General features: G+C 45.1%; 2 protein-coding genes across 3 annotated transcripts; one reads left to right on the top strand and one right to left on the bottom strand.

Moving 5' to 3' along the window:
* The first annotated feature begins 41,828 nt into the window (after positions 1-41,828).
* ADCY7 (adenylate cyclase 7) lies at positions 41,829-96,233 on the top strand. The gene is made up of 26 exons (XM_048515957.1): positions 41,829-42,092; positions 44,310-44,876; positions 46,697-46,903; positions 48,276-48,434; positions 57,674-57,823; positions 59,049-59,194; positions 60,599-60,710; positions 65,150-65,277; positions 65,771-65,929; positions 72,447-72,579; positions 75,491-75,679; positions 77,130-77,173; positions 79,593-79,643; positions 79,883-79,963; positions 81,935-82,016; positions 82,810-82,907; positions 83,854-83,938; positions 85,170-85,307; positions 85,590-85,649; positions 87,570-87,742; positions 89,959-90,040; positions 91,806-91,961; positions 93,573-93,719; positions 94,784-94,891; positions 95,482-95,596; positions 96,136-96,233. Exons 2-26 carry the CDS (start codon positions 44,706-44,708, stop codon positions 96,156-96,158), a joined length of 2,997 nt encoding a protein of 998 aa, XP_048371914.1. The 5' UTR covers positions 41,829-42,092; positions 44,310-44,705; the 3' UTR covers positions 96,159-96,233.
* A 4,489-nt stretch (positions 96,234-100,722) lies between these two features.
* Positions 100,723-120,550, bottom strand: BRD7 (bromodomain containing 7). Of its 2 annotated transcripts, none has more exons than XM_048515778.1 (17): positions 120,397-120,550; positions 119,308-119,516; positions 118,173-118,302; positions 117,350-117,407; positions 115,891-116,035; positions 113,946-114,056; positions 112,214-112,449; positions 111,184-111,307; positions 110,858-110,933; positions 109,942-110,049; positions 109,535-109,667; positions 108,713-108,824; positions 107,933-107,989; positions 104,482-104,596; positions 104,220-104,363; positions 102,037-102,179; positions 100,723-100,898 (listed from the first exon to the last, which is right to left on the bottom strand). In XM_048515778.1, the coding sequence occupies exons 1-16, from the start codon at positions 120,443-120,445 to the stop codon at positions 102,097-102,099; spliced, it is 1,890 nt and encodes a 629-aa protein (XP_048371735.1). In that variant the 5' UTR covers positions 120,446-120,550; the 3' UTR covers positions 100,723-100,898; positions 102,037-102,096. The 2 variants fall into 2 exon arrangements, with proteins under 2 accessions (XP_048371735.1, XP_048371736.1); XM_048515779.1 differs by having other exon boundaries at positions 112,268-112,449.
* Positions 120,551-143,173: the final 22,623 nt, after the last annotated feature.

Genomic DNA, 143,173 nt, shown 5'->3' with positions numbered 1-143,173 from the left:
CTCTGGCCCCTTCCGCACAGGCAGAATAATGCACCTTCAATCCACTTTCAATGCACACTGGTATCCTTGGTATCTGATGGATGGCGTTTTCACATTCCTGCTGGGTGACCTTGGGCTAGTCACAGTTCTCTCAGAACTCTCTCAGCCCCACCTGCCTCACAAGGTGTCTGTTGTGGGGAGAGGAAGGGAAAGGAGCTTGTAAGCCACCTTGAGTCTCCTTACAGGAGAGAAAAGTGGGGTATAAATCCAAACTCCTCCTCCTCCTCCTCTCCTTCACCTCCTTCTTGGAGATTAGCAATCCTCGTTGAAGCTAGTGTTTTCTGCTCTTTTCTCCAGAGCTCTGTTATTTTTCCCCCTGTTTTTCCTATCTTACCAGTAGTTAAAACAATAATATGAGACAAGAAAAAAAATATACCAGATGAGGAATTCAGCTGGAACTGCCTGCCTGCCAATGCTTTCGAGAGTCAAAACGCCATCCATCAGATAACAAGGATGGCTGAATATAAAAAGCTGATACTCCCAAAAACCTTGGCTGATTCGATTTTCACCAGCCTGTTTGCAATTTGCCAAAAAATAAAAAAAAATCTTAGCTGTCTCTCCAGACCGCCAGAACAATAAAATTAATGTTGTGTTTGAAGGTGGAAGGAAGAAAAGGCATTAGAGATGCAGAAAAACAAAACAAAAAAAATAAATGGGAGCTTTGCAGCCCGTCGCCATTTTTTTAAAAATTCTAGCAAAAACTTTTGTGGATTAGAAAGCCCAGCTCATCAGACAAATGTCAATAAGATACATGCAATATGTTGTTAAGATGGCTCTAGTATCTCTAGAGGGCACTGTTCGCTAGTAATGAAGAGAGAAGTTTCCAGAGCCCTCTTCCGCTGTCCAGTTTTTTGTCCTGGGATATAGACAGTGCTGCAGATAGAGATTTTAAAAGAAAAGAAGCATTGTGACAGCTCCAAAGACAGGTTTATTGAGGCATGGGCTTTCATGCGCTAGATCCACGGAGTGTACCCTCTCTTGGCAAATTGCAAACAGGCCGGTGAAAAGGCAACAGACTGCTAGAAGTATAGCTTGCGACACCTCTGCAAGTCTCAGATTGCATCCAAGATGCTGGGTAGACAGCATTTGCAACAGGAGTCCTACGCACATGCAGATTTCCTGTGTACAAATGTTGGGACCGGCTTGTATAGCATTTTGTTTTGTTTTGTTTTGAGCGTTCTGCTCTTTTGAAATGAGGAAGTGGAGCTTTCCTAGGGGCGGTGGTGTTCCAGTGTTCTCACCCTTTAACTGGAGCAAGTTTAAGTAAATGCGACAGGCACGAGAGCACACCGAGCTAGTTTTTCTGGTCAGCTGACAACCTTAAGGAAGAGAGTTTTTTCAACTTCCTCTCCCAAGCAGCTCCTTCATAAAAGGTAAAGATTGCTCCCCTGTGCAAGTACCAGGTCATTATTGACCCATGGGATGACACCACCACGTTCAGTGGCAGTTAACCTCTGACTAGTAGAGCCAGGAGGCGACCTCAAGGGAAGGCCTCCGCCTTTTTGCCCTGTAGCTGGCCCTCCAGAAGAACTGGCCGGCTACTGCGTGAGCCAGGATGCTGGCCAGATGGATAGTAAATGATTAAAACATGGTGTTTGCTGCTACAGCATTTAGTGTTGGCCACAGGTATAGAGGTCGCTCCCCTGTGGGGATCAGACAGATTCACGGCAGAGAGGTCTATCAGTCGGAGTGACTAGGCGAACCTCCATGTTCAGTGGCAGCCAATCTCTGAATACTGGGAGCCAGGAGGCAACATAGGGGGAAAGCCTCTTTGCCCTGTTGTTGGCCCTCCAGAAGTGGTTGGCCACTGTTGACCACTCCAGAGGCACTCTAGAGGGGCTCCACTTAATTACCCCCCCCCCCAAGTGAGCTTCCCTGCGGGGTCTCTGCCCACTGAGGCAGGCTTTGACTTGCCCACCTGCCCCTTGTCCACCTGCCCAGCCAGCCAGCTTGCAAACGTTGACCCTGGGGCCCTCAAAAATGCGGGGCCACAGCAGATACTACTTTTGCTACTGATCCGGCACGGCTCTCCTCCCCCCAAAACGCACACCCACCGTACCCCTACCCTAGGAATTCCCAATCTCCAGGCGGGAACACAGCAGGAGATCTCACAGAATCCCACCTGGTCTCCAGCCTATATGAATGGCTGATTGATTAAAAAAAGGCACCCCAGCGTGGTTCAGAGCAGGTGGATTCTAATCTGGAGAACCAGGTTTGATTCCCCACTCCTCCACCCGAGTGGCAGACGTCTATCTGGTGAACCAGATGTGTTTCCGCACTCCTACATTCCTGGTGGGTGACCTTGGTCTAGCCACAGTTCTCTCGGACCTCTCTCAGCCCCACCTACTTCGCAAGGGGTCTGTTGTGGGGAGAGGAAGGGACAGGAGCTTGTAAGCCACTTTGAGCCTCCTTACAGGAGAGAAAGGTGGGGTATACATCCAAACTGGTGCTCTTCCTCCTCCTCCTCTTCTTTCTTCAACCTCCCTAATGCTGCACCCCTTTAATACAGTTCCTCATGTGGTGGTGACCCCCAACCTTCCAGGGATTTCCCAGCCGGGAGGTGGCAACCCCTGCGGGCGGCTTGCGCAAGGCCTGCCGCTCCCCCGGGGGCGTGGGCGCCGGCAGAGGGCCGGGCGAGGCGAGGCGTGCGCTCTGCAGTCGCTCCTCGGCGCTGGGACTCTGCCGGGCTGCCGCTCGCTGCGCGCCGCCGCCTCACCCTCCTCGCCCGGCCGTCGCAGGGGAGCGTCTCCCGGGCCGGCTTCGTGCGCCCGGGGCGCGGCGAGCGGCTTGGCGGCCGTCGGTGCCGGAGCCAGAAGCGGGTAGGCGAGCGGGGCGCGACTCCTCCGGCGGGGGTGGGTTTGGATCCGAGCGACGAAAGGGTTTCTTTTGGGGGGTGGGATGGCTGCGCTTTGGGTGCCCCCGTCTGGCTGGCTTGGCTTGGCTCGCCTCTCTCGACAGCTGGCGGCAAAATTGCCAACTCCCGGTCGGGGAATCCCTGGAGGGTTGCGGTAGGGTTGCCAAATCCCAGTTGGAGGGTTGAGGGTAGAGCCTGGTAGTGAGGGGGAAGGATCTGGGTAGTAAGGGATAGGGCCGTGCTGTCCAGCTGCGGTGCCTGTTTTAATAAATCAGCCATTAATTTAGTTTGGAGATCAGTTGCGATTCCGGGAGATCGCCTGCTCTGCTCCCGCCTGGAGGTTGGGAACCCTAGGTTTAGAAATATGATGGGTGTGCTTTTTGAGGGTTTTTTTTGGGGGGGGGGGCAGCCATGCCCGATTAAGCTAGTAGCCAAAGAAGCTGTGGCCCTTCATTTTTGAGTGCCCACAGTTAAGCTCTGCAAATTGTCTGGTGAAATCGACATCACGATGACAAATGTCGCTTCCAAATTGTAGTTTTCTTCTTTTTGACATTTAAAATTGACAGCTACGTGTAAATAGTAGTTTTACTGAAGTGTCAGGCGTTTGTTGTATTGTCTGTCTGGGTACCAAATGAAAAAAATTGAATTACTTTACGAAGTAAATAATGTTATGTGCATTTTTTTTTTAAAAAAAGGAATCCCCTAGTAGCAAATGCTACTGACCCCGCTCTAGCTTAATCTGACCCTGGGGAAAGGGACGGAAATAAAGGGCTCAGATACGTCTTTGCCAACATGCCACAAAGAACAAGGACGTCTCTGAACGTGTGCAGAGTGTCGCACTACCCTTCCAAACGGATTGCGTGGTCGAAGAACACTGTCTTTCTCAGGCAGCCTTCAGCTATGTTAGAAATTAAACTGCTTGAGTGTAGTGAAAGGGATTGAATTCGGGGCAGGCTCGTCCTTGTGGGGAAAGTGCCTCTGAGAGTGTCCAGAGTGTTTTCCCATCAGCACTGAATAAGCATGGTCTGTCTGCATGTGTCTGAGATTAAACTGCATTCTCTCCTCTCCCCCCCCCCCCAAAAAAAAAGTGGTATTGATGGATCTAACCCAGGGGTCTGCAACCTGCGGCTCTCCATATGTTTATGGACTACAAATCCCATCAACCCCTGCCAGCATGGCCAATTGGGATTTGTAGTCCATGAACATCTGGAGAGCTGCAGGTTGCAAACCTCTGATCTAACCCATTAGTCTGGTACATGTTGCAGCTTTATGAGGTTCCTCACTGGCAACTGGAAATCCCCTTCAAATGTATAGTCAGCTGGCTTGGAAAAAGGGGAGGTTTGAGCTGGGCGATAGCGGCTCCTAAGAAGGGATGAGGCCAGGCAGGTATATATTGATGCACTTTCCTGATCTTCTCCAAAGTATCCCTTCGGAGCTCCAAACTGGTTCATCTCCTCTTCATCACCCTAAAGGGCAGAGCATCTTTGGCTGGATGGTAAAAGGTGTGATCTTGGTTTATGTAGGAATTGGTTTCCATTCTCAGTCGGGCTGAGAGCTTCTCGTCGGGTCCCGAGTTCCTTAGGCTGGGTTTCAGCTTGCAGTTCGCCCTGTCGGCTTATCCCGAGAGCCTGGATTTTAAGTCTTTCCTTCCTGAATCTGCACAGGATACGTTTGAAATTAAACAATTGGCCTGTTGTCCTATCTCTCCGTCGCTGTTGGGTGTGATCCTGGTACCCTGTGGGAAAAAACTATAGACCATTAGGCATTCTCTCGTTCTCTTTTTGCCGTCAAATCTCAGCCAATTTATGGTGACCCCGTGGGGGTTTCAAGACGGTCAGAGGTGGTTTGCCACTCCTAGATCTAGCCTTCCTTTGTGGTACCCATCCAAGTACTAACCGGGGACAACCTTTTCGCTTTTCAGCTCTGATGATATTAGGTTTGCTCGAGCTAACATAGGGCCCCTTCCGCACATGCAGAATAATGCACTTTCAATCCACTTTCAGTGCACTTTGCAGCTGGATTTTACTGTGCGGTATAGCAAAATCCACTCGCAAACAATTGTGAAAGTGGATTGAAAGTGCATTATTCTGCATGTGTGGAAGGGGGCTCGGGGTTTGCTCCTGTTGCTTTCCTCAGTCTGTGTGGGCTCTGCAAGGTGGTCGAAAATATTTAACAGTCTCAGTGCATACACAGTTCAGTCTGTGTAAATGAGCGTATGAATGAATGATTCTGGGGAGAAAAGGACGAGGCATTCTTTCCTAGCTGCGTTCAACGTTTCCTAGCACCATTGTGTTTTCCAGTGAGTCTTGCCTTCTTTTGATGCGACCAAAGTCCCACAGGTTCAGTTGAGTCATTTCAGTCTCCAGGGAGAGTTCAGGCTTAACTTGATCCAGAACCCAGTGGTCTGTCTTTTTGGCAGTTGATGCTATCCATAAAACTCTTCTGTAGCACCTGATTTCCAATGGGTATTTTAACAAGCACCCCCAAAAGGGCAGGTGATCCACCCACTGGATCTTTTTTTCCTCCATTGGTAGTTACAGTGTGTTACAGCAAAAAGCATTATTGTATTCTCTCCCTCCGTACCAGCTTTGCTCGAACAACCATTTTGGTTTGCTCAATCTTTTGGCCGGCCTGCGCTTTAATCTGTTCAATATGGCCCTGTTCATTTCCCTTTTTAAAACTCATTTCCTTTTGGTGTGGCCTTTTCTGCATTTTGTAGGCCTACGAATATTAAGTGCGTTTCAAAAAATATATAAAGGGGAAGTCTTTCTGTGTTTTTGTTTTTAAGCAAAAATACTTCCTTTTCTGAATAAGGACAGGGCCGAAAGAGAATTCTGCTTATCAGAGCAAGAGTCTATTCATTGATCTTGATTTCTTTAAACATACTTTCCTTCCTTGCCAAAAGTGAATATTTATTGGGAGTATGAAGATGTCTAAGCAAACAGCATATTCTCCCCCTTCTCAGGTTAGACAGCAGGCTAGGGAGAGGGGGGGGGGAGCAAAATTATGTGAATAATGTGCTTCTACAAAATATGCCACTTACATTTGTATTTACTTATTTATACCCCACTTTTCTTCCAAACGTGACCCATAGCAGTAGAAAAAGAACCAGAAGGCCATACTGTTGAGTTGCGACTGATTAATGGCAAGAGAGGAGCTGAATGTTTTGCAATTGTCTTTCTTGGGGGGGGGGGGGTGTCTCTCATCCAAGTACTAACTGTGGCCCACCCCGCTTAGCTCCCAAACGTGACATGAGCCCAGGCTGATCTGGGCCATTTGGGTTGCCGTACTATTGGACCCCTCCCCGCAAAATGAATTGGTGCATAACAAAAACAACAACAACAGGCTCTTGTTGAAATTTGTAGTGTTTTTAAAGTGTAATGAGGTTGTACAATGTCAACGCTTCCAATAACAACAGTATAATCACTGCTGAAACACAAGCCGGACTGTGCGAACAAACGCTCAGCATTGGAAGTCTGTTGGAAAGATGTTTGGCCTTTGCAGCTGAAAGAAAAATCTCATGACATAAATTTTCTCATGCCATAACATTTCTTGAAGAACCCCGTTCTTCTGCAGCAAGGGTGCCACAGTGAAGATGGTTGAGAGCAGAGGTGGGATCCAGCAGGTTCTCACCGGTTCCCGAGAGTAGGTTACTAATTATTTGTGTGTGCCAAGAGGGGGTTACTAATTGGTGATTTTGCCATTTGATTTTTGCCTTAGTTACGCCCCTCCTCTCAGCAGTAGCGCACAGAACTTGAAGCAGTCTAGCAGGAGGGGCACCAGCGTGCGTGGCAGCCTGCGCCTGCGTGCATTCGTTTCCCGCCCAAGGACCAGCGCAGCGGCTGCGTCCTTGCCACAGCCCCGTCCAGGAATGCCCTGCCCCCAGAATTCCCAGCCACGCCCCCATTGTGCCCCGCCCAGCCCCATTGGCGCTACGCCACAGTTTGAATCCCACCCCCATGGGAACCTGTTACTAACATTTTTGGATCCCACCACTGGTTGAGAGCTTTGCATAAAGAGCTTGTTTAAGGGCAAAGCTGTGGCAATCCAAACAATGCACTACGACTGTAGGATTTCAACTTTGTAAGGCTTCTTTGGAGGGAAAACGTGCACTCCCTGTAGAGTGTTGCATGTGAAGAGCCAACATGGTATAGTGGTTTAGAGCAGATGGGTTCTGATCTGGAGAACCGGGTTTGATCCCCCACTCCTCCACCTGAATGTCAGAGGCTTACCGGTATCTGGTGAACCAGATGTGTTTCTGCCCTCCTACATTCCTGCTGGATGACCTTGGGTTAGTCACGGTTCTTCAGAACTGTCTCAGCCCCACCTACCTCACAAGGTGTCCATTGTGGGGAGAGGAAGGAGAAAAAAGTTTGTAAGCCACCTTGAATCTTCTTATGGGAGAGAAAGATGGGGTCTAAATCCAAACTCCTCCTCCTCTTTTTCTTTCATCAGTGCAAACAGATGAGCCCCCATATATCCGCTCGTTTTGTGGAATGAACTACTGTCCACTTCTTCACTATGGTATCAGTCTCGTTCACTTCTCTATATGGTCACCTTCCCACTACAAACTCATAATCATGTACAACAAAGACGTACCCAGTGGTGGGATCCAAAAATTTTAGTAACAGGTTCCCATGGGGGTGGGATTCAAACTGTGGCGTAGCGCCAATGGGGCTGGGCGGGGCATGATGGGGGCATGGCCGGGCATTCTTGGGGCGGGGCATTCCTGGGCGGGGCTGTGGCAAGGACACAGCCGCTGCGCTGGTCGTTGGGCGGGAAACGAATGCACGTAGGCGCAGGCTGCCACGCACCCGGTGCACCTCCTGCTAGACTGCTTCAAGTTCTGCACGCTACTGCTGAGAGGAGGGGCGTAACTAAGGCAAAAATCAAGTGGCAAAATCACCAATTAGTAACCCCCTCTCAGCACACACAAATAATTAGTAACCTACTCTCGGGAACCTGTGAGAACCTGCTGGATCCCACCTCTGGACATATCCCATCTGATGGGTAGCTAATCTATTAAACAAAGATTATAAGCCTAGTTCCAATAGTCAGACAATTTCTGTTGTCCGTTTTTCAACTGCATTGTTGAAAACTTGAAAATTCTCTTCACTTCCTTCCAGGTTTTTTTTTTTGAAATGGTTCTGTTTCTCTGCAAGGTGATTAGAAACCCTTTTATAAAAGCTGAAGCAGGATTAATCATTAAACCACCTATAAAAATGTTTGATATAGGATTTTTTTTAAAAAAGCATGAACAGTTATACCGGAAGATATCACCTTGACAGCATCCTGTGGAAAGTACGATGGAGATCCTGTTTAAAATAGTATGACTTCTACTTGGATATTCTGTGTAATTCCTGCAATGCTTTTTTAAGAGCCAAAATTTAAATCATAATTGAAATACAATAGTAATAACTTCTTTTTTTCTTCTTTGTACTCTAGTTCATTACTGGGGTTTTTTTTAATTCTGCAAAGAGTGACTGTTAAGCTGGTGCTGGCAACAGGGTGGCTAAGAAACTGAATTCAGATCTTGCCTCAGCTGGCTCTCTACGGCCCCTTCCGCATATGCAGAATAATGCACTTTCAATTAACTTTCAATGCACTTTGCCGCTGAATTTCACTGTGCGGAATAATCCACTTGTAAACAATTGTGAAAGTGGATCAAAAGTGCATTATTCTGCATGAGTGGAAGGGGCCTATCTCTTAGAGCAGTGGTGGCGAACCTATGGCACTCCAGATGTTCATGGGCTACAATTGGCCATGCTGGCAGGGGCTGATGGGAATTGTAGTCCATGAATATCTGGAGTGCCATAGGTTCGCCATCACTGTCTTAGAGTAGTGGTGGCAAACCTTTGGCACTTCAGATGTTATGGACTACAATTCCCATCAGCCCCTGCCAGAATGGCCAATTGGTCTTAGAGTCTTTGACATCTGCAGTGTGAAGATAATAAAATCAACTTGTGTCATACTGGGTGCACATCTGTGGCTTGTAAGAATTGCTGCAGAAATGCATGTGGCAAGCCTTTTGGATTATGCACAGGTTCTTTGTAACTACCATGTATGATTTAAGTACTGAGGAGGAGGGACCATGGAGTCCATTCTCTGAAGCAGCCATATTCTCTTTAGAAACTCATCTCTGCAGTCTGGATCTCAGCTGCCATTCTGGACGATCTTGAGGCTCCACCTGGAGGATTGGTAACCCTAGCACTTCAGCGGATTCTTCCCCCTCTGCTGACCCCAGTCTGCAACCAAATGTGTCTTTTTTAAAGGTTAGATGATTATAGAATTACAAGCCAAGCTCTCTCCCCCTTTGTTCTTTTTAGTACATTTAAAAAATCTGCTTTGGCCTGATATGCCATCTTGAATTTTCAGGCGGATGCCCATAACATTTCCCATTGTTTCTAGGCTCCTGGGTTTAGGGGGGGGGGAGCCCTTTCCCCCTCCTTTTAGTAGTAAGAATGCTTTACCTCAGTGGCTAATTAGTTTCTTCAGTAGCTAATTGTAAGGAGTTCCTCAAAGGCCCATTGAAAGTCTGAATAAATGGCTCCAGCTGGGTTCTCTTTTCTCCTGTTCTTCAACTGGCATTTTAGAAATACTCTTTGTCCTTTGTAAGGTTTCACAATGGAGACTTTAAAAAGACCTCTCATCACACGGGCTTGGAAGTCAGTCCTGTTCAGTCCAGAGGGTCCTACTCCCAAGTAAAAGCACATACGATTGCAGGCCAAGTTGAATTTGTGGCTGTGTTTTCTTTTCTTAAGGCATGGCCGTGCTCCAGTTAGACATGGGAAAGGCTCCGGTACGCTTTCTTTGCTGAACTCTGCTGTTGGAATAACCTGAGCAAATGGGGCAACGTTCCGTGAATGTCTCGTTCCTTGTATACATTTATGGAGGACTGGAATTGTGTTTGAGGTTATTGATGAAGAAGAAAGGCCCCTTCCGCACATGCACAATAATGCACATTCAATCCACTTTCAAAAATTTTTGCCAGTGGATGTTGCTATTCCGCACAGTAAAAGTGCACTGAAAGTGGATTGAAAGTGCATTATTCTGCATGTTTAGAAGGGGCCAAAGAACTGGCTGTATGATGTCTGTGTGGAAAGAACGTGGAAGCAGAACATGTCCCAAGAATGCTGAACCTTTGACAGAGGTGGTCCTTAAGTTTCTAGTTCTCACTGTTCAAGAGAGACTGTAAAGGTCAGAACCCTTTGTTTGGTTTACATCCTGTGGCGTAGGAGGTTAAGAGCTCATGTATCTAATCTGGAGTAACTGGGTTTGATTCTCCGCTCTGCCGCCTGAGCTGTGGAGGCTTATCTGGGGAATTCAGATTAGCCTGTACACTCCCACACACGCCAGCTGGGTGACCTTGGGCTAGACACAGCTTCTCGGAGCTCTCTCAGCCCCACCTACCACACAGGGTGTTTGTTGTGAGGGGGGAAGGGCAAGGAGATTGTAAGCCCCTTTGAGTCTCCTACAGGAGAGAAAGGGGGGATATAAATCCAAACTCCTCCTCCTCCTCCTCCTCTTCTTCTTCTTCTTCTTCTTCTTCTTCTTCTTCTTCTTCTTCTTCTTCTTCTTCTTCTTCTTCTTCTTCTTCTTCTTTCCATGCCGTAGTTGGTTTTTTTTTAATTTTTTATTTAAGATGAAGGAGAGTTCATTTTTATATCCTGCTTTTGTCAACCTTTTAGGGAGTCTCCATGCGACTTCTGCAGTCGTGCCATCCTGGCCTGGTAGATTTCTGTTTCAACTTCCGTTTCTTCCGCTCACGGAATAAAGGAAGAAGAGAATTTGCTTTTTTGTTTGTTTTGCTTTCACCTTGCACAGAATAGTGGTTGTTTTGATGGTCAGTGCAGAAATGTACGGTACCTTTGGGACTCTCAATTCTGTTTTTGTGGGATTGCGCCACGGAAAGAGACATCCAGTTGCAAGTTTGCGCCTCCGTTTTCCAGAGGGTCAATCTCATTGCGTGGGCTTTCAGATATTGGCAAATCCGCACAAGGAAATGAAGCGAGTGTGCTGTGCCACAGTTTTCCAGCCAGATACCAAAAAAATGTCTAGACAGTTGAAGCAATAAACATATTTTGTGGCACCGAGAAGGTCCGGTGAATTTCAGCAGTGGATTTCTCCCCCTTCTGACTTTGGCTTGTAGGGTTTTCTGCCCAATTCCTGCTCCCCCCCACCCCCCGCCCATGTAATGTATTGCACAGTTCGTTTGTCTGACTGCCAGGAAGTTGCTTTAACCACAGCGTCGTGCTCTGCTTGCGTTTCCCCATAAATGCAGCCTCAAGCCATTGAAAGCATTGCTTGGAAATGAGGTTTGTAATCCTGGTTGCGTCTGCTTCAGCTGTGGCGTTTGGAAAGTCTTAGGGTGTGTAGTTCCAGATTATGCGATCATTTATTTGGGTGGACTGGCGAAAGAAACTTGGGATCCGTGGCTTATTTTCAGTAATCAGAATGCATAAATAGTCCGGTTGGCTCGATTTTCTTTTTCTTCTTTTTTGGTTTCCTTAATAAAATTCCTCATTCTTGTCGTCTTGGAGGGCTTTGACATTGTGAGCAGTAATCCCAGTCAGTTCCACTGGATTTACTCCCAAGTAAGAGAGGTAAGCAATGGCAAACCACCTCTGAACATCTGTTGTCTTGGAAATCCTATATGTTTACCATTGACTGCAACTTGTTTCACTTTCCAACATGATCACCCAATGTAAAGGAAGTCTGTACATACATTTTGGAAACTGTAGTGTTAAGATCCCCCTTGTTTTGTTTTGTCTTCTTAAGAAACCTCTTTTCAACACAAGGCTGCTCAAGCAGTAGTGTTTTTCTTGGGAGTGTGAAGTGAAGCAAGAAAGACATGATTGCGTGAGGTCAGAAGAAACGCTCATGCCATTATATTCATTATGGGGATTTGCTTGAAGAAGAGAATCACATGAAAATATGAACATTCTCAAAAGTGTTTTTGGCAAAGGACCAGAAAATGGTAATATGGCAAGAAGACTTCCCAACACTGTTGTGGCAAATACTGAGTGATTTGAGAGGTGGTGCTTGGGGAGGATGTGACATCGCTTCCAGATGGTGCTCTAGGCGGCCTTTTCTTGTATCTCTGGTCTTCATCATAAAGACTAGGGGGAAATGCCTTGAGCATTGGTATGCGGAGGCCATTTTTGTGTGCTCTCTCTCCTCAATTTCTGGGAATGGAAAGTTGGAGCTGGGGGCGGTAATTCCTCATTCAGCGTGGTGTAGTCGTTAAGAGCAGGTGGATTCTAATCTGGAGAACCAGGTTTGATTCCCCACTCCCCCACCTGAGTGGCAGAGGCCTATCTGGTGAACCAGATGTGTTTCTGCACTCCTACATTCCCGCTGGGTGACCTTGGGCTGGTCACAGTTCTCTCTGAACTCTCTCAGCCCGACCTACATCACAAGGTGTCTGTTGTAGGGAGAGGAATGGAAAGGAACTTGTAAGCACCTTGAGTCTCCTTACAGGAGAGAAAGATGGGATATAAATCCAAACTCTTCTTCTTCATCATCTTGGGTGTGCAAATGGAACACCTATAGAGATAAATCACTAGCGGCTGGGTTGCTAGTTCCAGGTTTGAAAATCCCTGGATATTTGAGCATGGCTCATCGGAAAGGTGGAGTTTGTAGAGGGAGGAGCCTGTACAGGATGCAATGCCATAGAGTGCCCCCTACAAAGTAGCTATCTTCTCCGTGGGTGCTGATCTCTGTCGTCTGGAGGTTAGTTGTAAACTGGTCCATTTTACAGCTGAGGATATTTATTTAAACCATTTATTCCACTTCTCCCGGAGAAAATGGCTGCCTTTGAGGGCGGGCTGTTCGACATTGTACCCTACCAAGGCTGCCCCTCCCTAAATCCCACTCTTTCAGACCCCCTCCCACACATGCAGAAATGCACTTTCAATCCACTTCCAATGCAGCTGGATTTCACTGTGCGGAATAGCAAAATCCACTTGCAAGCAATTGTGAACATGGATTGGAAACGCATTATTCTGCATGTGCGGAAGGGGCCGCAGACTCCCACTCTCAAATCTCCAAGTATTTCCAAACCTGAGCCTGGCAACGCTAGCACTGGCCCCCACAGAGTTTCCCCTGCAATGCCCTTGAGCAAGCATGATTCATGCCTGTTTATCTATTTCTTTTTAAAAGTGAGTTATGCACAGACCTTGTGTTTCATGTTTCCTATCTCGCAGCTTCATTTGTGGCGCTGCCTCTAACATGAGGAAGTAGGAGGCGAGCAGGAAGGAGCTTTTCAGAGGTTTGCAAGGGGGAAGTGAGGATTGTCTGCTTGCTTGAGGCCTTTTTCTTTCTTTTTAAGTAAAGGACTGTGTAGAATGAGAGGCAGGATTTGTATTGTATAGCTGTGTTCGTAACATGGGAAGGTTGACATTACTTGAACTGAGGAATACAGGACAGAAAACTAAAGGTCTCCTGGAAACTGGGGCCCAAGAGAATGAGTCAGCAATGGTACTAGAAGGGGGTGGGGAAGCATCTGTTTTCAAAGATGAAGTGTTCAGTAATTCTGCGTCCCATGGATATGCAAAAATGAGTTAATCATGATGTATGCACACACCAATTCTATGCCACGCCCCTTGGCCGGTTGGCTGCTTGCAACAGGCGCTCTGTTCCCAAGAAGAAGCCCGGTTATCTTTTTTAAGCAGAAAGAAACACCTTGGGGCCATCTGCTTTGGAATACAAATGCTTCGACTTCTGCTCTGTAGAGCAGGGGTACCCAATGTGGTTCCGTGAGCGCCATGGCACCCACTGGCACCTTTTCTGGCACAGATCAAGTGTACATCACACCTGTGAAGAATCCTAGTCTTGCATTTGAGTAAATGTTCGTATGCTGTCGTTCCAGTGGAATCTTCCTCTTCTTTCTGTTATTCTAATCTGGAGAACCGGGTTTGAGTACCCACTCCTCCACCGGAGTGGCAGAGGCTTATCTGGTGAACCAGATGTGTCTCTGCACTCCTACATTCCCGCTGGGTGACCTTGGGCTGGTCACAGTTCTCTCTGAACTCTCTCATCCCCACCTACCTCACAAGGTGTCTGTTGTGGGAAGAGGAAGGGAAAGGAACTTGTAAGCCACCTCTTCTTACAGGAGAGAAAGGTGGGGTATAAATCCAAACTCCTTCTCCTCCAGCAGAGGTCATAATTGGTAAAGTCATCTCATCGCCTTCTCTAAGAACAGCTTTAATGTTTGTAGGCTTTATGTGCGTGCCTGAAAAAACGGAAAGCCCCCACCACAGCACCACCCGGGGCATTGCGTCCCCCCGTCCCATTGGTGCTACACCACTGGTTGTAAGTTTGGCTGTGTACATAGTGTGCATATGATCCAACACCCCCTTCCTCCCAAATAAAAAATGAATCATTTTACCTCTGTGAATCAGCAGTGTCTAACCTGGCAGAGACACTCTCAAGACCTGAATCAGAGGAAATGTTTTCCCCAACTGTTGCTTAAATCGCAGCGACTGAACTCTAGAACCTCTGCATGCAAACTTATCCAAACCACTAAGCTGTGGCATCTATGAATACCAAGAAATACATATAGCATCAGGCATGACTGACGTCGGTTAGGTTAGGGCAAACAGAGGTAAAGGACATACATTTTGTGGCTAGCCTTCATCTTTGCATGGGACTCCTGGCAATATTTGATACAGCATGAATTTGCCCGAGAGCTGGTAAGGAGTCGGACCACCTGGCACTCCTTGCAAGATGCTACATCAGGATAAATAAAATTGTGTGATAATAGCTTGCCCTGGGGTGGAGAAGCTAACCTGTAGATTAGCTCAAAGGTTCTTGACTTTGGCCCCTTCCGCACGTGCAGAATAATGCACTTTCAATCTACTTTCAATGCACTCTGCAGCTGGATTTTACTGTGCAAAATAGCAAAACCCACTTGCAAACAATTGCGAAAGTGGGTTAAAAGTGCATTATGTTGTATCTGGACATGGAGAGGATGATGTGTGTAGATAGGTAGAGAAATTTTAATTACAGGACGTCCCCTTGTTTCTAATGGAAAGATTTTAAATTTTAATGGATTTGCAGAAGGTGAAATTGTGGAGTTGTATTCTAAAACGATGGGATGGAGGCAGTCTGTCTGATGCAAGCGGGTTTAGTGGGTGTGAACTGGAATCCTAGCCCACCCAGAAAGACTTGTTCGGGGAACTAATTTTACAAAGGATGTTCCTGGAAAGGAGAGGAAAGAAAAAGTGGATAAATTAAATTGTGTTTGTGTTATTGTTTCCTGGACTGGTTGAGCTATGTTGAAATTGATTTGCATTTTTTAAAAAAATCTGCCTTTTATAAAGGGCGGGGAGAATTTGGACTTTTTTTTTGGCAACCTCAAACGAACCCCAGAAAACATACTGCCGCTAAAATATTTATACAAAAATGTGTTAAAATATGTCCACCTGGCGTTTGGAGGGGCCGGCCGCTGATGCCCCCTCCCCTTTCCCCCTCCTTTCCCTTACATTCTGGGTTCTCCGCTTCTCTGTTTTATTTTCCAGGGTGGATCTATGAAGTTCTGTTTTTATGATTGGATGCCAATATAACATTATTGATTGTTGTTTTAATGGGGGTTTTATTGTAACTATGGTTTTATTGTGTTGTTCACCGCCCAGAGCCCTTCGGGGGAGGGGCGGTATATAAAACCAATTATAAATAAATATAAATAAATAAATAAATAAATAAATAAATATTAACTCGCTTCTCTGCCATTTCACGCTGACAATTATGTCATGTGGAAAGCGAACCCTTTTGTCACAGAGCTGAAAAATAGGGTTGCCAGCCACCTGAAGGTGAGGCCTGAAGTTTCCTCACAGGTGGGGGTGATTTTCTGCCCCCCCCCAATGACTAAATGGCTGTAGCCCGGGGACGTTTGTCCCCCTGGGCGGTACGCCCTGACTGTGTCCACATACAGTTGCACAGAGGAATCCATTTGTGAGAATCAGCCATGGTCATCAAGCAGGATGAGGTGAAAACATTTGGGATTTTTGAAGCAGTTTTTTAAAAAAGTGCTTCCTCATGGGCTGCTTTGAGACACGATCAAACCGTAAAAGCCGTCGTGTTTGATGGCTGAAGCCCTGAGCTATTCATTCTTTCTCAGCATGGCAGCCACCCGAAATTGTAGATCCAGCTAAGAATGTCGTTATACTTGTTCTGCGTAATGTCTTGAGTGCATATCAGTGGTTGCAATAGAATATTCTCCTAACCAAGTTAAAAAGGTTTAGGGGACAGTGATTTTATTTTTTAAAACGTGGCCACTTTTGGAGGGCAGGGTGGAAAAGAGAGCCAAATATTCTGGAAATCAGGATAGAAACATAATGTAGCTTGCCGAAGCTCCACAGACGCTTACATATAACATTGTGATGTGTGCATGTGTTCATGAGGCCGTTTGCGTGTAGACAACCAGTGGGGTGTAGAAGTCAGGGATTTCCCACATTCTCGTTTTCCTCACCAAGTCCCTGTTTATTGGCAGGATGGTGTTTCAGTTCTGCACATGTTTTGTTTTCTCTAGTAGTTGATTCAACATCAAACAGCTTTAAATCCAGTTTATCTCCCTGCAGATTTCAACTGCGGGGTTTTATGCCAGATTTGAAGCTGCTTGGTGCGATACAGGTGCAGAATGGGACACCGCCTTGGCTGAAGAAACGGGAACGTGGAAGTGAAGAGACCAAGGCCCCTTCCGCACTTGCAAAATACTGCACTTTCAATCCACTTTCAATGCACTTTGCAGCTGGGTTTTACTCTGTGGAATAGCAAAATCCACTTGCAAACAAAGTGGATTGAAAGTGCATTATTCTGCATGTGCGGAAGGGGTCCTTCATCTATATTCTGGCATGAACCTTGCTGGATGCTGGGGCAACCTTGTTGCCTACCTTACAGTGTTGTGAAAGTAAAATGAGAGAGAGTAGAACCACATCTAATAACCTTTGCTGCCTTGGCTCCTGATCACCATTTTCTTTAGTACACCCGTGCCTTCAAGAGAGGTTGCCGTTACTAGCTATAGGTCAGTGGTGGCGAACCTATGGCACTCCAGATGTTCATGGACTACAATTCCCATCAGCCCCTGCCAGCATGGCCAATTGGCCCTGCTGGCAGGCGCTGATGGGAATTGTGGTTCATGATGGGAATTGTGGTTCATGAATGGCAGAGTGCCACAGGTTCGCCACCACTGGTATAGGTTTTCCCGGTGGTGTTAACCTAAGTCCTCTCCAGGTTATTTCCCAGTAGCCTTACCCCGATCGTGATTCTTTTGCAAGTATTGCACTTTGCAAGAAACACTCTAACCTTGTTTAAAAGTCAGTTGCCTTCTCTGTGAAAGAAATAGGGGAAGGAGTTCTGATAAACTGTTCCTTCAGCTTGGCAATTCTGCCTGTTTATTTCCTTATGTTTCCTTCCCTCTGCCTCTCAGTTCAGATGCAGAGGTTTTGCTAGCTGCGCTTTCCCAGAGAAAATAATGCCTTGCCTGTCTGGCTGCCCTGTCTGTTTCCTCTTGAGGTGTGTGTTGAAGGGAACGGTGCTGCTTCAGTTTCCTACCTTATCACTGAATCAACATCCATTTGTTACGGCTGGCATCTCTGCTATGAATACATCCTCTTTAACTGAGCGAGCAAGAAGAAAAGAAATACCTTTTCCTCCCTGCATTGGCTTCGGCAATCTAATTGCTCTTTAGAAACGCAATGAATTAGCGGTGCGATTCGTCATGGGGCCAAGGACTGTACTTCAGAATTAGCTGAACTTTTGTTTTGTTTTGAACAGGTGAACTTAGCATAACATTTCTGGTTTCGCTTCACATGGATTTCCTTCTCTGCTGTCCCTGGTAAGGAATATTTTGTCTGTATGAGCTGTTGCAGAAAAGGAAAGAAAATGTTGTTTTCAGACAAAATGATTCGATAGGCTACAGGAGCACTCCAAATTATGTACATCACTGGGTTTGAATGGCAGAGACTGATCTGTTCTTGTGTTTCTCTCTCTCTCTCTCTCTCTCCCCTCCCCACCCCATCTGGCCCTTAAGCACATGCAGAATAATGCACTTTCAATCCACTTTCACAATTGTTTGCAAGTGGATTTTGCTATTCCACACAGTAAAATCCAGCTGTGAAGTGGATTGAAAGTGGATTGAAAGTGCATTATTCTTCATGTGTGGAAGTGGACTCTCTCTCTCTCTCTCTCTCTCTCTCTCTCTCTCTCTCTCTCTGTACAAATCCATCTTCCACATGCCAGGCCATGTAGGAGTGTTTATCTCCAGAACTAAAAAGCTGAATAATATCTTTCCTCAATGGAGGAATATGCTGTGAAGTCACAGCTGACTTTTGACGATCCTGTCCGGCACAGGTGTCAAACTCGCGGCCCTCCAGATGTTCATGAACTACAATTCCCATCAGCCCTTGCCAGTATAGCCAATGCTCATGTTGAGAGGAACTGATGGGAATTGTAGTTCATGAACATCTGGAGGGCCGTGAGTTTGACACCCCTGCCCGTAGGATTTCCAAGTCAAGACATGAACAGAGGTGGTTTGCCATTGCTTGCCTCTGCATAGCACCTCTGGACTTCCTTGGTGGTCTCCCATCTATGTTCTAACTGGGGCTGACCCTACTTAGTGTTTGAGATCTAACAAGACAGAGCTCTCCCGGGCGATCTGGATCAGGGAAATGCCTTTCATTAGGGTCAACCAAAACGCCCCTCCCCCCCCCCCCAGAAATAGACAGGAGTGTGTGCATGTTGAAAAGTGAAGAAAGTTGATAGGAAATCAGATGATTCATTTGAAATGTGGTGTCGGAGGAGAGTTTAACACATACGATGGACTGCCAGAAAGACTAATGTGTGAGTTCTAGATCACATCAAGCCTGAACTCTCCCTGTAAGCTAAAGTGACTAAACTGAGGTTGTTGTTCTTTGGTCACGTTACAAGAAGGCAAGAGTCACTGGAAAAGACAATAACGCTTGGAAAAGTTAAAGGCAGGTAGAATAGAGGATGACTCAACATGAGGTGAATTGACTCAGTCAAGGAAGTCATAGCCCTAGTTCGCAAGACCTGAGGAAAGCTGTCAAAGATAGGACATCTCGGAAGTCGTTAATTCATAGAATCGCCATGAGTCAGAGGTGACTTTATGGCATGAAAGAAATGAAGGGCAACGGGTATATTTACAATATATAATCCTATCCGTCAGAGTAACGAGCAGAAATGTGGATTGTGTAGAACGTTAAATAAGAATACTTATCTCTCAAAAGACCAGACGTTTTACCTCAGAAGCTGATGAACATGAGGAGAACTTTAATTGAGAGAGAAAAATAAACAAAATATACATATTAACAAAGTAACACATATATATTGTTACATTCACAACTCATCATTTGTTACAGTTTGGTTGTGATAGTAAGCTTACACAGTATCTTTAGTCAAAGGCACTTTTTCGTAGCATTGGTTAGCAGTACACAGAGAAACCTCTTTTCTCTCAGTCAGTCAGGGAACAACAGAATTACCAACGGTTTTTAACTGTCACCTTTAGAATGTCCGTGCAGCTTCCCAGAATTCCCTGCTGCCTGTGCTGCTGCTGCATGCAAACAAGGGTGAAAATTCCAACAAGAAACACGCATGCACTGACCCTGCTTAGCCTCCAAGATCTAGCCAGAGATTGAGCTAGGCTGAGCCATCTGGGTCAAGACAAACATGACCCAGAGGTAATGTTTAGAAGACCCTTCTGGAGATGGATGGAGAAAGCCACCAGAGTTGGGATCACGTTGGTCTTTAAGGGCTAGCATCAGCCTACCCTTGAGTGGGGCAACTGCTAGGGCTCAGGGATTTTGGTGGTCGGGGTCCACGGCTTCCAACCCCTCCAATAGGGCCTTTTCTTGCCAGCTTGCTGCCCTCCAGCTCCCATGGTCCCAGTGCCATTGGGGAAAGGACTATGGCGGGCAGTTCAGATGGATGTGAGCAGGGCAAGGGACAGATGTTCAAGCGAATAGTGGGACACATGGGTGCGTGGGCAATAAGGGGATGTCTGGAAACTCTCCCCGTACACACACCCCCCTTGAAAAAATCTGGAACCAGCCTTCTTCAAGCTGACACAAACTTCGTTTTTTGTACGTGTGTTTCTCTAGCCTTGAATCTCCATGGCTGCAAAAGAATATTGATTGTAATATTACTGTTTGTGTATAAAGTCCTAGCAGCTGCTAGGCATTGTATAAAACAGACTCTGCTTGCGGGTCTACAGTTCAGTTGCAAGCCCTGCTCATGTTATAGTGAACTCAGGTACATTCGGCGTATATCTGTGGGTAAGAAACACATAAGAACATAAGAGCAAGCCAGCTGGATCAGACCAGAGTCCATCTAGTCCAGCATTCTGCTGCTCGCAGTGGCCCACCAGGTGCCTTTGGGAGCTCACATGCAGGATGCGAAAGTAATGGCCTTCTGCGGCTGTTGCTCCCGATCACCCGGTCTGTTAAGGCATTTGCAATCTCAGATCAAAGAGGATCAAGATTGGTAGCCATAAATCGACTTCTCCTCCATAAATCTGTCCAAGCCCCTCTTAAAGCTATCCAGGTTAGTGGCCATCACCACCTCCTGTGGCAGCATATTGCAAACACCCTAACGTGTGTCTGCTTTGCAACTGAAGCACGAAACTACTACCTGGATAACGATGGGGCTTAGGTCACATGTTCAGCTGTATATTCATTGAATGTACTACGAGAATTACTCGATGCATGTATAAAGAAAAAGACAGGTGTGTACTGTACACAGGTTGTCTGTATGTTCCTTGTAACTGATGAACAGGGCTATAGGTGAACCTTGTTAGGGGAAGAAGTCAGTTGACAAAAGCCAGGGCAATGAGGTGCTTGTATGTAGTAATTCTGTGGCAGGAAGCTGAATAAAGGAATGGATGTGAACAGGAAACAGAGACAGTAATCTGAGGTTTATCTTGTTGCACTTCGCAAAGGCGAGCCTCTCTTCATTAAAAAGGTGCAGTCCCAATTTGTACAGGATACAGCTTGCTGTCAGTTGAAAACTAGTGTGTAGTGGTCCAGAGGCCATGTTGTAAGCTGGAAATCCCCGGCTCAACTCTCACCTCTGCAGTGACACTGTTAGGAAACCTTCGGCAAGTTACCTCTCTCAGCTTCCCTGCCTGCAAAATGGGTAGTACTAATAGTAACTCTTTAAAGGGGTGTTGTGCGGATTAGAGCCACTTAAAAGTCTATAGCCATGTTTTCTACAGCCCTTTATACAGTAGTGGGATCCAAAAACTTTAGTAACAGGCTCCCATCGTGGTGGAATTAAAACTGTGGCATAGCGCCAATGGGGGTGGGCGGGGCACGACGGGGCATGGCTGGGCATTCCAGGGGCGGGGCATTCCTGGACGGGGCTGTGGCAAGGACGCAACCGCTGCACCGGTCCTTGGGCAGGAAACGAATGCACGCAGGCGCAGGCTGCCATGCATGCCGGTGCACCTCCTGCTAGACTACTTCAAGTTCTGCGCGCTACTGCTGAGAGGAGGGGCGTAACGAAGGCAAAAATCACATGGCAAAATCACCAATTAGTAACCCCCTCTTGGCACACACAAATAATTAGTAACCTACTCTCGGGAACCTGTGAGAACCTGCTGGATATTTGAGGGGATGTCATGTTGGTGAGGGAGCAAGCTTGTTTTCTGCGGCTGCAGAGACTAGGACCAGGAGTGATGGGTTCAAGGGGAAGGAAAAGAGATTCCACCTAAACATCAGGAAAAACTTCCTGACAGTAAGGGCTGTTCGACAGTGGAATGCACTACCTCAGAGTGTGGTGGAGTCTCCTTCTTTGGAGGTTTTTATAAAGAGCCTGTATGGCCATCTGTCAGGAGTGCTTTGATTCCATGTTCCTGCATTGCAGGGGGTTGGACTTGATGGCCATTGGGGTCTCTTACAACTCTATGGTTCCAAGTATTCACAATGTCATATAATTGCAAAATCATGGATCTTAATATTTTCAACCTTTTGTGGAAGAGGGTGGAGGTGATTTTACCAGTTTTTCCCTTTCACAGTAGCCTTTTGCTTAGATCCAGATTTAAGCCATTGTCTTAATATTTCCATGTGGAGTTAGAAGTTCAAAATATCTGCAGGTCTGCATTGTGTAGCATTAGTGGTGACGAATCCTCAGAAGGCGATTGGCTGAGGTGATGTGATGTCACGGAATGCTCAGCTTCTCAAGGAAACTTAACAGTCCAACTTTTGTGAGGAAAGCCAAATGTCAGTTTGGCTGGGATGAATGCCTCATACAGGAGACGGCTGAAAGATTGGAATGAGGCCTAGGTTTTATGACATCTGTAGGAAGAAGAGCATTGAAGGAAGCGTGCTGAGTGGGTGCTATACTGAGGAATGAAATCTGCAGGAAGAGTAGGTGGCAAACAATAGTTGAGGGAAAGAACGGAGAATTTGAAGCTTAAGATGAGAAGCAGCTGTGTTTTGAGGGGGAGAGTTGAAAGGTTTACCTTGGTTCACATCAACACATGAAGTTCCCTTATATTTGTTGGCAGATTAGAGCACAGTAGAGGTGTCAACACACTTATTAAAGGATTGAAATGACACATTTATTAGCGGAACTATGTTTTAGATGGGAAAGAGGACAAATAGAGATAGACTGCCACTACCTTGGACAAGAAGGACACTTCTGTGAAGCAAAAGGAAATTAGACCTAAGAGTATCAGTCTGAGGACTGGAGGTGACACAGAAGGACTGAGGGGTCTCCAACCTTACAGCCCTATCTAGCTGACCACTGGCCCACCTCCTTTCACCAGTGGTTCTCAACCTGTGGGTCATGACCCCTTTGGGGGTCAAATGGCCCTTTCACAGGGGTCGCCTAAGACTCTCTGCATCAGTGTTCTACATCTGTAAAATGGATTAAATGTTAGGGTTGGGGATCCCCACAACGTGAGGACTGTATTAAAGCGTCGCAGCATTAGGAAGGTTGAGAACCGCTGATCTAGGGGGTAGGAGAGAAAGAAGAAAAGAGAAATATGGGGAAAAGAACCTGTCTTTGTACCCCCTTTCAGCTTTTTAATTGTCAGGTCATTTATGCGCATGTGGTCTCCTCTTTGAGCTTACATTCCTGTATGTTTTGGTAATCGGTAATAATCTGTAATAATCGGTTTCGGTAATTGGTAATAATCGGTAATAATCAGTTTCAGTAATCAGTAACAATTGTTTTGGGTAATCAGTAATAATTGGTTTCAGTAATCAGTAATATCAGTTTCGGTATTGGTAATGATCGATTTCGGTACCGGTATTAATCGGTAAAAATCGGATTCAGTAATCAATAATAATTAATTTTGGTAATTGGTAATAATTGGTAAAATTGGTAAAAATCGTTATTAATTGGATTAGGTATCAGTAATAATAGGTAATAATCGGATTTGGTGATTAGTAATGATAGATAATAATCGGTTTCATTAATCAGTAATATTCAGTTTCAGTAATTGGTAATCATCAGTTTCAGTAATCGGTAATAATCGGTAACAATTGGTAATAATCGGTTTCAGTAATTGGTAATAATCGGTTTCAGTAAATAGTAATAATTGGTAATAGTTGGTTTCAGCAATCTGTAATAATAGGTAATAATAGTTTTTGGTATTGGTAATAATTGGTTTCAGTATTCGGTAATAATTGGTTTTGGTAATCTGTAATAATCGGTTTCAGTAATTGGTAAAAATCGGTAATTGGTTTTGGTATCGGTAATAATCAGATTTGGTAATTGGTAATAATCAATAATAATCAGTTTCATTAATCAGTAATATTCAGTTTCGGTAATCGGTAATAATCAGGAATAATCAGTTTCAGTAATCAGTAATAGTCGTAATAATTGGTAATAATTGGGTTTGGTATCAGCAACAATCGGTAATAATCGGTTTCAGTAATCGGTAATAATCGGTTTTGGTATCGTAATAATCAGTAATAATTAATTTCAGTAATTGGTAAAAATTGGTAAAAATCGGTAATGGTTTTGGTATTGGAAATAATTGGATTTGACAATAATCGATAATAATCGATTTCATTAATCAGTACTATTCGGTTTGTGTAATGGGTAATCATTGGTTTCAATAATCGGTAACAATCAGTAATAATCGGTTTAATTAATCGGTAATAATCGGTAATAATCGGTTTTGGTATCGGTAATTGAACTCCATCTATCCTACTGTAATTTATTATATCATTAGAAATATTTTTATGGTTCTCGCTGCTTTTAAATGTTTTAACTGCTTATATTGTCTCCATTTATGTTGTGCACCGCCCAGAGCCCCTTGGGGATGGGGCGGTATATAAGCTCAATAAATAAATAAATAAATAAATAAATAAATAAATAAATAAATAAAATAATCAATAATTATTGGTTTTGGTAATTGGTAATAATCAGTTTTGGTATCAGTAATAATTGGTAATAATCAGTTTTGGTATCGGTAATGATCATAATAGTAGATTTCAGTAATCATTAAAAATGGTTAAAAATGGTAATAATTGGTTTTGGTATTGGTAATAATCGGATTTGGTAATTGGTAATAATCGGTAATAATTGGTTTTGGTAATCAGTAATAATCAGTTTCAGTAATTGCTAATAGTTGGTAATAATTGGTAATAATCGGTTTTGGTATCAGTAACAATCGGTAATAATCGGTTTCAGTACTCGGTAAAAATGGGTAATAATCGGTAATAATTGGTTTTAGTATTGTAATAATCGGATTTGGTAATTGGTAATAATCGATAATAATCAGTTTCATTAATTGGTAATATTCAGTTTCGGTAATTGGTAATCATCAATACTCATCAGTTTCAGTAATCAGTAATAATCGGTAACAATCGGTAATAATCAATTTCAGTAATCGGTAATAATAGGTAATAATTGGTTTTGGTATTGGTAATAATGGGCAAGAATCGGTTTCAGTAATCAGTAATAATAATCGGTTTCCGTAATCGGTAAAAATGGGTAATAATTGGTTTTTGGTATCGGTAATAATTGGTAATCAGATTTGATAATTAGTAATAATTGATAATAATCAGTTTCATTCATCGGTAATATTTGGTTTCAGTAATTGGTAATCATCGGTAATCATCGGTTTCAGTAATCAGTAATAATCAGTAATAATCAAGGCGAAAGACTAATACGTAGTCGAGCTGCAAATGGGTATAGGGAACCTCTTGGTAGATTTGTATACACCATTGTCTCGTACAAGAAGAAAGCAAACCTTGAGGAGTTCTAGTCATAAGTATGTGTCACTTTATTTAGGGTGATTTACTCCCAGGAAGATCTGCAGCCAAAATCACCTTCCCTCCAGTCAATCTATCGAGAACCCAGGAGGCATGGTGATCCTAATGAGCAAATCAGAACTTCCCAGAAAGCTCTTTGCAGTTAAGTACTCAGAAGCACAGGAAACTGAATGTGCAAAATACAGTCAATGTGTGAACCAGGGTTCCCCAACATGATGTCAAGTCCAACAGGACTTCCTCCTGGCGCTCACCAAGATTTTCAGGAAATGAATGGGGCCATTCTAAAACAGGACTAGTTATTGGCTTTCCTCTTTCAAACGAGGAATATTTCCACTGGAGAGTTAAGAGGAATGGTAAGCCGCTGGGTTTTCCTTACCAAATTTGTGGTTTCATTCTCCTTCATGTTTTCCTTCTTCTTAGAAGGTGCATTCCTCTCAGCTCAGCCTCTTGGGGCCACCATTTTGGGTTCAGCTCCACCCCCTGTAGCAGCCATTTTGGAGTGGTGTTCACCATTCTCTCATAAAATTCCAAAGGGGCCCACAAGCTCACAAAGGTTCCCCCCATTATGTAGACAAAACCCTCCAGCAATGTCTCACATGCTGCTTCCTTTACGACCCCCCCCCCGCCCCCGCCATACCAGCTAGTTTCACTTCCATCTCTATGGCAACTGTCTGCCGGGTGGCCCAACTAGAATCCAGGGCATCTGAATTCCACAGCTCATATAGACAGTAAGGACGAAGGAAACAAAGCACAGTTGAGAGCCGGGAATCTTGGTAATACAAGGAGATTGGCTAATCTAGACTCCACGATCTTCTTCTTGGTTCCTTTGCACATTAGACATTGCTACTTTCAACAATGCTGAATCTGACCATTGGTCCTTCAAGATCAGTATTGTCTGGCCCAAGGTAGACATCATAGGGTTGGTCTGTGGCTAAACCGAGTCCGCTCATGTTAGTACTTGGACAGGAGGCCTCCAAGGCTCTCTCTATTCTGCACTGGTTAGACCTCACTGGAATATTGTGTACAGTTCTGGGTACTGCAATTCAAGAAGGATATGGACGAACTGGAATGGGTCCAGAGGGGGGCGCTCAAAATTTATTTATTGATTATATTTTTAGACCTCCCTCCCCCAGAAACCTTTTACCAAAATGGTAAAAGGTCTGGAGTCCATTCCCTTGCTTTCTGCTGCAAGCTTGTTTTCTGCTGCTCCAGAAACTAGGACCAGGAGTGATGGGTTCAAGGGGAAGGAAAAGAGATTCCACCTAAACATCAGGAAAAACTTCCTGACTGTCTGGGCTGTTCGACAGTGGAATACGCTGATGGCCCTAGGGGTCTTTTCCAACTCTATGGTTCTATGTGGTGAGAACAGGGTAGCCTGGGCTATCCAGGTCAGGTTAGTTATACTTTTAGCATAGCTTTTATCAATGAGTTAATTACCATAATCTGCCAAAGGTGAGCCTGTAAAAATAAGTTACTAAGGAGCCCACATACTACCCAAATTGACTGTGTAGCACTGGTGAATGTTTGACCTTGCTGTGAGTGGATTTTTTAAAAAAAGTTTATAGTGTTAAATTAGGCTGTTAATGTTGCATTTCAAGGTTAAACTGTGCACAGAAGAGAGCATTTGGCTCAAGGCCAGGGCTACACAAGAACACCCAGTTCCTCATCTTTTATTTCCTACCGCTCGCTTGGCTGGCTGGCATCGCTCTGACTGCCAGTGTACAAATATTATAGTTCTGTGTAGTATCCCAGGACACACTCTTGGGGATCTTAAAAACAACACTCTTCTACAGAGGGAAGAACTTCAAAGGGAGATTCCAGCGTGAAAATGCTGAATTAGAAATAATCTGGAAGTTGCATATCTTCTCTCAACCGCTGGAAATGTTAACTGGTTCAGTGATGCTAGGAAATTTGTGTGCCTGTTATTGTGAATGTTTCCTTTGTTTTTACTAATTTGACTTGCTTATAACTGCATCTCACCTTGTATGTGTTGCATTTCCAGCCCCTTTGACTCAAATGATGCAGTCTTTGTGTAATATATCTGCTTTGACCTAGGTGGCCCAGTCCAGCTCAGTGCTCAAAGGTCTCAGGGTTGGCTTGGTTAGTAATTTGATGGAAGTCTGCCAAGGGATTTGCGGGTTGCTGTGCAAAGACAGGCAATGGCAAGCCACCCCTATTCTTTTCTTGCTACCCTACAGGATAACCATAAGACAGCTGGGACTTGATGATGGCTTCCACCTCCACAATGTGTATCAAGGAATCACTGCATTAATTTTGTGGAGCAGGTTCTAGTCTGCAGAGGCAAATACTAGAATGCAAACTGGTTGGTCTATGACAGGGGTCGGGAACCTGCGGCTCGCGAGCCGCAAACGGCTCTTTAGAGCCTGTGGTGCGGCTCCACGCCCCTTCCTGGGCAGCGTGGGATTCCGCCCCCTTCCCCCGCGCAGAGACTGCCGCCGTGCCGCCGTGCCGACCGGGGGGAGAGAAGAAAGCGGCCTCCGCGCCACCGCCGCCCTTCCACCGCCGCGCTCGGCGAGCTCCAGTTTTCGACTTCTGATAAGCGAAACCCATCAAAAAATCCCCTGCGTTGCCAACTCCAGGGCTGATTCTGACTGTTTCGATGGCGATGGTGCTGGCTTTTTCTCCAGGGCCGGAAGAGAAAAAAGCCAGGCACCAGCCGCTTTCCCCAAAACTCGAAACAGTCCAGAATCCCCAGCTCAGCCCTGGAGTTGGCAACGCAGGGATTTTTGATGGAGTTTCGCTTATCAGAAGTCGAACAATCGGCCAAGGTCGAAGAAGGGAGGGGAAGGAGCAAGAGAAGGATGGGGAGCAGAAGCAGCAGCCGCAACAGCTGTCCGGCCGGTGAAAGTGAAACCTGCCCGAAGGTGGCCTCTGCACCTCTAGAAGAAAGCGGCTCTCCGGCTGGCCCTCCGCCTCTCAGATAAGGCGGGGGGGGGGAAGAGAAGAAAGCGAACTCGCATGCTCCATGAATTTTCTTTTCTGGGGAAAATGGGCCCAAATGGCTCTTTGAGTCTAAAAGGTTCCCGACCCCTGGTCTATGAGGTGCCTGAAGACTCCAGTTCAATCTTAAAGGAGAAAAATGGTGGGAAGAGAAGGAAAAATCCTGTATCTGATGTCCCACTTTGATTTTTGCCAAGGTCCTGGCAAGGGATTGTCACAGTGGATAGCAAGGAAGTTTAACATCATGGAAAGCCATTTACTGCATTCAGTTGTGGTGTAGTTGTTACAGCGTTATAATAGAACCTGGGACAACCAGGTGTGAATCCCTTGTTCAACCATGGAAGCCTGCCAAGTGGCGCTGGGCCTGTCACAATTTCTCAGTCTAAGCAACCCCTCACAAGGGGTTTGTTGTGAGGATAAGCAGAGAAGGATAAGCAGAGAAGATGTACACAGTGTGAAAAGCTGCTTTGAGTCCCCTGATCAGGGAGAAAAAATAGGGTACAATTTTTTTTTTACAATTAACATTGTACCAGGATGTTCACGATTCTCATGCAGCTATTCATTCATTCATTAGTTATTTGTTTAGTTTTTTTTATCTTACTCTTTCCCGACCAAGTTTGGGCTCAGGACAGCTACCGTGTTTCCCCGAATATAAGACAGTGTCTTATATTAATTTTTGCTCCCAAAGATGCACTATGTCTTATTTTCAGGGGATGTCTTATATTTCTGTATTCTGTTCGTCAGGCATGCTTCCAAACAAAAACTTTGCTACGTCTTACTTTTGGGGGATGCCTTATATTTCGCACTTCAGCAAAACTTCTACTACGTCTTATTTTCTGGGGATGTCTTATATTCGGGGAAACAGGGTAACAGCTTAAAAAAGCCCCTCTGTGGGGACCCAGAAGTTGCTCTTTTTGCCTTCCTTTTACCCTGCGAGGCACGTTAGAGTGTGCAACGGGGCCAAAGTCACCCAGCAATCTTCCGTGGCAGATTGGGGATTTGAGCCTAACCTCTAGGCTACATGTCAACGTGGCAAATTTTGCTCTTTAATATTTCAGGGATGTTTAGGATTGGTTGTTATCCTCAGCCTTATGACTTGACCCCAGCAGGAAGTCTTCAAACTTCTGGGAAAGCTCTCCATAATTTATTTTATTTATTAGATTAGATTTATTATTATAATGACTTGTGTCTGCCTTGAAATATATAGTCTCCTGGCTGGTCTTGAACCTGGTTGATTCATTGCAGTATCCGAGCTTTTTACAGGCTCTGCCATTGTCTCCTGGGTTTGGAGAGTACACTCCTAATGCTTGTACAGTTCACTGAGGCAGTGATGGCCAGTCTGTCTTTCAGGGAAGCCCACCTGCCCTTTACTGATCTTCTTGATTGGTCTCTGATGCGTGTGCAAGAAATCCGGGGGCACATTTTGGGAAAACCGCTGGAATGGAGACAATAATTTTGCTGGAAACATTTTAGACTTTTTATTGGATCTCTAATGTTGCCAGTCTGGCTGGCTGTTTGGCTTTTAAGCTCGTCTTGATGGGTACACAAACACGGCAAAGGTTTTAAATGTTTATCAGTTTTAGTTACTGGGTTTTTTTAAAAATTGTCCGCTTCCCTGAGAACCAACTATTGCTCTGTGTGCAGGACGTAAACAGTTAGAACTGCAATGTTGTACATAGCTGGACCCAAACTTTCTATTTTGGTGCTGCTTGTTTTCTCACTTGATGATAAAGTAGCGTAAATTGAAGTAAGAATCAAAGTGAACTGGGGAGGGGTGGTTATTAAAACTTGGGTATGTTTGGTGAGAGCCAATGGGGTCTCGTGGTTAATGTCAGTTAAGGACTTGGGAGATCAAGGTTCGAATCCCCAGTCTTCACGAAAGCTCCTTGCGGGAACTTGGGCTCTCAGCTTTAACTTGCCTCAAAGGATAGTTGTGAGGATAAAATGAAGGAGAAGAGAATGATATAGGTAATGCTCAGGTATACATGAAGTAAATAAATAAATAAGGTGCTGAGCTGGACATTTGTCCCATCAAAAAAGATATGGCCGATTTATCCACCCAATAAGGCTCAAGGATTTTGAAAACATTTGTGTCAATAAAACAGTAACCAAATCTGGGGTTCAATGTATTGTCAAAGGCTTTCACGGCCAGAATCACTGGGGTGCTGTGTGGTTTCCGGGCTGTATGGAGCCAGAAGGTAGTATTTTTCTCTGACGTTGCATTTCCGTGGTTGGCATCTTCAGAGGATCTGATTTTCAAATCCTCTGAAGATGCCAGCCACAGATGCAGGCGAAACGTCAGGAGAGAATGTTTAGAATAGAACCGGCTCTCCAGATGTTCAGGAACTACAATTCCCATCAGCCCCTACCAGCATGGCCAATTGGCCATGCTGACAGAGGCTGATGGGAATTGTAGTTCCTGAACATCTAGAGAGCCGCAGGTTCCCTACCCCTGTGCTAGAACATGGCCATACAGCCCGGAAACCACACAGCACCCCAAATCTGGGGTTTATTTTAGATTTGGCTTCCTCCTATACCCTTTTCAGGATAAAGATGACACATGATTTGAGGATTCATCTGTTATTTCCTGGACCATCTTTGTTCTCGAATTCTCCGTTTGGGTCCCAGCGCCTACCTAGCTCTGTCCCCAAGGCACTAGGACCCATGTGGAGCATTCTAAAACAAAGACGGTCCAGGAAATTGTCAATGAATTTTCAAATCTGGTGTCACCTTTATCCTGAAAAGGGTATGGCCATGTTTACTTGAAAGCACGTCCCATTAAGTTGGTGTGGGATTGTAGCTTTCATTATAATAATCTCTACTGTTCATGGCTGTTCTTTCTTATATGCAATAGGCACATGTATACATGAAATCAGAGCTGGGTTCTTTGTTTGTGGCAGAATGTCAGACTAGCAGTACTAGGTAGCTGACCTTTTTTAGTGACCGTAAAATAACCAACCTCTGCCGGAGCAACTAACAGATGCAGGTCTTTGTTATGTAACTTGCCAAGCGTCCTTCTGTCAAAATGAAATTGGCCCAGTGCTCTGTTGCTACGGAAATAAGTGCCCCTGGTTATTGCTGTGTGCAGAGAGCGTTTGTGTGCTTTCAAACTGGAAAGTGGCTTCAAACATCGTGGGCTTTTGGGCGAGCTTCTATTTTTCCGGAATTCCTCCTACTTATAAACAGCGAGGGGTAAAAACGCTCGTAAATCAGTTTCTCACACACACAAAAACCTGGTTCATTCGGTAACTTAGGACTGTGTGTCTTGTTTTTGTGCTGTACGGCTGCTGTCAACATCTGCTATTTGGTTTTCCCCCCCAGCTAGGTAATATTTTTGGTTTATGAAATGTTTTATAACCTTGGTAATTTTCATCCTTGCAACCGTCCAGTAAGGTAGGCCATTGTTCCCATTTTACAGATGAGGAAGAAGTATTAGGGGGATAACGACCAGCAGAAGCATATAGTAAGACTGAAGGAGAGCGCGATAGATGCAATCACACACAGCAAATGTAGAATTCCATGAAGCTTTTATTTCTCTTCTGATGTTGGTGTTCATTGTTACCTCCTGCAAACTTGATCTTTCTGGCAAATTTGTGTGTTTATATTTTAAGGGAACATTTGAGTTTTATTTATTGGAGAGAAATCGCTTCATGGTTTACTTGGGTTTGGTCCATGTTGGAGATTGCTGGAGAGCATTTGTTTGCATATTGCATATTGCTGAATCACTGCACCCAACCGATTTGGAGGGGAGAGCCGAATTAATGAAGAGTGCTAATCCTGTTTCCTTCATGGCTACGCCAGGTTAGTTTTGTCTCAGCAGAGGAGGGCAGGGAGAGACAGTTCAAAACTGTGTGGACAGGGTTAAAGTTTGTGCATTGTGTCTGTTTGTGAAAGTGAACTTGAACCTATTGGGAAGCCTGTAGGTACTTGATGTATCTGATTTAATGTTAAAACACTGAAAATGACACAATAATTACAGTTCTAGCTTTAGGGAACAAAACAACTCAAATCTCAGAGTTGACCACTCCCTTCAAAAAAAAAAAGACAGTAAGAGAAGTTATTAAACTTAAGCTGGCAGACACAGTATTTTGTAAGATGCTTGCTAGCAACCTGTGACTTTAAAAAAAGTTATTTTAATATGTTAGTCGACTTGCTTCATTTGCATCCCATCTTTCTCCTGAGGGAGGACCAAAAGTTGTTAACATTCGTCTCCTCTTCTCCGTTTTATCGTCACAAGAACCTTGTGAGGTAGACTCGGCTGAGAATGTGTAACTGGAGCAAGGCTATCCAGTGACCTTCCATGATAGACGGAGATTTGAACCTGTGTCTCCCAGATCCCAGATTTGAACCTGTGTCTCCCAGATCCTAGTCTGACACTCTAACAGCAGCAGTGGCGTAGTGGCTAAGAGCAGTGGCTAAGAGCAGGTGCACTCTGATCTGGAGGAACCAGGTTTGATTCCCAGCTCTGCCGCTTGAGATGTGGAGGCTTATCTGGGGAATTCAGATTAGCCTGTACACTCCCACACACGCCAGCTGGGTGACCTTGGGCTAGTCACAGCTTCTTGGAGCTCTCTCAGCCCCACCCACCTCACAGGGTGTTTGTTGTGAGGGGGGGGGGCAAGGGGATTGTAAGCCCCTTTGAGTCTCCCACAGGAGAGAAAAGGGGGATATAAATCCAAACTCCTCCTCCCTCCTCCCTCCTCCCTCCTCCTCCTCCTCCTCCTCCTCCTCCTCTTCTTCTTCTTCTTCTTCTTCTTCTTCTTCTTCTTCTTCTTCTTCTTCTTCTTCTTCTTCTTCTTCTTCTTCTTCTTCTTCTTCTTCTTCTTCTAACCACTGCACCACACACAGACCAATACTGATGGAAGAAGAAAGCAAGGGTGATTTTCCCTCTTCAGTTTAGCACCCCCTCCGACCACCATAAACAACTTTCCTGGGGTCCGAGAGGGAAATGGGGGTGCTTCATGATCCTGACACCTGCAGGTTGGCATCTTCATCCCATTGAAAAAATGTCTGTGGCTCTACTCAAAAGAGGGAATGTTTAATTTCCTGTTTGTGGAAGAGATTATGTATCTTATCAGATGGGCCAGTCTCCCAAGTTAAGGTTGATTTGACATAAATACCTGAGATGGCAGCAAATAAAACAAATAAGCCAGCTTACCCAAAACTTTGTGTACCAAACACATTGAGTATTGACTAACTGCCAGTAATTGCAGGTACTCTTTCAGACAGAGGTGACCCAAGGTATTTCTGTGCGTGATGCAGAATATAAACCAATAGTCCATTCCCTAATACCCATGCTAAAAATAAATGAATAAATACCCTCCTCCAAACGAATAAATACCCCTCTCTAACCTTTTAGAGGCAGCAGGCACCTTTGAAGTTTTGAGGTGATGAGGAAAGTGCTGCCCCAAAATGGCTGCCACAGGAGGCAGAGCCCAACCCAAAATGGTTACCATGGTACCACAGGAAGCAGAACCAAACCGCAGTTGACTCCTACAGGAGGCAGAGCCAAGCTGTAGTTGACTGTTACAGGGGATAGCCTCAAACCCCCGTTGACTGTTACAGGAGGCAGAGCCAAACACAGTACCTCCCTCCTCACTTTGCAAAAGAATCACAGAAGGGGAATGAAAAGGAATGAAAGGAAGCAAGGGGGTGGAGGGAGAAGGGAGAAAGAGGAATAGAAAGAAGAAAAGCCTGAAGGAGGAATGGAGCCACCACCTGGATTCTTATCAGCCCTCCTGATCCTTTATGGGCTCAGACTGCTATTGCACCCATGGAAAACTCTTTCATCTGAATGAAGGCAGCCAATAAGAAGCCCTGTCTGCTTTCTGAAAAGCTCAGCTGGCATAAGTATGGCAAGGTGACCAGACGTCCTGCCTTTGGCGGGACAGTCCCGCCTTAAACCAATTTGTCCCGCATCCCGCGGGTTTTTTTTAACTGTCCCGATTTTTGGAAGGCTGCCACACTGCCTTCTGGGGCGCTCCCGTTTCCTGCTGCGCCCCAAAAGGCAGTGCGCTCCTGCGGCCACGCGTGTGTGCACCCAGGTCCCGGTTTAAAAAGGTGAAAATCTGGTCACCTTAAAGTATGGGCACCATATTGGGGAACCCTGGTCTAAGTAATTAGCAACTTATTGCCTTTTTAGCACAACCTGACCTCAGCCTCACCATACCTAAAGGTAGGGATGCCCTTTCTTGTCTTTTGAACTTGAGTAAAAAATAAACTGTGTGTGTGCTGGTGGCCCACTGTGCAATTTCTGGTAGTCTGTCTACAATCAATGGCTTATCAGAGGTGTCCAACTCTGGCGCTTCTGATGTTCATATACTACAATTCCCATCAGCCCCTGCTGGCATGGCTGGCATCCGCAGGGGCTGATGGGAATTGAAGTCCATGAACATCTGAAGCGCCCGAGTTGGACACCTCTGGCTTACGTAGTTTCCCTCTCTTCTATTTTATCCTCTCGACAATTTTTTAAGATCGGTTGTTGGGAATTACAAGTGTATGTCACGACCAATCGTGAAAATGTTAACCGTCTGTTTGCATGTAAAAAAGATGTTGAGTTCCCAATCTAATGAATCTATTGATTAGGCATTGGCCAGCTTAGTAGCCATTAACTACATGCCCTGGAGCACGTATAAGGTTATAAAATTACCTTAGTGTCTTTGTTCTGCAGTGGCAGGCAAGGTTTCAGCCATGTGCCGAGACTATTCTGACAATGTAGCCGGTATAGAATGGAGTTTATTGTTTTCTTCTATGTTTAGCCTTTTTTTTAAGCTAGTAAGCTTATTATATAAAACTCATTGGTATCTGGCTCTTTATGGCTCTTTATTGTACTCTGCATTAATGCAAATTCAACCAACATAGGTTAGGCTGAGAGGGTGTGACTTGGGTGAAGGTCATCCAGCAAGTTTCCATGGTAACCTGGGACTCCCTAAAGCTAGTCCAACATTCTGGTCTTGCATATGGGTACAAAAGTTTAACCTGCTCTTCCTCAAAAGGAGTAAAAATGTTGGCAGGCTATATGCAGAGGTGGGATCCAGCAGGTTCTCACAGGTTCCCGAGAGTAGGTTACTAATTATTTGTGTGTGCCGAGAGGGGGTTACTAATTGGTGATTTTGCCACGTGATTTTTGCCTTAATTACGCCCCTCCTCTCAGCAGTAGCGCGCAGAACTTGAAGCAGTCTAGCAGGAGGTGCACCAGCGTGCGTGTCAGGCTGCGCCTGTGTGCATTCGTTTCCCGCCCAAGGACTGGCGCAGCGGCTGCATCCTTGCCACAGCCCCGCCCAGGAATACCCCACCCCCGGAATGCCCGGCCACGCCCCCGTCGTGCCCCGCCCAGCCCCATTGGCACTACGCCACAGTTTGAATCCCACCACCATGGAACCTGTTACTAAAATTTTTGGATCCCACCACTGGCTATATGTATATCGCAGGTAATAACTGAAGGATTTGTTGCATGTGTTGGTAAGGGTCTAGCTGAAACCCACCTTTGTCCCTTGATCACGTGATCAATAATCCGTTCAGTTCTATCGTATAATTGTGCTTAAGATCCATTTGCCTATGGGATGGAACACAAGTGACCTGACCATTGAGGTCACAAGCTGTGGAAAGAGGTACATCTTAAAAATAGGTCACCGTCAAGTTTTTTAAAAGAGTAATAATTGGGGTATTGATTTGTTCAGCAGTTAAGGTCAGTTCCATGCTAGCAGCGGTGGGAAGGGAAAAAATCTATCCACAGGAACAACAAGGCGCCTGGTGATCGGTACATCTTGAGTTTGGAAAAGCACAAATTGCAGCTGACGCCCACGCTGGTGTGAAAGGCTTCCTCAAACTCAGGGTTTAGCTTGCCTGCGAAAGTCGGTGTTATGCAAGTCGGATTGCTCTTGCCGGGAACCGCTGATGCTAACTTATCAGGTTGAACAGTGGGGCTTTCCCCCCTACCTTCTGAAGTGTGAAGCTTATGCACACAACTTTACCTTAAATCTAGTTCAACAGACTTTTGATGGTTGTGACTGAGCTACTTTTGAGAACTTTATTGGGATGAGGATATATTGCTTAATAAACCCTATTCAAAGGAGAGCCATAATGCTCGCCAGGTTTAATGTTATGCCTTCTGCCTTGTTACAAGGCAGATTTAATAGGCAAGAAAAGGCTAAAAGATTGTGCCCATGTAACGATGGCTCAGTTGAATCTCTGGCCCACCAATTACTTCACTGTCTCAGATTCAAGGAAATCAGATCCAAGTATGTGAATCTCACTCCTTTACATTTACCCGATCTCCCCGATTTAATTAGATTACACTACTTGTTGGACAACCCTGATCCTTCTCTCTGTATGATAGTGGCAGACTTTCTCCTGGAAATTACTAAATGCCAGTAGATTTCCTTCGTCCTAACATGTATATCCTGTATTGTATATGCTTTTTAATCTGTTTTTATTGTTGTTGTACTGCTGTCTATGCCAATAAAGGCTTGCTTCAGAAGACTTTTGAGGATAGTTCAAACCAACAACTTCAGTTGTCATCTGAGTTTTTCCATTTTGATTTCTGGCCCTGCTGTCTTGACTGTGGATCTTTTCTCCCGCTACCTTTTCGTGCCGCTGTGCTGTGTTGGGTTCCAGGACATGAACAACAGGGTAGCCGTGTTGCTCTGCAGTAAGAGAGCTGGATTCAAGTCCAGGAGCACCTTAAAGGCAACGAGATTTCAGGGACTTGTGAATTCTCTGTCTGGAGAAGGGGTGGTTGAGGACAGGCATGATTGCTCCCTTAAAATATTTGACGGACTGTCACTTAGAAGCAGGCAGGGAGCTGTTCCTGTTGGCAGCAGAAGATAGGACTCGCAGTAGGTTTAAATTATGGGCAGGAATGTGCAGGCTGGATATATGGAAGGTAGTTTAGCAGAGGACTTGTCTGCCTGGGAAAGTGGTGAGCTCCCCCTCACTGGCAGCAGCTGGACAAACAATGGTCAGGGATGCTTTAGGTCACAGGTGTCAAACTCGCGGCCCTCCAGATGTTATGGACTACAGTTCTTATCATCCCTTGCCAGCATGGTGCTGGCGGGGGATGCTGGGAACTGTAGTCCATAAAATCTGGAGGGCTGCGAGTTTGACACCTATGCTTTAGGTCGATCCTGCATTGAGTAGAGCAGTGGTGGCGAACCTATGGCACTAGTGCCAGAGGTGGCACTCAGAGCCCTCTCTGTGGGCACGCACAAACAGAGTGCCCCCCCACACATATAGGCTGGTGTGGGCCTCTGGGCTCGATTATTAGCATTAAACCTAAGACCTAGTTTTGGGGAAGCACTGTAGGAAACCCTGTTAAGCACTGTTAAACCCTACTGATTTTCATGCAAAGAACTAAAGCACAATACTTTACCTGAGAGTAAGCTCGGTTGCTGGCAATGGGGCTTGCTTTTGAGTAAACCCTCCTAGGGTCGTGATTCACCCGTTGGAAGAGTTGCACGGTTGCTTCAAAGCAAAGCCACCGACTACCATCAAGCTTACTTCTGAGTAATGCACACCTCTGAGCCAACCGTTTTTCCTAAACTAAAACCTCAGTATTCAGGCTAAATTGCCATGTTGGCACTTTTCGATAAATAAGTGGGTTTTGGGTTGCAGTTTGGGCACTCGGTCTCGAAAAGGTTCGCCATCACTGGAGTAGAGGGATCAGACAAAATTGCCTGTATGGCCCCTTCCAGCTGTACGATTCCTTACACCCAGGTGTCAGGTTGTGATCGTAGCAAGTTGATTGTATCAAGTTGCATTCCTACTTCCAGGTAACTGCTGCAAGATATATGTCACTAGCCTGCCATATGTTACTATTTCTGTAATAGGACACTCTGCCTTTGATTCTATCTTTACAGCTTCACACACTTTGTAGATAACCAGGCTTACCCCTGACAACTTCTTCTTCCATGGGAAATGGGGTGTTAGTGACATTTTTGTTAACAATGGTTGCCCACTTTGCACCCAGTCAATTTTGAAGGGAAAACAACGGGGGGGGGGGGGGTAGGAAAGAAGAGTTTGGATTTATATCCCCCCTTTCTCTCCTGTAAAGAGATTCAAAGGGGCTTACAATCTCCTCTCCCTTCCTCCCCACAACAAACACCCTGTGAGGTGGGTGGGGCTGAGAGAGCTCCAAAGAACTGGGACTAGCCCAAGGTCGCCCAGCTGGTATGTGTTGGAGTACACAAGCTGATCTGGTTCACCAGATAAGCCTCCACAGCTCAAGTGGCAGAGCGGGGGATCAAACTCAGTTCCCCAGATTAGAGTGCACCTGCTGTTAACCACTACACCACACTTCTTTCCTGGTGGCTGTGTTCTGAGCACATTTCGATTCTCCGTTCCCTATGGCTGCTGTGTTGTTGGTTCAGGGGACCTGAAATGAATCTGGGAAACCCAAACCCAACTCTGAAAAACCCAGAATGTGTAGTGTAACGAACTTGCCCCACCCTGAAGGGCTGACGTGCAGCGGGCCAAAGGGAGAAGGCCTTAGCAACAGCCAGAAAAAGAGAACCGACCTGATTGGTTGAGAAAGCTCCAGTAACGCTTACCAAAAGCTAGGGGGAGCCAGTGGGCTTACAGGTCGGAGAGAGCAGTGGAGACTGAAGATCTGTCCGAGCAGAGCAGAGTCTGGCAGAGAGGAGTCTGTCAGCTCTGGAAGAAAAGGATTCTGTCTCAGCAGAGTTGGCTGACAGAAGTCCAGTCCCTGTCTAAGCGGTGTATGCTTGACAGAGAGAGGAGGCCCTGACTGGGTGCAGATTGAAGTGCCCTTCAGGAGCTTGGCGGTTTTAAAACTGCCCAGACCTATCTAGTCTGCCTTGCCCCTGTGTGTATCACCAGAATCACCAGTCTGGGAGAAGCCAGTCCAGAGGCAGTGAAGCCATATTAGGACTAGTGGGAGAGAGGGAGGCCAAGTGTGCCAGAATCTCCTGGGCTTGGACTGTGTGTTTGGGTGTGATCAGTGGGTATTGGAGCAGTGAGGAATAGTGTCTGCGTGCGTAAGGGAATTTATTAGTTCAAAGCTAAATCTTCCCTTAAGAGACACCTGCGTGTGTCGGAGTGCATATGAATCTGAAGTAACATCTTCAGACAAACTTATTCTGAAATCAACAAGCGTTAAACCTCTCCAGTTTACCTGAGAAGCCTTTGTGAAAGCCAGCAAATAAACGTTTCAGTTTTGTTCACCTTTTAAAACCTTTCCAGTCATTAGTATTTTTGTCTGTGTGTCTGTGTTTCCCAGTCAGGGTGGTGACCTTGTGGAAAATCAGTATTGAGTGGGTTATAGAGGAAAATATATTATTGGTGGCAGCGCAGAAAGCAGAACTTATATATAAGTAGCCTTTCGTTACATGTAGTCTGGCCCTAAGACACTGCTTTAGCCTTTGACAACCAGGTGAATTTGGACTCAGCGTAAATTATATAAGAGGGTCATGGAAGGATGCATTCAATAGGAGTTATGTACAAACAGTTTACCTAGACTATTTGGTGTGATAAATGGATTCAAATGTGGGCTGGAAGGCGAAGGGAAACTTATGTGACATTGTATTGTGCTGGTCAACTGAGGTCAAACTTGCAAGGGGTGTGTGTGGTGGGGAGAAGAGCTCACAGGAGGGGAAAGGAGATGGTCAGCAGTCTTCCGAGAAGCGGCCGCTATCCTGCGATGCCGGGTGAGTTATGTCATTAATTGCTGGGGGAATTAATTGATTGTGTGCTATCGAGTATTTTTGTGTTTCGCTTCTGCTTGCGATCCTAGTCAGGTTGGTGGGAGTATAATGACACAAGCTGGCTTCTTGCTGTTCAAAGCCTGAGTCATGATTTCTCAAAGTAATGAGAGACTCTCTGTCTGTTTGTGGTAGACTCCCCCCCCCCCCCGCTTTCTGTTTACACTACACACTTTTTTTGTCTTTCAGATTTTGGACGGGCAAGGCCTAGGAAAGGGGTATTGAGATAGCATTGGTATTCTCTTATTCTCAAGTTATATGAAGGAACCCTGGCAGGCAACTGTTGCAGTTAGTCAAGTGATAGGGCTAACTTTGGTCAGCGATGCAGCTAATATAGTAGGAAGTGAACAACATCCCTTCTGCACTGTGTACAGTTTCCAAGATGTTGGTTAAATATAGTTCGTCCAAAGTCATAGGTGTTTAACGGCTGTCAGAGTAAAGATTCTCAGATCTGTTTTCCACCAATACCATAAGAACATAAGAACTAGCCTGCTGGATCAGACCAGAGTCCATCTAGTCCAGCACTCTGCTACTCGCAGTGGCCCACCAGGTGCCTTTGGGAGCTCACGTGCAGGATGTGAAAGCAACGGCCTTCTGCTGCTGCTGCTGCTCCTGAGCACCTGGTCTGCTAAGGCATTTGCAATCTGAGATCAAGGAGGATCAAGATTGGTAGCCATAGATCGACTTCTCCTCCATAAATCTGCCCAAGCCCTTTTAAAAGCTATCCAGGTTAGTGGCCATCACCACCTCCTGTGGCAGCATATTCCAAACACCAATCACACGTTGTGTGAAGAAGTGTTTCCTTTTATTAGTCCTAATTCTTCCCCCCAGCATTTTCAATTAATGCCCCCTGGTTCTAGTATTTTGAGAAAGAGAGAAAAATTTCTCTCTGTCAACATTTTCTACCCCATGCATGATTTTATAGACTTCAATCATATCCCCCCCTCAGACGTCTCCTCTCCAAACTAAAGAGTTCCATACGCTGCAGCCTCTCCTCATAAGGAAGGTGCTCCAATCCTTCAATCATCCTCGTTGCCCTTCTCTGCACTTTTTCTATCTCTTCGATGTCCTTTTTGAGATGTGGCGACCAGAACTGAACACAGTACTCCAAGTGTGGTCACACCACGGCTTTATATAAGGGCATGACCATCCTTGCAGTTTTATTATCAACTCCTTTCCTAATTATCCCCAGCATAAAGTTTGCCTTTTTCACAGCTGCCATGCATTGAGTTGACATTCCCATGGAACTATGGAACCATGGAACTGTTGGTGCCAGCATTGGTGATTGGGAGGCATTAAGGAAAGTGGTACAAGATGGATCTGACCACTTGGAAGAGTCACCTTAAACACTTCCTTTGTAGCACACACTATGGACACTTATGCCCTGGCGTTCTGCCTTGCGTTCTGCCTTCTTCCCTTTGCCTAGACTTTCCTTTACGCAATGCTTTCCCCTCTTTCAAAGCTGCGGTGCAGCAGAACAGAGAAGCTGTGCAACTTTTGGATGCCGGTAAAATGCAACCTTTCCCAGGTCATCCTTCCCACTCTTCAATAGGTCCGAATGGGAAATTTGCGGGAGGGGAGGGGCGCCATATTGTTTATTATTTATTTATTTATGATAGTTATACCCCCACCTCATACTACCCTGTTTCCCCGAATATAAGACATCCCCTAAAAATAAGACATAGTAGAGGTTTTGCTGAAGTGTGAAATATAAGGCATCCCCCGAAAGTAAGACATAGCAAAGTTTTTGTTTGGAAGCATACCCAATGAACAGAACACAGAAAAATAAGACATCCCCTGAAAATAAGACAGTGCATCTTTGGGAGCAAAAATTAATATAAGACACTGTCTTATATTCGGGGAAACACGGCAGCATCTCTAGACGGCTTATAAAGATTAAAAAACAATAAAACCCACAATAAAAATATCATGAATGAAATATAACACAATAAAAATAAAAATCACATCAAAATAACCCCAACCTTCACTTCCACCCCCACCCATTCTGACCAGCAGCTGTAGTTGGGGATTCCACGGAGGCTAACCAGATGCCTGACTGAAGAGAAAGGTCTTGACCATGCAACTTAACCCATAGAGAGTAGGTACATGGCGCATCTTCAAGGGGAGACTATTCCAGAGCCTGGAGGTAGTCTTGGAAAAGCCTTTGAACCTTCGATTAGTTGCTGAAGAGTTTTGCCTGGATTTGCCAGCGTGATAATCTACAGTTCCATCTACTGCAAAACCAAATACCATACTTGAAATCGGCCACCTCTAAATGTAAGCAGGCTGTATTTAAGTTCCCTTTGCCAGTCGTATGCTTGCAAAATAGCGCGTTAGATTGCTTAGAAATATGCCCAGGTGCAGAACGAAGGCCCATGAATTCCTCTCTTGCCTTCTTCCAACAGATGCCGAAAGTCCTTTGCTTTCGTCTTTTCAATTTGGGTGTTGACAGTTAGACCTCAAATGACTAATTCAGGGCATTGTCAGGAGATCAAGGTCTGTATTGCAGAAGGTCAGCGAAGCTTTTATTTCCTGCTTTAGTCAAATGACAGAATCTTTCGCCAAATCGGGTAATTCTCATGTCTGATGATACTAGTCTCGCTTTCCTATAAATAGCTATGGTCTCTAGGCTGCAGCGGTCTGAGTTCAAGAGTCCCTAACCGGTTATAAGAAGGATTTCTGCACCAGAGTTCTTCCCCGTTCATTCCAAGGGAGGATGCAGATATCTTCATCCATTCCCTGCTTCAGGGATACTTAACCTTTTTGAGTCCATGGTTGCATGTGGAATTCTGATACAGTATTGTAGACAAAGGGGCTTTCCGCACTGACAGAGTTGTACTGGTTTCTATCTAGGTTCACCTCAGTGTCTCTGCACTGCAACTGAGCTCAACGTTGTTTTGTCTCAGGGGGTTCCCTCTCATAACTGCGACATTCCTGTCGCAGTTATGAACTGCACCTTTCTGCTGGAACAAAGTCGTATACCGCTTGAAGCGCGGACGCATCGAAAAGAATAACCTCATCCCGCTCAACCAATCAGGAGCCGCTTTTGTGGCATGGCGCCAGAATGGGAGGAGAGTCGTGGCGGGCATGTAACTGTAAACTGTAAAAAAAAAGAACGCTCCCGTTTCCCGTGGTAACACAAGCTCCAGTCACGATCGAGGAGCGAAACAGGCACCAAGATGATCCCGCCCACTTAGCTCAGTTCCAGGGGGCCAAGTAAGTTGCTGGGCGGACAGCCTGGAATCGCCCCCCACTGAAGGGAACCGAGTCGACCTTAGCTCCCTTCTGTAGTGTGGAAAGCCCCAAAGGCGCACATTTCATGGCAGCCCCACAACGTGGAATCAGTCACTAAATGGCTATCGCAGCTTACCTTCAGCCACACAGTAAAGATCCTTGTGCTGTGATAGTAACTGCTTTCAAAGCTACTTTTAAAAAAATCTGCACAGCCTTTTCCCTCTTAAGTTGCTGCAGATTAATTTTATTATTCCAAATTGTAAAATGTTCAGCTCCACCTTGCTAGCTTTGCTCATTGGGCATTGTTTGCTGTGGCAGTATGTGCGTCTGTTGCACGTGCATGTTTTCTGAGTAACCATTTTTGTCACTGGCAGACAACTGACTAGATTTGGCTTTTTTTTAGACGCTTCCCTTACGATGCACTGTTCCTACTGGGATTTGAGCCAAGGGATGCCATCGAAATGATTGTTGAATACTAAAGAAGCTGTAGTCATGTTATTAAGCCCTTGAAATCATCTTCTTTTCTTCCTAAAACTTCTGTTCTACTAATTCATTGATCCCCCCCCCCCCCCAGTGACTTTCCTGGCTCACCAGTTCAAGCACAGTTATACCCTTCTAAGCCCCCTAACTCTAGTGACCATGGTAGAGGGTAAATGTGGTTAAGAACATACTGTAATGCATTCAGGCACTTTCTGGAATTGTCTTAGACCCCTTCCGCACATGCAGAACAATTCACTTTCAATCCACTTTCAGTGCACTTTGCATAAGTGCATAATAGCAAAGTCCACTGGCAGACAGTTGTGAAAGTGGATTGAAAGTGCTTTATTCTGCATTTGCGGAAAGGAGCCTCAGTTGGTCACTTGATATTGGCCTCAACTATGTATAGGACTTGCTGTTTAAAATACGGAATTTATTTCCACAGCCCTTTGAAGTGGCGTAATCCAGGCACTGGTGCAGGCTGTAGAAAGACTGCAGTTGTGTACGTTGCAACAGGGAGTGGGAAAAGTTATTAATAATTGTATTGGTAACTGTAACGCTACAGTATTTTGTTATGAACAGAGGCAACATAGCATTGAAGGAGACAGGTTGTGACTCATTCTCTTGTGAGAACGAGTATTTCTCTTGTTAATAATATTTACCTTGGGTCTGAAGAACAGACACTTTTTTTTTGTGCAGACAAAAGCACACCTGCTATATTGAAGCCCTTTTTAAAAAAAACCCCTCTCTTTCTCTCTCTCTCTTTTGGTTTGTTGCACAAAGCCTTAATCTGGGGGAATTGCTGACAGCTTGCGAAAGATGTTGGACTGAATGTGGCAAAACAGAAACGGCCTCCCGTCAGCGGTGCAAGTAGCAATCAAGTCTCGGGAGGAAAAGAAGAGAGCCGGAGCAAAACCATGCGCGGCACTGTTGATGAGTAGCACATGGCTTCGGGAAGGTGGTGGTGGAGGAGGAGGAGACAGAGGAGGCTGCTCTGATTCCATTTATGCTAAGATCTGGACTTGGGGCTTATAAGAAGAGGTGCAGATGTGGGATGAGATGTGACCGGAGAAGGCAGACCTGGCGGCGACCTGACTTGCAGCAGGCACGGCGGCTTCGGCTCAGAACGGCGCGGTCCCCTCTTGCCTGTGGTGGGAGAGGAGCTGGACACGGAGTAAAATGCCCGCAAAAGGCAAATATTTCTTAAACGAAAACGACAGCTGCAAGATCACGGACCCTTTGTACGAGAAGTACCGCTATTCGAGTCAGCAGCACCCGCTGCTTCTCTTCCTGCTCGGCATTGTCTTTGCCTACTGCGTGACTCTCCTTGCGGTTCTCTGTGCCAAGAATGTGAGTATATGTTCCCTTTCGGTTTACCTTGAAGCAGACAAGACAAAGAAAACCCTCCAGCCCCACAAAGGCTGCATTCCCATCAAAATGTCAAGGGAGCTGGTCTGGAGCGTCGCAGAAACCTTTCTGTTTTTTTGTTTTTTTTTTACTTTGCAGCACTCTTAGCTTCTGGACAAACGGAAGGTCAGAGTTGAAAGGTTGGGTTCTTTCACAGAGTGGGAGAAAGTGCTTTGCCAAGGGGATTCACATTTGTGCTTAAATAATAATAATAATGGCAATAATAACAATACATAACTCTTTGAGAGGCAGTCGAAGATAGTTTGGGACGACATTTGACTTGTGTAGTTTTTAATATATTGACTGTCCTAGTTGTGGGTTTTAGTATGCTTTTTAAAAAAACGTTGTGAACTGCCTTGAATACCACGAGATGGAAAGGCAGCTAATAAATGTTTTAAATAGTAGCAGTGTAGACTCTGATTTTAAAGCCTGAAATACAAGAATGGTTCTGCCGACTCCAAATTGTAAGGAATTGGAACTTGGATTGTTTTAGAACTGTGTTAAAAAGCCATTGGGAGGGGACAGTCTGTATAGAAGAGGGAATGATTATATTTAGAGTTATCCCGGCAAGGAAGAAAACGAGAGCTAGTGTGGTGTGGTCAAATTGTCAGTCTAGGACAGCCATTCTCAACCAGGGTTCTGTGGTACCCTGGGGTGCCGTGAGCATGTCCCAGGGGTACCACGGCAACACTACCGCCCCCCCTCATTTTTGTGGTGTCTCCCACCGGTGCCAGCAAGGACATGGAGCTGGCCCATGGGGCAGGGCCTGCCACAAGGTCAGCAGCCACCACCACCCCCAGTGCTACCCTTCACCCTGGGAGGGGAAGGTGGGGTGTGTGGCAAGCAGGGGCAATGGGAGGGGAAGGTGGAGGGTGGCGGCAGGGGTACCGTGAGATATGAAGAGTGAGGTCAAGGGTACTCTGACCTCAAAAAGGTTGGGAAACACTGGTCTAGGATCTGGGAGACTCAAGTTCGAACCTCCAGTCTGCCATGGGAGTTTGGCTGGGTGACCTTGAGCTGACCACACCCTCTCAGCCTAATGTACCTCACAGGGCTGAGTGAGGATAACATGGAGGAGAAGAGAACAGTGGAGGAAAGTTAAATAGACCGCCCTACCCCCAAAGGGTTCAGTCTATCAGCCCACTTTGCTGAATTCTAAAGAAGAAGAGAAGAAGAGTTTGGATTTATATGTCCCCTTTCTCTCCTGAAGGAGACTCAAAGGGGCTTACAATCTCCTCTCTCTTTCCCCTCCCACAACAAACACCCTGTTGAGGTGGGTGGGGCTGAGAGAGCTCCACAGAACTAGCCCAAGCTCACCCAGCTGGCATGTGTTGGAGTGCACAAATTAATCTGGTTCCCCAGAAAAGCCTCCGCAGCTCAAGAGAGCGGGGAATCAAACCCGGTTCTCCAGATTAGAGTGCACCTGCTCTTCACCACTACAGCACGCTGGCTAAGTGGAATGAGCTTCTCCAGTCCTGGGACAGAGTTATGCTGCATAAATAACTTTAATAAGGAAGTATTGAGTGGTTTCACAAAGCAAGAATCTGCCAGAAATGAGCGACTGTTAAATAGCCTTGAAGATGTTTCTTTAAAATTCTAAACATAGCAGTTTTGCATTTATCTTTTAATAATGCTTATTTAACCGATAGTGGTTTATTTATGGTACTGATTAAGGGGGGGGAGGGGAAATAGGGTTTTCTGTAAAGTTGGCTTTGGGTTGAAGAGCGAATGGCCCGTGATTCCCTGTTTTCATTTTTATGTAGGATCCTCGGGAACACCTGGCCTTCACCATTGCCGTGTGCGTGGCTTTGGCGATCTTCATCCTCATTTATGTCCTGGTTTACATCGAAGCTTTCTTCTGGTGCCGGCTGAAAGTGTTTGCTGCAGTGATTTGGATCTCCTTGCTGGTCTTAGGATATGTGTCTGTTTTCGACACGGGAAAAGGATCTGAAATTGCAGCATGGGAACAGGTATTTATGTTAACTGACTGTGTGATCTATCGGAGTGTCCTTTCTCCAAGAAGGCCTGGGTTGGGACGTGATTTCCTGTCCTCTCCCACCCGCCATTTTTTACGAAGGCCCGATATGACAAATTTGTGACTTGACCAAACCGGGCCCTGGAGGAGAGGGTGACAGCCTTGGGGGGGGGGGTGGACCCACAGCAAGCTCACTAGTCCAGTTGGAAGCAGAGTGGGGGTGGGGAGATGGGTGCCTGGAGTGGCAAACTCACTACGGGCTCACCAGGCCTGATCGGGAGCAAAGAAGGGGTTGCTTCAGCTGATTCACGGGCCTAATGGATCCTGTGAAGGGGCTGGATCCACACACACATGGAACACACAAACACACGGTCGCATGTTTGACACCCCTGATCTAAACCCAGAGGTGGAGCAAGGGGAAACTGTGCCCGGGGCACATGTAAGCCCTGTGCCCCTGTCGCACCAATGCCCCCGCCCCGCCCTGGAATGCCACGCCTCTGCTGATGCTCTGCCCGGGGCGTCACACCCCCTCCTGTCCCGTGAGCACTACGCCACTGTCTAAACTCTAATCTTTCAGTTCTTTCTGTGCTCCACCCACAGGTCTGGTCTGTTCCCTGTTTGGCAGTTTCATGTCAGTAAAAATTAGCATAAATGAAATTTTTGGAGTTTTGACAAGCGAAATAACTGACGTGTTTCCTACCCTGTTTCCCCGAATATAAGACATCCCCGGAAAATAAGACATAGTACAGGTTTTGCTGAAGTGCAAAATATAAGGCATCCCCCAAAAGTAAGACGTAGCAAAGTTTTTGTTTGGAAGCATGCCTGACGAACAGAATACAGAAATATAAGACATCCCCTGAAAATAAGACATAGCGCATCTTTGGGAGCAAAAATTAATATAAAACACTGTCTAATATTCGGGGAAACACGGTAGCCATGAGAGAACTTGGGTTTCTATTTCATACAGCTATTAGAAAGTTTTTGTGCCCGCTGTTTCTTTACAACCTTTTGTTTGGGCAGGGAATTGAAATTTCAGTATTTATTTGCTTTCTGCTGTCTGTCCACCATCTCCCTCCAAAATTTTGGAAGGGTACATGGAAAAAGGCCTGACCTAAATGGCCCTAGCTAGCCAGATTTTTTCTGCTCTCTTAAACTAAGCAGGGACAGTCTTGGTTAATACTTGGATAGGAGACCACCAAGGAATCCCAGGACTGCAATGAAAAAGCGGACGATGACAAACCACCTCTGAATTTTGCCTGGAAAATCCCATGGGATTGCCCTAAAGTCAGCTGTGGCTTGACAGCTCTTGTCACCCGCTCTTGGAAAAAGAACTCAAAGCCAAGCCCCTTCCTCATGTCTTTTTACAGGTCCCGTTCTTCCTGTTCATAATTTTCACCGCTTACACCATGCTGCCCTTTGGAATGCGAGATGCTATCATTGTTAGCGGTGTCTCGTCCCTGTCTCATATTGTCGTCCTGACCGTTGCTGCCTACAGAGAAGAACACGGAGACTCCCTTGTGTTTCAAGTAAGTCGAAAAGTCTTCTGGGAATGGGACGCTTCTAACGAGATTGTAAAATGTGGTCTGCCAGGGGTAGGCGTCTTCCAAGTGCTGAAAAGTAAACCGTTTGGAAAAACTGGGGGCTCCGCACTAATTCCATGGGGCTCACTTGCCTCCCTCCCCACCAAGTTTTGCTGCTGATAACCGTCCTTCTTCCAGTGTGAGGTCTCCAGTTCATAAGATAAGTGGGGGAAACCTCTCTGCAGCACAAGAGAAGAAGAAGAGTTTGGATTTATATCCCCCCTTTCTCTCCTGCAGGAGACTCAAAGGGGCTTACAATCTCCTTGCCCTTCCCCCCTCACAACAAACACCCTGTGAGGTAGGTGGGGCTGAGAGAGCTCCGAGAAGCTGTGACTAGCCCAAGGTCACCCAGCTGGCATGTGTGGGAGTGTACAGGCTAATCTGAATTCCCCAGATAAGCCTCCACAGCTCAGGCAGCAGAGTGGGGAATCAAACCCGGTTCCTCCAGATTAGATACACGAGCTCTTAACCTCCTATGCCTTCTGCTCCTACTCAAGAGCATACATTACTTCTTTTAGGGTGTGGTTGGCAGGGGAATAGCCTCATGCTCTTAATTCCAGGACCAAATGTGTACTCCCAAAAGGGTGTTATAAGTAGATGCGGTCCCAACCGAAATGACCCAGATTAGCCTGATCCTGTCAGATCTTGGAAGCTAAGCTGGGTCGGTCCTGGTTAGAACTTGGATGGGAGACCCCCCAAGGGAGTCCCGGGTTGCTGGCAGAATCAGGCAGTGGCAAATCTCCTCTGTTCGTCTCTTGCTTTGGGAACTCCATGAAGAGTTGCCACATCTGTCAGGAGTGCTTTGATTGGGGGTTGGACTTGATGACCTTTGGGGGTCTCTTCCAACTCTATGATTCTGTGAGTTGCTTGAAACTTGGCATTTTCCACCATGAAGCCAATGTGAGAAGCAGTTTGGGTAGAACTGCCCGGGGGCTAGCATGTGTCTGCCCTGTGGCTAGCCATATCGTGTGGCCGAAGCTGAGGGCCATGTGAGCTCATGGGTTAAAGCCTTTTTCTTACACCCACTAGCTTGCATGCGTGACTTCAGCCTTAATCTGATGTGCCTCACATGGCAACACATTTGCTGATTCTTGTCCTGTGGTTTGATAACACTCTTTCAAGAGCTAGAGAGAAGGAGGAGTGTTGGTTTGTATACTCTGCTATTTTCAACTGCAGGGAGTCTCAAAGCAACTTACAACCACTATCTCTTCTCCTCCCCACCTTTGGGCGATTCCGCAGACGAGTAAAATAGGTTCGACCCAGTTCCCTGAGAAGGGTACTAACCTAAGTCGAAGCCATTGTTGTTCCCCACTGCAACCAGCTTGATCCCAGCTCGGAGGACGGAATCATCCTGTGCCTCTTCGCCGCTCCGTTCCGATTGGCTACTGTTCTATGGCCATGTTCCATCTATCCCCACACACGTTATAAAAATAACTGCCACAGGAATGGAGGGACGAAGGTGGCGTTTTTTGATTGGCCAGCTGTACGCATGCCCGAAACATACAGCTGTGATTGGCTGAATGGGGGACTCCTGGCACCAGAGATTCCACACTTTACTGGAATCGAGCTGAGTTCGAGCGTGGTTCCTTGAAAAAGTAGTAGTTCCCAAAAGGAGTCGGAAATTTGACCGTTTCACGGGGCGAAGCTGGTACAAAACCACGTTGATTCCAGTGGTTGTGCGGAGCACTTAGGTCGAACGCAGCTCGAACTTAGGTCGATAACCCAAGTGCGGAATCGACCTTTGTGAGCTAGATGGGGTGGAGAGAGTTCTGAGAGAACTGTGACTGGCCCCGGGTCCCACAGCAGGCTTCACGTGGAAGGATAGAGAAACAAACCTGGTTCATGTCCGCTGCTCATGTGGAGGAGTGAGGAGTTGAACCTGGTTCTACAGATTAGAATCCACCCTTCTGAACCGGTACATCACATTGGCTGCCTTGGATCCAGGATCAATTTGTTGAGTAGGGCAATGCCAGTTCAGTTAAGGCCAAGGAAGAGCGGGCCTTGGGGGCAATGCCAATTTAAAAAAACTTGCCCACAATCTGTAGAAAGTTTAAGCTTTGCACCTGCAGGATGGGATTGTGCCCACAGAATTCGTTTTGTCTGACAAAATGAATTCTTCCCCTGTGGGGAAGAGAACACAAAACTGCCTTGGTATCCAATTACTTAAGCTGAAGTGAAAGCCGCAGGTCTCTTTAAAGTGTTATGATTTGTGCTAAATTCTGCCCAGAATACTTGGCTGTCTTGCAGAGAGTGTTCTTAAATGGGCAGAGGGGGGGAAAAGACATCTTCCCGGTTTTAAAACGGTGCAAAAATATGCTCTCGCCGTCTCTGTGCCAGTGAACGTTTACTATGGCTTGGCAGGCCGGGGTCAGTCGTCTAGTCATGCGCCTGCTGAAATCTGATAAACCGCTCTGTGCAAAGAGCTCTAACCTCCCTGTGATTTAAGATCTGCATATTTGAGGTGTGTGCATCATGTCTCGGTGAGTGAGGTAACTCATTTCCTTCCCCCCAAATGAATGCTTTTTGGTTGAATGACGCAATTCGCACTTTCTCACACCCTTTCTTATCATTTGCATTCTGTTCTTGAGAGTCTCTGAGGAATAGATTAGTTTTCAGCCTACTGGCTGTTCAAATTCCAACTATCTTCTCTGCGTTCTGTGTTCCATTCAAGCTTAATCTTAGGACCAAACTAGACATGACCCAGGGGCCCTGTGATTAAGATCTTCCCTGGGATTTTAATGGGTAATTTAGCAGCCCAGGTGATGTTTTAAAGATGAGAGGGGGATTTCTCCCTGTGCCTTTCCCACAGATTAAATACTCTCTCTGTCTTCAAACTGTATACATGGGGTAGTCAGCAGAGCCTTGGCAAATCCATCATTTCAGGGTTAACAACATAGGATTTCCCTTTAATCTCTATGGTAAAGTACATAAAGACACAGAGAAGTTCCATATTCATGGGGCTGCCAGCGAGAAGGCCCTGAACTGGCACTGCAGCTTGTTGATCTGTTTTGCAATTCTTAATTTCCATGGAAAGTCAGCAAGGGGGTACATACAAGCGTGATACAGTTTTTCACGTGTGATCAATGCTTGCATCTTCCAGCAAAGCATGTGACATTGTGCAGGGACCTGATTGGGTTCTGCTGACTTGCGCATTCTCCTTACACATCGTGAACTGCACATCTGGCTGGTGCACAGGAAATTGTGTCTTGCGTGACACAGCCTGGACGGCTAACTGTGAACCAGCTCGGAGATGAATACTTTGTAAGAACTCATTTGTGTTGGTTTTGGGAGTGAACATAGCCTGAATGTATCTATTGGCTTTATTTCAAAGCTGATGCAATATATGTGTGTATATATAAAAGAATAGCCTGGTTAAACCTCAAACGTATGTGCTCATTTGCCTTTTTGTTTTAAGTTTTCTCCAACCCTTTGTTTAGTCATTTAGAGTTTTAGAGGAAATTCAAGATCAAATGAAACAATTTTCTCCCTTTCCTAGTTCTTGGTAACCGCAGATTGACTCAGATTTACCTCATGGATTAGCACGTCAAATAGAAAAACAGCTGAATGGTTATAATGGATTTTTGCTTCTCAGCTGCAATTATTGCCATGCGCCCCAGGCTTCTCTTTTGGCAACATACTGGTTTTGATTCCCTTCCTCTCGAAATGGTTCCTTTTCTTTGTCGAATGCTTAGTGCTTAGACTTGTCACATTTTCTGCTGTGGTGGGCGACTTCCTATCAGACTCCCCTTTCACCTGCCGGTACCTCAAGGTTTCCTCAAGAAAAATTGAGGAAACTGGGTGGGATATCATCAGTTTCACTTCCGGTAAAAACTGGAATTGACATCATGATGTTGGGGGCGATACTGTAGAGTGTGCTTGAGACTCTGTGGTTTAACCACAAGTTTGGGTGAATCCTAGAGCATCATTCCCTGATGTCATGATGCCACTTTTGGTATTTTGTTGGAAGTGATGTCACATGCAGGTTTAACGCCAGTTCATCTTCCCTGCCTCTCCCCAGTCTTTCCAGCACCAAGTTTCTGCAGCATATATGCCCGTGGTGGCGAACCTATGGCACTCCAGATGTTCATGGACTACAACTCCCATCAGCCCCTGCCAGCATGGTAGTCCACGAACATGGCAGGGGCTGATGGGAGTTGTAGTCCATGAACATCTGGAGTGCCATAGGTTCGCCACCACTGATATGTGCTATAGAAATGCTTTTATAATGGTTCTGTAGATTTACAAAGTGGAGGCCTATGAATTCCTCTGGGATAGCAATTTCATTCCTTTGCAACACCTCTTCCCCTCAAAAAAGAAGATGGTGGCCTTTATCATTTACTTAAAGTTTCAGCTAAAATATAAACATGAGTTTGAAGTTCTTCCACGTCTCATATACTCTTCCTACAAAGAAAGAAAACAGAAGCAGAGTTGACATCTTCTCTTTGGGCATTCAGTTGAGCTGTCAGGGGCTGGCCCATGTTAATCCTTAATGTTTACAGTTCAATACAAGTATCAATCAGCCCCATTTGATAATTCTTCCAGAAACTGTCCATTTACAGTTCACTTATTAAGCAACCCAGTTTGGACTGCCTGACTCCAGTAGCGAGGGCTGGTTCTAAGCAGGGAAATTTAAAGCAAAGCAAATGCCGCTTGCCGTACTGCTCACCCGAGCAGCTCAAAAAGACTCATGAAAGAAACGACAGGGCTACACCTCAAGAAAATAACAAACACCCATCGGACGCCGCCAGTCACTAGCGAATCCAAGGTGGAGGGAAATCCCTCTGACCTCATTCTCTATCAGATGCTGAGTGCAGGCAAAGCCCAGTGAGTCAGTGCCAGTGATCATGTCCTTAAACCCTGTCTCTTTTGCGTCATCTCAAAGTGCAAAGTGAAGAGGAGGCCTTTGATACTGTGGTTATCCCAAGTGGCGCCATCAGTTGGCAGCTCACCCCGAGTGACTTTTCGAGTTCTCATCTCTTTTGAGTCGCAAAGATGGAACAATTTTGCTGACAGGTAGAACTAAACATTAGTTTATCTGGGCTGTGTGGCTGTGGTCCGGTAGTCCTTGTTCCGAACGTGAGGAGCAGCAACTGCCAGACCACGGCCACACAGTCTGGGAAACCTACCACGACCACCTCATTCCAGCTGTAGAACCTTTGACAACATTTGAACCTTGTTTCAACTTAAATGTCTCTTCCTCTAATTCAGGGTCCTCCAGACGTTCACAGACTACAATTCCCATCAGGCCATTGGCCATTCCAGTAGGGGCTGACGGGAATCGTAGTCCATAAAAACATAAGAACTAGCCTGCTGGATCAGACCAGAGTCCATCTAGTCCAGCACTCTGCTACTCGCAGTGGCCCACCAGGTGCCTTTGGGAGCTCACATGCAGGATGTGAAAGCAATGGCCTTCTGCTGCTGCTGCTCCTGAGCACCTGGTCTGCTAAGGCATTTGCAATCTGAGATCAAGGAGGATCAAGATTGGTAGCCATAGATTGACTTCTCCTCCATAAATCTGTCCAAGCCCTTTTTAAAGCTAAACATGAACATCCATGAACATCTGGAGGGCCAGTGTTGGATACCCTTGCTCTAATGGAAGATCTTTTAAGTTGCCCAAAATCTCCTTAGGCTGAAGGCTGAATCTTTGGAGGAAGGTTAAATCCTTTGGCTCCTCAGAGCCACGTTTCTGCCTTCTGGCAGATCCCCAGAGCAAACTCTGCATGTCCCTGCGTGCACTTTTCAACCGAGCAAATGCATCCCCTGTCACAATTTCTCAATGCTGGTTGCATTCACAGCGAAGTCCCAGAACGAGCAACACCCTCTTGTAGAAAGAGCTGGCCAGGATTTTTTTTTTTTTTTACATTGACTGGGAGGTCAGGAGGGCAACAACATTCACGGCTGCTGATTAAAATAGGAGTGAAAGATGATTTCATCAGAAGAGGCGTTGAAAGATGAAAGTTTGGCACACAGAAACAGACAGCTCGGATTTGCAGCTGCCTCGTCAGACAAATGAAGAAGCTGGAAACTCAAGCTTGGGAGAGACAGAATACAGGGCTGTATTTCCTGATCTGCATCCCCACGTTCTTTTCAGACAAATTGCTGGCATCATAATTTAGTTTTGCCTACCACTTACAAATTGTTGTGGACCTTTGAGAAGGGACTGAACAGGCCTTAGGAAGCAAATGGCGCCCATTTTCTTTCCTGCCTGTCCTTGTATATATGTGGTATAGTGGGTAAAAGCAGATGGAATGTAATTAGGAGAACTGGGTTTGATTCCCCACTCCTCCATCTGAGTGGCAGAGGCTTCTGTGGTGAACCAGGTGTGTTTCTGTATTCCTACATTCCTGCTGGGTGACCTTGGGCTATAGCGTCACAGTTCTTCGGAACTCTCTCAGCCCCACCTGCCTCACAAGGTGTCTGTTGCAGGGAGAGGAAGGGAAAGGAGTTTGTAAGCCATCTTGAGTCTCCTTAGAAAGGTGGGCTATAAATCCAAACTCCTCTTCCTCTTCCTCTTCTTCTTCTTCTTTGGGGCTTGGCTCTGACAAATAGCACAAAGGCTCCATCTTAGTCCTTTATCACCCTGGTGTAGCTTCTCCCTCCTTTTGTGCATACACAAATCCTTCATTTAAGAAGACTTTCCCTACTTCATTGAACCTGCAGATACTTGGAAATGTTGAGATGGTATAGCGTGGTGATGGCCAACCTTTCGGATTCATTGTGTCAAAAATTTGGAAAATGCCTAACTTGACTCTGCTGGTATATCATCCCCCACCCCACCAAAAAGAGAAACAATTCTTTACACATTCTTTTATTTTTAAAAATACAGTCCAATCACATGTGGTGCTATGTATTATATAAAGCAGGGGTAGGGAACCTGCGGCTCTCCAGATGTTCAGGAACTACAATTCCCATCAGCCCCTACCAGCATGGCCAATTGGCCATGATGACAGAGGCTGATGGGAATTGTAGTTCCTGAACATCTGGAGAGCCGCAGGTTCCCTACCCCTGATATAAAGAAATGTCAGATAATTACAAAAATGGCTCAAATGCAAACAGAGAGAATAGTTGCTGGCAGAGGCATTGCTGCAATGGCGACATCCGGGTGGCTTGCCCCAGGCACCGCCACTGCAGTCACGTGTTGGGGGCGGAACTGGGGGCGTGTTGGGGGCATGTCAGGAGGGGGGTTGCAGCAATTCATGGCCCAGGCTCAGTTCCCTCTCCCTTCGTTGTTGGTGAATATTGGTGTCTAACCTAAAACATTGTGGTGTGCCACCTTGGATGTACATGTCAGAGGTTCGCTATCACTGCTATTGTGAGTGTCTCCAAAGCATGGCTATTATGTGGGGTAAGATTGGCTCCTTCGCTTGCAGAAGAGATGTTTTAGTTTCAGCTTTCAAACAAAAGGGAAGAGGTTTCTAAGCGCAAAATGACCGAGCTTTGCGACAAGTCAGTTGAGAGGGAAGAGCAACTCAAACTCCCTATTTCCTCCCCCTCCCCCCAGATCTTTTGGACTTTATCTCTGGGACTTTATCTTTGCAACAGAAGCAACCTGATAGGCACCAAGACACCCATGAGTGGGAGATTGCTGATTTAATCGCAGCTTCTTTCTTTATGAACTAGTTCTGTGTATACAGTTATGGTTGCATGGCTGTAGAGAAGTTCAAAATGTAATGACGGTGATATCATTTATTGGGGCTTAGTCATTTTTTTCTTCTCTGTGTAAGCCGTTCTGACCTTTCTTTCGGTGTGTGGATTTCCTTGAAGCGGATGGCAATGGTTACAGCTAGTGAACGTTTCCCCGGTTGCGGTGACGTTTTATTTGCAACTTCCCAAGTTATGGGGGTTGGGACCATCCGTGGTTGCGTGATTGCCATGCTAATGTTTGTCTGTAGAGGCATACCCCTGGGAATGGCTGCACATGCTTGTTTAATGATGAAAGAAGAGGAATATGGAGTTATAGCTGCTGGCCAACCATTCTTTTTTTTAGCTGCATTACAGCCTGATAGAACTTTGATGTTCCATCAGCAGGAGCTAAAGGTTAGGAGTTTCTCCTGAAAGCTAATGATTTTCTGTATTTTGAAGTGACTGTATCCTTCAGAGTTTGGAGAAAGTTGCACTCATCTAGTTGGGGGAGAAGAGAGCATCCTTAGTGAAAGTCCTTAGAGAAAAGGCAATCTATTATTATTATATTACGTTTAATAACATCTGCCAGTTCTTTAGAAGAAGAAGAAGAAGAAGAGTTTGGATTTATATCCCCCCTTTCTCTCCTGCAGGAGACTCAAAGGGGCTTACAATCTCCTTGCCCTTCCCCCCTCACAACAAACACCCTGTGAGTTGGGTGGGGCTGAGAGAGCTCAGAAGAGCTGTGACTAGCCCAAGGTCACCCAGCTGGCATGTGTGGGAGTGTACAGGCTAATCTGAATTCCCCAGATAAGCCTCCACAGCTCAGGTGGCAGAGCTGGGAATCAAACCCGGTTCCTCCAGATTAAATACACGAGCTCTTAACCTCATACTGGTTGTTGGCCTTTCATTACAATTTGAACCACACCCAGAGGCCTACGAGGTTGCAATGTATCGGTGTAATATTTGTGCGGATCCCAGCAGGGCTGCCTTCTGAATCTGACAGATGTTGATTTTGTCGATTTGGAGATGTTTCCAGTGCCGCCTTGGAGTTTTTATTTTGTTCTTATTTTTTTAAAAATATTCAATCTCAGGGTGGTTGTGATCTTTTTAAGTGCTATTGTTATGTTGTTTTATAGTTATGCATTTAACACTCTAAATTTTTCTATTGTGTTATGTTTATCGTTGTGAGTCATCATGAGCACTGATATTCAGGTGGAGAATGAGACCTGTCTGTCTGTCTGTCTGTCTGTCTGTCTGTCTGTCTGTCTGTCTGTCTGTCTGTCTGTCTGTCTGTCTGTCTGTCTGTCTGTCTGTCTGTCTGGATGGATGGATGGATGGCTGGATGGATGGATGGATGGATGGATGGATGGATGGATGGATGGATGGATGGATGGATGGATGGATGGATGGATGGATGGATGGATGGATGGATGGATGGATAGATGGATGGCTGAAAGAAAGAAAGAAAGAAAGAAAGAAAGAAAGAAAGAAAGAAAGAAAATGCCATTTGCCCCTCAAAACCATCATGCCAAAATTTTACAACTTATTTTCCTCTTTCCCAGGTGCTTGCCAATTCTTTCATTTTCCTCTGTGGAAATCTGATGGGGGCATTTCACAAACACCAGATACAAGACGCCTCCCTGGATTTGTACCGATACACTTTAAAATGCATCCAAGTCCAGATGAAGCTGAAGATTGAAAAGAGGCAGCAGGTGAGTGCGTTCATCATCTTCTCTTAAAATAACACGGGTGCTTTATTGCAGTGGCTGGTTTCCATTGCAGTCACAAAGCGAGAGGCTGTGGTTTGTGCTTGATTTAATTTTGTCCGGAGCAACTGATACAGGAAACCGTCTCTTATCAGTAGACGTACAAATTAAAGCCCGTGATGTTTTTTTTCAAATCAGAGTATCACAAGTTGCCTTTGCTCAGACAAAGTGGGTTTGAAATTACTTGATCCTGATGAGTTGACTCTTCTGCTAAGCAAGAGTATCCCTCCTCTCAGCATGCATGATGACTCCCACTTACAATTTTCCAGTGGTAATTTGTGCTCTGAAGTGCCAGTTGTAACTGTTTTGCCATGTTGCGCCACAGCACCGACTGAGATAGGGAAGATTCCTAGCCCACCTCTGGTGTGAAATAATTATTGTTGTTTTCCTTTTCTCAAACCTTAAGAACATAAGAACGTAAGAAAGAGCCTGCTGGATCAGACCAGAGTCCATCTAGTCCAGCACTCTGCTGCTCGCAGTGGCCCACCAGGTGCCTTTGGGAACCTTGTAAACTTCATACTGCAGTTGAGCGGAAAATGTCAACTGTATCATTTTATGGTGGTGGATTATTTGAGACAGCAGGCATCTGCCGTGGACAAGTAACCCATTCCACTCATTCCATCTTTTAATAGCAGATCAGTGGACATCAAAGAAAACTTTTAAAAAATTCTGCATGTCACAGAAGTGTGCTAGAGAAGGTGGCAGAAAGATGGGTTGTCGGTGTCAAATATTTGCAGTCAGTGCTGTGATAATAATCCTAGAGGAGCCAAGGGGGAAAGTACTCCAGGGTTTTTTGTACCTTGCTTTCCCCACAACCGGAATCTTGCATTGGTGCTTATGGCCGAACGTTCTGGTTGGACAGAGGCCATATTACATAGCATGCCAAATAAAATAATGGATGGCGTATTTTCTTCTCACTGGTTTTTGTACAAAGTAGTGAGCGATAACAAAGATGGCAGAACTTTGTATGAGTTCTCTTTTCCTTCCTTCCTTCCTTCCTTCCTTCCTTCCTTCCTTCCTTCCTTCCTTCCTTCCTTCCTTCCTTCCTTCCTTCCTTCCTTCCTTCCTTCCTTCCTTCCTTCCTTCCTTCCTTCCTTCCTTCCTTCCTTCCTTCCTTCCTTCCTTCCTTCCTTCCTTCCTTCCTTTTTCTTTTTCTTTTTCTTTTTCTTAGGAAAGTTTGCTTTTATCCATACTGCCTGCTCATATCTCTATGGGAATGAAACTAGCCATCATTGAACGCCTTAAAGAAACAAACGATAGGAAGAAGCACGACAACAACTTCCACAGCCTGTACGTGAAACGGCATCAGAACGTGAGGTGAGAGGTCTACAGGTGTGTGGTTGCGGTAGAAACGTGTTGCAGAAGTGAGACCCGTGAGATGTTGTGCAGGAGGGAAAACCGCTTTTTCTCCCCATTTGCTCACACTTTTCTTCCTTCCCTTTTGTCCTTTCCTCTGATGCTTTCCAAATTGGTCCCTTATGCATTTGTCTCCTACCTCCCTGGGTTCATTTTTCTTCCTCCTCTCTGCTCCCCTTTCCTACCAGGTCCTGTTCTGCCCCCCCTTCCAATTTCTGTGTTGTCCTCTTCTCTTCTCTCCTTTACCTTTTCACTTTTCCTCCACCTTGACCCATTTCCTTCTTTCCCCACTTTCTTCTTGTCGTACATTGGCTGCCTTATTTTTTCCTTTCCCCTGAGAGTCAGCATGGTGTAGCAGTTAAGAGCTGGTGGATTCCAATCTGGAGAACCAGGTTTGATTCCTCACTCCTCCACCTGAGTGGAAGAGGCATATCTGGTGAACCAGATTATGCACTACTACATTCCTGCTGGGTAACCTTGGGCTAGTCACAGTTCTCTCTGAACTCTCTCAACCCCACCTACCTCACAAAGTGTCTGTTGTGAGGAGAGGAAGGGAACTAGCTCATAAACCACCTCGAGTCTCCTTTCAGAAGAGAAAGGTAGGGTATAAATCCAAACTCCTCTTCTTTTGTCTGTCTCCCCTTTCATTCCCTATGGTGTCTTTAACCGCCGCCCCCTCCCCAATTACTTCCTTATCTTCCTTGTTCTGGCAATGTGATAATGCTGTTTTAAATTGCCTGGACAACCTCAAAAAGAGATCAAGATGTTGCAAAATAGTCTTGGGGCATCTTACTTCAGCAGTGGCGTAGTGGCTAAGAGCAGTGGCTAAGAGCAGGTGCACTCTGATCTGGAGGAACCGGGTTTCATTCCCAGCTCTGCCGCTTGAGTTGTGGAGGCTTATCTGGGGAATTCAGATTAGCCTGTATGCTCCCACACACACCAGCTGGGTGACCTTGGGCTAGTCACAGCTTCTCGGAGCTCTCTCAGCCCCACCTACCTCACAGGGTGTTTGTTGTGAGGGGGGAAGAGCAAGGAGATTGTAAGCCCCCTTGAGTCTCCTACAGGAGAGAAAGGGGGGATATAAATCCAAACTCCTCCTCCTCCTCCTCTTCTTCTTCCTCCTCCTCCTCTTCTTCCTCTTCTTCCTCTTCTTCTTCTTCTTCTTCTTCTTCTTCTGTACCTCTGCTCTTCTATTTATGCCTCCCTCTTTTTTTTACTCAGCTGCTGTCATAAATGGGAACATGGGTGGGCACTTCAGTGAGAGGGTGAGGAGAGGTTTCAGCAGGCACGAGGCATTTCCAGTGAGATTCAGAAGTCTGCAGGGAAGCCGATTAACAGTATGACTGAATATGATGTCCTTTCCAGCATCCTGTATGCAGACATCGTGGGATTCACTCGCTTGGCAAGTGATTGCTCCCCAAAAGAGCTGGTTGTGATGCTGAATGAGCTCTTTGGAAAATTTGATCAAATTGCAAAAGTAAGCAACCTGTTTTGGTCATTTTATTGTAGAAACATGTTTTGTTATCTTCTTTATCTTTATTAACCTTTAATAGGCATAGATAGATCAAGATTTACACAGACACATTCTGCAGTCTCAAATATAGTTCAATAGCAAGAAAATAGACCACATAAGTTGATGGTTGACTTCAAGGGATTCAGATCACTTCAGATTTTTTAAAAAAGAAATTGCCAGAGCAAATGACAAATGCCAGAGCAAATGCCAGAGCAAATATTCCCTACACGGCAATATAAAATACAATCTAATATAAAATTGCAATATAAATAGATCTGTTTAGCAAGTTAAAAGCAAAATAATACAGCAATAGGTATCCTACCATGCCTAAATATTAGACAGTGTATATCAGTTAGATTGGAGAAGATACCTATCTTTTATAAGAAGTTCTACATTTGTTTCATGTATCATATTTGATATTTAAAAGATTTGATTCTGTGCCAAATAATAAGGAACCAATTTGGTTTAGTGTGCTGGTGTAATATATTTTAAAAAAGAAAAAAAACACAGTGCAAAGTAATAAAATAGGAATAAGTTAGCACTTTAAAATGGTTGTCAGGTATAAAGCTACCATATGTGTTGTATGAGCATTGTAATCTCCTAGAACAGTGGTGGCGAACCTATGGCACGGGTGCCAGAGGTGGCACTCAGAGCCCTCTCTGTGGGCACACGCAAACAGAGTCCCCCCCCCCCACACACACACCCAGACCCATCTAGGCAGGCCTGGGCTGCTGGGCTTGATTATTAGCATGAAATTTAAGACCTACTTTTGGGGAAGCAGTGTAGGTAACTCTGTTAAGTGCTGTTAAACCCCACTGGTTTTTATGCAAAGAACTAAAATGCAATCATTCACCTGGGAGTAAGCTTGGTTGTGGCAATGGGGCTTGCTTCTGAGTGAACCCTCCTAGGATCATGATTCACCTGTTGGAAGAGATGCACGGTTGCTTCAAAGCAAAGCCACTGACTACCACCAAGCTTACTCCCAAGTAATGCATGCCTCGGAGCCAGCTGTTTTTTTCGAAACTAAAACCTCAGTATTCAGGTTAAATTGCTGTGTTGGCACTTTGCAATAAATAAGTGGGTTTTGGGTTGCAATTTGGGCACTCAGTCTCAAAAAGGTTCGCCATCACTGTCCTAGAAGATAACGTATGGCAACAGTAGGGTTAGAAATTTTCCTCGCTACTAGTAAAGGGTGGATTAGTCTGAGACGCGCATCTGCATTTATTTGGCACTCATGTTTTGTTATCAAGAATTTGATATTTCTACATAAATTGAATTATGCTGTACTGGATGAATCATTAACGCCTGTGCTCCTTACTTGAGGGTTTTTAAAAAAATTGATTTATATATTTAAATTACGTTAGTAGGTTTATAACAGTTAAGTCCCTAACAGAAAATCCATCAGTTCAAAATCACAGGATTCCAACTTGTTGTGACTTCTTCAGTGTCTTCCAATCTTTGCCATGGTGTTAATTTTAATAATTTATGTAATCAGCCTTTCTTTGACAGTCTATAATTTCCAGGCTGGCAAACACCCCCATTCTAATTTTAATAGGTATAATCCAGTAGTCTGAAACTGTGTAGGAATAAGCGCAGCATGGTTCAGCAAAAAAGAAAAGAAAAGATGTCCTCAAATTCATTCCAAAAACCACAGACGTTGATCTAATCAGATCCCCAAAGGACTCCTCTTTTACAATGCCACCACATTTGCAGAAAATTCGCATTTGGTTAAGCCGAATCCTTACTTTAGGTTGTATCCAATTGTGCCCTTCTGTTCATGCAAGGAGCTTGCTAAAATAGTAGAGGCTCTTCGTAGATCCAGCATGGTGTAGTGATTAAGAGCAGGTGGACTCTAATCTGGAGAACCGGGTTTGATTCCCCACTCCTCCACCTGAGCAGTGGACTCTTATATGGTGAACCAGATTTGTTTCCCCACTCCTGCATTCCTGCTGGGTGGCCTTGGGCTAGACACAGTTTGTTCAGAACTTTCTCAGCCCCACCTACTTCACAAGGTATAGGGAGAGGAAGGGAAAGGAGTTTGTAAGCCACTTGGAGTTTCTTTCCAGGAGATAAAGGTGGGGTACAAATCCAAACTCTGCTTTCTTCTTCTTTCACAAGTGCAAGGAATCCAATTCAATTATCTTGTCCTTGTAAAAAAAAATAACATGATGTAACTTTGAAATCTCTCAAGCTTCAGTAAGATCATAAAATACCTGTCAATGCTCAGAAAGGATATAATTTTAAGACCTGTGACTTCTGCACTCATTATTTCAAAATTAAAATAATTGTCCATTTTTTAAAAAGATGGTTCTCGAAGTCTTGTAAGAAACATGTACGCTTCCATTTTTTTGAATAAAAATTCTGTGTCTTTGCAGAGATCAGCTCTTTCTGACTATGTCTATTTAGGGCAGATTCTATTTCTGACTTCTAATTTTTTTCCAACTGTAAAAAATAAAAGAACTAATGATGTGGTCTTTAAAGTATTTTGTCACTGAAGTATATCTCATTAGAGGCAAAGAAGCTACAAGAAAGTAACTTAATTAGGTCTTGACTGATGTAGTAGGACCGAATCATTAAATGCACTGAAACAACTTGGGTTAAAATAGCATAAATTCATAATTAAGACGTGTAAAATTCTGTCTCCTTAATATTTTTGATACATTGCTTGCACATTTTAAAAAAAACGTTGCAAGACTAGACAAGGAGAGGGAAGAGAGAGTCTTGCTAAACTTACAAGTTGTATTTCCCTATTGTCCATTGGCCAGTTGTTGAGACCAAGATGAAAGAAATATTGGGGTGATAGTGGCTAACTCAATGAAAATGCTGACTCAGCTTGTGGCAACAGTTAAAAAAAATTAGATTCCATGCTGGAGATTTTTAGGAAAGGGACTGGGGAAAAAAATGGCAGTTTAGTAATGCCCTTGTATAGAGCCATGGTCCATCTGCGTTTGGGATATTGCGTACAGTTCTGGTAGCTGGATCTCCAAAAGAATACTGCAGGACTGGAAGAAGTACAGAAGAGGGCAACCAAAATGACTAAAGGATTAGAAAACCTTTCATTTGAGGAAAGGTTAACGATTCTGGGACTTTTTAGTTTAGGAAGTATCCAATGAAGTTGATAGGCAATTGATACCAGGCAGCCAAAAGGAAACACTTCTTGACTCAATCAGTAGTTAAACTGTGGTATTTACTACTTGTAGAAGTACTTATGGCCATGAGCACTGATGTCTTTAAAGTAGGGGCGAGCGTGGTATAGTGGTTAAAAGCAGGTACACTCTAATCTGGAGAACCGGGTTTGATTCCCCTCTCTGCCACTTGAGCTGTGGAGGCTTATCTGGTGAACCAGATTAGCTTGGGCACTCCAACACATGTCAGCTGAGTGACCTTGGGCTAGTCACAGTTCTTCAGAGGTCTGTCAGCCCCACCTACCTCACAGGGTGTTTGTTGTGGGAGGGGGGTGAGGGAAAGGTGATTGTAAGCCTCTTCAAATCTCGTTACAGGAGAGCAAGGGGGATATAAATCCAAAATCTGCTTCTTCTTCTAAACAGATTTCAAAACTCCATCAACATCTACTAGCCATGGTGGAAAGAAAACCTCCATATGCAGGGGCAATAAACCTTTAAATACCTGTGCTAGAAAGCAACTTCCAGGGAAGCCCCTGGCCTCTGTTCCATGTTTGTTGGCCCTGCGGGGCAACTGGTTGGCCATAGGTTGCTAGACCATACTCTGTTCTACAGAAAGATGATAGTTTGGTCAGATGAGAATATAGTCCTAAACAAATGCGAGAATCATAATTCTTTTGTACGCACTTCCTTTGTCAAAACTGTTATTTTGTGCATTATTGAACGTGATACTTTGATACAAGAGCATTTATGCCAAAATGTATTTTTAGTTTCATACTTTCAGATGGCTGAGGCGAGCAGGGCTAGGTAGGCACTAGGACCCAGGCAGAGCATTCTACAACAAAGAAGGTCCGCCATGCTTTGTCCTATGGCAGAGGAATATACAATCTACTATCATCGTTCTGTGAAACAGAGTATAGATGGATCACTGGCCTGATCCAGCTGGGCTGCTCTTGTGGTCTAATAAATTACCAGTGCTTTTGGGGTCCTTTGGCAAAACCCAGGTGTTTTCTTGCTCAACATTCCAAGGGAACAGACAAGCTATTTTAATTTTTTTTTAAAAAAAAATTGGACAAAGCTTGATCATGACCACTGGGCTGGTTAAGAATCCTTGATAAGCTGTGAAGGAGCCTGGGAGATTCTTGCAAAATCTGCTGCTGAAGAAACCGCAATGATGGATTGGTTTGTTTTGCACTCTAAATCATGGCATTTGTGTTGCTTAAGATAGATTCTTGTTAATCCATAAAGTACAGTGTTTCTGATGACTCCCTTGTTTTGCAGGAAAATGAATGCATGAGGATAAAAATCCTTGGAGACTGTTATTATTGCGTCTCGGGCTTACCTGTGTCCTTGCCCGTACATGCCAAGAACTGCGTGAAAATGGGACTTGACATGTGTGAAGCGATAAAGTAGGTACCCGAAACAGGGAATTTTAAAGCACTTGAAATTATTTTGAGAAACATGGATCTATTAGTGCTTAGAGGGTTGTATTCTGCAGGTCCATTCCACTATTGGAGATACTTTCCTTCAGCAGTACGTTCTGTCTGCCAGAGGAAAGAACCTTCACAATTGGAATGGATCCATTAGATCCATTCAAGTATGAATAGTTTGGTAGTATATTATGCAGCCAAGTTGCAACGAACATACTTACAGCAACCGATAGTATGAACTGTACATAGTGGTATGGTTGACGGTCCCTAACACTTTACACCAAAATTCTTTCTGAACCACATTGTACTGGACTAGATGAACTGCCTTTCTGATCCAGCGGGACTCTTCTTATATTCACCTAAAACGTTTGCAATGATCATACACAGTTCGTGGAGCAAATGAAGACACTGTAGGTGTGAGGACGAAAGCCAGGTGCCTTTTGAATTGACTGACTCCTGATCTGTTTCACAGACAGGTGAGAGAAGCCACGGGTGTCGACATCAGCATGAGAGTTGGCATTCATTCCGGGAACGTCCTCTGTGGGGTGATCGGGCTTCGGAAATGGCAGTACGACGTTTGGTCTCACGACGTCTCCTTAGCGAATCGTATGGAGTCGGCAGGAGTTCCTGGGTAGGCCGTTTCACTGCTTGTTTTCATTAAGTCACCACCGAGCTAATAAACCAAAACCACACTGTTGTTTTTATGAGTAACTGAAAGGGAGAAACTGGCCGGCTAATGATGCTCTGCCACTGCTTCACTACGCTGTTTCCTAGAATCGGTGAGCCATCAGGAACATGGTGAACCAATGGGTCTGAATTCCTGCTCTTGGCAACCCAAAAGGGTGTGTTTGACACATATCTTGCAGTCAGAAATCACTGGGATTTCACAGTAATAAATGCTTCTTGGATCACAGCCCGATACAAGTATCCCAACATCTTGCAGACAGGTGCCTGTCAGTCTATTTTTTAAAAAAGAAAAGAATAAGGCCTTTGTAACTGTGGAATGGCTCTTTCTGAAAGCCGAACTTAATGTTGAGCTCAAATATATCTTCTCTGGCTGAAATATTTTCTTTGCTGTCCTGTGCTGAACATAATGGGGTAAGAACTCTTCTCTCGTTTTTTCTGTATTTACATTTCTTAACAAATCTCATTTTTGCTCTGTGGTAGTGGAAGGTTGGTGTATATGATAGCCCTTTTGAGGAATGCTGAGTGCTGGGGTGTGAAGGGAAATAGCCAATGATAATCCCAGAAGAAGTGCAATCTTGGAACCATTTCACGGTGCTGCATGAATGTGTTTGCACAGTTTTATGCAAGCTACAGGCGTAGCGAGTGGTTTTGGCTTAAACAAAAGGTAACGCTGTACTGCTTGCAGACCCTTCTTTCAATGATCATTTACTAACTTCAGAACATTCCTGGGCTGTTGTTCCACCCAAATATGATCTCCATGGCAATAAACATCAAAACTGGGCGTTGTGGGTTGGAAAAACTACCAGGCCACGGCCACACAACCCGGAAAACCTATAGCACCTGGTCGATTCCAGCCACGAAAGCCTTCGAGAATTCAAACATCAGAACATTAAAGGCCTTAAAACAACATTTAAATAGAAGTCTATCTAAAAATATTTGAACAGTTCAATAAAACATACATTCACATATAATAACGCATCCAGGGAGCAGGGCTGATAGTAATGAGTGGGGCAGTGCCAAGCAAAGCAGTATAGTCTCCACCCCCTTCCTCTGCTGGAAGATGACGATAGAAGAAGACGCACAAATTTCCCTTGGGAGGGAGTTCCAGAATTTTGGTGTAGAAGGCCCCTTCTCAAGTTGGCACCCAACTAGCCTTAGATGGCAGGGGCACCTGGATTAGGGTTTCCAAAGATGACCAGCATGGACAGGTAGGTTTCTATGGTGGTGGTGGTGGTGGTGGTGGTGGTGGTGGTAGTAGTGGTAGTGGTGGTGGTAGTAGTAGTGGTGGTGGTGGTGGTGGTGGTGGTGGTGGTGGAGGAGGAGGAGGAGGAGGTGGAGGAGGAGGAGTCTGGATGTATATCCCACCTTTCTCTCCTGTAAGGAGACTCAAGGTGATCTACAAGCTCCTTTCCCTTCCTTTCCCCACAACAGACCCCTTGTGAGGTAGGTGGGGCTGAGAGAGTCCTGAGACAACTGTGACTAACCGAAGGTCACCCAGCAGGAATGTAGGAGTGGGGAAACACATCTGGTTCACCAGAGAAGCCTCTGCCACTCAGGTGGAGGAGTGGGGAATCAAACCTGGTTCTCCAGAATAGAATCTACCTGTTCTGAACCTCTGCACCCCGCTGGCTCTCAGTAGGGGGTCCTTGATGTATATTATTGATTTGTAGGGTTCTCAGTGGATGACTGCATCTTGTGGTGACTTGCATGGGTCAGAGAGTCCACACCTTCCGTAGTCAGCCACTGTGTACATGGAGATATCGAATTGCGTACATGCATGCGCAAACCAGTTTTTTTGTTTTCCTAGGGTTTCTTGTGACATTTGCTTTCTATCCCCTTCTGTGGTGAACCTCGGTCCATGTGCCCTCGTTATCCACCCCTCATTTATAGAATCACAGGGCTATAAGGGATATAACAGGCCTTGTAGTTTAACCTGGGTAGCTTAATTACAAATGTCAATTGTTTGATGAACTAGATCAGGGGTAGGGAACCTGCGGCTCTCCAGATGTTCAGGAACTACAATTCCCATCAGAGGCTGGTAGTTCCTGAACATCTGGAGAGCCGCAGGTTCCCTACCCCTGGACTAGATGCAGTGTTCCTGGCATTTCACGCTGCGGTTCAAGATCTGTGGCTTTGTTCGCTAAAGTTTGATTCTTATTTGCCAAGCGAATTTTCTGCTTTGCCTGTTGTAATCTGAACAGGGTGTTAACCTCGCAACCAGTGAGACCGCACAAAGTAGACACCATTGTGTGTTGAGTGATTGTCTGCTGACTTAGCAGAATATTGCAAATACATGGCTGGTCAGGCTGGCGCTCAGATCTGAAATGACAAAGATGTGCCCAGGTTGACTTTTTCCAGTGAGTTCATTGGCCTTATGGATTGATCGCTCCATTGACATGCGCTATTTGTTGGTCTGTTGCTGGAAGAGCAGCAATGTCCCATGTATATACTATGGCTCAATCACCCTCTCTAAAGTCTAGCTAGCTGGGGGAGAGTGGCTGTGCTGGAGAACATAAGAACATAAGAACAAACCAGCTGGATCAGACCAGAGTCCATCTAGTCCAGCTCTCTGCTACTCGCAGGTGCCTTTGGGAGCTCACATGCAGGATGTGAAAGCAGTGGCCTTCTGCGGCTGTTGCTCCCGAGCACCTGGACTGTTAAGGCATTTGTAATCTCAGATCAAGATTGGTAGCCATAGATCGACTTCTCCTCCATAAATCTGTCCAAGCCCCTTTTAAAGCTATCCAGGTGAGTGGCCATCACCACCTCCTGTGGCAGCATATTCCAAACACCAATCACACGTTGTGTGAAGAAGTGTTTCCTTTTATTAGTCCTAATTCTTCCCCCCAGCATTTTCAATGTATGCCCCCTGGTTCTAGCATTGTGAGAACAAGAGGGGAAACCCACGTAATACTTTTCTTTCTTTGCTGTCAATTCACAACCAACTTTTGGTGACTCTGTACAGTTTTCAAGGCGAGAAATCTTCAGAGGTCTTCTCCTATTACCTGCCTCTGGGAAGCAACCCTGGACTTCCTTGGTGGTTTCCCATGCAAATGCCAACCAGGGATGGCCCTTTCTAGCTTCCGAGATCCAACGAGATCAAGCTATCCTAAGCTATCCCAAGATATTAGGGCCAATCAAAACGTTAGTTGGCTCAGCAGGGAACTCCGCTGCAGCCTGGGGCTCTGACTGTAATTCCATGCTGCCATTCGGAGGGCTTTAGAGAAGCAGGAAGGCTTTTAATTTTTTCTGCCTCCCCGTACTGCTGGAAAGCCTTCTGGAAGTGGGTCAGCTTGGCGGGGGCCCTATCCCCAGCCGCCTGGGGCTGTGGATGGGACTGAAGGCAGTTTTGTGATTATTCTAGCACTTGCCTACAGCCAGGAAGAAGTAATCACTGGAGGCACATCTCAGCTGTGAAAACGAAGCCCGGCTAGATCTGAATGTTGCATAAAAGCTGCAGCCAAAATAACCAAGTTATGTGATTGCTGTTTATAACTTTGGTCACAAAAACAGTAATTACAAAGGAGGAGTCATGTGGTAGCTTAAGGACTAGCGAATTTTGTGCGCCGTAAGCTTTCATTAGGCGGAGCAGAACCCACTTCGTCATGGCTCTGGTTCATAATAATTAGTTTGGTGAAGAGAAGGTGAAGAGGTGACATGATAGCCATGTTTAGATATTTGAAGGGATGTCATGTTGGTGAGGGAGCAAGCTTGTTTTCTGCTGCTCGAGAGACTAGGACCGGGAGTCATGGGTTCAAGGGGAAGGAAAAGAGATTCCACCTAAACATCAGGAAAAACTTCCTGACAGTAAGGGCTGTTCGACAGTGGAATTCACTGCCTCAGAGTGTGGTGGAGTCTCCTTCTTTGGACGTTTGTTAAACAGAGGCTGGATGGCCATCTGTCAGGAGTACTTTGATTGTGTGTTCCTGCATTGTAGGGGGTTGGACTTGATGGCCCTTGTGGTCTCTTCCAACTCTATGATTCTATGTCACAACCTATGTCCATGGTAAGTGGGCTCTCATTTTCAAAAACATATGCCATGTTTGTTACCCTTTAAGGCAGGGGTCTGCAACTTGTGGCTCTCCAGATGTTCATGGACTACAATTCCCATCAGCCCCTGCCAGCATGGCCATCTGGAGAGCCACAGGTTGCAGACCCCTGCTTTAAGGTGTTCCAATATTTGTTATTTGGAATAAGGGATACTTTTCTGGTCTTACTATATGGATTCCGTACTGTATCATAAATAATTATCTGATAGGGACAATCTCCACATGTGGTCTGCCTGTCCTCATTTTGGTGATCTTTGGGGATAATCCTGCTGCTTCTGTTGAAATGTGGCCTTTTCCCTTAACATTTGCCAGGTCTTTGCAAAGTTTATCCAGTTACCAAGGCAGTTCTGTGCCTCAGTTCTGACTGCTTGACTAAGGATAGTTGTGTACAGCGGTGCGACTTTCCTTCTCACAGCTAGCTGTGGTAAATTTTGCGCCTGATTTGAGACAATGCTTTCATCACATTCCAGAGTCCCTCTCACATTGCGAATGCCAGTAACTACATGGCTTTCCATACTTCCGAACCAGGCCCAAATCTGTCTGCCCCTGTGGTGAGGGTAAAGATCCACAAAGATGGAGTCCTGTAACACCCTTGAAGTACTGTTGAAATCTGGCCTGAGGTAAATAGTTCTCCTTTTGGCTTAAAGATACCGAAAGTGAGAACTCCAGTGATGTCTTTGCAGTATATAAATCCGACTAACTGGATTAAAGCTAGTTAATTAACTTAAAATGTTAAAAATGATGGATATTGATTGCAATAGACGTGCCAAAGCAGTACAGGTGACTTTTTGTCTGTTTATAGACTGAGGAGGTATATCCATTTAAGAGACAGCCATGATATTGGCAAGGGGTCTGGCTAGTGTGCCCACTCATATGGAGAAGGAAATGTGTTTTTCAAGTGCAGTCTTGTTTATTGTGTGTTCCAGAACATTGTCTTAGAAGGTCAGTGATGGTAGCCAGCTGAGTAAACTCTTGGACTGATAGTTCATTGTTGCTCTTGAGAGCTTCCAGCCCCATTTCAAGAGCTCTTCAGCTGCTTGTTCAAAGGGGAAAAAGAGTTTTCTGTGTAAACCTAAATCCATGTTGATGGGTTTCTTGGCACATTTGAAAGTTGCCCTTGAAAACAAACTGGGATGACCAATTTGAACACAATGGGAAGTCTATAACAAATCTCCTGGTGGCAGCTAATAAGTATCAGTATATCTAATTCTCAGCATGGCTAAATCTATGGTTACCTAAATCCAGAGGCTGGAGCACTAAGCAGACAAGACACATCTTTCTACAAACTACAGAAAAGCCCCAGGTTTGCAGAAAAAAAATCCTTAAATATTTTAAAATAACGTTTAAAATAACATTTAAAATAACATTAGCCCTCCTGAAAATAATGAAAATAGTGCCTGTAGCTTTAAGAAACAGATGTCCTCTGTGGTTGTTGCCGGGCAATCACAACAGTATCACCAGCCTTCAAGTCTTGGTTTCTGTCAGTAAAAGGCGGGGGCGGGGGGGAAAGGAAGGGTCCTTTCTAGGGTTGTTTTGACATTTGAGGGAGAATCCATGAGGGGCCAACTGGCAGCAACCACCACATGACTTGCATGACTCACCCAGTCCAGTTCATTGCTGTTGAACAGCAGCTACCCCAGAAAAGCCATGTGAACAGTGGTTAGAGTTTCAAAGGAGGCTCTGGGAGATTCTAGTTCTATTCAGCTGGGATCTATTCAGCTGGGATAAAATGGAAGAGAATGATGTAAACTGCTTTGGGCCTCCACTGTGGAGAAGGGTGGGATACAAATGTAGTTAATAAATATAGCTGAAGCAAGTAGGTAGACAAAAAGGTAGGCTAGTTGTTGGGTGGGAAGGACTGTAGATGGAGGGAAAGGGGAGGGGAAATGGAGCCTGACAGGAAGAAGGAAGCAACTCTTCTTAGGATTGCATTGTATTGATCTAACTACAATCTTAATCAAGTACTATTCAGGTCTATTTAGTTAGTTTACTCCTAGGAAAGTGCTCTTAGGATTGCCTTGTGCCATTGTCACCCATTTGGCCTTATCCTATTCGTGTGTATGTGGGTCTGCTGGACTTAATACGTGCATTTACATGGATTTTCTTCTTGGATGTATAACCATTGTTGCTTAATTTGTGGGAAATAATATATTTGGCTACACTTATTTTGACTTTCGTAAAGAGAGAGATTACACACACAGTTAAAGAGGAACGTCCCATGATGGATTGCCAATAAGCAAAGCTGTTAAGTAGCAATGCAGCCAGGATCCTCGAATCGGCTGCCAAGGCGTGAAGCTGTTGAGAAGCATAGATATGTCAACAACAGCCATTGATATGGAAATGAATCACACTGACCTTTCTGGGGGGGAAAAGGTTTAAGTTCTTTGTGTTCCCGTCTCTTTGCCTTTCCAGTCGCGTTCACATCACTGAAGCAACGCTGAATCACCTAGGCAAAGCCTACGAAGTGGAAGAAGGCAATGGACATCTAAGAGACCCGTACCTCAAAGCCATGAATATCACAACTTACTTGGTGATTGATCCAAGGGTAGGTTTGATTTTGCATGAAAATACATAGAGAGTTATGCAAATGTGCATCTCAAACAGTTTAGAAAACTAAACTGTTGCCTGAGAGTCTTCCCCCATTGGCTAACATTCTGTGATGTCACTGCATTCTGCCCATTGAGGGGGAAGCAGGCTGCAATGAAATGATTTCAAGTGTTTGGTGAGGAAGTGGTGAAACAGCTTGGCTAGGCGGAGAAGAGACAAAGATGGAGATTCTGGAGCGGTAGTGAAGTTCGTATCTGGCAGCAGAAAAGGAAATGAACCCGGAAGGTAAAAGAGGAAACCGATCCGGAAGTCGGCTGGTTGAAGGAAAACAGGAAGAAGTAGTCAACAAAGCAGAGACTTGAGAGAAAGTGAAAGAAGGCGAGCCAGAAAATAAGGCACGGGGTTAGGGAACAGGGGGAAATAATAATAATAATAATAATAATAATAATAATAATAATAATAATTATTATTATTATTATTATTATTATTATTATTATTATTATTATTATTATTATTATTATTATTTATTGGGTTTATAGACTGCCCTCCCCCGGGAAACAGGGAAATGGGGTTATATTCTCGTCATAGGGCCTAAAGCAAGGGTTTTCAACCTGGTTTAACTGGTGGGAACTTTTGGAGATCTGACCCAGAGTGGAGGGCACTACCACAAAGTGGCAGAAAGAGCCACACAGATACCCAGAGGAAACCCAAGTGCAGGAGAAATTAGTGGTAATTTTTAAAAATTCCCTGGGGAAAAAAAGAAGAAGAGTTTGGATTTATACCCCACCTTTCTCTCCTGTAAGGAGACTCAAAGTGGCCTACAAGCTCCTTTCCCTTCCTCTCCCCACAACAGACACCTTGTGAGGCTGGTGGGGGCTGAGAGAATTCGGAGAGGACTGTGACTAGCCCTCAAGCTGATGTCTTTCACATCACTCAATGCCAGACGCTTTTTAACTGGAGGGGCTTTTTAACTGGAGGGGCAAGGAATTGAACGTGGAACATTTTGCATGCAAAGCAGAGTCTCTCCCCTCAAGCCGCAACCCCTCCTCTATGTGGAATTAAATAACAATCCCTGGTAAATAGCATCCCCATAAGTCTCTGTTAAAGGGAGGGGACATTTTCCCCCTCTCCAGGCTATTGGCAACTGTACTACAGAGCTAAGAATGCAGATGGTGGGGGGTGGGGTTTGTGTCTGTATATCAAGGCTAAAGTATTATTAACGTGCTCAGTTGCCAGGGACTGCAGATCCATGAACCAATAACTTTTAGAGCTCGGTCTCCAAGGAGCATTTCAACAAGTATCCAGAAAAGACTGCTCTTTTAACTGTGTGTAATTAAAAAGGCTGCGCTGGAAGCCACCCACCTTCTGTCTAAGTGCAGCTACACTGGCATTCTGAGAAGCGGCAATTAAGAAAAAGCAGGAGCGCTCCGGGGCCAATCCGGTTTTCTCTGCCCGCCTCCCAAACTGCGTTTTTGTTTCGCTGCACCTGATTTCCAAAGCTCAGACTGGAGACCTGTCAGCCGGGTCAACACCTTTTCTGCCTTGCGCTTTCCCTGCTAACAGAGATGGCTGAAATGGGTTCACGGCTGATACGTGAAGGAGCTTGGTGGAGAAAGGGTGTGTTTAAACAGCCGCAGATGGTCCAAACCGCACCTTCTGTTGCCTGATAAGGCCATGCTGTTTCCTTTGTAATAGAGGGTAGCAGTCTAGCCACACAGAGAGCAAAATTGCATCCATGAATAATAAACCTTTAGAGTTCTTTCCAGCCTGACCTTCTATTTATAATCTCCCCCCTGCTTTTCAAATTAATTTTAAGTATCATCTAGTAAAAGTGTCATTCCATGATCCTATCTGCGGCAGAATATTGGCCCACATGAGTTCTGTCTTAACCATTCCACATCTTTGCTGCGGGAATACATGAAACTTCCTTGTTGTCGGCCCCTTCCGCACATGCAGAATAAGGCACTTTCAATCCACTTTCACAGTTGTTTGCAAGTGGATTTTGCTATACCGCACAGTAAAATCCAGCTGCAAAGTGCATTGAAAGTGCATTATTCTGCAGGTGTGGAAGGGACCGTACTGGCACTCGGACCATTGATCCACCAGCATTAGTATCTCAGCTAACCTCCAAGCTCTCGGTAGAGGTCTTTCACATCCCCCATGAAATAATCCTTTCAGCTGGCCAGGAATGAAACAGATCTTTTGAATGCCAAGTAGATGCTTTATGTCTAGATTACCACATCTCCCTTGTGTGGGGAGATGGGTCACGTTTCCTCGAGCGCAGTCGATGTATGCCTTTTTTGTTTCTAAAATTCTTAGTTGTGTCCTTTGCCTGTATTTTCCACCTAGTGTTTTTATTTGGGACTGTGGGAAGTGTCTAGAACAGGGGTCTGCAACCTACGGCTCTCCAGATGTTCATGGACTACAATTCCCATCAGCCCTGCCACTTGGCCATGCTGGCAGGGGCTGATGGGAATTGTAGTTCATGAACATCTGGAGAGCCGCAGGTTGCAGACCCCTGGTCTAGAATGTCTGGCTGTTGTGGGTTTTCCAGGCTGTGTGGCTGTGGTCTGGTAAGTTTTGCTCCTAATGTTTCGCTTGCATCTATGGCTGGCATCTTCAGAGGCATGCCACGGAGAGAAACACATCTCATTGTGACATGCCTCCAAAGATGCCAGCTGCAGGTGTGGGTGAAACGTCAGGAGCAAAAACTACCAGAACACAGCCCCACAGCCTGGAAAACCCACAACAAGCTGTGAAAGCCTTTGAAAACACATTGTATAGAATGTCCCTTGATATCTGTTGTAGGAATGCACGGCTTTGTCAAAACCGTTGACTGCAAAACGCTTCCTTTTTGAACCCTCTTAAAATGCATGCGTTTTCTTCCTCCCTCCCTCCTCCCTTTTCAGTCCAAGCAACGGTCCTCCAATAACCATCAGATCTCTGAAGCCAGAGGGCACGACGGGCTGAAGATCAGAGCCTCTGTTCGGATGACCCGATATTTGGAGTCTTGGGGTGCTGCCCGGCCGTTTGCTCACCTGAACCACCGAGAGAGCGTGAGCAGCGACTCTTCAGCGCCAGGGAGGAAGCAGCGGAAGGTGACGCTCTGTACTGGTTTTCGATCAAGGGCCCAACTAGACAGTTGAGTGGTCCTACAGGAACTCGCAACCATACGCTGGCTGCAGGTTCCTTGTGGGATCTCTGTTTAGCAGCATCACAGAGGCCCAATTCTGGTCGGGACCCTGATGTGGGAAGAAAAAAGACTCCTGACTCTGTCTCTCTGCTTTTTCCTGCCCCAAAACAGTGCCATGGTGAGCGCAATCTCTGCCCCTTTAGAGGATTATTATTATTATTATTGTGTCTGTAAAACTGTTCAGTGCATTTATAGCCATCTGATGTGCTAAATAATGTCCCCTTGGGCTGTTTTGGCTCTGGAAAATGGCTGGGGAGAGAAGGCAGGGACCCCTTTTATAGGGAGTTGCCACTGGTGACACACAGTGACACACAGTGCAATATGACTGCCAGTCCCAGTTGGAAGCTTGTGTAAACCATCATGTCCAGTTTGGGCCTGTGATTGATGTGGCTAGCTTTGAGGTGCTGCGGTGTGGGGTGAGGAAGTATCTGAACAGTTAGACCGTACTACGTCCATTGGTTAAGGCAGCCCCTTTGAGTTTTAGAAGAGAAGAAGAATGGGTTTATACCCTGCTTTTTTCAACTATAAGGAGTTTCAAAGCAGCTTATGAGCACCTTCCCTTCCTCCCCCCACAACAGACACCTTGTGAGGCAGGTGGGCCTGAGGGAGTTCTGAGAGAACTGTAATTGGCCCAAAGTCACCTACAGGCTTCATGTGGAGTAGTGAGGAAACAAACATTGTTCTCCAAATTAGAGGCCACTTGCTTCTACCACCTGCACCATTCTGGCTCTCTTTTAGAAGAAGAAGGAGAAGAGTTTGGATTTATATCCCCCCTTTCTCTCCTGCAGGAGACTCAAAGGGGCTGACAATCTCCTTGCCCTTCCCCCCTCACAACAAACACCCTGTGAGGTAGGTGGCGCTGGGAGAGCTCCGCGAAGCTGTGACTAGCCCAAGGTCACCCAGCTGGCGTGTGTGGGAGTGTACGGGCTAATCTAAATTCCCCAGAGAAGCCTCCACAGCTCGGGCGGCAGAGCTGGGAATCAAACCTGGTTCCTCCAGATTAGATTCACGAGCTCTTAACCTGCAGAATCTCAGAAACCCAAGTCTTCCTTGGCCTTCTTGTTCTGTCCTGGATGGGGTTTCTGTGTCACATCTGCAGAGCAAAAAGGAGATAAGTTCTAGTCTGTTTACAGTTTATGGAGAACATCTCTGGTTGCTGTCCTGCGAAATAGCAAAGGGCTTAGTTTCTTCTGGTCATAGAGACTCTTTCCGAGAGGTGATATGAACCCTCCAGCTGAACACATAACATGAACAGACACCTGTCCACCATTTTGGAGAGGAAGAGTGAACACAGATGTTTAGTTGTGTTTGTATATGTTTGAAAGAGAAAAGAACACCTTTTCTTTCTTGCTCAGGAGATGACCCTTCATCTGGCAAACAGGCAGAGGATTTCAGAGAGGCAAGTTATACCCTGTTTTGATTCTTCCCTCTGGTCCCCATTGCATTTTGACATGTATAGTTGTGTAGCTTGCCCAGGACGATTATTATTATTATTATTTATTATTATTATTGATTGGGTTTATAAACCGCCCTCCCCTGGAGGGCTCAGGGCGGTGAACAACATAGATAGAGCGCGATATCAGATTAAAATACAGTAAATATGAGTTAAAACGGCTCTAATAAAAATAAACCCTACCCCATGTAAAATGCAGCATTAATTAATTAATTGACTCAAGATGGCGCCTGCTATCAATTCCCTCAGAAAAACCCCAGAGGGGAAGGGGTGGTAGGATCTCCATGATGTTATAAAGGAGGCCCCTTATCAACGGCTAGTCTCCCCAAATGCCCGGTGGAACAGCTCGGTCTTGCAGGCCCTGCGGAACTCAACAAGATCCCGCAGGGCCCGGACAGCTGGAGGGAGAGTGTTCCACCAGGCAGGGGCCAGAGCTGTAAAGGCTCTGGCCTGGGTGGAGGCCAGCCGTATCATTGAGGGGCCAGGGATCACCAGTAGATTGGCCTCTGCCGAGCGCAGAGGCCGATTTGGGACATATGGGATAAGACGGTCCCGCAGATACGGAGGTCCCAGGCCGTGCAAGGCCTTAAAGGTTAACACCAACACCTTGAAAATGATTCGGTATTCAATTGGTAATCAGTGCAAGCGGCGGAGCACAGGTGTAATATGTTCTCTCATGGCACCTCCTGTGACCATACGCGCCGCTGCATTCTGGACCATTTTCAGTCTCCGAATCAGACGCAAGGGAAGGGTTGATTAGAGGGTGAGGCCAGAAAAAGCATCTGTTCAGAATTTTAAGTGGGGATTTCCAATCACATCTGAGGAATGCAGGTCACAAATATCTAAACTAGGACTGCTGTGTTTATTTGTGACATATTATTGTCACAAGCGGACCTCAAGAAAATGTGGACTTTTTTGTTCCCATCTGCCCTGTCTTAACCTGCAACTTGCCTGTGGGGATGGATGGATACAGCTGCAAAGGAGGATCTGAGTTTGGATTCAGGAGTGCTGTTCTGTCGGCAAAGCGGCAACCCCTCTTGAAGAAAGACTTTTTGCTCTGGGGAGGGACATTTTTACTGATTTTTCTTCCTGGTGCAGACTTGCTCCATACTATTCCTTGAAAGGGTTGGTGGGCAAGATGTTTCCTGACCCACAGGGGAAGTGGGGAAGTCCCATCCCTCTAGCGTTACTCCACTTTTGCTGCCAAAGATGCAAATTTTAAGCCCTTTAGCAACCTAGCTTGACTGTGAGCCCTGAGCAAATCGGCTTAGGCCGCATCTGCACAGTTATTGTCATTAGCCTGTCGTCTGTATTTGCAACTGGACTGGTTCGCTCTTGCGGGAAAATCCAGTTGTGAATGATTCTTATAGAATCATAATAGCGCAATATCCAATGATGTGTTGATGCACCCTCGGGCGGAGAAGGGAAAAAGAAACCCCCAACCAAAGGGGGGTTCTCCTTTCACAACCATCCCCTCCTTCTTGCACGCCCAGTTCTCCCTCCTTCCAGCACCCCCCAGCTCCCACGTGGCGGACACGTGCTTGAAACCTGTCAAAATGACAGCAGGAGAGACCCAAGAGAGAAACGCATCTGTTTCTCGCCTGCCTCTGCCAGATGTTCCTGGGTTTTGGTGCCAAAGCTGCAAACGTAGCCAATCCCCTGTTCCATTGACGCGAGGTGCCAACCATATCCTGTGTTAGCTAATTACCAACAAATGTGTTTAGGCTCTGCTGCAGGCGGAGAAGAGTTGCAATTTAATAAAACTCTTGCACAGTTCATTCTGTTTTAGAGGGCAGCTGTTTTGGTTTGCAGTAGAACAGCTGGATTTGATACCACCATCACATAAGGGACCAACAGAAGTTTCAGGGTATAACTCTCCAGAATCGGATCAAGTCTGACCAAGGGAGCTTTGCTTCTCATAGCCCGAAACTCTTGTTAGTCTCTGAAATGCTGGTGGTCTCAAATCCAGCAGTTGAGTCAGTCTCTTGGGCCCCTTCCGCACATGCAGAATAATGCACTTTCAGTCCACTTTCACAACTGTTTGCAACCCACTTTCACAATTGCTTGCAAGTGGATTTTGCTATTCCGCACAGTAAAATCAAGCTGCGAATTACATTGAAAGTGGGTTGAAAGTGGATTATTCTGCATGTGCAGAGGGGGCCTTAAACTGTCCCCTCTGGATGCATCACAGTGATTTAATTTTTTTTAAAGGAGATACTTTTTTTTAGTTTGATGGCCTTCTGAAGAATGATGGCTTATAATGACAGTCTTGTCTTGCATGATTAATTTGATTGCTGCTAATGAATGCAAATAGAACCACTGTGTTACACCAAATGCCTCTCTCTCTCTCTCTCTCTCTCTCTAGTCTGGATGGCTGTAGGCCAGAACGTGTCTGTCCTCCTGTTGTAAACTATAAGTGAGTCTCTCTCTTTTTTTTCTCCTGTATTCTCCAGTATGTGTTTTTCTAACTGTCTGCCATGGAAGAATTCTTTGCAAATTTCTTGCCCTCTTACCCAAAGAAACTATTTATTTGTTGTCTGAAGCTCTTACTTCTCTGGCAGTGTAGCAGGGCAGGGGTTGTTTTTGGTGGGAAGCTACGAATCCCAAATTGTCTTGATGATAAATAACCATTTTATTTTCCTTGTCTGTGTTTAGAAATACTTCTCAGAAGGGAAGGATGGAAGAAGAAATTCATGACAAAATGCTGTCAACCATTGAAGGACTCAGTTCAGCCAAGTAATGACTGTCTCATCTTCCTGTTCTTAAGGGAATTGCCTCACCCGCAGAAAAGAAAGAGGAAATTCTCAGTTCTTATTCTATGTAGGATGAAGGTGCTAGCCTGCTTAGCAAACCCCACCCCTCCGTCTCAAAAATGTGTGGGCCGTGGTTATTAGCTCTCAGCAAGCACGTTCTTTCCCCTTCCTCCTACTTTACATTCTCTAGAAGTTTTCTTAACAGGCTCTGGGGCTGAAACCGTGCACCTTTGCGGAGATGTCAGCCCTTTCAAACAGTGCAACAAAAGAAAACTTCGGTAGAAAAGAGACGAAATAATTGGAACTGTCGTTGTGTGAAAATGTAGCTTAGCACCCATTCAATGAAATGAGGGCCTCTTGCAACCGGCTGTGGTTTGGGGGAAGGAGAAAAAAAGAAAGTGTTACAGGATGAGAAATTGAGAAATGGTTTCTCCAACTTGGTTGATTGGATAGTAGGTTTAGGGTTGCAGGCCTTCGTTGGCACATTCAGAAATCAACTAGCTAAATGCAGATTGCAATAAGTATTTTGCGCTTAGGTTTGCATAACAGATGTGGGAGAAACTGGGAATGCATCTGAGACCCTAGTATTTAAAATCAACAACCTTTCTGAAATCCAGTCTTCAACAGTTTGTAAAAGATAAGAGTTTCAGCTCAGAAATGGCCATTAAAATTCCACAATTCTGGCCACGCTTAGAAAAACCAGTTAATGAGCCATTTGAGGAATAACATTTGCAGAGTTCACATTAATGTGAGTGGTTTCAGAGAGTAGCTGTGTTGGACTTTGGGAGAACAATTGGATTTGGTTTCAGTAGCAACTTAGAGGCCAACAAGATTTCCAGAGCATAAGATATGTAGAGTCAAGGCCAGAGGCATATCTAGGGAAAATGTAGCCCAGTGCAAAATCTGAGTTTTCTGCCCCCCCCCTGCCCCCGTATGGGTGGCTGCCCTCCCTCACCACAACCAAACAATGTATTTTTGCACCAGGTCTTGAAGTCAGTGTATGAACCCGGGGGGAAGGAGGAAGGGTGTGTGTGTGTGGGGGGGGCGATTTTCCACCCCTCACGTGACTAATGGCCGTAGCCCAAGGACATTTGACCCCACATGTCCCCCCTGGTCAAGGCTCCCTTTGACAGCTATCAAAGTGATGAGAGTCTATGACATTATATATTTTTTTATTTATATATTAGATTTTATACCGCCCATCCCCGAAGGGCTTTGGGCGGTGTACAGCAGGCCTGCAACAACAGTACATAATAACATTAAACACAGCAGGCTAAAAACAACATTGTATATATAAAAACAAAGGTAATTTAAAACAATTTACAAATGTATAACCGTAAAACACAGCAGCAGCAATAATACATGTGGCGCCCGATCCCAAGGCCGGGAGGGGACAGTACTGATTAAATAGTATATCAAGGGCATCCTAGAGTGGGAATCCGTGGCTGGCCTCACCAAAGGCCCGGTGGAACAGAACTGGGGGGAATCAAAGTATACCTGCACTTAAGTATGTATACCTGCAATGAAGTAGGAACGTTAAATTGACCACATGTATGTTCATCCATGTATGTTCACATGTATGTTCACATATCAGAAATTGTAAGGATGAGAGTAAATGTAATCCTAGGTGCCTTTTACCAAAATAGCGGAGGGAGGGTGAGGTCAGCAAAGAATTATACTTTTTCTGTTCCTGTGTCATGCTGATACATAGACTGCTATTTTTATTCTGTGGCCAGGAAACTGGAAATAATTTTAAAGCTGTAATCTAGAAGCTTTCTACCTGTAGTCTTCAGTAAGGCTACGAAGAGACCTGGTGAGATTTGTACTAGGGACTTGCAGTTTCTGTAAGTCACGATCCTGCACTAGTTCTCAGGAGTCCAAACCTCTCCCTTGCATTTTCATATTTCTGTATTCTCCCTGCGTTTCTCAGTGGCGTTTTCTTTTTTTACTGCAGGCCCTGGTGTGGTAACACAGACGACTTTCGCGGGCTATGTGGATTTTTGCTGTTTTTCGTAGAGATGGGACTCGAAAAAGAGGTTGGTGAGAGATAAGCAGACTTCTCAAGCATGTTTTTAAAAGCAAATGGATCTCAGCTCCTCACGCAGCATTACGGCTTTCCTGTTCGAAGACTCTTGTGAGGGGTTCAGAACAGGTTGCGAGGCTGTATTGAGCTGAAGTCCCTGATTCCAGGCAAGATCTACTCAGTGTGCAAAACCCATCAATGCAGCCAAAGGAGCTGTTTTTTGGAGGAACCAGGTTTGATTCTCCGCTCTGCCGCCTGAGCTGTGGAGGCTTATCTGGGGAATTCAGATTAGCCTGTACACTCCCACACACGCCAGCTGGGTGACCTTGGGCTAGTCACAGCTTTTTGGAGCTCTCTCAGCCCCACCTACCTCAGAGGGTGTTTGTTGTGAGGGGGGAAGGGCAAGGAGATTGTAAGCCCTTTGAGTCTCCTGCAGGAGAGAAAGGGGGGATATAAATCCAAACTCTTCTTCTTCCTCTAGCTTGAATAATGCTGTTGGTATTCTTTTCTTTTGAAAATGGAGGTGCCACCCTATGAAGGAAAGCCCTTTCTTGAAACCCTTTCTTCCTCGTAACGTACCGAGAGAACAGCGTTCTTTAATCCAGACTCTGAAACAGCTGAGTTTTTAAAGATTTTATTGAAAAGAAAGACAGGAAAGATAACTAAGGAAAATAAACCAGTTCCAATTTAAACAAAACTAGGCAGTGGTCGGCACCAGACTGGGCAAAGTCTCCTCCTAGTCTGAAGTCTGAAATTAGAATGATTTTCTGTGTTATCTGTGCTCAGGTTGTACTGTTCCGTTTCAGTATCGCACAATTCCCATCCCGAAACTGAGGAGCTATTTTGTCTGCGCCAGCGTCGTACTGATGTGTATGTTTCTGGTACAGATATTCATAATGCCACGGTGAGAATGTTTTTTTCTTTTAAAACCTGTTATCTGCAAGCACGCGTGTGCGCGCACACTCACAGACACACACACAATCTAGTTGGGTACCAAACTGCAAAATCAACTGGACTTTTGCCACTGCAAGTTGAGGATTTTGCATCGTTGGATGCTCACTCGGGGAAATTAAAAACACGTTGGAAACATGTAAGCTTTGCACGACCTAAAGCAGACCTGGGCATTATACGGCCCGCGGGCCACATCCGGCCTGCCGGATGACCCTGACTGGCCCCCCTGCCGTGCTGGGGAGCGAGGCGTCTTTGAAAGCCCCGCAGAAGCCGGTTGCCTTGGCTGCCGGCTTCTGTGGGGCTTTCAAAAGCGCCTCGCCCCCCTGCCTTTTGGCCCGGCCCTCCACAATATTTTCTGTTTCTTATGCGGCCCCATGGAAAAAATAATTGCCCACCCCTGACCTAAAGGTTTCTTCCTTGGAAGCCTGCTAGGCCGAGGCTGAACTTAATTGTGAAGTAAATAGAAGTCACTTTTCCATAGACATTTGACTAGACCAGTGAAAACACAGATCAGAGAACAACAAAGTTTGTTTAACAGAATATGTGTATGCCTGATGTGGACTTCAGGTTGTCCTTTTGAGAGACGAACAGGACTCTCACTCGTGCCTGAATGATCATGATCAAGGAAATGGGCTGCAAAACGCTTTCATAAGTAGCTATTACCTCCCATATACTGAGCACCGCCCTCGCTACTAGTGGGTTAACGCAGTGCTTTGAATATCAATTCAGGTTTTTAAAAAGTGACGCAGAGTTAGCTTTAGAATCTCAGGTCTTAAACCTGCATGAAACACGCCATGTAAGCGATCATCTGTTCTCCCCCGGGGAACCTGATCACGAATAATATTTTTTTTTCTTATCGCTGTGTCATTTCTGCCTCCCTGTTCCCTTCTCTGTTTCAGAACTGCAAAATTAGGGATTTCGTTTGGAATCGTGGCCCTCATAATGGGACTTATTTTGTGCATTTGTTTTGCCGATAAATGTTGGGTGAGTGAATCGTAACTGGAAAGATCCAAAGTAGAAATGTTTCTTTTTTAAAAAAAAGACACAAAACTTCTGGTTTATATTTATTAATCTGAATTTGAAACCAGCATCTGTATATTGAAACGGAGTGGTATAAATAAACTATTCATCGAAATGCTTTTAAAATGCTTTTTCATCTTGCTGAGCCCGAATGCGTCCTCCACCCCCCCCCCCGTCCATTTTAGTATAATATGGCAAAGGAGTCTGCTATTCAAACTGCTTTTGAACGCCACCTACACACTCCCAAGTATAAATCAGCGCTGTGCCGTGCGGGGCTGCCATTCATCAGAAAAGCGAGACATAGCTGCATGGTCCCTTCGGGTGAATTCATAAGAGCCGTGCAGGGTACTGAGTTAGCAACTTGGAGGCGGGCCGGGTTTCATAACCTAGAAAGATTTCCTTTCCTTTTTTTTAAAAAAAAAATGGGTATCTGAAATGCTAAAGGCACATCGTTAATCTGCAAAGTCCTGCATGTGGTTGAATGCTATTATTCCGGAAATGTGAATATAAGGAGGGTGTCATACAGAAACAAGTCATAGTCTATTAAAAAGCATTCATAAGTAACCCGACGGTTGAAGCAATGGTTTCTGGGAGCATTGAGAACCAGTGCCCTGTACTGGTTAAAGCAAGGGTCCCCAGTGGGGGACCTGTGGTCTCCATCATGCCTCCCAACACCTTTCCAAATGTTTCTAGAAAATCAACAGGGCCAGGTTGGGTCTTGCCCAGTAAGGATTTTGAATGTCCCTGCAGATTTGATTGGCTGGGCAGATTTTTAAGAATGTGTGACTGAAGGTAAGCTGCAAGCAGCCATTTTGTGACTGTGCCCTTCATGTGGTGTCAGAATTCCAAAGGTTCCCATGAGTTCCAAAAGGTTGGGGACCCCCTCGATTAAAGGGTTGGACTAACCCAAGGAGACCCACTAACCCCAATTCCCACTCACCAGAAAACTAACTGAATGACCTTGAGTGGGTCTGTGTGTGCCTTTTGGACTCCTTACTTGTTCCTAACACCACAGGGTGGTCGTTGCGGGGATAAAATGAAGGTTGTGAAAGAGTCATGTCTGCTGCTCGTGCTATCCTTGTACAAAGGGGTGGGCTCAGCATGTACTAAAGGGATAAATAATGGCGGGAGAAATGTTGGAAGCCCATTGGACATACACTTCGTGTTGAAATATGGTGTGTGTTTTTGCTTGTAGAGAAATTGCTCGGAACAGTGGCCTCCCTTGAGGTATCTGTGCACGTTTTCGAAGAAAGTCAAGACGATGCCGACTGTGAGACTTCCTCTGGCCGCCATTGCAATTGGCTCTTTGTTAATCATCGCAGTTTTCAACCTGGTAAGTTTGCTTTGTCTGGTTTTTTCACTCGGTAGCAAAGTGTTCCCTTTCACCTTCTGTTTTTCCCAAACTGGGAAGGAAGGCTGACGGCAATTTTTTTTCCCCATTTAAGTCCTACGGCGAGGGAACAAAATCCTCCCAAGCCAAATGTTACCTCTCCATTTTCTGCCTTCTGCCTTCCTTTTTCCGGTTTTTACATATCTAGTCAAGGGTCTCTCCCATTGTTCTCTGCAGTTCTTTAAATTCTCGGGTTTGCTAACCAGCTTTGAATTCTTTATTTAGCCAATGACCCCACCCAGTGGAAACTATACTGCACCATCTACTGAAGAATCGGCAGACCTGGTAAGTAAAAAGTAAAAAATGTGTATCATAAATAAATAGCTTGCTCGATAGGGGAAGCCTGCAATTTCTCCAGAATTCCCTGTTGCTTACCTGAAAATATTATATTGAGTCTTGATCATTTGGGACTCAAACTCCATCCAAGTTTCTATTTCCTTTCTCTGCAGTAGGCATGCCATTGTCCACTAGCACTGGCAGACTAGTCAGCTGACGGCCTAGTACAGTGATGGCGAACCTTTTTGAGACCGAGTGCCCAAATTGCGACCCAAAACCCACTTATTTATTGCAAAGTGCCAACAGGGTAATTTAACCTGAATATTGAGGTTTTTGTTTAGAAAAAATGGTTGGCTCAGAGGCATGTGTTACTCAGGAGTAAGCTTGGTGGTAGTCAATGGCTTTGCTTTGAAGCAACCATGCAACTCTTCCAACGGGTGAATCACGACTCTAGGAGGGTTTACTCAGAAGCAAGCCCCATTGCCACAACTGAGCTTACTCCTAAGTAAAGGATTGCGCTTTAGTTTAACAGCGCTTAACAGGGTTACCCACACTACTTCCCCAAAACTAGGTCTTAGGTTTAATGCTAATAATTGAGCCCAGCGGCCCCGGCCAGCATAGATGTGTGGAGGGGGCACTCTGTGCATGCCCACAGAGAGGGCTCTGAGTGCCACCTGTGGCACCCGTGCCATAGGTTTGCCATCACTGGCCTAGTATTTGACCATGTGGTACAGTCCTACCTACGTTCATCACAACAACAGGAAGAAAAGCAAATTAGGACCTCAAGCCAAATCCTGGTTTTCTGTCTTAATGATAGGGCATGTCAGAGGTCATTCATTTATAGGGTTGCAGTTGGAAGAACTGTTAACCATGGTACCAAAGTCTAGCGAGAAAACTTGTGACTCTAATACATGGCCATCTGTAATAAAACATAGCTATGATAACTCAGGATCTTCTAAAAAAAAATCCAAACTTCACATACACGCTACAGGGGTCAGTGCTATCAGTCACAGACCAGGAAAGGGATTTGGGCGTCTTAGTTGATAGTTCCATGGGAATGTCAACTCAATGCATGGCAGCGGTGAAAAAGGCAAACTCTATGCTGGGGATAATTAGGAAAGGAATTGAGAATAAAACTGCAAAAGAATTGTCCATGCCCTTATATATAAAGCCGTGAAGTAGCGACCGCGCAGGAGTACTGTGTTCAGTTCTGGTTAAGCCACATCTCAAAAAGGATATCGAAGAGATAGAAAAGAAGAGATGCAAGAGGAACAGCGAGGATGATTGAAGAGTTGGAGCACCTTCCTTATGAGGAGAGGCTGCTGGCGTTTGGGACTCTTTAGTTTGGAGAGGCGTCTGAGGGGGGGGGGGATATGATTGAAGTCTATAAAATTATGCATGGGGTGAAAATGTTGACAGAGAGAAATTTTTCTCTCTTTCTCACAATACTAGAACCAGGGGGCATTCATTGAAAATGCTGGGGGGAAGAATTAGGACTAATAAAAGGAAACACTTCTTCACTTAGCGTTGTGATTGGTGTTTGGAATATGCTGCCACAGGAGGTGGTGATGGCCACTAACCTGGATAGCAACTTTACAAAAGGGCTTGGACAGATTCCCATGGAGAGAGAAGTCCAATCCTATGGCTACCAATCTTGAGTCCCTCCTTGATCTCCAGATTGCTAATGCGCTTAGCAGAACCAGGTGCTCAGAACCTTGGCAGCAGCAGAAGGCCATTGCTTTCACATCCTGCATGTGAGCTCCCAAAGGCACCTGGTGGGCCACTGCGAGTTGCAGAATGCTGGACTAGATGGACTCTGGTCTGATCCAGCAGGCTAGTTCTTATGTTCTTATGTTCTTATGTTCTTATGTTCTAAGCACCACGTGCCTTGATGGTTATTGCAGCCGTGTTTGAATTTTTCTTTTCCAGTATTATACCTACTGCTGCCTCCTGGGGTTTATAGCTTGCTCCGTCTTCCTCCGGATGAGCTTTGAACTCAAGCTTATTCTTTTATCTGGAGGCGTTGTTGGATATTTCATCATTTTCAATGCCCGGCAGCCATTGAATGCTAACAGTGGCACTTTCAACAATACTACCCAAAGGTATAGTATCTCTTCCCCCTTGATTAGCACTCTCTCTGTGAACTCCATGAAACTGGCGGTTGCTGTGTCAAGAAGGTGGCCCATAAAGATTGAGAGCAGGTAAAATCTTTTGGGAACACTGTGACATTTTAAAAGCGTTCTAACTGTGTAGTGCTAAGCGTGGTCACACTCTTCTGTGCCTGTTGACTTCCACAGATTTAGAAAGGTGGGCTTCCGTTTAGGATGGCATGGTAGGATACTTCACTCTGGGGCTTTCCCCACTACAGAAGGGAGCTGAGGTCGACTCGGTTCCCTTCAGTGGAGGGCGATTCCAGGCTGTCCCCACAGCAACTGAGTTGGCCCCCTGGAACCGAGCTAAGTGGGCGGGATCATCTAGGTGCCTGTTTTGCTCCTCGATCGTGATTGGAGCTTGTGTTACGGCAGGAAACGGGAGCGTTCCTTTTTTTACACTGTTTACAGTTTATACGCGCTTTCTGCCCGCCATGACTTTCCCGTTCTGTGCATGCCACAAAAGCGGCTCGTGATTGATTGAACTGATGAGATGTCGTTTCGATGCTTCCCCACTTCGAAGCTTCGAAGCGGTATCGACCTTGTTCCGGCAGAAAAGTGTAGTTCATAACTGCGACAAGGATGTCGCAGTTCTGAGGGGGGGATTTGAGACAAAACAATGTTGAGCTCGGTGGCAGTGAGGATTCACTGAGGCGAACCTAGGTAGAAACCAGTTCAACTCTGTCAGTGGGGAAAGCAAATCTATCTGTATAAAAGGCAAGGTGTATTGGCGACAGCTCACTTTTAAAACGGCGGTGCAGGTGCATGAGCGGAAGAGATAGGCTGCGCTGATGCAAGAACATTGTGGAGTGCAGTGGCGTGTCTGCAATGGGGACAGGGGGATCAATTGTCCCCGGGCACAACAGTGGGGCACACGTGCAAATTTGCCCCCCCCCTCCCCTGTGCTGACCCGGCTCTGAAGAGCTGGATTGGCGAGGGGGAGCCGGCCTGCTGCCATGGCGCCTGTCTAAAAGCCTGTGGAGAGGAGGGAGGCGGGGGGGGGTGCCTGGGGCAGGTGTTGACCCCGAGCATCATTTCTCCCCGATCCACCTCTGGTAGAGCGTAAAAGGGGTGGGGGATGGCGAGCAACAAAGATGAGCCAGAAAGGCAAAGAAAGGTAAGGGGGAGAAGGGTGCAGAAGGATCCGGAAAAGTAGAGACCAGGCTGGCCAGGAAGAAGGAACTGAGGGGAAAGAGGAGGGAAGGAAGAAAGGAGAAATAACTATGATGTCCTTCACTGCATAGAGAGTGTGACCAAGAGCAGGGCACCTTCCTGAGGGGACTTTTTTTTACTCCTGTCCTGACAGGCGGGTAAAGGCCTCAACCTGGTTCAGAAGATAAGAAACCCTCCTAGAGTTTGGGGGAGGGAATAGGGTGTTGCACCCTGCCTCAAGCTCTGGAACCTTTTTCACTGTCTGCCCCCCATTGCCCATGGGCAGGCGCAAGAGTGTCTCTGGCCACACACAGAGTGATGAGCCTTGCTAGGCCACTGAGCGGGAAACTTGTGCCTGCCAAAGACTGACAGTGGCTTTTGTAAGTCTGTAGGAATTTCTGCCTTTTTGTTACTCAGTTTTTAAAAATTGAAAAGCTTAAAGCATTTTGGAGATCATATCCACACAAGTGACCCCTCTGGTTACTAAAAGAACAGCCTCCCTACAAAACAAGAGCGCAGCCTCTTCTCCCTGCTGCTGTTTTTGTGTTGACATGAGGGGTGACCTGAGCAATAGTTTTCTAGAGCCCACTGTATTTTTCCACACAACTTGCTTTCTTGCTAGTATTTTGATAACTGGTGTTGCCTGAATCATGGCTGTACTGATGTCATAAGTACTGATTGGCTTGTGCTTATGACATCCTGATGATGTGATACTTTCTATTACTTCTATTTCTTTTATTTCTCGTTCTCCTCCTGCTTTGCCTTGGATATTGTATCTCTTTATTCTCTTGGACAGGAAATACTAGATTTGAGTCTGGTAATACCTTAGAGACCAGAAATATTTTCATGAGTGTAAGCTTTCAAGAGTCAAAGATAGTGCTGACGGAGCAGGGATTGACCGATGTTTAAATCTTTAAGGTCCTTATAAAGATGCTCAGGATAAAAATGTAATAAATGCTGTCTCAGATGTATACAAAATATTAAAACAAGTCACTGTGTTATGTTTCCGTCTGTAGGTTTATTATGAAAGAACCAAGAATGGTGACCAATTTATACCTAGCTTTGTTCTACATAACCCTAGTTCTTCTGTCAAAACAGGTAAGGATTCCACCGTGGTGTAGTGGTTAAGAGCACGTCTACTCTGGAGAACCGGGTTTGATTCCCCATTCCTCCACCTGAGTGACAGAGGCTACTCTGGTAAACCAGATGTGTTTCTGCACCCATACATTCCTGCTGGGTGACCTTGGGCTAGTCACAGTTCTCTCTGAACTCTCTCAGCCCCACCTACCTCCCAAGGTGTCTGTTGTGGGGATAGGAAGGGAAAGGAGCTTGTAAGCCACCTTGAGTCTCCTTACTGGAGAGAAAGGTGGGGTATAAATCCAAACGCTTCTTCTTCCTCAGGTTCTATCCCCAAATCTCCAGTAGTTCCCCAGCCTAGATCTGGCAGCCCAATCCATACCCTGCTGATGGCCGGGGTGGGGGGAACTAGAAACCCTAGAACCGTGGTGGCAAACCTTTGGCACTCCAGGTGTTATGGACTACAATTCCCATCAGCCCCTGCCAGCATGACCAATTGTAGGGGCTGATGGGAATTGTAGTCCATAACATCTGGAGTGCCAAAGGTTAGCCACCACTGCCCTAGAATGAGGTTCCGTTCGCTGGTTGGTGGCAGATGCTGTTCATTGTGAGAACCCAAGCGGCTCTTTACTCACGTTCAGCTGACAGAGGGAATTGCCATGCCAGAAGATGAATATTAATAACAACAGTGTTGAATGACTGCCAAGGCAGTCTGGGAAAAATTGGGGCTGTGATTGGGGATAAATAATTAAGTATAGTTTAAAATAGAAATGTGACTCGGGGGAGCAAATTAGACTGTAATGAGGCTGCCTGTACAGAGAAGTGGTTATTGCTGTTCATTTTAGGTGCGTCATCGCGTCCCATGGCTTTGTGCGATGTGGACATAATGAAAACATAGGGCCGTTCGCAAAGGTGCTTTGAAGAACGGAATTGTCTGCCCCGGTTCCCATTTTGGAGGGTCGAAGGAGCGGCAGTGGCATTAGAATGCAGTCCTAAACCAAGTTGCACCCTTCAGCATGGCGTAGTGGTTAAGAGCAAATGGACTCTAATCTGGAGAACCAGATGGACTCTAATCTGGACTCTAATCTGGAGATTCCCCACTCCTCCACATAAGCAGCGGACTCTTACTTGGTGGACCAGATTTGTTTCCCCATCCCTACGTTCCTTCTGGGTGACCTTGGGCTACTCACCGTTCGTTCAGAACTCTCTCAGCCCCATCTGCCTCACAAAGTATCTGTTGTGGGGAGAGGAAGGCAAAGGGAGTATTTTAAGCCACTTTGAGGTAGATTCCGCATGGGCCAAAAACAGCGGTGTGAAAACAGAGTGAACCCTTTTACACCATTTTAAACCATTTTACGCTGTTTTCACACTGCTGTTTTTGGCCCATGCGGAATCCCATGCCTGAGTCTTCTTACAGGAGAAAAAAGCGGTGTATAAATCCAAACTCCATTATTCCTTTTTAAACATATTGATGTTTAATATTAAACATATCAATGGACTTAGAAGGGTGAATGAACTCTGTTGAGGACAGCAAGGTTGGGGTATTTCATGGACACCTAGCAGGCTTCTTCTGGAGGAGGGGAAAACAAACTTGGTTCTCCAGACTAGAGTTTGCTACTCATGCGGAGAAGTGGGGAAACGAACCCGGTTCACCAGATTAAGAGTTGGCTGCTCTCAACCACTACACCACGCTGGCTCTTCTCTGTCTTGTCTGTTGACTGTATTCATGACTGTCACAGGTGCTGGTGACCCTAATGGATTTACCGACTCTCCTGCTTGTTTGCAGATCGACTATTACTGCCGGCTAGACTGCCTACAAAAGAATAAATTTAAAAAGGAACACGAGGAGTTTGAAACCATGGAGAACGTGAACAGGTTGTTGCTGGAAAACGTTCTCCCGGCCCACGTTGCCGCCCATTTTATTGGGGACAAACTGAACGAGGTACTGAGCCCTGCACTTTATTCTCTGACCACACTTCCTCTGTGGCTTGGTGACCGTCATCTAGAAACCTTGAAGAGTTCTCACATTTGAGGCAGTCCTTCCACCTGGGACTGTCTACGCTTCATCCATTCCAGAGTCTGTCCAGTTCTCCTTAAGAACAGGAGATGCCTTGTTGGCTCGGATGAGTGGTCCATGTAGTGCAGTGTCCCATGTAAGGAAGACCAACAAAAGGTGTAGAAGCTGAGGTCTTCCTTGATGTTGCTTCCTAGGATTGATATATTCCAAAGTTTACAACTCTGGATATGAAGGTTTCCTTTAATCATCATGGCTCCTAGTCGTTGATGGACCTTTCCTCCACCAATTTGTCTTAATCTTCTTTTAAAGTCTTCTGCGCTAGTAGCTATCACTACACTCACTGGCACGTCACAATTTTAAATACTTTAATTACTTCCCTTTTCCCATTCTGGTGACCCCAAAGGATGTTCAAGGCATGGAGAAAAAGGTTGCCTCTGCTAGCAACCTTTGGCTTCTTTGTTGGTCTCCCGTTGAAGTTCTAACCATGGCTGACTTCATTAGCTTGATTCTGTTCACTTGATAAGATCAAGGAAGTCTGTGCTAGCCTGGTCAGGGGAGGGGGAAAGTGCTGTCAAGATGCAGCTGACTTGTGGTGATCCCATTGGGCTTACAAAGCAAGAGAAGAGCAGAGCAGAGGTGGGATCCAGCAGGTTCTCACAGGTTTCCGAGAGTAGGTTACTAATTATTTGTGTGTGCCGAGAGGGGGTTACTAATTGGTGATTTTGCCACGTGATTTTTGCCTTAGTTACGCCCCTCCTCTCAGCAGTAGCGCGCAGAACTTGAAGTAGTCTAGCAGGAGGTGCACCGGTGTGCGTGGCAACCTGCACCTGCATGCATTCCTTTTCCACCCAAGGACCGGCGCAGCGGCTGCGTCCTTGCCACAGCCCCGCCCAGGAATGTCCCGCCCTTGGAATGCCTGGCCACGCCCCCGTCATGCCCCGCCCAACTCCATTGGTGCTACACCACAGTTTGAATCCCACCACCATGGGAACCTGTTACTAAAATTTTTGGATCCCACCACTGGAGCAGAGGTGGCTTTCTTGGTGGTTACCCATCCAAGTACTTACCAGGGCCAGCCCTGCTTAGCTTCATAGATCAGATGAGATCAGGCCAGCCTTCCAGGTCTGGGCAAGAGACAAACAGGGGTGGTTTGCCATTGCCTGCCTCTGCATTGCAACTCAGAACTTCCTTCCTAGTCTCCTTTCCAAGTTCTTAGCAGGGCCAACCCTGCTTACCTTCTGAGGTCTGATGAGATACACCTAGCTTGGCCATCCAGGTTAAAGAGAAGGCCCCCTTTTACAACTGTATAAATATCTCCCTGGTTCGTATCTTTCTCCGTGCTCTCTTCCCCTTTCCGTATTTCCCATACATTCTTTCCCCTTCAAAATAAATTGTTAAAAAGAAAGATCAAAATAAAAAACTGATGGCTGTTTTTGTGACGTGGCCAACCACAGGCCGGCCACTGATTTGACTCTTCCTCCACGGATGGTCGCGAGCAGCCTTGTTATGAAACCCTATTACTGCGTTCCCATACAGGACTGGTACCATCAGTCCTATGACTGTGTCTGCGTGATGTTTGCCTCGGTCCCGGACTTCAAGGTGTTCTACACGGAGTGTGACGTCAACAAGGAGGGACTGGAATGCCTTCGCCTGCTCAATGAAATCATAGCCGATTTTGATGAGGTATTTTTTGGTTCAGTTTTGGCTCGTGTGGACGTATTAATGCACTTGAACTCCATGTGGAGTTTGGGAGGAGCAGTTGTGTGTGTGTGTGGGGGGGGGGATGAAGCAATGCACCCCCCCTCCCTGGAAATGGTGCCTGGGACTCTAGCCCCCTCATGGCCCCTCGCTTTGCCAGTGGTTCTGTAGAAGGCACAGCTGCCCCCTCAGACAAAGGAAGCCCGAATCCTGGGTTTGAAAAGGAAGGTAATTTTAAAAATACGCTGGAAAAGAGGAATGAGAAATGAAACTAACAACTGTGGTGGCAGCTGCTTTGAAACAATATTATTTTAGGGGATTTATGGGGTTTCTGGACTGTATGGCCATGTTCCAGTAGCATTTTCTCCTGATGTTTCACCTGCATCTGTGGCTGGCATCTTCAGTGATTCCGGCCGTGAAAGCCTTTGACCATGCTGTATTATTTTACTTTGCCCAGTCAATCAGATCGTCAGTGGCCAGTCAGAAGTCCAGTTGGGCTAGTGCCTGACCTGGCCCCATTTTCTAAAAACACTTGTTGGGCGCCAGGAAATATCTCAGAGGGTGCCATGGCATCCATAGACACCATGTTGGAAACCGCTGTAATAGAGAGTCTAAAAGAAGTGTGTAGTGGTTAAGAGCAGGTTCACTCTAATCTGAAGAACTGGGTTTGATTCCCCACTCCTCCACCTGAGTGGCAGAGGCTTATCTGGTGAACTTGATTAGCTTGTGCACTCCAACACATGCCAGCTGGGTGACCTTGGGCTAGTCATAGTTCTTTGGAGCTCTCTCAACCCCGCCCCCCCACCTCACAGGGTGTTTGTTGTGAGGGGGGAAGGGAAAGGAGTTTGTTAGCCCCTTTGAGTCTCCTTACAGGAGAGAAAGGGGGTGGGGATATAGATCCAACTCTTCTTCTTCTTTAAAAGTTGAAAGGACCATCTTCCACATTCCAGATTTCTTTGGGGAATTTGGCTTCCAATTACCAGGTTGCCAATGAAGTGATCCTCAGAAATGTTTGAGTTCTCCTTCTGTTTTCTCCCTTTTCCAAACAGCTGCTATTAAAGCCTAAATTCAGCGGTGTTGAAAAAATCAAGACCATTGGAAGCACGTACATGGCAGCGTCGGGGCTTGGTGTTGCCCCAAGCCAAGAGAACCATCTGGTAAGTGTGAAATACTTCATGAGAATTGTCCAAGGCAGGGCTCCCCAGCTATGTTGAGCCGCCAGGCCCCTTCAGAATTCAGACACAGCATGGCAAGTGTAGCTCCAAAATAGTGAGTATGAAATAACAAATCAGAAAGGCTGTAGTAAACCTAAACAGAGAACGATTAAAAAAAAAAACCTACTACACCAAGGTTATGGCAAAAAAAGCATCAAAATACAGAAATATTAAGCACCTGAGTGGCAGAGGCTTATCTGCTGAACCAGATGTGTTTCCGCACTCCTACATTCCTGCTGGGTGACCTTAAGCTAGTCACAGTTCTCTCTTGGACTCTCTCAGCCCCACCTACCTCACAAGGTGTCTGTTGTGGGGAGAGGAGGGGAAAGGAGCTTGCAAGCCACCTTGAGTCTCCTTATTGGAGAGAAAGATGGGGTATAAATCAAAACTCCTCCTCCTCTTCTCCTCCTCTTCTCCTTCTCCTTCTCCTTCTCCTTCTCCTTCTCCTTCTCCTTCTCCTCCTCCTCCTCCTCCTCCTCCTCCTCCTCCTCCTCCTCCTCCTCCTCCTCCTCCTCCTCCTCCAAATCCACTAGGACCAGGAAAGGCAGCACGCTCAAATTGGCATCATGGTGGAGTTTGCAATGGGCTTGATGACTAAATTGGATGGCATCAACAGGCATTCCTTCAACAACTTTCGCCTTCGAGTCGGTAAGCTTGTCTTCTTCCTCCAATGGGGTTTTTTCTATTTCTCTCCAATATTTTGATCCAGTGGATGAACCTCTGAATCTTGTGCTGAATCAGAGCCTTGGACCATCAGGGTCAATACTGGCTACTCCAGACTGGTCGTGGCTCTCCAGAATCTCCAGAATCACCGACTTGTCTGGTGCTTTTAACTGGAGATGCTGGGGATTGAACCCGGGACCTTCCCTATGCAAAGCAAAGGCTTTTCCACTGAGCCACAACCCCTCCCCCCCTCCCTCCCTCCCCTGGATGATAATATCCTATGACCGTTGTGGTGAACCTTTGGCACTCCAGATGTTATGGACTACAATTCCCATCAGCCCCTTCCAGCATGGCCAATTGGCCATGCTGGCTTCGAGGCGTAGGCTGATCCTAGCCTCTAAAGTCTCTCCTCCTATCCTATAAACATGGAACAACCACTGGCAGAATCTGCCCACCTCCTAGCTGCTCCTTCCTGGCACCTCGTCTGAAGCAATTTAATATTTTCTTACTTTTCTTGTCCCCAGGCATAAACCACGAGACCCGGTAGCCGCTGGTGGTGCTCATAAAACCTCAATGACATCTGGGGAAACGCAGTAGCGTTGCCAGCGAATGGGAGCAGGGGCAGAAGATCAGGTAGGAGGGCAAAGTTGCCAAATTACCCCTGCTTTAAAGGAGAAGCCTGTATGATTAAATCATTCTCCTTTCAGGACAGGACCCTTTGAAAAGTGCCAAGCACAATAGCTGATGTGTATCTGAACAGAGACTACTTTATTGAGCAGAATAATGCATTTTCAATCCCACTTCCACGTGGAACAAGTGGATCTTCACTATTTAAGCACAGTAAAATCAACTACGTAAAAGTTACATTGAAAATTGGATTGAAAGTGCATTATTCTGCATGTGAGGAAGGGACCTCCCTTCCAATGCAGCTAGAAATGCATTATCTATCTCTGCGAGCCAGCCATTGGTGTAGTGGTTAAAGGCAGTCTTCCTAATCCCTGGAGGGCGGTTTGATTCCCTGCTCTGCCACTTGAGCTGTGGTGAACCAGATTAGCTTGTGAACTCCAACACATGCCAGATGGGTGACTTTGACCGTCACAGTTCTTGAACTCTCTGACCCCACCACTTCCTGGGGGAAGTGTTTGTTGTGGGGGAGGGAAAGGAGATTGTAAGCCCCTTTGAGTCTCCTTACAGGAGAAAGGGGGCATATGAATCCAAACTCTTCTTCATCAAAGTATTATGATCTGACTCCTTAAACAATACAATAACACTTATTAGGCATAAGTGTCTGACTCCTTCATGTGTGTCTCCATCCTAAGTAACCCGGGATCATCGTCCTCTTGGCCCATTCCTCACCTGGCCCTGGACTGTCCTTCCACTATATTATGAATGGTGGATTGGTCCCTTCCCCACAACCACCACAACACACATACTGTACATTAGGGTCTTTTGATGAGGCCCACCCAACCTTTGAACTGCTGCCAAGGTTAGGTTACATGATCTAGGGCATTTCCAGCTGGAACACCCCAGCCCCCAATCTGTAGGACTCTTTGTCCAGAGGGGCAAATTAGTCCCCCTCCCGCCCTCTTTTTTAAGATGATGACAAAGACTGTAAACGTGTACTAAAGAGGCTTTACGTGTTGCTGAAAGCAAACCCGAATTTATTCATTGTGAACCTATGGATTTTTACTTCTCACTGTTTCTCTTGTGACGCGCTGCTCGCTTTTGTGGACTGGGTTTATTGCGCTTGCAAACGTCTGCTTTTCCAATGGCTGTGTTTTTAATTTGCCAGCTGCTTCAGGAGCGCCTCCTAAGCCACCCAATGCCAGACCGCTAAAACTTTCAACTCTTGTGTTCTGCGTGCAGGTCACAGAAGAGACGTGCAAAATACTGGAGAACCTCGGATACGCCTGCGAATGTCGAGGACTCATTAACGTCAAGGGGAAGGGAGAGTTGAGGACTTACTTCGTCTGCACTGATACAGCCAAATCTCAAGTGCTTTGACTGGAAGGGGGAGACCATGGAAAGGTTTGGTTACGGTGCCTCCCTTGTTGTCCGTGTTTTTCAAACCAGCTTCCTTTCTGTGAAGCCACCAGAACTTTTCCTCCTCGTGTTAAGGAGCTTATTCAAAGTGCCCCGTGAAGAGTACTAACGCATCTCAAGAATGGGCTGAAGCTCAGTGCTTTTGAAGGATGTTTACAGTTGCTTCTGCCTCCATTTCCATGTGAACTTGGAGAGTTCTTATCGATGGATTATCTCTTCCTTTCCCTGCCAATACGGGACGTCCAGTGTGCCCTGAACTGCATATCTTTGTGGATTCAGAGCTGAATAATTAACTTCTTAAAACATTTGACTGCCTCCCTCTGTTTCAGACTGGCTTAATCGTATTGCACATGCAGGACAGAAGACGTCGGATTGTATGAAAAATTCATTTTGGGATGTCTTTTCAGTGTAACGCATTTTCCCGGACAGAAGATTACATGATTGGACAGAAATGTACTCTAAAGATTGCAGGATAGCCCCACTAGCTAACCTTTTCAAAATGAGAACAGCAACGGGTTTTTAGTAGCTGACACCCAGGGGTTTAAGTACAGAAATTTCTGGCCGGCATCGTTGGTCTTGGTTCTGTAGCCACTGCTCTTTCTCTTCACTTGCAGCTGCTGAGTTCTGACCTGCTCATTTTGAACTAGGTGAACACATCGTACCATTATGAAGCTTAGTGCTACCCGCTCTGTATTGCCGTTGTTGATCCTGGTGAGATCTTTTTAGCTGGAGATTTTAAGGACTGGTGTCTTGTTAAGTGCCAAGCACGGGCTTTGCTAGTTCTGACTTTTGTTCCATAGCTCAGTCCTGCAATCTGTCCTCAATTCTAGATCAATCTCACTGCCAGTATTATCCCCAACTGGACATCAGTCTATCCTGCTTCCATAAAATAGCCCTTTCTTGGCAGTAGTCATGCATACCTGTCCGTTTTCACCTCTTTTTATGCTGTCCCTTGCATAGAAGCGCTGTAGAAGAAGAGTTCAGATTTATACCCCGCCTTTCTCTCCTGTAAGGAGACTCAAGGGGGCCGTACACGGCCATACAACCCGAAAAACCCACAACACCTTACTGTATTCAGATTTTTGCAGAACGCTTTTTAAATGGGTACAACCGTCGTTGATCCAGAACCACGCTTTCTTGGGGCTTACTGAAAAGCCAGCCGAAGCCGACGAGGCCAACTCTCGACTTCTCCCAGATCTGAGGATTTGGGGCTTCTGTGACCTGTTGGGATTTTGAGCTTTTTGGGGAGGATAACCAACCGCAGAGTTTTCCCAGCGTGCTTCGCCTTGTAGTGTTTGTTATAATTACTGTGTAATTAAACCGGCCCAGAATGGCGTCTATGTTTGGAGTAAGGAACATCTCTTCGGTGAGGTCCCTGCTGCAGAGTTACAATTTTTAAAAGTCTTAGTGGAACAGCGGAGGTTGCAGTGGGAAGGAAGCACGTGCAGTTGCCTTCCGGTAACGGCTGCAGATTAATGTGAATCGAGTAACACGTCGCTTTCAGTTTTGTGTTTGCATTAGACTTTTTTAAAAAAATGAAAATCTACGAATCGGGAATGCGCTAAGCCATCTGCGTTGTCTGGAAGGTGCAGCGTAATTCCTGCTGACTAGTTGGGACTATTTGTTATGGTTGGCACAAACCTACGAAACGCATGCCAGCCACGGACAGCAAAGTGTGAAATGAAAGCATTAATTTTTGTTTATTGCTTCCGTTCACGTTGTATTGCGTTACGGTAACTTGCTGAGCTCCATGTTTTCTATTTTGAGGTGTGGGTGTGTGTTTTTTTTAAAAAAATATTGGATTAAAAAAGCAGGATGTTTCTGAACTGCTTGCTGTTTCATTGTCATCTTGTAGGGGATGTTTCGCCCTTCAAGGGAAAAACTACTACTAGGATGTTTGATTTGTAAGTTCCTAACTGCTGCTGTCTTGAGCTGGATGGCACAGGGTAGCCTGAACTCAGAGGTTGAACGGGTCAGTCCTGGTATTTGGATGGGAGACCACAAGGTACTCCAGGATGGCTGTACAGAGAAAAGCAATGGCAAAATCACTTGCTAGTCTCTTGCCTTATAAACTTAAAGTCCCCATAGAGGAATGCATGGCTGGGATCATCAAGACCAGCAACAAACAGTTTAACTTCAAAATTATCAAGAAGAACCAGCTAGAAGCGGGTGAGGCCTGTTAGATGACAAGGACAAGGGTGTGCTAAAGATGACAGAGTTGCAGAGAAGCTGAATGAATTCTTTGCATCTGTCTTCACCCAAGAGGAGGCCGAGAAAAGATTCCTGCACCTGAACCAAGCTTCTTAGGAGGCGAATCTGAGGAACTAGCGAAGATAGTGGTAGACAAGGAAGAAGTTCTGGCAGCCATTGGCTTGTTCTTATGTTCTTATAGATTGGCTGCAAATGGATGGCACTAAAGATTTTTTTTAAAAGGAAGGGAATTATTTCAGAAGGAACAGCAGGATTTATGTACAGCTAGAGACAGGGCAAGCGGTTTGCTGCTTGAGACAGCAAATCCTGTTGTTCCTTTTGAAACCACTTCCTTTAAAAAATGTATCTCAAAGCTATGTTCATACTCCACCTAGTAGCTGTGTAGGCCTGGGAATGTCAGTTGAACTTGACATCATGGAATCACAGAGTTGGAAGAGACCACAAGGGCCATCAAGTCCAACTCCCTACAATGCAGGAACACACAATCAAAGCACTCCTGACAAATGGCCATCCAGCCTCTCTTTAAAAATGTCCAAAGAAGGAGACTGCACCACACTCCCAGGTAGTGCATTCCACTGTCAAACAGCCCTTACTGTCAGGAAGTTTTTCCTGATGTTTAGGTGGACTCTCTCTTCTTTCACCTTGAACCCATGACTCCTGGTCCTAGACTATGGAGCAGCGGAAAATAAGCTTGCTCCCTCACCAACATGACATCCCTGCATGACAGCCTTTAAAAAAAGCTTTGTGCTTATAAGTAGTTAATCTAAGTGTAAACTGGGGCAGATCAACTCTCTTGCTGGTTTCTCACGAAATTCACTCCCAAAGAGCACCCCCAGAGCTAGCAGTAGAAAGGAGGCTTGAGTTTTAAACTTTTAATAAGAGTTGAAAAAGGTCCCATGAACGTAACAGTAACACAAAGGACCGGTAGACGCATCAGGACAAATGTTCACATCTAAAAACCCGCTCTAAAGCATCATGTGGCAGGTGCTTCACAGTCAATGAGGATGGGAGTGTTCGAAGGTTCCGGCACATCTGGAAAAAGAAAATCCGACACAGCAATCTGTTAGCAGCACTCTGATTGGTTGGGCTAAGGAGACAGCGGGATGTCTTAGCTCCTACCTGCCATTGCTGGCCGATGTAAGCTCATACCAGCTCTGGAAGCGTTAGCCTGGCTTGATCCGCTGCTTCTGTTTCAGTATTCCTTTATGACCTTGAAAGCTGTCAAGGTTCAAGGTGGCCTGTCTGGAATCGACCAGAGACTCTTCCATCATGGCTTTAGCTCAGTGGAATGGGCTCCCAGGGGAGGCGAGCAGGTGGCCATTGTTGGGAGTTCTCCAGGCACAGGCCTCTTGATTGTAAGGTGTGTAGAAGCAACAGGCAGGGGGAGGTGATTTGGAGTGTGTCATTTTGTTCTTTAGTTTTAACTGGTAATGTTTTGAACCGGGGTGTCCAGCTCTGGCCCTGCAGTTGTTCATGGACTACGATTCCCATCAGCCCCTGTCAACATTATGCTGCTCTGAGCCAGGCTGTCCAGCGGGGTAGCAAATTTAATAAAATAAATAAATAAAAGGGAAAGAGTGGGGTTTGGTGCTGTCTGCAACGCTGGGGATTTTTCCCAGCACAACACAAAAACCAACTTCTTTTGCCAACTGTTGTTGGGTCTTTGTGTTTAGCTTCTAGGACTGATTTCCAGAGCCTCCTATTCACTGCACAGCAGTACCAGGAGGCAGCAGGAAAAACCTCTATGCTATTTCTTGGCCACTGTGTGAAGTAGGATTCTGGACTAGATGGACCACTGGTCAGATCCAGCAGGGCTCTTCTTCTTATGCAAAATGGTCACTATGTGGAGGCTGGTCCAGTTTGTCCCATGGGGGAAGTCAATCATTCCTGGGCACTGTATTGTCGAAGGCTTTCACGGCCGGAATCATAGGGTGCTGGCTGGTTTCCGGGCTGTATGGCTAGGTGTTCTAGCAGCATTCTCTCTCCCTGGCGTTTATACCATCTGTGGCTGGCATCTTCAGAGGATCTGAGGTCCTCTGAAGATGCCGATACAAGTCTGGCATCAGGAAAAGCGAAATGCTAAGCCTAAACTGAAAACCGAACAACACCATTCAGGCTGTCTGGGACAACCACTCTCTAAAGGGAAGGTGACACGATCTGGCTACTCTCACCTCAGTCCAGGAAGTCATTGAGGTTGTCCCTGCACTCGATAGGGATTGAAAATCCCATGGCTATGCGGTTCGATACGTGCTCACGATATCCCCTGGAGCCACTTGCTGAGCAAGTTCTTTTAGGTTATTGGTCACCCTCTCGGCTGGAAAAGACGCAAGGATTGAAATGACAAAACTTCATTTAAGCTGATCCTTTTGCAAAGGGCCCGACAGCAACTTGGAAGCCCTGAAGCTGGATGACGTGAAACTGTGTTTACTTCACATCATAACACATGAGGGCCCGCCCTCTGAATATGAGACTATTAAGAACTGAAGGTAAAGAGTACTTTACTTCCCCAGTACTGTGATCACATTTATTTATTTGACTTGTTATACAGCCCACCCCCGAAGGGCAATGAACAGGAAATAAAACCAATAAAGATAACTCACAATCGAATTACTAAAACTGAATAAATTAAATACAACATCAACAAACAAACAAAAAGAACTGAACATCAGACGGAAACCCGAAGAAACCTCCTATCCCCCTGGGAGGGGACCAGCACAGCACAATGCAGCCAGTATGATGGTATGTGACAGGTAGTGGGAGAGGCAATCAGCCACTGGCCCCTCCCCAAAAAGCCTGGTGGAACAGTTCCTTGGGCCTGCGGAACTGTCCAAGGTCCTGCAGGGCCCTGATGGCTGGAGGGAGGGCATTCCACCAGGCAGGGGTCAGGGCAGTAAAAGCCCTGGCCCGGGAAAGAGGCTAGTCGCATCATTGAGGGGCCGGGGACCACCAGCAAATTTGCCTCTGCAGAATGCTGAGTAGAGACCTAAGGGGTCATTGAAGTAAGCTCTAGTGCAGTGGTGGCGAACCTTTGGCACTCCAGATGTTATGGGCTACAATTCCCATCAGCCCCTACAATTGGCCATGCTGGCAGGGGCTGATGGGAATTGTAGTCCATAACATCTGGAGTGCCAAAGGTTCGCCACCACTGCTCTAGTGAAATCTATGGAATTTTAATCAGTACAACGTGTAGCATTTGATATTGTGAAGACACACAAATTACTGAGACCTCAGCAGCACCGGAAGAGTGTGTTTGCAAGCCTTTCTGACTGCTAAAAATGTTGTTTAAGTGGGGGAGCACATGACCCTCACCCATCCTTTTACTTTCCACAAATAAAGGCAACACGGCCATGAGAATGGGATAATTTCTGCTCTCTAATCACTCATTGGGAGACCGGGGTTTTTCCATGGGCATTTCCTGGCCTCTGTGCTCAGATGACATCTTTCCCCCCCTTTTCCACTTGCATTTTGCGCCCTCTAGTGGCCATCTCGATATTTCACTGCTGCATCTCTGGTTAACTGATAAACAAACTGCTCGTCAATAAGCCGGAGATACAGTGATGAAATACTGGTTCGGCTATGAGAGGGAGCAAAACACATGCAGAAAAGGGGGAATGCGACGCAGTCCGGTACACAAGTGACAAAAATAAAGTGTGTGGAAAAACTCTGAAACAGCTGCTGTAGAATTACTTGGCAAAGGAATTTTGGCAGGGGTTGGTTGTGTGTAGATTGCAGCCTGACATAGTGGGGAAAAAAACTTGGGATTAAAATTGGCTTCAGGTGATGGAAGACTCAACTTGGTTTCTTAAATTGGTTGACAACACATGCAGAGAAGGGTAGAGAAGAAATCCTTTTGGATTGGAAAGTTGCTACTGGACTTCGTACAATGCAAAGTACGAAAATACAAGGCGAATCAGATACTAAAGAAGAGAAGGAGAAGGAAGAGGAGGAATTTGGATTTATACCCCACCTTTCTCTCCTGTAAGGAGACTCAAGTTGGCTAATAAACTCCTTTCCCTTTCTCTCCCCACAACAGACACCTTGTGAGGTAAATTATCTTGTTTGAGAGAGTTCTGAGAGAACTGTGACTAGCCCAAGGTCACCCAGCAGGAATGTAGGAGTGCGGAAACACATCTGGTTCACCAGATAAGCCTCTGCCACTCAGGAGGAGTGGGGAATCAAACCTGGTTCTCCAGATTAGAATCCACCTGTTCTTAACCACTACACCACACTGGATCTGACGTGAGGCATTTCAGAAGAAAAATGGATTGGAATCTAACAATCTTTCCTCTGTGTAAGCAACTGGCCGTCTGATCTAAGAAGTGGAGCATTTCTGAACATTGAGAGCTGTGCTCACCCAAATGCACCTCCTTGTAAGATGGTCCCAAAAGGCAAATCATGTTGGGAGGTGGCTTTGTACTCAGCCGTTCGTTCTGAGCATCTTGGAGCTCCCTGAGCAGTTTCGTGGTTTCGTCCAGTTTCCTCTGGAAGACTTCTGCTTCTGTTGAATGAAGAGGGGGAGGGATGCGTGTTAATGCTGCAGTGCACGACAAAATGCACAAGCCAGCCAAGCTGGAACATGCTAGAAAACCATTCATGGTGCCATTAACGCTGCTTACCTTCTGACTCAGACTCCTCCATCTGCAGCCCGAAATTGGTCACAGCTCTCAGGGCTGTAAGCCTTTCCTTGCTAAGAGAGGATTCGAGCCTAACGGACGGTTCTGTTGCCGAGATCTGTAGATGGCAGCAAATACCCACTTTTTAAAGTTCCGGGCAGATAAAGGAGCACACAATGCGCAATGTAAACGAAGTACATAAGAACATAAGAAAGAGCCTGCTGGATCAGACCAGAGTCCATCTAGCCCAGCAGTCTGCTATTCGCGGTGGCCCACCAGATGCTTTTGGGAGCTCACATGCAGGATGTGAAAGCAATGGCCTTCTGCTGCTGCTCCCGAGCACCTGGTCTGCTAAGGCATTTGCAATCTCAGATCAAGGAGGATCAAGATTGGTAGTCACAGATCGACTTCTCCTTCATAAATCTGTCCAAGCCCTTTTTAAAGCTATCCAGGTTAGCGGCCATCACCACCTCCTGTGGCAGCATATTCCAAACACCAATCACACGTTGTGTGAAGAAATGTTTCCTTTTACTAACTATTTTTTAGCAAAAAATTAATCATCATCAGAGTAACACAATAATTATCACCACAGTTCACTCCCTAATCTCAATTACATAAATCTAAAATGATGTAGGCATATACCAGTGGTGGCGAACCTATGGCACGGGTGCCAGAGGTGGCACTCAGAGCTCTCTCTGTGGGCACTTGCGCACAGAGTTCATCATGTGGGAGGTGGGTGGAAAATCACACACACACACATCTAGGCTGGCCTGGGCATGATCCTTTACCTGGGAGTAAGCTTGGTTGCTGGCAATGGGGCTTGCTTCTGAATAAACCCTCCTAGGATTGTGATTCATCCATTTGAAGTGTTGCACGGTTGCTTCACCAAGCTTACTCCTGAGTAACGCGTGCCTTGGAGCCAACCGTTTTTTCTAAACTAAAACCTCAGTATTCAGGTTAAATTGCTGCGTTGGCACTTTGCAATAAATAAGTGGGTTTTGGGTTGCAATTTGGGCACTCGGTCTCAAAAAGGTTCGCCATCACTGGCATATACCGTCTCAGAAATAGATGTTAGTGTGGCCAGTTGAGGTGCAGTGATGGAGAAAATTGTACACTTCCGCATTCGAATACAGCACGAAACGAATATGTCAATTATCATCCATCGTTATCCACTGCCTTTGTCAAAACCATTATTTTCTGAATTACCGAACATAGTACTTTGACACAAGAGCATTCTACAGCAAAGAAGGTCCAGCATGTTGAGTTCTGGGGCACAGGAATATACAATCTGCTAGCATCTTTTTCTGAGACAGTCTATTTATTGATAGCATATCAGTAGTCATTTTATTGATATTACTTTCTCCACTCCTATGTATTAGCATCAAAGACCTGAAAAAGGCCGTGGAAGACCCTACTCCAAATGCCTTCTAAAAATATATATCCCACTGGTGGGATGCAAAGCTGGTGTGGGGTGGTTGGTTATTTTATTCATTTACTAAAAACATTTATTAGTTGCCTTTCTATCTGACAGAACTCAAAATGACTTGCAATGCAAACAGAGCATAAAAACGCATAAAACGCCATTAATTAAAACTGCCATTTAAAACCACTGACAGGCAGAAAAACTAAACCAAATGAAGGCTGTCCTGAATAAAAGTCTTCAGCTGCTTTCTAAAGTTCAGGTGTGAGGGGGCCAGATGCAACTCCCTGGGGAGGCTGTACCGTAGTAACGGGGCAGCCACTGAAAAGGCCCTGTTTTCTGCACCCACCAAACGAGATTCTTTGGTTGATGGGATAAGAGGGCTGCTTCCTGGGATCTTAACTCCTGGGCAGGAATGTATGGGAAGTCTTAATGAGATGTATCAACAGCTAAAATTTGCACCGGAAGTTAAAGCCTAGAGCTACAGTAATGAACAGTAGCTGGAATACCGAAAACTCAGGAATATTTTGAGGCATTCCAGATAAAGAGTTTATTAGATATTAATGAAGATAATACCTCAAAATGGTTAAAGTTTGAAAACGAAGCGAATGAAGGAGTAGGCAACTATGGAATTTATACTAATGATTATAAAAACATGAAACATAGAGTGCTAGGCCCAAGAAAAGTGAATATGGATACATGGGAAAAATGGAGAAGTAAATGGATGCCTGGCATTCTGGATAGATCCCCAGTGGCAAGCGTGACCGGAATAGAAGGCTGGAAAATTATAAAGAATTTGAAAGAAAAAGGAATACATAAAGTATCTGATTTAGTTAGTGAAGGAGAAATTATACCATTACAAAACTTAATAGAACTGGGAGGGGGAGAAAATTGGCTGGCAATAAGAGGCTTATGGGAAAAACCAAGGAAATTTAGAATAAAAGATGATTGTATAATAACTCAATGGTTAAAACTCCATGAAATATCACAAGGGAAAATAATAGGAGCAGTATACAAGTATATGGTAGAGGATAAAGAATTTAGGGTAAGAACTTTAAATCAAAAATGGGAGAAAGAAAATATCTTAGATACTGAAAAAATAGAAAGAATCATGGAGAGTATGAAGAAGTTAAAGATTGAAAAATATGTGGAACTAGAAAGAAAGATTTTACTTAAATGGTACAGAACCCCAATACAACTAGCCTATATGATAAAAGGACTAAGCCCAAAATGTTGGCATTGTGGAGAAAAGGGAGCTTATTACACTCATATGTGGATAGAATGTAAAATAGTGAAAAAGTTTTGGGAAAATATATTGAAATATGTAGAACAATTAGTAAAAGTAAAAATTGACATAAATAATGAATTGTTAATCGTGGGGATAATGGACGATAAAAGAGTGAATAGAAGCTTGGAACCAATGTATAAAATAATGATTAGAGCAGCACACGCAGTGTTGGCGTTGGACTGGAAAGATAACAAAAAATTGACAGTTTCAAAATGGTTGGAATATATATGGGAACAAATACAGTTAGAGATCTTTGAGAGACTGACCAAAAAAAACTATGGGAAGAAAAGATGGAAGATATTATGAAATTATGGACAGTGTATGAAACATGGATGGAAGAAGCCGGATTTAACAAAGAACTATGGAATAAGAGAATAAGAAGAAGGAATCTCCTGCTGCTTGCATAAAATAATCAATAGAAAAGGGGGAGAGGGGGGAAAAATGGAAAAATGTATAGATGAAACGAAGATATTGAATGTAACAAATGTATAAATATTCTATACAATAAAAATCTATCTATCTATCTATCTATCTATCTATCTATCTATATATATATATATATATATATATATATATATAAAAAGTAATGAACAGTAGCTGGAGGCAAGCCCAAGCAACGACCACGCCTTTTCTACATGCATGGGTATAACAGGACTGCCTGACTGAGCAACAGCACACCCAATGAAAACCTATCCCTGCTGCTTGCTTGTGCCAGACTGTCGAAGCACAATGCCGAAAAGCATCACCTCTGTGTCTTTTGTCACGTCAGGTCTTGCGGACGGTCCTTCAGATTCATCTGCCGGCTGTAAATGGAAAAGGACATGCCTTTATTTTAAAGCTACTTAACTGGATACAGCAGAACTGTCGCTTATTGGCACGGGTTTTTCAGATTTCTTTGGTGAAACTCTTAAGCCCCTTCCGCACATGCAGAATAATGCACTTTCAATGAATTTTGCAGCTGGATTTTAGAACATAAGAACACGCCAGCTGGATCAGACCAGAGTCCATCTAGTCCAGCATTCTGCTACTCGCAGTGGCCCACCAGGTGCCTTTGGGAGCTCACATGCAGGATGTGAAAGCAACGGCCTTCTGCTTCTGCTGCTCCTGAGCACCTGGTCTGCTAAGGCATTTGGAATCTGAGATCAAGGAGGATCAAGATTGGTAGCCATAGATCGACTTCTCCTCCATAAATCTGTCCAAGCCCTTTTTAAAGCTATCCAGGTGAGTGGCCATCACCACCTCCTGTGGCAGCATATTCCAAACACCAATCACACATTGTGTGAAGAAGTGTTTCCTTTTATTAGTCCTAATTCTTTCCCCCAGCATTTTCAGTGTATGCCCCCTGGTTCTAGTATTGTGAGAAAGAGAGAAAAACTCTTTCTGTGTGGAATAGCAAAAATAGCAATTTTACTGTGTGGAATAGCAAAATCCACTTTCAAACAATTGTGGAAGTGGATTGAAAGTGCATTATTCTGTGACGTGGCTTCCATTTCACCATCGGCAGAGCAACACACAAGCAGCCTCACCGTCTCTAGTTCTCTGAGCGAGCGAGAATGCCCTCCTTTGGTCAAGACATCCAGCAAGCTGTCGGCCATGACATACGGGTAGTCTTCAGACCTGGCCAAAAACTCGTTAATACTAAAAAGGAGCAAAGAATCAAAACTCTATTTCAGTTTCTCTATTCACATATTTACAGTAAACTTCTCTATGCTATATTACACATAATAATAATAATAATAATAATAATAATAATAATAATAATAATAATAATAATAATGTCAGTCTACTTCCTGTGATAGATGCAACCAATTCAGTCTGTGAACTACGCGAGCTGCGTTTGATGGTGGGAATAGGCAGGAAGGAAAGAAGGAGGGAGTAAACGTTAAAATAAATAAGTAGTAGGATGTTGTGGGTTTTCTGGGTCGTATGGCCGTGTTCCAGAAGCAATTTATCCTGACGTTTCGCCTGCATCGATGGCTGGCATCTTCAGGCGAAACGTCAGGAGAAAATACTCCCGAAACACAGCCATACAACCCGGAAAACCCACAACATCCTAGTGTTTCCGGCTGTGAAAGCCTTCAACAATACAAAATAAGTAGTATTTCTGAAAGAGACTTGGTGGAATGTTAAGATTTGGTGGAATGTTAAGAATGAGATTCTCCAGGTCTCAGCTAGTGAAGAAAGCAAACAAAACACCACTGAGGACAAACATCTTGATTCTCTTTTGCTACCAGGAAACCAACCACTCCCACCGGATGTGAAAGCTTCTAAAGTGAGATTTTGGGTTCAAAGGTGACCCCCCCCCCCCAGAGCAATAACAAAGGTAAGTCTGTTTGCTGAATACTCACTTAAAACCCCCTTGATTAGAATCTTCCCCGTAAGTCGAGTAAATTAAATCTGAATCGTCCTTGCTGATGTTTGCAAACGTAGAGTCGTAAGCTGGAGCGTAAGAGCTAAAAGGCCCATAATTTAAGTACATCACTACGAGAAAAACAGCAGGAGTTATTAAAGCAGAGTGTTAAATTGGCAGGAGGGACAGATGATAAAATGTGGGAGAGAGGGAAAACCCACACAAAAGTTAAAATTAATTTATAAAATGTGGGATGCTGAAGAAGAATCCATACAAAGTGACAATTATTTTTAACTGTTGTAAAGGTTGTTTTGAGAGCTTTATGGTCATAAAGCAGGATAGAAGTATAAAAATATTACGACTTTTAAAAACTCCCCAAAGCTTATTTCCTGTACTAACACTCACCTGGAGTAACTTTGTTCCTTTTGTCTTCTTTGAAGCCCTGCAATGTATTTACACCAGACTGCAGCCTTCCAGCCGTCACACCCAACTTTGCGGAATTCAGACCGATTTCTGCCACCCAACGGAATAACAATAGGGACAAGGGGGAAAAAAGACAGAAATAATGATTTCAGATGTGTGTGCAAAATCTCCGAAGTATTTGTGAGTCTCCTTTTCATAATGCCAGGAGCATAACAACATTTTGACCACTGAGTTAACTACCAGCCAGCGCTTGTGGTTATACATTTAAATAGTATGCCCCCTTCTTGTTCATATCTCATTCCCCCTACTCTTCCTTTGATGACTTGGACAATGGGGGCTTCACACACTGAATGCGTGCTTATATTTATTGTCATCTGTGAAGGTATTTTACACGTGATATTTTAGTTTTACTTTAAATGGTCTATTCTATGCAGTGTTTTAATTGTTGTTAGAAGCCCCCCAACCTGGCTAAATAAATAAAAGTTTGGAAGTTAAGCGAGGCAAAACCATCAAGGAAGACTGAAGCTGCTTTGCAAAAGAAGGGGATGGCAAACCACCTGCGCTCATCTCCAGCCTTAAAAACACCACACGGCCTCCACGAGTTAGTGCCAACTTGAGGGCGTGCTTTTCCTTTACCTATCCTTCCTTTAAGAAATGGGAACAGAACGATCCGAGATTTGAGATCAGATATTCAAAGGAAGCCCCTTATGAAGGACGAGCCTTTTTGAGCTCCACAAGATTAAAGTGGCTTTCTGGGAATTACAAGCAAGGCTTGCTCGGGAGAAGCACGGAATACCCTCAAAAGCCTTCCCCCTACCTCGCTGCAAGCTGTATAAATCCATCAGTAATACACACCAACGAGAAGAAGGCCTCTTAAATTACTTATTGCATGCATTACCCCCTGCGTTATTTTCTGCTGGATTAAGGAGTCCCAGGGTGGTTGTGCCGTCTGGTTTTCTTCTTTCAAAATCGCACTGAAATAAAGATCAAGCTATTAAAATGAGTCTCCCGCACACAGCCTACAAAAAAAGCCAATGTTAGAAGATGACCATTCATAATTAAACAGGCTGTTTTGCTTATAGCTTCAATTAATGGAAGTTACGACACTTGATTCAGATTTTTTTTAAAACAGCGATCGCTGTTTACATCAAATCTATAGGACTTAAAAGAACTTCGGGCAGATCATACCCAAAGTTACCTAGAAATCTGTCTATGGCTATTTACCTGAGCGTTGGCAGGCCGTTTTGTTAACTTTCCTCCCGATTCTCGGATGATGCGTTCAATTAGTTCCTGCTCCCTCTCTAAATTACTGTTCCTTATTTTTTCTTCAAGTAGCTCTTTGTCTTTCCTATAAAAAGCAAAGAATTAAAATACTGCACACGTCACTGGGTTTCTTCAAAATACAGAAGGACACTAAAAGAAATTTAAACCACTTTTATGGGCTCATTCATGTGACTGTACACCAGCGGGCCTTGGGCTTGTGAACGCAGCATCACTTAACTAGCTCGTTCCACTTTAACGCAAACTGCAGTTTGCTGTTATGCCCAAACAGGAAAACCACGGTTTGTTCTTATGTTCTAAATCAGGTTCACCAACCACTGTTTGAAGCTGCTTTGCAAACTTGATTTGAACGGCTCAGCATAAACCGAGCTTTGCTAGTTGAAATGAAGAAGAAGAAGAGTTTGGATTTATATCCCCCTTTCTCTCCTGCAGGAGACTCAAAGGGGCTTACAATCTCCTTGCCTTTCCCCCCTCACAACAAACACCCTGTGAGGTAGGTGGGGCTGAGAGAGCTCAGAAGAACTGTGACTAGCCCAAGGTCACCCAGCTGGCTTGTGTGGGAGTGTACAGGCTAATCTGAATTCCCCAGATAAGCCTCCACAGCTCAGGTGGCAAAGCTGGGAATCAAACCCGGTTCCTCCAGATTAGATACACGAGCTCTTAACCTCCTACACCACTGCTGCTCCTTTAGACTTTCAAGCAGGCTGAAATCTCCCAGAAATCTGTCACCTCCTGTATACGTTATCATTGCTGATACTTTATTTATTTATGCATGCTATTTGTAGTCTGCCTTTCTCCCTAGACTGAAGACAGATTACATAGTACAAATCCATACAGCTGTAATTTTATGTCGCATCACAAGACACCTATAATATTCCCTTCTAGAAGTTCTAGCAAAGAAAGATTGCACTAAGAATTCTGGGAGGAGGGGATGAGTAACACGTCAATTCCAAAAAATGTATAAGGGTATCACCTCTTGCTCCTGATTTTGCTGAAATGAAAGAAATACTCAGCCCCTGTGATATACTTTTTATGTTCTTTGCTGGGAGTTTTACAGTCTCTGATGTCTGTTTCCGTGGAACCCGGGTCTTTCTCAAGACCAATGTTGTCCTCTTCGCCTGACTGCAGATCTGTTTTATCTTTCTGCTTCCGGCTTTTCTGAAGGTCTGCCATGAAATCTATACTCTGTTTCAAACTCTGAATTCGTTCCTAAAAAACAAAAGGGGTGGGGGTATCCATCCAATGTCTCCATTCAAACTAGCCTAACCACATTGAAAATTGGGGAATTCGAGATCTTAAGAACAACACTGCTGGCGCAGACCAGTGCACCATATATTTTAGCATCCTTTCTCTCACAGTGGCTAAACAGGACAGAGGTCAGTCCCCCCACCCCGATTTATTATCCCCCAGCAATTAGTGGTTAGAGGCACATTAACACTGAACCTGGCAGAAAAGCTGATAGGACTTAAACCACGGCACTGTAGAATATTTGACTGAAACACCAAGGCTCATCCCGCACATGCAGAATAATGCACTTTCAAACTGCTTTCAGTGCTCTTTGAAGCTGTGCGGAACAGCAAAATCCACTTGCAAACAGTTGTGAAAGTGGTTTGAAAATGCATTATTTTGCGTGTGCGGAAGGGGCCCAAATTAAAAATAATTTATTTACAGGATTCGATTCTATTTCGAATACCTTTAATGGCATATCAATAGTTTAACATTAACATTGCAAGATAATAACAGCCTTTACAACTTCTGACGAGTTAAAATAACATCATTAAAAAATTTAGCCACCGCTTCCAACAGCTCATAGTTGTGGCTGTTTAAAAGATTTTTAACCTTCTGTTTATGTGTAATGCCTTCACTTCCATGCAGGAAGGGGATTATGAGCTTCTTCCTATCTGTCTCATAACAAGGACAATTCAACAGCATATGAGATACTGTTTCCACAGAACCCATGCCACATGGGCATTTCCTTTCTTTATGTGGAATTCCAAGGTGGCGTCCAAGGCTAAAGGAAGAAGGCAGGGCACTACACCTAGCTAAGGTGATTGCTCTACGCCACCGGGCCTCAACCAGGAGATAAAGGTACCGGGCTACAATTAATCTATCCACAGGTATTCCCAGAGAGATCGGGGAACAGGTTTTATTAGCTTCCTCTAGCATCTGTTGAAACTCTCTATCAAAAAGTCTCTTCTTGATAGCCCCATAGACCTCCTATTTACAGGATTTATACTCTTATCTTTCTGTGCAGTCAGGCCTACTAAAATAGCAGACCATTAAACGCAAAACATCTGGGTGACATTGGCCTAATCGCACATTCTCATCTTAACCTATCTTGCAGGGTTGTTGTGAGGTCAAAATGGAGGAAATGAGAATGATGAAATTGACTTTGGGTCTCCAGTGGGAAGAAATGACACTATAAATGAAGTAAGCAATGAAATCATCACACTGCTTTAAAAAGCAAGTGCAGATGCAGAATAATGCATGCAATTCAATCCACTGTCAATGCACTTTGCAGCTGGATTTTACTGGGAGGAACAGCAAAATCCACTTGCAAATAATTGTGAAAGTGGATTGAAAGTGCATTATTCTGCCTGTGCGGAAGGGGCCTAAAAGACACATATACAACTCAAACACCCAGAAATCAGTTACTCTTCCATGCAAAAACAACACCCTTTCCCGCCCTCACCAGCTCTCGTTACCTGGCTGAGTATTTTCATTCCCGAATGCAATAGTTTTTTCGCTGCCTTGTAATAAATGGTCTCCGGTTTGTTATAGATCATGGCATTGGCACACATAAGTTTGAAGTTGTCCTTTATCAACAGGAAAAAAAAGCATGTGAGCAAAAGTTCCTAGGAATGTTTTCTAGACTTTTTTTTACTGTCAACAGTGCTTTCCAGCAAAGGGAATAAGGAAAGCAGTAGCTTATTCTCACGAGACAAGTGAAATAATTCATTTCTTCTTCTTCTTCTTCTTCTTCTTCTTCTTCTTCTTCTTCTTCTTCTTCTTCTTCTTCTTCTTCTTCTTCTTCTTCTTCTTCTTCTTCTTCTTCTTCACATAACAACACAGCACAAGTGTCTGGAATTCATCTCTGAATATCGAGTCCTTCCCAAGGACCTAGGATATTAGAGGTATTTGCGTAGAATATGTGCAGTTCCTAGAAGTGTCAACAAGGACCGCATCTAGTGCTGGAGTACCTGGGCACTTGGCGGAAAATGGGCAACAGGACTCAGGATCTTCAGCTGAGCAACCAGGGCTGAAGACTGCAGGACTACTGGAAGTACCGAACAAACGTCAAAAATATCCGTGTGCAGAGAATAGAGAAATAATAATAATAATAATAATAATAATAATAATAATAATAATAATAATAATAATAATAATAATAATAATAATAATAATATTCAATTGCTACAGGGAGGGTGTGAAACAGCCAGGCACTCCTCCCTTGTGTCTGGATACAGCATTCAAAATTAAATTTGTGTTTAATTTAAATCGTAATTTACATTCATGGAAATTTCCTTGGGTGGAATTTGATCATTTTTTAAACTAAAAATATACGTTAGAAAACATTAGTGCCTTTTCTCCTTAATATGAACAAAGTGTGGAAGCTTGAACTGTTTACAACAATGTGGTTGATTAGTATTTTGGGACAGACAGCGTTGTTTGTTCTGGCTAAGCCAGAATCCAAATAATGACATGACTGAGAATATAGACACAGAAGAAGAAGAAAGAAGAAGAAAGAAGAAGTAGAGGAGGAGGAGGAATTGTATTCATATTCCCCCGTTCTCTCCTGTAGGAGACTCAAAGGGGCTTACAATCTCCTTGCCCTTCCCCCCTACACAACCAACACCCTGGGAGGTGGGTGGGGCTGAGAGAGCTCCAGATTAGAATAGACCTGCTCTTAACCACTACGCCGCTGCTGCTCTCTCTTCCTTCTCTCCCTATATCAACCCAAATGGTAATTACTGATCCTGCATAAGTTCCTGTTCTCAGTCATGAGTCCCAACTTTCCATGGGCCTGTTCTGTTTTGGTATGTCCTCAGACCTTACAAAAGAATTAATTTCTTTAGCTCCTCATTTTTTTGGGGGGGGGGGGGTTGGGGGGTTTGGATTAATACACCTAAATTTAAATTCAACCATTCTTACTCTAGAAGTTAAAGCCTGTAATGAGAAGACCACACTTCAGCCGAGAACGTTTGTTTCTGTGATTACATTTAATCAGCAATTAACTCATTTACTACAGCGCTAAAGAATCACTGAATTGCTTTTTATAAACATACATTTTGCTGACTATGAAACCCAATTCTATTACCATCTCTTATGAAGCTATGACCTAGTTATCCGTTTCAAGTACTACCAAAATATTTTTGGGTGCTTTTTTTTAAGCTCATTTTTGTACCTGTGAGTTTAATATTAAAGAAGATAGACACAACACGATTGCTTCCTGCAAGGAAACTGAATGAGAAACACTCTCAAAGCCAGAATGTGCCAATTTTTTATTCTATGTGCTTATAAACTATGAAAAGTTCAGCCTTTAAATGAATAAAATATTGGGGGAAAACGCTGTATAATGCAACTGCTGGCAACAGCAAGTGTCAATGTTTAAAATCCCCCCTCTGCGGCTGAAATATAAATTAAAAGCACCTTTAGTTCTTCTATGGACTGGTATCCACTGTTCTTGATCTTCTCTTTCATGGTACTAAAATCCATTGGGCGTTTAATGATCATAGAATAGCCAGGAGCAATAAAGTCAGTCACAGGAAATGAAAAGAAAGCATTTGGGTCCTTTCTGTTAAGAAATGAAAAGAAGAGCCCTTTTACATTTCATTTTCGTATATGTAACAAAGAACAGACGGGCCTCGCTATTAAATAGGCAGAGAAGACTCCCAACTTGAAAGAAGCTACGGAACTGAACTGAGACAGGAGAGAGTTTGCCCCCAAACAATCTTGCATCTCTTCAAAGCGGCAGAGGTCAACGCCTCGCAAGTATTCCTTCAAACAAATAATTTTTAAAAAAACGGTAGTAAGTTATTGTTCAAACGTGTTTGATATTTCTAAGCCAAACTACAGGGATCACGCTTTTCTGCTGCCTCCCCCCACCCTTAAAAAAATGCAATGATATATTATAATATCAATAGCACCAGATTTAATGCACCAGGTCTCAGTATGCTGGCCAAACAGTTGTCTTTCTCCTTCAGATAAAGTCTCTTGCACGAGAACAGCCACCTTCCAAGGGAGCAATAATGTCCATGAGGGGGACGGGAGCTGTGACTCAGTGGCAGAGCATTTGCTTGGCAGAGAGCCAGGGTCGTGTAGTGGTTAAGAGCAGGTGCACTGTAATCTGGAGAACCGGGATTGATTCTCCACTCTGCCACTTGAGCTGTGGAGGCTTATCTGGGGAACCAGGTTAGCTTATGCCCTCCAACACATGCCAGCTGGGTGACCTTGGGCTAGCCACAGCTCTTCAGAGCTCTCTCAGCTACACACACCTCACAAGGTGTTTGTTGTGGGGAAGGGAAAGGAGACTGTAAGCCCAGCTAAGCCTCCACAGCTCAAGTGGCAGAGAGGGGAATCAAACCAGGTTCTCTGGATTAGAGTGCACCTGCTCTTGACCACTACGCCACTGCTGCTCTCAAATACTATCAAAATGCCAACAGTTAAGCACATATAAACAATTTAGGTACCAATGAAAACCACTATAAAAATGGGGAAAATGGCTCTGAAGCAAGATAAGTTTAGACCAAAAGCTGGCTACTTTCACTGAGGTCTCACATAATCAGAAGGCAAATCCAGGCAAAGAATCCATGAATCACAACCTAGTTACTGACAGAATTGCATTTGCTAGAACCGCTTCAAAGAATCTTTGGGTTTTAAAAGAAAAAAAAAACCAAAGGCTGTATCAGAAACATACTGGAAACCGCCTATCTAAATGGCATGGCTGCTTTATGTACTAGCCACGTGCGCAAATGGTAACAATCCAACACAACACACGCTGCAAGGCTAAAAAAAAAAGTGTAGCTGGAACACCGCACGGCCCTTGGCAGCGCTGAACCAACTAACAATCTCCACTGTTGTAAATGATCTGCATTTTACAAGAACTCACCTTTGCAGCTGTCTCACAAGTTGGTTCAAAGCTTCTTGAAGTGGGGTCTGTTCTACTTCTAGGCCAAAATGACAAAAGAAGATAAATGAATACCACACGTGCAAAATCTTATGATTCTTACATTTTCACTCTAATGTTACATTTTTAGATGAAATGCTGACATACCATTTTAAAAATAATTAGAGTGCAATGGGGGGGAGGGGGGAGGGGGAGAGGGGGGAAGGGGGGGGCTGAAGTTGCATTGAAAGTGTCTCAGATTCTAGTCTTACACTCTGACCATACATTGCACTGGCTAATGATAGAAGATAAAGGAATGACTATTAAAGATACACTTTCTGGTTTGTTCTGGCACTTGTTTCAAAATACTGGATGAAAAACGCTTGTGATTTTTTTTTTTTACTGTAACCGTATCTATTTATTACTATTATTATTATTTTGTTACTTGTTACATTTTTACCCCACCAAATCTCCAAGAGGACTCTCAGGGCGGCTTACAATAAAACATATAAAACAATATCATACGATAAATATATAAAGATATATACATTAAAAAACTTTAAAAACAAGTCACAATAAATAGCATAAAACCTACTTGGGGACATAGAAATATAAAAACGGATGTGCACATCGCATCCACACGGGGACATGAACGACACTAAGGAAAGGGATGCCCGGCAGAACAGCTTTGTTTTACAGGCCCTGTGGAACTGAGACAGACTTCGCAGGGCCTGGATGTTACCAGGGAGAGCATTCCATCAGGTGCGGAAGTCACTATTTTAAGAGACTTCCACCCGAATGTAAATTTAATAAACTCCACTTTTACCTTCTTGTTTCGCCAAACTGCTTGCCAGTGGTTTTTCTGGGGGCAATTCCAGTCTTATAGTAGTTTGGCCTTTCGAGTCTCTTTCTCCTCCATTTTCACCGCGGTCTTTATCTCGCTTCTTCTTATCCTCCTGGAAACAAAAACAATGAATAAAATTATTTAGGGAGGCATCATGATGAGCAATCACAATGCACTGGTATTTTTTTTCTCCCTTGAAGTAGATATGAACATGGTAAAGATCTACACAGATCTGTTCTTTATGCACTGTCTCCACCTACTGGAAGACAGCTCTACTTCAAGGCATTGAAGGGATGCATAATATTTTAAAAATACACGGTCTATGATACAGCTAGGAAACTGACAAGAGTTGTAATCTCCCAACTACAGTTTGGGGAAATGAACAATGTATTACTCTGACAAACAAACAAATTAACATTCTGGTATAGCAAGCAAAACTTTAAAACCACAACTTCATGTCTATTTCAGTTATCACTTTTATTTCTCAGCACACTACATTTGTAGTTTTATATTTGTGGATAACAACTATTTATTGACTTTGTCAGTCACCTGTTGGACTGTGATAACAAAGCAGGGGATTTTACATATAATTTAAAAATCAACAATAAATTATCACTGGATTGCTATCAGAGAAGAGTACACTAACTTGTTCATGTTAATTATGAACTGGTTCTTTTTTTGCTTTACTTGTCCTGCATTGTGATTTAAAATTATTTATTTCATGTTAATTACAACTGAATCATTAGTTGCGTTAACAAGCGTTCGGGCTCTATAGTCTTCTATGAGTGCAATGTTCTGTATTATTGTGTAGCTTAAAGTTGGAAGCAGTTGGAACCATTCTTCAGCAACGCAAAAGAAAGCATTTTAGTAGAAATTACTGCCCTTGAAACCTCAACTTTATAACCAAAGCACAATGCATGCAAAAAAAATGTTTCTTTCTGCGAGTCTAATTAAACTGAGTAATTACACTGCAAATTCATCCGCACACATAAATGAACTAATGAAGGAAAAGGGTTATAGACTGGAGGACTGTCCCAAAGACCACACAGCAGCAGCAAATACTTTTAAATTGAAAGCCCCCCCCCCTAAAAACACGAATGCTTGCTTTAGAAATTACCTTGACTTTTCTTTTCCTTTTTTCTTTTTCTTCTCCAGGAACTTGCTTTTCTGCTTTCTTCCTCTTCTTTCTTTTTTTGTCTTTGTGTTTTTCGTGGTCGTTTTTGTCCTCATACAGTATGGGATCGGGTACTGAGCTCGTAGTAGAAAGTTCTGCAATTTCGTTTCCTCCCACTTTTAGAACCAGCTTCAAGGGCTTCTCTACATAGTCTTGAAGGAGGACAAGAAACAGGAAATCTGGTTAACATTAAGAAATAAATTTGCAACACTCACCTGAATTGGATCAGACTGAAAACTCTACAGGTAGTTCAAGTTACACATATTAAACTACATAACAGTTTAAACAGGATAGAACGTGTATAACCACTTTTCTTTGCAGTTCAAGGCAGTTAACAGTAATAGCAGCAGAGCATCCTGGGTTCAAATTCATACTCAGTTTCATCACCCTAAGCAGACCTACTCAGAAATCTACTCAAGCCAGGGGGTTTACTCCCAGGAAACTGCTCTTAGGATTTCACAGTTTCCTTGAGCTAATCTGCCTAGCCTACCTCACAGGCACGTTGAGCGGACCTATTAGGATTTCACAGTTTCCTTGAGCCAATCTGCCTAACCTACCTCACAGGCACGTTGAGCGGATCTATTAGGATTTCACAGTTTCCTTGAGCCAATCTGCCTAGCCTACCTCACAGGCACGTTGTGCGGATTAGGATTTCACAGTTTCCTTGAGCCAATCTGCCTAGCCTACCTCACAGGCACGTTGTGCGGATCAAGTAGAAAAAGAGGATCAAGTAGAAAAACAGCCTCTTTATGAAGGAAAGGCAGGACAGGGTTTTGTTTGGGGTGAGGTTTCTCCCTTTCCCTTTAAAAGCACCCTCAAACTTCTCCCCCTCCCCAATTGGTCGCTTCTCTTTTGGGGGGAGGGGTCTGCAGAGGAGACATTTCAACCAGGGTCCCAGAGGCTCACAGCTGGCTCCCTCAACCACTACATCAAGTGACGGCGAGTGGGCGGGGCTTCGTGTTTGGCCAGGAGCCGCTCTAGGCCCGCCCCTCCCGAACGACAGCCCCGCAGAGACGGACGAGGCGGCCTTGCCTTCATACGGGTATTTGTCCGTCCGGTGCTTCTTGTGCTTCTTGCCCATGATGGCGGCCGCTTCTCTCGCCTCCCTCCCCCGGTGCCGTTTGGTTCGCCGGCGGAAAGGCGAGCCCGAGCGGAAGGCGAGGGGGGAGAGAGGCCGACCAGTAAGGAGAGGGTTCCGAGGAAGAGCGGCCCGCGGCGGGGAACGCGAGTGTGATGGCGGCTCCTGGTGGCGCCAGGGTGACACTGCAGCAGCGGCCGGGGATTTTCTTGCACAGGGGACGGGTCAATCAACTATACTCATTTGTGTGGGTGTGCGTACGTGCAGATACATACATATGAATTTACGTGTGTGTGTGTGTGTGTGTGTGTGTGTGTGTGTGTATATGTATATCTCAACTACAGATGTATAGATATGGGATATATGTTATAGAGATATAGATCTATAGATATGGGAACTATAGATATGGGATATATATTATAGATCTATAGATATGGGATGCATACTATATAGATCAGCCATTCTCAACCAGGGTTCCGTGGTACCCTGGGGTGCCGTGAGCATGTCCCAGGGGTACCGCAGCAACACTACCGCCCCCCCCCCCCTCATTTTTGTGGGGTCTCCCACCGGCGCCAGCAAGGACATGGAGCTGGCCCATGGGGCAGGGCCTGCCACAAGGTCAGCAGCCACCACCACCCCCAGTGCTTCCCTTCACCCTGGGAGGGGAAGGTGGGGTGTGTGGCAAGCGGGGGCAATGGGAGGGGACGGTGGAGGGTGGCGGCAGGGGTACCGCGAGATATGAAGAGTGAGGTCAAGGGTACCCTGACCTCGAAAAGGTTGGGAAACACTGATATAGATATAGATCTATAGATATGGGAACTATAGATATGAGCTATATATTATAGATCTATAGACATGGGATAGATATTATATAGATATAGATCCACAGACATGGGAACTATAGATATGGGATATATATTATAGATATATAGATATGGGATGCATATTATATATAGATCTGTAGATATGGGAACTATAGATATGAGCTATATATTATATCTATATAGACGTGGGATATATATTATATAGATATAGATCTATAGACATGGGAACTATAGATATGGGATATATATTATATAGATATGGGAACTATAGATATGGGATAGACATTACAGATATATAGACATGGGATATATAGATAGAGATAGACAGACAGACAGATAGACTGCTTTTTATTGGCATGCTTTCATTGTCTGATGTGTCTGTTTTTTTTACTTCGATTGTTTTTATTTTTGAGGATTACTTGTTTTTATTGCTTTCCTCTTGATTTTGCTTTCTGTTTTTAGTTGTGAAACATCTGAAGAGGCAGCATACACATTTTCTGAACAAATGTTTGTACAGGGAAGAAACGGTTTCCTGGTAGACAAACTAATGCGCCAGTCTGAAGGCTGCCATTTTGAAAAACCACCAAACTAAACTGGGCAGTCTGCTCTCTCTCTTTTTTTTTTTTTTGGTGTGTCATTTTCCGTGAATTTTTCTTGGCAGCTAGCGTGGTGTAGTGTGGCCTCTAATCTGGAGAATTGGGTTTGATTCCCCACTCCTCCACATGAGTGGTGGACTCTGATCTGGTGAACTGGATTTGTTTCCCCTCTTCTATGCATGAAGCTAGCTGGGTGACCTTGGGCTGGTCGCAGTTCTCTCAGAACTCTCTCAGCCCCACCTACCTCACAAGGTGTGGAGAGGAAGGGAAAGGAGCTTGTAAGCCACCTTGAGTCTCCTTACAGGAGAGAAAGGTGGGATATAAATCCAAACTCTTTTTCTTCTTCTTCTTGCACCGAGGAAGGCATGCGTAGGTAGGCTCTTCTGCTTGCAAAGGTTGTTAATCAACATTGCTGTAGCATTAGTTGATATTTCCGTAGCTTCCCGATATAGGCAGTATTTGCCCAAATAGAAACAAATCTAAAATGAGCTTGTAAAACTGTTAAGAAGGCAGTGCAGCATGTGATGAATTACAAGCAGGATTTTGCTGATTGATCCAGTGAGTTAGATGGACTTCTAAAATTGTGGTATATCAAATAAAGCCTCTTTAAAATTAAAAAGAGATCTTCGTGTCTTTAAAGAGAGCTGTCAGTCAAGGGCCTTATATCTTGTCACGCTTCTATCCACATGGTGGTGTAACATGCAAAGGAAAACGGACTGGTTACGCTCAGCATTTTCTGCATTAATGAAATATGGATTTCTATTTCAGATAATGTTGCTTGCTGGCTTATGTAGTGTCGTTAGGGGCTCGCTAAATTGCTGGGTGATTAGACAAAGAAACATTCCTTCAAGAGAGTTGTTTTAGGGAGCCTTTGTAGCCCCTATCATTGCGTTGATCCCACAATAAATCTTATTGACATTTCACTTTGTTACAGCAAAACATTTGTTTGGAAAAATGCTGAAGACACAAAAACTACTTTTTAAAGTCACAAAAGTGTGGAAGGTCTCTCTCTTTCCCATCCTTTCACCCCCTTCTATTTTCAGGTAAGTGATCCTACTTTGTGCTAACACAGTTGGCTAACTAGGGTTACCAAGTGGCGCATGGTGTAGTGGTTAAGAAAGGTGGACTCTTATCTGGAGAATCGGGTTTGATTCCCCACTCCTCCACATGAGCTGCACCGGATTTGTTTCCCTGCTCCTCCATATAAGACCTGTTGAGTGACCTTGGGCTAGTCACAGTTTTCTCAGAAGTCTCTTGGCCCCAAGTGTGGGGAGAGGAAGGGAAGGAGTTTGTAAGGCACTTCGAGACTCTTTAGGCTTGAAGCAAAATGGGATATAAATCAAGACTCTTCTTCCTGCTATTATAATTGATTTGCAGACAACAGAGATGGAGAGAATTCTCCCCTGGAGAAAATGGCTGCTTGGGATAATTGACTATATGGCATTAGACCCTACTGAAGTCCCCCCCCCTCCTCAAATCCCACCCCATCCCCCAAATCTCTAGGTATTTCCCCAGCCAAAGCGGGCTGCCCTAGTGGCTGGTCTTCCATCCACAATGGAAACCCCGCCTTCTGTTCCTGGAAATCTGTCTGTCCGATTTGCTTTGATATTGTTCTTCTTCCAAGGAGTTCAGACCAATCACATTGCCCTTTCTTTCATCATATCGTCACAGTAGCCCTGTGAGGTAGGTACAGCTGAGATACTGGCCCAAGTGCACCAGTTCAGCTTTCTAGCAGAGAGGAGATTTGAACCTACGCTGACACATTGCCCTGACCTCGACGAGCCAGGCAAGCCTGATTTTGTCAGATGGCAGAAGCTTAAACCAGGGCGTCTGTGGTTTGTATTTGGATGGGGGACCATCAAGGAAATCCACAGGAGCAGGGAATGGCAAACCACCTCCGTTCCTCTCTTCGCCTTGAAAATCCTCCAGGATTGCCATAAACAGCTTGTCTCTTGATGGCATCACCGACATATCTAAGCCATTGTGGTGGGGATATTCATCATCATCATCATCATCAACCTTTTATTGGCATGAGTTTAAAATACAACAGAGAGGTTGGGGAGAATCAGGTTAAAATAAGTAGGTTCAGACATTTCCAGCAGTTAAAACAATAAATAAATAAATATACTAAAATCTGTGGCAAATCTGTTGTGCCAGCGCCAGGAATTTGGCAACGTCTAGGGATCTCTGAGGAGACTGATCACAAAGCAGATAGAAAGATTTGACCTTGTCTGATGAGTAGGCATAGTTCTCGGTGTATGGGTCTATATATTGTCCTCTAGATGAAGCATATAGTTCGCAATCTAGGAGGATGTGCTCGGTTGTTTCAATGGCTTTTTGTGAGCAGGGACACGTTCTTTGTTGGTATGGGGTTATTAAACTGACTCCCCCTGAGAGCTATGCATCATGACCCTGGTATTCCTTGGAGGTCTCCCACCCAATTTCTTGCCAGGGTCGCGATTGAGAGCATGTGACCAGCCCAAGGTCACCCAGCAAGTTTCTGTGGCATAATGGGGATTCGAACCTGGCTTTCCCAGATCCTAGTCTGACGCCTTAACCTCTGCACTGCTCTGGTTCTCAAGACCAAGCACACAAACGAAATTCCAGAGCTCTTCCTGGATGAGGCCTGAAGCGGAATGACCTTTGCACCTGCGTTACTTCATGGCAATTTGAGAAGCATGCCCTTGCAGTTACTTTGAGCACCCTTAATTAAAAAAAAAAAAGAGGACAGGTGTTGTTTTCAAGCTTGCCTAAAGGTCTGACCTTTAACCCCAGATCAGTGGAACAGCTTTTTATGAACATGCAGTACTGAAGAATAAGGGGGATTCAGACATTCTGTTCCCCCAACTATAGCCTGAAATGGGACAGCCCAGCAAGAGCTGAAATGTGATTCCATTGGTCATCTAGCTTGCCATGCAGTCACAACCAATTCATGGGGACCACAGCCATAGTGTTCATCTGTCTGCCTCTATTGGTATCTTCTGCCAGGGGGTGAAGACTTTTTTGTTTGTTTCATTTGGTCTACCCCAATAACCGTTATTGACTTTCCTTAGTGTTTTGTTGAATTTAAATCTTGCTTTTAATTGTTCATATGCTTTAATCTTTGTCAGCTTATGCTGACTTGGACGCCCTGATTGCATGGAAAGGCAGCATTAAAAAGTCTTAAATAAGTCTGTGTTAACCAGTTGCAGCTGACTTATGCCAACTACTGCAAGGCGTTTTGAAGAAGATGGAGTAGTAGTAATAGTTTGGATTTATACCCCACCTTTCTCTCCTGTAAGGAGTCTCAAGGTGGCCTACAAGCTCCTTTCCCTTCCTGTTCCCACAACAGACACCCTGCGAGGTTGGTGGGGCTGAGAGAGTTCAGAGAGAACCGTGACTAGCCCAAGGTCACCCAGCAGGAATGTGGGAGTGCAGAAACACATCTGGTTCACCAAATAAGCCTCTACCACTCAGGTGGAGGAGAGGGGAATCAAACCTGGTTCTCCAGATTAGAATGGGCTTTAATGCTATAGGTTTTGATTAAAGATTTGGAGGACTTCTAGAAACACAAGCTAAAATGAAGGGCCATAGACTTCAATGAATTCTGTTTTAAGCCCGAAGAAATATAATTTTGATAGAAGGAAACCTAGTCATGCAGTTCTTGGTTGGTTTCCAACTATCAGCGAGCAGGAATTCAAGCATTGGGAACCCATAGTTGACATTGTAACATGTATAAGCCTTCACCAGAGTGTGAATTCCTTTTAGCATCAGTTTCTTTTAGAGGGGATTAATCAGCACAGGTGCTATAGATCCTGAAAATAACTCTCGACGCACGCATGCAAGCAGATACCGTTTCAACTGTTGTCTAGTAATCTATTGACTTGCTAACGTATGTACACAAATTACATTGGGTGCATGTAATATCTTATTTGTATTTATTCTTCCTTTGCTCTCTCATGTTTCCTCAGTTTTCCTTTTCCCACACATTTGCACTGCACACATGCACACAGTTTTCACATGACGCTCAAATGGCACCCTTATAAGCACATATTTTTACTTTTATTTATTTATTTTTCAAATTTATATCCCGCCCAACCCCCGAAGGGCTCTGGGCGGCGGACAACACAAAATTCAAATACAATAAGCATAAAAACAATATATAAATTAATCACTAAATAACATATTTAAAATGCAGCAAATTAATACATAATACAGCAATGCCCGCAAAGTCCCTCTTAGACCCTCCCGAGGGGGAAAGAAAAAGAGTGGGTCCTACAGATGGAATGGACCCTACCTATAAGATGAAAAGGAGGGAGAGGGAGAGGGGGGGCACTTTCAGTGGCTGGACACCCCAAAAGCCCGGCGGTGTTAACAAGTTGAGCCAGCATCATTGACGTTGGCCGTTGGATCTTTGAGTTGGACGTTTGAGTTGGATCTAAGCCTCAGGGCGTGCATGCTTCCCACTCCTCTTCAAATACCTAGGCCCCTTCCGCACATGCAGAATAATGCACTTTCAGTCCACTTTCACAATTGTTTGCAAGTGGATTTGGCTATTCAGCACAGCTGCAAAATGCATTGAAAGTGTATTGAAAGTGTATTATTCTGCATGTGCGGAAGGGGCCTTTGATTCTCTTTTGAATTTGTTGAGCAAACTGTGGTTTATGTTGCAGATCAGCCAACTGTGCTTGGCTTTTCCAAATCAGAACTGGAAACTCTCTTTGGACATAGATTCTTTCTTAAGGGGTGGGGGAGGTCAGCACAAACCTAAGTTTGCCGGTGCAAACGAAATGGAGAGGAATGATTTGGTTGAACTTGAAAGGCAGGGAGATGCAGTCTAAGCATACTAAAGAGGAAGGAGGTAGGAGAAAGAAGGATTTGCTTCTTTTTCATTAGAACATTTCTGTACCGCTGCTCTCCGCAAAGGGACCCAAAGCAACTTAAAGAATTTCCCAAAACAAATCAAATTAAATGCTACAAACTAAAAAAGCGAGACAAACAAACAGATCACAGGTCATCATTTCCTGAGATGGCATTTTTGACCCTGTGTGTAGAAGATTAGGGAGGAAACCTCATTTCCTTTGCCTAATTCCTCTGTTACCCATCCCTAGAAGTGTATAAGAATGGAGCACTCATGCCTTTGTTTCTGCAGAGTTCAGACAACTGACTGTGTTCCTGACTGAACTGATCCATGGGGCTGTTTGGGCCAAACTTGAGCCTTCTTAGGCCCAAACTAGGTATTGCCCTAAGGACTGTCCACTTGCCCAAAGGGGTAGCTTCTCACCAAACTCTTCCTTTCCCTAGAGAGCCAGTGTGGTGTAGTGCTTAGGAGCAGTGGACTCTAATCTGGAGAACTGGGTTTGATTTCCTAGTCCTTCACATGTCCAGCAGACTCTAATCTGGTGGAACATGTTCCCTATTCCTACACATGAAGCCTGCTGGATGACCTTGGGCTAGTCACAATTCTCTGAGGACTCTCTCAGCCACACCTACCTCATGAGGTGTCTGCTGTGGGACAAAGAAGGGAAGGAGTTTGTAAGCTGCTTTGAGACCTTACTATTGAGAAAAGTGGGGTATAAATCCAAACTACTACTACTACTACTACTACTTCTTCTTCTTCTTCTTCTTCTTCTTCTTCTTCTTCTTCTTCTTCTTCTTCTTCTTCTTCTTCTTCTTCTTCTTCTTCTTCTTCTTCTTCTTCTTCTTCCCCCCTCTTCCTCCTCCTCTCTGTAATGTCCAGAAGTACAAACTCATGGCATGTTGTCCCAAGGTGTGGCATTCCCCAGCCTGGCTCCATTTGAATATGTCAAGATGAAGGATCATGGGTAAATTCTACTAGGTGCGCAAACAGAATGATAGATGAAGTCAGATGTGCAATTGACCTTTTTTGGTATCACTTTAAGCAACTGCCTAGTTTGTGCCAAACACATATATTTGTTAACAGCTTCATTGTCTTTCTTTAGAAAGCCGTGAACCATAAAATAAAGGGTATGAAGAAAACACTCAAACTCTCCTTGTGGCACATTTTTCTAAAATGATGCACTTCACTGGATCCAGTATAAATTCCATAACCAGTCTCTCAATACGCTATAAAGCACAGCTTCTCTTTGTGGGTTTGCTGTCATTCCTTTTATAGATCCAGAAATAATTTTGAGCCCTCTCTGTTTCAGCTTTTGAACTCCTGGGAGTTCATGTTAAGTTTGTTACTTACTGTGACCCTTAAGCCATTTTTGAAATAGCTGCTTTCTAACATTAAGCTCTTCCCCACCAAAGGAATGATGTACATTTTTCACTGCCACACATCTAACCTTGAACCGAGATGTTAAAATAGCTTGCTGAGTGATTTCATCCTCATAACCATCTTATCCAGCGGCCTGTCACAATACATCTACCCATTTCTCTGGGTATATTACGAAAACATCATATATCATTGTTTAGAATGAAGAAATTTCATTTTCCAACTCCCAAAAGTCATGGTTAGGACTGTTTTGATTTGAGAGCCAGTGTGGCGTAGTGGTTAAGAGCTGTGGACTGTAATCTGGAAAACTGGATTTGTTGCCCCACACCTTCACATGAGCGGCGGAGTCTTATTTTGCTGAACCTGGTTTGTTTCCCCATTCCTCCGCACAAAGCCTGCTGAGTGACCTTGGGCTAGTCACAGGCCCTTTCCCCACTTACCTTTGTCCGAGGGTTGCTGTGCGCAATTCCCAGCGCACGCAATTCCTGGCGCGCGCCCTGGCTTCCCCACGACCCTGCGCTCTGCGCAGGGTCATCAAAAGGCGCCATTTCAAAAGGCGCCAGGAATTACGCGCGCTGAGGAGGCGCGAGAGAGGCAGCATCGGGGTGGCTGTGTTCTCGCCGCCCCTGAAGTGGGGAGTGCAGCTGGACCCCGCGCTACTTGAGGAGAGTAGCGCGGGTCTTAAGGTAAGTAGGGAAAGGGCCACAGTTCTCTCAGCCTGAGCTGTGGAGGCTTATCTGGGGAATTCAGATTAGCCTGTGGACTCCCACACACGCCAGCTGGGTGACCTTGGGCTAGTCACAGCTTTTCAGAGCTCTCTCAATCTCACCCACCTCACAGGGTGTTTGTTGTGAGGGTGGAAGGACAAGGAGATTGTAAGCCCCTTTGAGTCTCCCTACAGGAGAGAAAGGGGGGATATAAATCCAAACTCTTCTTCTTCTCTGAACCTTATCTACCTAACAAGGTGTTGTGGGAAGAGGAAGGGAAATAGATTGGAAACCACTTGGAGACTCCTTATGGTTAAGAAAAGCGGGGTATAAATCAAACTCTTCCCTTCTTCTTCAAAGACAGATAGCTAGTGTGTCTCGTTTGCATGGCGGAGCTGTTATCCTAACATTGTATTTCACAGCATGGGGAATAAAAAAAGGGGAGGGGGGAAAATGGTGTGAACTCTACTCTCTACGAAAGTACTCTGGCAATCTTTGAGCTTAGTTGTGTTGATTGCGAGACGAGGAGGGCAGTCCAGAGCCAGAAAGGGCAGGAAGAGGCGGCTTTGCTAGTGATACAGAGATCTGAAGAGTGCAAGAAATGAAAGCGATGAGAAGGGAGAAAATGAGAGAGGAAATCTCTTCCGTACCTCGTCCTAATGATAGCAACTCCATGTTTAATATCTTTCCCTGCTTTTTTAAAGCTCAAAGGGACAAGCCCCCCCCCCTTTTTTTTCTGAGGACGTTGTAACTCGGTTATCTGCTGTAGAAGAAAAAGGCTCAAATTAAGAATTTCACAATTATGGATTTTTTTTTTTTGCTGCCATTGTACGGAATGTCGTAACAGTTTCCTCTCTCGCTCTTGGCTGCTCGTGTGTTGAAATCTCCAAAAACTGTGTTTTTTTCTCTTGCATCCCCATGGAGCTATGAAAATACCTTGGTAGGATGGCAGGACTAGGTTGGGAAATGTTTGTCGATTGGAGCTAGAGCCTGATGAGGCCAGGATTTTAGGAGGACGGGACCTCAGCAGCCACAATGCCGCAGAATCCACCCTCCAAAGTGGCCATTTTCTCCACAGGACCTGATCTCTCTAGTCTGGAAAATAATCCTGATCCATAGTCCATAGTCTATCTATGGCTACCAATCTTGATCCTCCTTGATCTCAGATTGCAAATGCCTTAGCAGACCAGGTGCTCAGGAGCAGCAGCAGCAGCAGGCCATTGCTTTCACATCCTGCATGTGAGCTCCCAAAGGCACCTGGTGGGCCACTGCGAGTAGCAGAGTGCTGGACTAGATGGACTCTGGTCTGATCCAGCTGGCGTGTTCTTATGTTCTTATGTTCTTAATCATAATTCTAGAAGATTTACCTGGAAGTTGGCAGAGACGTAACGGGGAAAAATGGTGCCTAGGGCAAAATGGCACCCTCTCTGCGTGCCCACTTACCTGAGCTGGCAGCGGTCCCGGGCAGCCTGGTGGGGGCTGGCAGGGTGGGGCCTAGGGGTGCCCTGTGGTGGCCCCGCTTGGCCACTCTTTCAGCCGGCGGAACCCCCGCTGGCTGAAGGGGCAGCCTGGCAGGGCCGAGCCCTGCTGAAGGGTGAGGGGTGTGGGGGCGATTTTCAGCTCCCACGTGACTGAACAGGGGCCTGCCCGGGGCATTTGTCCCCACCCCACCTCGTGGAAGTTACGCCACTGGATATTGTCAGTCCTATTTTTTTGCCACAGGCGGTTGTTGGAACCTCGCTGTGGGAACACACCAATTTCCGAATCTGCAGCAACCATTTTAATTGCCACTACAACGTCTTTGTCCCGTGCACGTTGACGCATGTCTGTGTCCATTCTCGTAAAGCAAGAAATCCTTGCTGCCGGCTATGCTATTTCCTGCGTGCTTAAGATGAAAGTGAAAGGGGGAAAAAACGGCATCCCTGCTGTGCAGTGCAGTTCCTTGAAGCGGTTACCATAGAGTGGCAGTCTCAAGCAAGTCCTAGACTGACCAGTTCCCCAGGGCTATAGAACGTCTTCCCATCAAGTATATTCTCAAGCATTCATACAGAATTCCTCAACGGGTAAGCATTAGTGATAACGTTTTAGTGTTTCTCGCCATTGCAAGGGTTCAGTTTTGGTAATGGTTTCGGAAGGCTTTAGAGTCCAAGCATAAATGCAAATGATCCAAAAGCGGATCCTGTCCAATCCGGCTTAAACATTCCTTTCTGTCCACCTAACAGTTCAGTATTCTGTTGTTACCATGATAGACCCTTTATACCTCTTACTCTTTCTTTCCTGCTCCTGGCATGATGGAGTCCAATGGCAAAGACTGACAGTATCAATAATATGTAAATCCATCTCTTAATATCTTTGCTTTTCCAACAAATGTTTGACATCACCTGGGGAAAACAGCAAACACTGTTAATATAGTCACAGAACCTGGCCTCTCCCTCTCTCGTCTCGGTTCTTCCTTTTGAAACACATCAATCGAGTCCTAATGGGTTACTTGAGTTATTTATGTTGCGGGTTATTAAAACGAGACAATTGCAATTAGGCACACGGTGATGGCTTCTTATCTTCCGAGGCTTTGCAACGAAACCGTTTTCCTTTCCCCCTACCACGCCCTCCCTTGTGTGTTGCTCACGTGTATGCCAGCTAACCTGTTTCTTTTCTTTTTTTTAAGTCGGGAGGGGGGGAGGGAAAAGCCATAGAACGGATTCATAAATTGGAAGAGCTGTTCCTCTCTGCAAAGGCTTTAGAAATTCCAAATGAAGTGTTTAATTATATAATTACCAAACAGACCGCCTCGGGGTTAAATTCATTAGCGTCAACCGGATTGCATTCTGCGACTCGGTTCCTCTTTTTGCTGCTGGTAATGGAAACTTGTGGAAACAGACTGCTCCGATCAGGGTTTTTTCTTCTTCTTCTTCTTCTTCCCCTCTCTGCGGATTGCCTAGGTGTTCTGGTGACTTTTGAGGGTGACACATGAAAGACAAAAACTCAAATCAACAAACCTGCCAGTCGGCCATTGTGGCTTTGAAGAAACTGTTTCAATCGCTTTACTTTGTCTTTATGTCAGTTTGCCAGATGGCTTGGGTCTTTCTCGGGTCCTGTACCAACGGGGCTCACAGAGCGCTGTTAAAGCTTCAAAGGCGCTTTTTAATCTTCGTGAACATCACAGGGCCCGCAAAAGTGACTGGGCTCCCTGAAGTCTCCCCTACAAAAGAGGCCAAGCAGGCCTGGAAATAAAAGCCAGATAAAGGGATTGCCAGAATAAGAAACAGAGGGAAAAGAGCAGTAGTTAGTCTTTCTTGTAGCTTTTCAAAAGGAATTCTAAGACAAATTATGGCTCTGGGTGTTTTTTTTTTTCCCCCTCTCTCCTAAAAGGACTGATGGGGAGAGAGAGATGCTGAGGCAGAATATTTTGACCCGAAGAACCCTTAACCTTGTACGAAGACAGGAATGCTAAAAACAATAAACTTTCCCTTTTTTTAATATACGGAACGTCTTAGCGGAGTATCCCCTTGTACAATTATCACGGTGCGTGCAAAGGCGGACGGAAAGAAACAAAAGGAGAGATGGCTTTTATACCCCACTTTTCTCTACCTTTAATGAGTCTCAAAGCGGCTTATTATTCCCTTCCCCTTTCCCCCCTCCCAACAGGCACCTTGTGAGGGAGGTGGAGCAGAGAGAGTTCAGAGAGAACTGTGACTAGCCCAAGGTCACCCAACAGGCTTCAGGTGGAGGAGAGGGGGATCGAACCTGGTTCTCCAAATTAGAACCCGCCGCTCTTAACCACAACCATCCGGCTGCCTCTCAAAGGTTGTGTTCTTCTTTTACCGTGCCAGTGGCGGTGTTAATGATGAAGTCTTGGTTTTGATTTTAGGGTTGGTGTTTTTTTTTAATGTACAAAAAAGACGCCTCTTCCCTTATGTACTTGTCTGCGACGCCACACCAAATGCTGTTGCCCTCAGATGTTGCTGACATTTGACGAGGGTTGTGTTTATTCGATGTGTCACTCGATCTGAGGGAGAGCACCTTTCTTCTGCGGATAAAGGGCCCGGCTGTTTACGCCTGCTTTAAAATGCTCTAGCTCATATCCTCATGCTTGCATAAGTACGTTCAGTGTCGCCCGGGCCTTCTGCCTGTGCTCGTACGTCTACGAATGCCAGCGAGCTGCAAATCCTCAGAATAGCACCTAACGTTGTACCAAATGATGGTCAGCTTAACATTTTGGTTAGGTGTTCCTGTGCTTGACAGCCACTTGAAAACCTCAGGAATAGAGCAATCTACCACAACGGGCTGAGAACGGACATCAAGCCAGCTGTCCAGATGACTACTTTGGCTCGCCCATTGTCTTCTAGTCACAGTGGAAGATGTTGGCTAGGACCTAGGACAGTGATGGTGAACCTTTTCGAAACCAAGTGCCCAAATTGCAATCCAAAACCCACTTATTTATCGCAAAGTGCCAAAATGGCAATTTAACCTGAATACTGAGGTTTTAGTTTAGAAAAAATGGTTGGCTCTGAGGCACGCGTTACTCAGGAGTAAGCTTGGTGCCTACAGCCATACCACCCTAAACACGCCCGATCTCGTCTGATCTCGGAAGCTAAGCAGGGTCGGGCCTGGTTAGTACTTGGATGGGAGGAGTAAGCTTGGTGAAGCAACCGTGCAATGCTTCAAATGGGTGAATCACGATCCTAGGAGGGTTTACTCAGAAGCAAGTCCCATTGCCAGAACCGAGCTTACTCCCAGGTAAAGGATCATGCCCAGGCCAGCCTAGGTGTGTGTGTGGAGGGGTGATTTTCCACCCCCTCCCACATGAAGAACTCTGTGCGCAAGTGCCCACAGAGAGGGCTCTGAGTGCCACCTCTGGCACCCGTGCCATAGGTTCGCCACCACTGACCTAGGAAGCCCTTATTGCATGAGTCTTCAGTGTAGTACCCATGGATGCCATGGTGACGTGATTGTGATAACAGGAACAGGATGTTTTCTTTGTGCCAGGAACAAAGCAGATCACGAGACCAGGCTGGAAAAAAACCAATCAGGACTAGTTGACACCCCAAGCTGCTTGAAAGTAGGACAAAGGGCATGAGTTTTATGGGTAAAGGGCCAAGACACATGCTTAATTAGCTAATACATACTAACTGACACACCCCGGGCTGAATAAGGGGCGTCAATAATGAACATGGAATGGGAAGAAGAAGAAGAAGAAGAAGAAGAAGAAGAAGAAGAAGAAGAAGAAGAAGAAGAAGAAGAAGAAGAAGAAGAAGAAGAAGAAGAAGAAGAAGAAGAAGAAGAAGAAGAAGAAGAAGAAGAGGAGGAGGAGGAGGAGGAGGAGGAGGAGGAGGAGGAGGAGTTTGGATTTATATCCCCACTTTCTCTCCTGCAGGAGACTCAAAGGGGCTTACAATCTCCTTGCCCTTCCCCCCTCACAACAAACACCCTGTGAGGTGGGTGGGGCTGAGAGAGCTCCGAAAAGCTGTGTCTAGCCCAAGGTCACCCAGCTGGCATGTGTGGGAGTGCACAGGCTAATCTGAATCCCCCAATAAGCCTCCACAGCTCAGGCGGCAGAGCTGGGAATCAAACTCAGTTCCTCCAGGTTAGATACATGCGCTCTTAACCTCCTACGCCACTGCTGCTTCCAATATATGAGGAAGGGGCTTCTTGATATGTAGAAGGCAGATTGGGTAGGTGGAACTCCAACTATTCTTAGCCAATGGATGAATGGAGAGGAACTTGTGTATCAGGAGAAGGGAACTATATATACGTGCATGTATTGTGGATGTTTCCAGAGGAGGGCAACCAAAATGGTAAAAGGTCTGGAGTCCATGCCCTACAAAGAGAGGCTTAGGGAGCTGGTAATGCTTAGTCGGGAGAAGCAAAGGTTAAAGGGGGACATGATAGCTATGTTTAAATATTTGAAGGGATGCCATGTTGAAGAGTGAGCAAGCTTGTTTTCTGCTGCCTCAGAGACTAGGACACGGAGTAATGTTTTCAAGGTGGAGGAAAAGAGATTTCACCTAAACATCAGGAAGAACTTCCTGACCATCAGGGCTGTTCGACAGTGAAATTCACTGCCTCGGAGAGTAATGGAGTCTCCTTATTGGAAGGTTTTAAAACAGAGGCTGGATGAATATATGTCGGGAGTGCTTTCATTGTGTGTTCCTGCATTGCAGGGGGTTGGACTTGATGGCCCTTGGGGTCTCTTCCAACTCTATGATTCTATGATGTGTAAGCAAAGTCTGCCCTACCAGGGATGGCTCCCCTTTCTTTGCAAATAAAGCTATTAAAAATCTCTTCTGTTGGCTGGCTATTTAATAAAATAAATTTTTGGGCACCACATGATCACCTTTCCTGTTTTTAGAAATTTGGCGGGGGCCGAGGGGGCTGTTGCCCAGCAAGGCTTCTGACCTTCCATTGGAGCTCTGATTGGCTTTTCAGATTTCAGTGACAGCTGCTGCCACCATGGTGTTTTGTTTATATTCACTCCCAGTTCTCTCGTCATAAAATGTGGGGTGGCACGTTGGCACTTACGGGAGTTTCCTTTCCTTTTCGAATACTTGGGAGCCAACCTCGGGAAGACCCGATAAGAATCTGTATCGTGTTGCACTTGTCGTTCAACTTTACACCGACTGGTAGAGCAGGTGTGATGACGTGAAAGGCTCAGTGGCTCGGAGAATACAGCAATTTGCAGTCCAGTTTATGTGAGGGAAGGGACTGTTTTCATTGCAGCTGGGATGAAGACTTCGCGAAGGTGGCTGCAGACCACATTCCAGGGAGCTGTGGGCCCGCGCAGGTGAAATGCCAAGAATTCTGTGACTGGATCTAGTATCTTTTTGAGATCAATTGCAGTGGCATGTCACTCCAATTCAGATCTGAGGGGGGAGGGGGCTAAACCTTTGAAGCACGTCCCTTCCCACTGTTACAGCCAAAAGACCTAGTTTTCCCCAGTGGTGGGATCCAAAAATTTTAGTAACAGGTTCCCATGGTGGTGGGATTCAAACTGTGGCGTAGCGCCAATGGGACTGGGTGGGGCACGACAGGGGCGTGGCCGGGCATTCCAGGGGTGGGGCATTCCTGGGCGGGGCTGTGGCAAGGACGCAGCCACTGCGCCGGTCCTTGGGCAGGAAATGAATGCAAGCAGGCGCAGGCTGCCACGCACGCCGGTGCACCTCCTGCTAGACTGCTTCAAGTTCTGCACGCTACTGCTGAGAGGAGGGGCGTAACTAAGGCAAAAATCACGTGGCAAAATCACCAATGAGTCACCCCCTCTTGGCACACACAAATAATTAGTAACCTACTCTCAGGAACCTGTGAGAACCTGCTGGATCCCACCTCTGGGTCCCCCCCCCCCTCTAAACAGCTAATAACAGCATAGGAAGTCTTGTTTTGATTATCGAAACTATGTGGGGATGTAAAAAATCATGTTACTTACACGGCTGTTTCGCGACAGAGTCAATAGTGGCTCTGTGGGGTGGGGTGAGGATGCAAAAATCGCATATGTGGTGTGGTCACAAACAGGAAAGAGTTAGTTGTGCGCGTGAGCAACACAAAACTCCCACCATCCATGGGATGCAAAACCCTCATGCCGTTCCCCAACAAAGAACTTTGTAATGTGTAGATGGAGCCTGAGTGTGCGTGGGGACAAAGCTGGTGTCTTGGATGGATACAACATCTGGTCTTGGGGGCTGTGTTTCTCTTAGTTGGTCTATTGTTGGGAAGAATCTGTTTTTGATTAGGGGACTGTCTTGTAAACCAGGGGAGGCCTGCCATTCAGGCCCTGTGAGAGAGAAGAGTGTAGGGTGAGCTGCCAGTCACTGACAATGTGTTGGATTGGTTTTGAGCAAATAGATGACAACCCATAGATGACAACCAGTGGTGTTCTGTTGTTCTTTCTTTGCAAGGGAGAGGGGGATTGTCTTATAGTTGGTTATTTCTTGACACCAGCCTAGCTTTGTTTATCTTCGTTCCGCTGAGAACTCAAGTCTGAAGCACCCTTGGGTGTGTGTGTACTCTGAATACCTGTTTGTACAGCCCTGCTGTAGAGCAAATACGATCCCTGGGGACCATTATGGGTCATGAAAACAGCGTTAAGGAAAACACTGAAAATCCTCATTTTTCTGCAATGAGATCCTGATCCGAATCAGGCCCTGCTGTACTTCGGAGCTGAGTTTCCAGAAGGAACTCACAGCTACTATCCCACAGCAAGTCTCCATGGTGGTCATGTGTTCCATATAATGTCCAGGCTAGCCCTGAGACCCTTTGCTTTATGCTCTTCTTGTCTGGCTTGAGGGAGTGTTGCTTAAACGATTCTCTGAACTGAACTCAGATGGAGGTCATTTATCATAGGTTGTTGTCAGTCAGTTCAAGCTATATGTCATTCCAGGTTCGAAAATAATCATTCCTTTGATTGTTGACGGCAAGTAAAAATTACTTCAAGGAGATTGAGCAAGGGAGCATTGGTACAGTGGGAGGCCATTTTGGTTTCTCCACCCCTCTTCCGCCACCTTGAGGTCCTAAAGTATGAGCAGGTAGGCGGGCTTGTAAAAATGTCTGTGGTCTAGTAACTTTTGTGGACTCGTTTGCAAGACTTGTGTCATCTGCTCTGCAAGCATCAGGAAATCAGAGGCAGGATGCGGGTAGTGCTTTTCACATTTGTGTGCCTCCTCTGTGTACACCCCTGTGGTCTGTTGGAACCCTGGGAGGTGTGATGGGTGTGTGTTGTGCTCCTAAAGACAGAGGGGCCCATCTGCTGGAGATGTTATAAAGGCAAGTTCTGTGCAAAGGACTCAAAGATGGTGCATTAATTGGAACGAGGAGCGGGAAAAGCATCTTTGTTCGTTGGCCAACATGTCTCCGTTGGGCACTCTTGTCTTCTCCAATCATCAGGGTGGTCTCTGCCCTGTTTCCATGTGCGGCTCGGTTTGAGAGTGGGATTGTTGGGAGGTTGCATGTCCTGCCTAGACTTTTATAGCAAAAGGAGGGGGGGGGATGCTGTAAACATATTTATTCAGCTGACGTTTTTTAATTAGTTGCAGTTGCTAAGTGAGAAAAAGACCACTTTGATGTAAACGTATTAAGTCTGCAACAGATTAAAAAAATAAGGCCTGACTTCACCCTTCGTTCTGCGGTGCCAGATTTTCACAAAGGTCTAAGTGCCCTTGCCAGATTGGTCTTACAAGGGAAGACTTCACTGATCCCGTCCAGAAGGCCTTGTTGTGAAGTTATCCTTAAATTAATTACTCTTTTGAGTACATAATTGTGGGGAGCTAAAGGATGCTACAAGGAGAGAATCTTCAGCCCCCAGTCACTGCATTTTAAAAAAAAATTATTGCTAAGTGCTTGAAGTGGGGTGAGGAGGATTATCTAACATATTTTTAGGCAGACCTAAAATCACTCAGTTCCTTTTTCAGTAGATGAAAACCAACTAGGGTTCCCAGGCCTCCCATCATGGCAGGAGACCTCCCACCAGCCATCCCTGCTGCCCGCTGCCATTCTGAGGAGAACCCAGAGGTGACATCCCATCTCTCTAGGAATTGGTCTGAGATTTTACCTGTTTTACCATAGAGTTTCCATCGATTCCTGGAAAGGCACAGCATCACTTCCAGGTTTCCCCTGGAAGTGATATAATGTCATCAAGTTGATGGCACCTCCTATATCCCCAACTCCCAGTCTCCCTCCTGTTAGAACTGGCTGGCAACCGCCATCCCGGAATGAAGTTAAATTATAGAAGAAGAAGAAGAAGAAGAAGAAGGAGGAGGAGGAGGAGGAGGAGGAGGAGGAGGAGGAGGAGTTTGGATTTATATCCCCCCTTTCTCTCCTGCAGGAGACTCAAAGGGGCTTACAATCTCCTTGCCCTTCCCCCCTCACAACAAACACCCTGTGAGGTGGGTGGGGTTGAGAGAGCTCCGAAAAGCTGTGACTAGCCCAAGGTCACCCAGCTGGCACAGGCTAATCTGAATTCCCCAGCTCAAGCTGCAGAGCTGGGAATCAAACCCGGTTCCTCCAGATCAGAGTGCACCTGCTCTTGGCCACTGCTCTTAGCCACTACGCCACTGCTGCAAAAAAAATGTTCCATGCTTACAGATGTCTGGGCAAGGCTAGATGGGAATAGTCTCTGCTGACTTTGGGGTTTCAACTGATGGAGAAAGATGAAGTTGTCACTGGGCAAGGCTAAAGGGAATAGTTATTTGGGGGCCTATTACATCTAGGCTTGTCTACTTTGGAGCTGTGCCTGGGAGAGACCTCAACTGAAGAGGCAGTTACTCGGAGGGACACTTTTCCTCCTACACTTAAAGCCCCCAAAGCTGTCTTTCCAAGCGCTTGCCTGCCTCTCCAACTTTATGCACATCTCTGGTCTCTAGGCAAGGATAGAAGATGGAAATAGGCTCCACTGACTCATTTGCAAAGAAAAACAAGGACTTCTGTATTTACAGTCCACCTTTCTTCCTTCGCATTCAAGATGGCATGTGTAGAGTTCCCAGCAGATCTCCCATGCTGGCTGTTGGCACGGTCGTTGTTTCGTGTGTCTTCAAACTATCCCTTCAGCCTGTAAAGTGATGAGGTATATTTGTGGACCTTCTTGTGAGGTTATCGCTGGAAATGTATGAAGGGTGGGTGATCTTGTGAATGGCTTTCAGCAGGCTGCTTGTCTGAGCAACAGGGTGATATTTGTGTTTTGCACTGGCCACACCAATTTCCCATCCCATTTGCTTCCTCCATTAGCCTCTCCCCCTCAAACTTTCCTTCCAGCTGTGGCTAGCAGGACAATCATTTTGCCCCAACAATGAGCAGATGGAGACTATAGGGCCATGGTGGCGAACCTTTGGCACTCCAGATGTTATGGACTACAATTCCCATCAGCCCCTGCCAGCATGGTCAATTGGTCGTGCTGGCAAGGGCTGATGGGAATTGTAGTCCATAACATCTGGAGTGCCAAAGGTTTGCCACCAGTGCTATAGGGGAAGGGGCCAAGGTGGGAAGAGGAGAGTTTCTATCTTGCTCATTGCCCCAGTCTTGATGAGTCCAAAACTGTGTGCTATGGGACTTCACGTTCAGAAACACTATATCTGATGCCTATGGGGTGAGAGGGTCACAGAGGTAGTTTTTGGAGTGCTATGTACCTTCTAGGGCATTTGGTTGGCCACTGTGGGAGGGCGAATGTTGGACTAGATTCGTGATGGCAAACCTATGGCACGCGTGCCCAAGGCGGCACTCAGAGCCCTCTCTGTGGGCACGCATGCCGTCGTCTCCCCCTCCCCCTTCAAATCTGACACAAGAAACAGACTAACAGATGACCTGAGTGCTACATGTGTTGCTCTCAAACTTATAAAGTATGAGCCAAGGTTAGACAAATTATCAGCATGCATACAACAGCAGAAATCACATTAATTGTTCAAAAGCATGCCAAATGCAAACTTTTACCTTTCGATAAAACATTGTTTGCATCATTGAAAGGTCTGTTGTTGTGTTTTTCTTTTAAGACAAAAGATGTTAATGTATGAGTTGTTTTTTTCTAAACGAAAACCTCAGTATTCAGGTTAAATTGCCGTGTTGACACTTTGCGATAAATAATTGGGTCTTGGGTTGCAGTTTGGGCACCTGGTCTCTAAAAGGTTCGCCAACACTGGACTAGATGGAACATCTAGTCGGAATGGACTTACCTCTAATATTTTAGGGCATAAGATGGTTCTTCCAGGTAAATTGAGAGTGTGAGTTTTGTTTGGCTACCATATGTTTGGGGGAAACTACCATAAGCACCATGGGAGGCAGGATGGTATAGCCCAATCTCGTCAGATCTTGGGAAGCTAAGCAGCTTCAGTACTTGGATGAAAGACCCACCAAGGAAGGCTCTGCAGAGGAAGGCAATGGCTAACCACCTCTGATTTTCACTTGCCTTGAAAGTCTTTTGCCGGGTTCATCATAAGTCAGTTGTGACTTGACAGCCCTTTCATATGTCCCATTGGCACCCAGTTTTGAGCCAGGAACGGGTATTCTAGTAACGCTGGCTTTAAACATTCTTCCTAGTAGAACATCCACATCCAGAGACAATAAATCTCTGAGTGCTAGGAGGCAACATCAGGGAGGGCCTTGACCTCTGTGGCCAGTTTGTTGACCCTTCAAGTCAACAACTGTTTGGGCAACATCATGTTGCCAACCTGTGATCCCTATAGGCTGCTGGTCTGTTCCAGCAAGGCACTTTTTACATGACCCCTTTTCTGCCTTCCTTCCCACGTTCCAGTTCCATTTCTGATTTCCTGTTTCACGCCACACCATAATTTACCTTTACAAACTAATACGCTTTACGCGGCCTGGGACCATCGTATCTTCGAGACCGCATCACCCCATATGTCCCTGCACGGCCTCTTCGATCAGTAGAGGCCAATCTACTGGTGGTCCCTGGCCCCTTGGCGATACGGCTGGCCTCCACACGGGCCAGAGCATTTACGGCTCTGGCCCCGGCCTGGTGGAACGCTCTCCCGCCAACTGTCCGGGCCCTGCGGGACCTCGCTGAGTTCCGCAGGGCCTGTAAGACGGAGTTGTTCTGCTGGGCCTTTGGAGGAACCGGTTGTTGAAGGTGCCCCCCCCTTCTCTGGCCCTGACATCTGGGCCAACTGTCATCTTAGACTCGCCATTCCTCCCTTTTGGAGGGGGAGGGAGTTTCTAGAATTGGAGCGTTGGACGCCTTTAAGGGAGGGGTGGGAACTAGAGTAGTAGATTGCTGAACGCTAATTATTTTATTGTAACTTATTATATTTACTAGATATGTTTTTACGGTTGCCGCTGCTTTTAAATGTTTTAATTGCCTATATTGTTTTTTTTGTGTTGTACACCGCCCAGAGCCCTTCGGGGATGGGGCGGTATAGAAGTTCAAAAAATAAATAAATAAAAATAAATAAATAAATAATAAGCAAAATAGGGTGATAGATAGATAGTTTAATACGGCCAAAGGCCAGCAAAGACAAAACAAAACAACAGCACACATCCACAACAGCAAATTACAACAATTATTACAGCTAACCATTTACATGAATGTTTGGCTTTCAGCTCATCGCTGATTAAGTAGGACCTTGCGTTTTTTATAAGCCAATGCACAGAACTTTGCTACCTGCTGGGAGATGGTTGCATCCTTGTCTTCCAACAGCATTTTCCTAATCTCTTGGTCAGAATCCTTTGCAATCAAAATATGGTTTTCATTAATCCTCTAAATCAGAAATGTGAGTCACTTTTCAACTGTGGTTTCTCGGTTTTTGTTCATAAGGCAAGCGTAAACCGCAGTTTGCTGTTTTAGAAGTAGAAGCAAACTCTGGTGTGCTGCAAACTGGGATGGGGATCAAAGTGCATGAGAGGGGAAGAGAAGTCTAAATCCCATTTTTGTTTTCCATGCTAACCAAGCCATTGTTGGTTTCAGCAACCAGCTTCTGAAAGTTTTTTTTTTAAAAAAAGGATTTCATTACTTTGTTCTTTAGGAGTTCTTCTCCCTCTCTTTCCTTTTTGATCATCTTATTTTTTTTTTATAATAATGATGTAATTTGCAGCCAGCGTTTGCAATTAACACCTTCCCCCTACCCCAAGGTTATTATCTGTAGAAACCAGCTTCCATGCAAAGATCCCAAATGTAGGTCATACCTAATAACTTTCAGTCCATTGTTGACGAAGTTTTAAGTGGGGGAAAAAAATCCCTGAAAAAGAAGCACACACAATAACTTGGCTTTGACCTTGCTCTCTTCAAAAAGGAAGTTACTTCTGAGCCGCAAACATCAAAAAGAATAAATAATTGTTTTTCTTTTTTGTTGTTATGATATGGATCATCTGAACAGTTAGTGGTAAGCAAGCTCCCTTTGATTTGGTTTAGATGCCCCAGTGCCTGGCCCTCTATTTATGTCAGTGTGTTCCTGTTTCCCACACCAGGAAAGTAGAATCCCTTGATTAAATTCATATTTGTTTTAATCTTTCCCCGTGTCTGATCTCGAGCTCAAAGATTCTAATGAAAAAAAGTAGAGCGTCCTGCTGAGTTTAGTGCTGATGTCAGGCCTTCATGTGTTTGTTCTGTTCTAACCTGATAATGCTGGAAAAACTCAGAACCCAAAAAGCTCAAACGCCAACCAATTCGTAAGACAAAGATATTGTTTGTGTTTTATGTCAGGTATTTCTTTCTCCCCCTCTTCTCATAATTCCCCACTTTTCTTTGTAGATCTGAAAAAAAAAACAGGAAGAAAGAAAAAAGAGAAACCCCTGTATAAACAAATATTTATAAAATATCATTTGGCTGCAACAGAGAGTTTAATTAATCTGACCTGGATATAGTTTTGTGGGTAGGGGGTGTTCCTTAGTCTGTAGGAATAAAAAAGGAAAATCAGTAGGCCTAATGAGGAGTGGTAAGAAAGAGGCGCTGCTTTGTT

The sequence above is a fragment of the Sphaerodactylus townsendi genome, linkage group LG14 (genome assembly GCF_021028975.2).
Source record: "Sphaerodactylus townsendi isolate TG3544 linkage group LG14, MPM_Stown_v2.3, whole genome shotgun sequence".
Lineage (NCBI taxonomy): Eukaryota > Metazoa > Chordata > Lepidosauria > Squamata > Sphaerodactylidae > Sphaerodactylus > Sphaerodactylus townsendi.
This window is presented reverse-complemented; position numbering and strand designations above follow the sequence as displayed.

What these genes read in the sequence shown, in the direction of transcription:
- ADCY7 (XM_048515957.1), top strand. Translation starts at nt 44,706, where the DNA reads ATGCCCGCAAAAGGCAAATATTTCTTAAACGAAAACGACAGCTGCAAG. An exon ending in GTTTTGCCGATAAATGTTGG is followed by an intron (nt 83,939 to 85,169) that starts GTGAGTGAATCG and finishes TTTTGCTTGTAG; the next exon opens with AGAAATTGCTCGGAACAGTG. An exon ending in TTCAACAATACTACCCAAAG is followed by an intron (nt 87,743 to 89,958) that starts GTATAGTATCTC and finishes TTCCGTCTGTAG; the next exon opens with GTTTATTATGAAAGAACCAA.
- BRD7 (XM_048515778.1), bottom strand. Translation starts at nt 120,445, where the DNA reads ATGGGCAAGAAGCACAAGAAGCACCGGACGGACAAATACCCGTATGAA. An exon ending in CAGTTTGGCGAAACAAGAAG is followed by an intron (nt 117,408 to 118,172) that starts GTAAAAGTGGAG and finishes ATTTTGGCCTAG; the next exon opens with AAGTAGAACAGACCCCACTT. An exon ending in GGAGGAGTCTGAGTCAGAAG is followed by an intron (nt 104,364 to 104,481) that starts GTAAGCAGCGTT and finishes TTCATTCAACAG; the next exon opens with AAGCAGAAGTCTTCCAGAGG.